Genomic DNA, 144,179 nt, shown 5'->3' with positions numbered 1-144,179 from the left:
TTTGCTCACGCCTTCTATAACTCTCGGAAAGCTTCTGGAGAGCAATTTTACCTTGCGGGAGTTGATGGAATTAACAGAGAAGCCCTAAGCATAGGAAAGGTGAATCAGGAGAATGAGTCCATGTGTAAGTTGTGGCGTTCAGGTCAAGTGTGCTACAAGGGCCTGATCATCCAGCTGAAGGTGTCAACAGACAGGACTTACTCTACGTCAAGTGCAAACAAAAGTAATCACAAGTGAGGAAGACCCTGATGCTGCCTCAGGATTACCGTATGTACTCACGAATTGTTCTCTTCTGATTGTGGGTGTAATGTGGTCAGCTGTTTCAAGCTTTGCTGCAGCTGTTGACTCTAAGCAGGAGCTGCGAGGTATAATCAATCCTTTCCCCCTCAATTTTTTCACAGTATTCTATCACAGCAGCAGGAAAAGAAGCTAAGGCAGATAGCTATGTGTACTGTTGGCATGTGAAAAGCTTTGATGCAAGTGTCTGAAGAGATCAAGATCTGATGAACTTTTCAGTGATGAGCTTTAGTTTAGAGCAGAGGACAGGCTTCTAGACTTTTTGGACAGACTCCATGGCCATGATGTCAGAGATGGGAAAGGGCATAAGATGAATAAAGAATGAAAACATGATTTATTTTCTTTCACACTATCCACCCATTCATTTTCCAGGCCAGTTTTCTAGTCCAAAATCTAGAGAGCATGGAAGTCAGTCTTTAAACACACCTGACACTGAGAAGATACTGCTATTCCAGTCAATGTGTCCGGTTCAGTTAACACTTGACCAAAGGATGTGGTGTCTTTGCCACCCACTTAGCTCTCTGAGCTCACTCAGAAAACAAGGCACAAGCCAAATTTTCACTATAAAGCTCACACTCCCTTGGTAACTGAGAGATCTTGATTTCATTTTCTAGTCTACTCTTGCTTTGGAGTTTTAAAGAGATTGTAATTCAATAAAAGGGCTCTATTTCAGTCACTTTTTTCCAGATAAGAATATTATTTTGGTAGTGTTGAATAAAGATATATGCCAGGGGCCTTGCCAGTTGCAGAATTCCTGGAATAAAGCTGTAAGCAAAGTGGGGCTTCATCTTGAACCTTAGTACAGATCACATATTCAATTTTTTTAAATCCCACATAAAACATCAGTGAAATTATGAAAAAAAATCCTTTAAACTTAATATAACACATGCCATGAAAGATTACATGCTCAACAAGCATACCTGGGGGTCTCGTCAGCAGCTACATGATGAACTGTGTCTCGGGAATGCCAACTTGAATAAGTTAGACCCCCCTATTATAGTATAGGGATAGATAAAACAATGATTTGTTAATTAATTGAAAACAAAGAGTTATGCTCATTAGTTTTTATAGAAAGTACATATATTTCTATGACAGAAGTGTATAAACCTGAAATAGAACAAAGTCTTTAGAGGCTGAGATTTGACGGGCCAAGTAAAGGTGATACTAAGCTGAGAACTAAAGATGAAACAAATTATCACTGTAAGGAGAGGTAAGAAGTGCAAAGCCCCAAGGAGCGAAAGACCTTATACAATGGGATAGGAGTCAGACCATGCAAGGTCCCCTGAGAAGACAGAGGTCTGGATTTGTTCTAATGAATGGGAAACTTATAACTGATTTTAAGTAGAGAGAGGCATGTTCAATTATAGAATACATGCAGAATAGACTGAAAAGATAAGAAATAGAGGCAGTGAAAGCAAATTTGAAGTTGCTGCTATAGCACACTTACAAAGGGATAGTAGCCTAGACCAGAAATTCCAGATAGAGGACCAGACAACAGATGTGGGAAACCATGATGCACAATACAAAGTTTCTAGAGAAGAAAAGAGTAGAGCAGAAAGATGTCATTCAACTGAATGTATGACAGAACAGAGATCTAAGCAGGCCTCAAGTTTGAAAAGGCTATTGCTCTGCTTTCCCCAGGGATCTTAATATAAAACATTTCTCAGCAACTAAATAGATAAAAACAAGTCTACAAGATTCCACCTTCCTACTCACAAGTCTAGGTAGTTTTACCTTTAAACTTTCAAGTGTCAATTTATTTCAAGATACACTGTTGATTGTTCAAATGCAGTTTAACAATGCCCCGTAGAAGAGAAGTGGATTAGGTAGTGTTCCTTCTGTTTCTGTTCTGTGGAATAGTTCGAAGAGTATTGGTATTAGCTTTACTTTGAAGGTCTGGTAGAATTCTTCAGTAAAACCATCTGGCCCTGGGCTTTTTTTGGTTAGGAGGGTTTTGATGACTATTTCTATTTCCTTATGGGTTGCAGGACTGTTTTGATAGTTTACCTGATCTCTATTCAACTTTAGTATGCAGTATCTGTCTAGAAAACCATCCATTTCATCTAGATTTTTCAGTTTGGTAGAGTTTAGGCTTTTGGTAGAGAAAGAATAGGTTCTGATGATTTTTTGAATTTCCTCTGTGTCTATTGTTATGTCTCTCTTTTCATTTCTGATTTTACTAATTTTGATACTGTCTCTGTGCCCATTAGTTAGTTTGGCTAAAAGTTTGTATATCTTGTTGGTTATCTCAAAGAATCAGCTCTTGGTTTTGTTGATTCTTTGTATCTTTCTCTTTGTTTCTAACTGGTAGTTTTCAGCCCTGAGTTTGAGAAACAAAAGGAACACTACTTAATTCATTCTATGAAACCACAGTTTCTCTGATACTTAAACCACATAAAGACAAAGAAAGAGGACATGAGACAAAATTTACTTATTAATATCAATGCAAAAATACTCAATAGAATTCTCACAAACCAAATCCAAGAACACATCAAAACCACCATTCACCACAATCAAGTAGACTTCATCCCAGGGATGCAGGGATGGTTCAATATATAGGAGTCCATCAACAATAATACACTATATAAACAAACTCAAGGACAAAAACCACATTGTCATCTCATTAGACGCTGAATATGCCTTTGACAAAATACAACACCTCTTCATGTTAAAAGTCTTGGAAAGATCAGGAATTCATGGCACATACCTAAACATAGTAAAATCAATATATAGCAAATGAACGGACTACATAAAATTAAATATAAAGAAACTAGAAGCAATCCCACTAAAAATGTGGTACAAGGCTGCCCACTCTGTCCCTATCTATTCAATATAATACTCAAAGTTCTAGCTAGAGCAATTAGACAACAAAAAGAGATCAAGGGGATACAAATTGGAAAAGAAGTCAAAGTATACTATTTGTAGATGATATGGTAGATTACATAAGTGGTTCCCAAAATTCCACCAGGGAACTCCTACAGCTAATAAACAACTTCATTGAAGTGGCAGGATATAAAATTAATTCAAACAAATCAGTAGCCTTCCTTTATACAAATTATAAACAGGCTGAGAAAAATTAGGAAAACAACACACTTCTCAACAGCCACAAATGGTATAAAATATTTTGGTGGAACTCTAACCAAGCAAGTGAAAGATCTGTAAGGCAAGAACTTCAAGTCTCTGAAGAAAGAAATCAAAGAAGACCTCAGAAGATGGAAAGATCTCCCATGCTCATTGGTAGGGATTGGTAGGATTAACATAGTGAAAATGACCAAAAGCAACCTACAAATTCATGCAATCCCCCTCAAAATCCCAACACAATTCTTCACCAACAAGGAAAGAGCAAGTCTCCACTTTATATGGAAAGACAAAACACCCAGGATAGCCAAAACAATTCTTAACAATAAAAGACCTTCTGGGGGAATCACCATCACTGACCTCAAGCTGTATTACAAAGCAATAGTGATAAAAATCACATGGTATTGGTACAGAGACAGACAGGTCAATCAATGGAATGGAATCAAAACCCAGAACTAAACCCACACACTTATGGACGCTTGATCTTTGACAAAGAAGCTAAAATCATTCACTGGAAAAAGAAAGCATCTTCAATAAATGGTGCTGACCTATCTTCAATAAATGGTGGCTTATATGTAGAAGGATGATAATAGATCCATATTTATCACCATGCTCAAAGCTCAAGTCCAAGGATGAAGGACCTCAATGTAAAACCAGATACACTGAATCTAATAAGAGAGAAAACGCCTCTTATTCATTGGCACAGGGGAAATTTCCTGAACAGAACTCCAATTGCTCTAATATCAACAATTAATAAATGGGACCTCATGAAGCTGTAAAGCTTCTGTAAGGCAAAAGACACTGTCAATAGGACAAAATGGTAACGTACAGATTGGAAAAATATCTTCACTAATGCTACATGCTATAGAGGGCTAATATCCAAAATATAGGAAGAACTCAAGAAGTTCACCTCCAAGAAAACCAAATAACCCAATTAGAAACTGGGATTCAGAGCTAAACAGAGAATTCCAAACAGAAGAATTTCAAATGGCCAAGAAGCACTTACAGAAATGTTCAAAGTCCTTAGTTATCAGAGAAATGCAAATCAAAACAACCCTGAGAGTCCTCCTTACACCAATCAGAATGGCTAAGATCAAAACCACAACTGAAAGTGCTGGTGATGATGTGGAGAAAGAGAAATACTCCTTCATTGCCGGTGGGATAAACTGGTAAAACCACTCTGGAAATCAATCAGGTAGTTCCCCAGAAAATTGGAAATAGTTCTACTTGAAGACTCAGTTATACCACTCTTGGGCATATAGCCAAAAGACTCCCCACCATGCTACAAAGACATGTGATCCATCATGTTCATACCTTATTTGTAATAATAGCCAGAAGCTGAAAACAGCTCAGATGTCCCTCAGCCAAAGAATGGATACAAAAAATGTGGTTCGTTTATACGATGGAATACTATTCAGCTATTAAGAGCAAGAACATCATGAATTTTGCAAGCAAATGGATGAAACTAGAAAATATCATCCCAAATGAGGTAACTCAGACTAAAAAGACACGCATGGCATGATAAGTGGATATTATTCAAAACATACAGAACCCAGGATACAATCCGTAGACCACAATTAGTGTAACAAGCAGAAAAACCAAAGTGGGGATGCTTCAATTCCACTTAGAAGCAGGAAGGGATTAATCAAGGGAAGCAGGGGGAGGGAGGGAGGGGTGGGAGAGGGGAGAGGAAAAGAGGACAGAATCAGGTACATGGGGGTTGGGGGTGGGAAGACAGCAGAGAAGCCTAGAGGGCCAAGAGAATGAATGGAAGATAAGCAGCATGGAGAGTGGGAGGTGGGGGGCCCTTTAGAGACCAGCGAGGTAAGAGACTCTAAGGACTCAATGGGGGTGACCTTAGCTAAAATGCCCAACATTGGGGAGAGGGAACTGCAAGGAGATCCACCTCCAGTAGATAGACAGGGCCTTAAGAGGAGGGACTGGGTTACCAACCCACAGTCAAAATTTCTGACCCAGAATTGTTCCTATCTAAAAGAACTTCAGGGACAAAAATGGAGAAGAGACTGAAGGAAAGGACATCCAATGACTGGCCCAACTTGAGATCCATCTTGTGGGAAGACACCAAGGCCTGATACTGTTAGTGATACTATGATATGCTTACAGATATGGGCCTAGTACGGCTGTCCTGTAAAAGGCCCTACAAGCAGCTGACTAACCCAGAAGCAGATACTTACACCCAACCATTGCACTGAAGTCAGGGATCCATATGGTTGAATTAGGGAAGGATTGAAGAAACTGAAGGGGAGGGTGACCCTATAAGACGACCAGAAGTCACAACTAACTGGGACTCCAGGGACCTTTCAGAGACTGAGACACCAACCAGGAGTATAGACAGACTGGTCTAAGGCTCATGGCACAAATACAGTAGCAGAGGTCTGCCTGGTCAGGTTTTAGTTGGAGAAGATGTGCTTAATGCTCAAGAGACTTGAAGGGAATGGGAAGGGGAAGGCTGGGGGTGAATACCCTCTCAGAGTCAAGAGGGAGGAGGAATAGGATAAGGAACTGTGGGAAGGGGAATTGAGGGGGTACAACATTGGAATGTAAATATTACTAGTAGTATTAATAGAGAAATGGAGTGTTTCAAACAGAAATTCGGCTGCAGACTCGGGAGTGGTAGTATAGGAAGATTCGTGCACCGATCTGCAGGGTAGGTCGAGGACCAGACCTTACCTTAGGAGCCAAGAACAAACTGTAATGGCATATTAGAGAGCAAGAGGAGGGTAGTGGCCACTGAGAGCAGGAGTGCCACAGCCATATTCAAGGTGTGTGTGTGTGTGTGTGTGTGTGTGTGTGTGTGTGTGTGTGTGTGTGTGTGTGTTTGGGTGAGGGGCAAGTCTGTAGTCAAAAGCCAGGTCAGATATCTTTGGGGGTCAAATCTAATCAGAAAATGAATAGCTTCCCTACTCTATTTTTCTCAAATAAATGTATTTTTGAACCATGTATTTTCTCCATGACTGGAGAAAGGTAGAGAGCTACTTTGCCTGATGTGGATAAAGTGTCAAAAGCAATATATTGGTCTGTTGATTCCTTTTTATGAAAGCACTAAACATGACATCATTTTCATATTCGGAAATTCTCACTTTGTTCAGACTTGATCTGTATGGTTTGCTTTAAAGATAATACTGCAGAAACCCCGGTCTTATAAAAGCTTTTAACCAAACACATTAAATTCTGATATTTCCTACAGTATTTCAGTTTTGTCTATACCGACTTATTTTTCCTTTCATATTCTCCTTTTTCTTGACGTTCCTGTTAGCCTTGAGCTCTCCTTTAGTGTCTGAATTAACCAGTCCTCTGCTCCACAGGTTTTATAAACCTGAGATGAATAACCCATCCATCTCCCTATAATGAGCAAAAACACAGTGCACACAAGTCTGAGGTACTCAGTTCACCTGTGGAGTAAAATTAAGGCAGTTGCCATCCTAAAGGCGGGTTCAGGAGACTTGGAGAATGAACTGCATTAAAAATGACACCTGGTGTTGAAGTGTAAGGGGGAAACATGCCAATATAGAGGCAGGAGAGGGAAAGAAGATTAGACGTAGCCAGATGACAGACAGAACATTCCAAGAAAGGCAGGTGATTTCAGAGGAAGATGGAGAAGGCCCAGTGAGGTAGGGGAAACACCAGGCAAAGGGAGCAAGAATTATTCTGAGAATATAGTTTCAAATCCTTAAGTGTAGTAGATGTACTATGAAAGAGAGGGAACCTAGAGATGAGCAGAAGCAAAGTCCTCCAGGGTAGCAGAGAGTCAACATGGGCAGACGTCGCATTCTGCAAAGAATACATTGTCTGCACTCTGAGTGAGGTCAAGCACACCTGCAGGTAACCCTGTTTAGCTGCTCCTGTAATGGGACAGTGAGAGATTTAAAACCTTGTGTAAAGCAGAAGCCAAGAAAGAGCGTGACTAGGCCTAACTGAGGGATTCAGAAACTGGAAAGCCCAGGACCTGATGATGAGATAGGATCGTGTGCTGTGTGGTAGACTTTGTGGAAGGTATGGGCTCTGTGGCTTGGGAGACGAATAAATGATGGTGTTACCATGGGAGGGGAAGAGGCAGGATGGCTACAGGACTCGTGTGGGTAAGTGGAGCAGATGGGAGAGGGAAACGGCCCTCGGAGGCATTCTGAGAGTAACGTGACCTCGTGCTGTTTGAGGGGGCAAATGTGTAATTGAATGATGCCCTCATAAAACTTCCCCAGTGAAGGGGGTTCTCAAAATTGGTTTTAATAAGCCTCATGCCTTTGGAACCCATGTTTGGCATTGTAACACAGTGTCTTCTCTCTATCCCTTAGGAAACCTGCATTTCCTCCTGGGGTTTCCGGCTCAGTTTACCTGACACATCCCACCTATTTAGTGGAGCTCATTGCTTCCAAGTCGAGATAGGGTCCTCTTTCTTATCAGTCACCAGGAATCTTGTTCAACCCTTTCCTGCCTCTATTATGGCCCATCCCTGTTTGACCAGTACACCCACCTACCATCCTACTCTCAGACTTCCAGAGACAACAACTGACTTCAGCTATCGCTATGCAGAGATACTCAGACATAGACCCTCTTTGAATGCATCATTTCAGATAGGTTCCGGAGAGGGAGAGAGAAGGTCTCCCTGCTTTATACTTCTGTCACCATTGCACTCAGATTTAGTTCTAAATTAGTTAACTAAGGATGCTATTATAGGTGGACTATGTCACCCCAAAAAGTAGGCTGCAGCTCCCACTCCTAGTTCTTACAGATGTATTATTTAAAGGTGAGTTTTTTGAAGATATTGTATGTAGGAGGAGTCCCTGAGAGTGGTCTTGATCTAGTACACCTATTGTTCTTATGGACAAGGGGATTTGTAATATAAAGAGACTGCTGTGGGATGACAGATGCGGAAGCTGAAATCCTATGGTGACAAGCTAAGGGACTCACTCCAAGGCCTGGTGACCACCACCTGGAATTTCAGATGAGGGCATTTTCAAAAATAGGATTTAGAGAAAGGGTGCACTGCTGACGTCATTAGACATCTAGTTTCTAGAACTGTGAGGCAACACAGTCCTACTGTTTCATGTAAACAAGGCATAGCAAGTTGTTGTGGTGGTCCTAGGAAATGGATTCAGAAAGCACAGTTCTTGGGATAACAAGTGGCATACAGACTTTCTGGGGCCCACCTGCTTATAATCTGAATGCTGTTCCTACTTGCCTCAGACTTGCCCGTGCGTGCTTGTGTGTGTGTGTGTGTGTGTGTGTGTGTGTGTGTGTGTGTGAGAGAGAGAGAGAGAGAGAGAGAGAGACAGAGAGAGAGAGAGAGAGAGAGAGAGAGAGAGAGAGATCTCAAACTTACAATCTAGGAACTTTCTTGAGGAGAATATTTACAAATTTGATATTACCCTCTGGATCTTAATAGAAATTTCACATCATCCAAACCAGCTCATGAAGGAGCAGAAGTCCAGCATGGGCTCAATCCACCGCCTCATCTCAGCCTTGACTCACTGCAAAGTCCACTTTTTCTGCTCTACCTTAAACATCCAGGAAACAGAGAACTTGCGTTTCTTCTATTTGATTCCTTAGATTACAAATCTGCTAATGGGATCAATGATCTGGCCAATGCACGAACCGACAGTTTCAGCTATTAAAAGACCTCCATATGGTTTTTCCTCTGTATTTCCCTGGGTCCTAGAGAAAGTGATGAGATATTCTACAAAGGACCTGAAGTTGGCCTCGTTGCTCTTGACCACAAATAGAATGAGGCTAACTCGATGTCATGACAAAGACTGTAATTTAATTCCCAAGTGAAGAAAATGCCACCCTCTTCCCTAGGCTCCATTTCCCAGCCTACAACTCTGCTTGCTTTCCTGGAGGCTTACCAGCACAGGACACCCAGGCAAGACCCCTCCCAAAACCCTTGGTGGCCAAGTCCCATTAAAACACACCCAATGGCCTTAAACTGTGCCCCACCCCCTAGACTCCATTTTCCAGCCCACAATTCTGCCTGCTTTCCACGAGACCCTCTGGCACCAGGGACACCAGGCCACAATAGTAGTAGGGTCTCCAGAGACATGGTTAGTGCCCAAAACTCCAGGTCCGAAAACAGGAATAGAATTAATAAAGGAAACACAAACTGAGGGTATCCTGGAGATGAAAAAACCAGGTTTTTCTGGGTTTTTCTTGGGTTCACCCAAGTGAACAGAAACTACAGATGCAAGCATCACCAACAGAGTACAGGAAATAAAAGAATATTAAGCATAGAAGATATGGCAGAGGAAATTGATACATTGGCCAATGAAAATGTTAACTCTAAAAAGTTTCTGACACAAAAACCTCCAGGAAATCTGGGCTGCTGATGAAAGACCGGTGATGGGAAATTGGAGTAGCCATTCTAATATTTAATAAAATAGACTTTTAACCAAAATTAAACAGAAGGGATGGAGAAGGACACTTCATTCTCACCAAAAGAAAAAAAATCCAACCAGGTGATGTCTCAATTTTCAATATCTACCCTGAATGCAAGGGTACACACATCTGTTTAAAAAAAAGAATACCCTTGGCAGGGAAGAGAGAGGCAAAGATTAAAACAGAGACTGAAGGAACATCCATCCAGAGCCTGCCCCACATGTGGCCCATACATATACAGCCACCCAATTAGACAAGATGGATGATGCAAAGAAGTGCAGACCGACAGGAGCCGGATGTAGATCGCTCCTGAGAGACACAGCCAGAATACAGCAAATACAGAGGCGAATGCCAGCAGCAAACCACTGAACTAAGAATAGGACCCCCGTTGAAGGAATCAGAGAAAGAACTGGAAGAGCTTGAAGGGCTCGAGACCCCATATGTACAACAATGCCAAGCAACCAGAGCTCCCAGGGACTAAGCCACTACCTAAAGACTATACAGGGACGGACCCGGGACTCTGACCTCATAGGTAGCAATGAATATCCTAGTAAGAGCACCAGTGGAAGGGGAAGCCCTGGGTCCTGCTAAGACTGAACCCCCCAGGGAACTAGACGGTCGGGGGGAGGGCGGCAATGGGGGGGGGTGGGAGGAACACCCATAAGGAAGGGAGGGGGAGGGATGTTTGCCCGAGAGGAAAGGAATAACACTCGAAATGTATATAAGAAATACTCAAGTTAATAAAAAAAAAAAAAAAAAAAATTTACCAAAACTTAAATTACATTTTGAATCCTCTACATTAATAGTGGGTGACTTCAACACCTGACTCTTATCAATGGACAGGATGTCCAAAGAGAAACTAGATAGAGAAATAATTGAACTATAAGACATTATGACTCAAATGGACCGAAGGAATATCTACAGAACATTTCATCTAAATATGAATGAATATACCTCCTTAGCATCTCATGGAACCTTCTTCCAAATTTAGCATACATTCCATCACAAAGCACGCCTCGACAGATGCCAGGAAAAATGGGATAACCCCCTGGATCTTATCAGATCATCATGGATTAAAGTTTGACTTCAACAACAACAGGAACAACTGAAAGTCTACAAACTGGTGGACACTGAGCAACTCTCCCCTCAACAGTGTCTGGGTCAGGGAAGAAACAAAGAAACAAAAGACTTTCTAGAATTCAGTGAAAAGGAATGTACAGCAAACCCACACTTATGAGACACAAGGAAAGTGCACCAAGAGGGAAGTTCATAGCACTGAGCGCCTTCAGAAAGAAATTAGTGGATTCTCATTCTAGCAACTTAACACCTGAAAGCTCTAGAACAAAAAGAAGCAAACACACCCAAGAGGAAACAATCAAACTCAGGATGGAAATCAGTAAAATAGAAACAAGGAGACCAACACAAAGAATCAATGAAATCAAGAGTTGGTTATTTGAGCAAATCAACGTGATAGACAAGTCCTTAGCCAAACTAAAAGGCAGAGAGACAAAATCCAAATGAACAAAAAGTGAATGTCCTGTAGGATTCTGTGCTAGAACCATCTGGCTCTGGGCTTTTGCTTTGGTTGGGAGACTTTTTAATGAGTGCTTCCATTTCCTTAAGAGTCACAGGACTGTTTAGATAGTTTCCCTCATCTTGATTTAACTTGTTAAGTGGTATCTATCAAAAAATCACCCATTTCATTTAGATTTTCAAATTCTGCCGAGTTCAGGCTTTTGAAATAATACATAATGATTCTTTTACATTTCCTTGGTGTCTGTTATATACTCCTTTTCATTTCTGATATTAACAAAAGCTAACATCAACACTCCTCAATTATTCCACAAAATAGAAACAGAAGGAACATTGACAAACTCACTGTATGACACAAAGATTCAGTGAAGATAGATAATCTCTGACCAATTTCCCTTATGAATTTTGATGCAAATAAACTCAATTAAATACTTGCAAACAAAATCCGAGAGCACATCAAAAACATCATCCATCATGATCAAGTAGGCTTCATCCCAGGAATGCAGGGGTGGTTCAATATACAAAAGTTCATCAAGATTAATCTACCATGTAAACAAACTGGAAGAAAATAATCATGTATATCATCTCACTGGATGCTGCAAAAGCCTTTGACAAAATCCAACAGCACTTCATGTTAAAAAGTCTTGAAGAGATGATACAATGCACATACCTAAATATAATAAAGGCAGCATACAACAAGCTAATAGCCGACATCAAATTAAATGGAGAGAAACTTAAAACAATTCCACTCAAATCAGGCATAGGACAAGGCTTTCCAATAGTTCCATATCTCTTCAATATAGTACTTGAAGTTCTAGCTACAGCAATATGACAACTAAAGGAGATCAAAGGTATACAGATTGGAAAGGAAGAAATCAAAGTATTGTTATTCACAGGTGATATGATAGTATACATAAACAACCCCCAGAACTCCACAGAAGAACTTCTACAGCTGATAAACACCTTCGGCAAAGTGGCTGGATACTAAATTAACTAAAAGAACTCAGTAGCCCTCCTTTATACAAATGATAAATGGGCTGAGAAAGAAATCAGGGAAACAACACCCTTTATAATAGCCACACATAATACAAAAATCTTGGTCTAACTACACAGGCAAGTGAAAGACCTGTATGACAAGAGCTCCAAGTCTCTGAAGAAAGAAATTGAAGAAAATAGAAATATATCCCGTGCTCATGGTGATTCAGTAGGATTAATATAGTAAAAAGGCCATCATACTGAAAGCAATTTACAGATTCAATGTAATTCCCATCACTGTTCCTAGACAATTCTTTACAGACTTTGAAAGAATAATACTCAACTTTGTATGGAAAAACACAAAACCCAGGATAGCTAAGATAATCATGTACAATAAAGGAACTTCTGGAGGTATCACCATCCCTGATCTCCAGCTATGCTCTAGAGTAATGGTAGTAAGGACTGTGTGGTATTGACATAAAGACAGACAGGTTGATCAATAGAATTGAATTGAAGACACAGTCTTAAATCCACACACCTAAGGAAACTCGATTTTTGATGGAAAGCCAAAATTATACAATGGAAAAAAAGGAAGCATCTTCAACAAATGTTGCTGGTCTAATCCGATGTCTGCATGTAGAACAATGCAAATCAATCTATATCTATCGCCCTGCACAAAACGCAAGTCCAAGTAGATCAAAGACCTCAACATCAACCCAGATACATTAAATCTCACAGAAGAGACAATGCCTTGAAGGCATTGGCACGGGAGACTAATTCCTGAAGAGCACAATAAGAGCTCAGGCACTAAGGTCAACAATTACTAAATGCACCTCATGAAACTCAAAAACTTCTATAAGGCAAAGGACACCATCAAAAGGACAAAAAGCCAGCCTACTGAATGGGAAAAGATATTCACCAACTCACATCTGACAGAGGGTTGATATCCAAAATATGTAAAGAACTCTAGAAACTAGTTATTAACATAACTCACTTAAAATGTGGTACAGATCTAAACAGAAAATTCTCAGCAGAGGAATCTTTAATGGCCAAGAAGCTCTCAAAGCAATGTTCGACACCCTTAGTCGTCAGGGAAATGCAAATCAAAATGACCCTGGGATTCTGTCTTACACCCATTGGAAAGGATAACATCAAAATCTTGGGAGCAGCTCATGCTAGTGGGGATGTGAAACAAGGAGAACACTTCTCCATTGCTGATAGGAGAGTAAAGTTGTACAACTACTTCAGAAATCGACTTGGCAGTTTCTCAGATAACTGGAATAGATCTACCTCAAGACCCAGCCATTCCTCTCCTGGGCATATACCCAATAGATGCTACCACAAGAACACTTGGTCAACTTTCTTCATAGCAGCTTTATTTGTGGTAGCCAGAAACTGGAAACAACTTAGATGTTTCTCAACTGAAGAACGGATACAGAAAATATGGTTCATTTGCTCAGTGGAATACTACTCAACTATTAAAAATAAGGACATCATCACATTTGTGGGCAAATGGATAGAACTAGAAAAAAAATCCCCCTGAGTGAGGTAACCCAGACCCAGAGAGAAAAACATGGTGTGTATTCACTTATAAGTGGAATTGGTCATAAAATTCAGGATAACCATACTATAAACCACAGACACAAAGAAGCTAAGTAACTAGGAGTGTCCAAGGGGGATGCTGGGATCTCAAGGAGAAGAAGAAATAGATTAGACATTAGGCGTGGATAGATCCAGGGTATTGGGTGAAGTGTGGGGTGGAGGTGGGATGGAAACAGGAGAGATGAGGTGGGGGGAGGACAGAGGAAGAAAGTACTGGGAGAGACAACTGGATTGTGGTGGGGGTGGGGGGTGGTGCATCTCCAGGAGCAGTTAGAAACCTAAGACAGTGGAAATGAAAACTCTAAGGAAATCTATGAGGGTGACTCCAGCTAATGCTCTGGCAATGAGGGATATGAAGCTTGAAAGAGCCATCTCCTGTAACCAGGTAAGACTTCCAATGGAAGGACTGGGCTGTTAACTCCTCTTATACACGCAATTTATCCTGTCTGCAAAATATATAGGGATAAAAGATGCTTGAGACCTATGCCACGAGAAGGGGCCCACCCCGGACACTATAAAGGATATTCTGCTATACTTCCAGACAGGAGCCTCCATAACAGGAGTCATCTGAGATACTTCACCTAGCAACTGATGGAAATAAATCCAGAGACCAACAAGCAAACATTAGTTAGAGCTTGGAGGATCCTGTGGAAGAAGGGTAGGAAGGATTGGAGGAGCTAGAAGGGTCAAGGACACAACAAGGAAGCCTACAGAAACAACGAACTTGGGATTCCAGGGGCACAAAGAGACTGCACTGTCAACCAGGGAGCATGCATGGGACAGACCTAGGGCCTCTGCACAGATGTAGCAGTTGTGCAGCTGGGTCGACACGTCCTAAACGTCCTACCTGGGTCCTACAAGGGGATCAAGAGCTGTCTCTGACTACATGGCCTGCCTCTGCAGCCCAGTCCCCTTCCTGGGCTGCCTAGTCTAGCTGCAATAGAAGTTACATCTAGTCTTGACACCTTGATATGCCAAGGCTGGTTGACATCCATGGGAGGAGGCCTCCCCTCTTTTGAGAAGGGGAGAAGGGGTGAATGGAGGAGTGAGTTGAGAAGAAGAGACTTGGAAGAGAAGAGTGAGGGGCAGCTGTGATTTACTGTAATGTAAATAAATAATTATTTTTAAAAAGTCTTCGTTCAGGAGACCACCAGAAAATAAAAACAAAAAAAATGCATCTTATTTCATTCATACCTCCTTACTTGTACTTGGGAATCGATGACGTTTCCCATAGCCCAGTGATTCCCACATATTTTATTCAACTTTAGTGTTGTTATTTTATTTTATTGGTTTACCCGTTAGAAGGTTGAGCTTGGAGAAGCTAATTATGCCACTGGGTGAGGCTGAGAGACAATCAGAGTGGTAGTTGACTTGAGGAAGACCTGGGACGTAAGACCTGGGATGTAAGTCGTAATGTGGGCTCATAATACGGGACACTTCTCAAAGTGTGGTGTGATCTGGGATCCATGGGGGCCCCTAAGGCCTTTCAAAGGCAGCGGTGATGATTAATCTTCACTGTCGACTCGAGCGTGTTACACATGATCTAGGAGACAGTTCTGTGGTTGTCTGTGAGAATGTGTCCAACTTCAGCATTGGGAACACCATCCCAGGGTCTCAAGTCCTGGAGTGGATAAAGGGTGAAATGATAAACCTCAGGAAATAGCAGCCTTCGTCTCTCTGCTTTCAGACTGAGCACGTCCTGACCAGGACAAGTTCCCTCACGTGTGGGCTGTCATGTCCTCCTCCCCACGATGGGCTGCACTTCCTGAAACTGTGAACCGAAAATAATCTGTCCACTCTTCACTGTTTCTATCAGGTCCCAGCAATGAGAGAAACAACAAAAGAACATCGTGACTCTGAATGGCTGTTCTGACAACACTGAGAACTTAACCCTTTTCATTCTTAGTGGAGTTTCGTAGACACCTAGCAATAGGTGGTTTATCATCACATAGACATCAATATACAAATCCAGACTTACGTGTCTGCCATAAGGCAAACATTAAAGAGATTCAGTCCAAAACAAGCAAAACAATGACTCTTTTCATTAATGTTTAGAAAACATCTATTTTTATCTTCACATGTAACAGCTATTAATAATAGCTATTTAAAAACTAACAAATGTTTATAAAATTTCTTAGCTTTAATTTTGAATATGATAAATATTGATAGGCGTAACCCACATAAACAAGGATAGGGAAGGGTCCCCAATAATTTTAAGACTGTAAAAGTCTTCTGAGACCAAAAAATGACAACCTCTGAGCTAGACAAATATGGACTCACAAGAAGTTTCAGAACCCACTGTCCACCCAGCAAGCATTCCCTCCCAGAGGCTTCATTCTGGCTGCTGCAAAGGTTGGGTGCCAAAGCAGACAGGAAGCCACATGTGCCCCATCTGCCACCATGTTTCTCTACCCACCCCTTCCACAAAAGAAGTTCTTTTCCTTCTCAGGAACCTGCCACCAGAACCAGATATTTCATCTCTGGCACAAGGCTAAATCTTGGCGTCCATTATTCCCACTGCAAATCCTTCAAATTGTTTCTCTTTTCATGCTGAGGGACTTCTGTTACCACACAAGATCTCAGGACATGCGCTGCAATCAGTTCTTGCAGGAGGGATACCAATTAGGCCGTTCCTGAAATGTTCTCACAGGAGAGGAGCCCTTCAGTCACGGAGGAAAGAGAAACAACTGTTAATCGCGCCTGCAAAATTTCTAATAAAAACCTACAATTAAAAAAAAAAATCAATGCATGCCTCTTTCATTTTTCTTAAATTTAAACATAAGTAGAAAGAAGTCATGTATCGCCGACCTTACAGCTAGTAAACCTGGCAACGTCCTCATACCCATTCAAGAGTGTTTCCTGATGACCTTGTATGTGTGGATGTTTGTGAATGTTTGCAAACACCCAGTCTGAATGCTACCATACATCCTTGTGGCCTCTGATAGTCACTGACCTTGGCTTATAAGACGAGATAACTAGAGGTCAGGACCATCCACGCATACATTCTGTTTCATTCGACCAATATAGGAACATGTTTTTAAATGGACCACCCTGGACAGTTAGACTGGTAGCTGCTCCCAGTTAGGCTCTCCTTAGGAAAGTTAGCTGAATAAGTTGCAAAGCTAGTAACAAGTAGAAGAAAGGAGAAAATGGATACATAGCTTAGGTTACTTACTAGCATTCCTGTGGCCAAAGTCATGAAGTGGGAGTAATTAGTTGCATCTGACAGGGTTAGGTTGGAGGACGAGGTGCTTTGTAGAGCTTTCCCAGTGCAACATGCTGGCCACACACAGGTCTGAAGGTGATTTATGATTTACTGTCTCTAAGCAGATGGTTCTGCCTGGGGTTATGCCATCAGATGAGTTCATCTAATGGTACCCTGTTTACACAGACAGAGCAAGGCCAGCAAAACAAATTGGCCCAAGGAAGGACTGCAGGATTCACAATTATCCTTATTTTGGGGGAAATATTATCGCTTACTGATTAAATGAAACTTTTGGTGTCTTGGAGGATTTTCTGGAAAGATCTATTACTGACAAACTGAATTTGGGAAATGAGACTACGTATGTCTCCAATGAGGTCCTAATGGATTTAGCTCCTCCTGGATGGTTATTTGAAGGGACAACTCTAATGCGTTTTAAGCTCGGGTTCTGCTGTTTGACTACCAAGACAGGAAAATAACTGTCCGTATCCATACGGTATTAAACTCCAGAAGAGCCAGTGAAAACCAAATAATGGCACTCAGATTATTTTATCTTCCTTCCTTTGGCATTAAGTTAACATTACTTTAAATGTGCATTCATGTATAAGATAACATACACAGCCTGTAAAGCAAAGACTGAAACACAGCTAGTATTTAAAAATTAACTGTCACCCTACTGATTTCCAGGTAGAGATGGATGTTCTTTTGAAATTTACAGTTGGGAGTGCCATTTATAGACCCGTGGCAATACGCCGCTTCTATTGGTTGGAGCACAAGGCAGCTGAGATTCCAAAGAGCTAACTCATCTCATTACTGCGCTCAAGGACGCGCCCGAGGAGGCATTCCGGGACTCTATTGCACTCTGCATGGAAGTGATGACCAAATGGATTTTAACACCTCTTTCTCTCACAGATACTCTCTGATAACCATAGAAAGAAAGGTTATCTTGGCTACTTAGGAGTTTGCAATTTAATCCTATCAGGTTCCTGAGCATCTGGATTACAGAACCCTGTGACAGAAGCTGCCATAAAGGCAAAGGCATTGCCAAGGTCTAACGTCTTAAACTCAGGCTTGAGAGCAAGCCTGATTCTGTGTGAGAAGTGCCTTCAGTGTGTGCACATTTGTTTCTTCCGCTGCTCACCCCATGCATCTTGCTCTAATCCTGCACATGGAGAGGGCACATGAGCTTCTTCCAATCCTTGGTTGTGTCTTTTGATAAACGTACTATGGGGTTATCAGTGCCTTCTAGTCATGGAATGGCCAGGCCCATGAAAGTTTCTCATTACTAGGGTGCCCAGCAGAAATAGGAGGAAGAGACTTGGCATCCAAAACAGTGATCGCTGGGCCAGCAGCAATGGAGTTGGGAGCCTGTGAGAGTGTTGTGCAGGATCTCAGACAGGACCTACTGGATCAGGGCCTGAGATTTCATACACTTGTCTGGAAAGCGTGTGGATAAGAAAGTCAGACGATCCCATCTGGGGCCTCTTAGGAAGCCAGTTCATTTTTCTGATATTTAGACCTCCCTAGGAAAATTATAAATGTGGCTTTCACATGCTACAGGGCATTCAGTACTATTGGGTCACCCAGGTCACGAAGCAGGGGATGACAGACCCATTTTAAGAGTTGTCTAGTGGGAGGAGACAGGGAGATGTACAAAGGGTTAGGAACTTGTACAAAGGTGTGTAGCAGTGGGGGGTGGGGAACTGGGGGGGAGCCAACAGAAAGTCCCAGATGCCAGGGAAGCAAGAGTTTACCAGGACCCAATGGGGATGACATTAGCTGAAATACCCCACAAAGGGGAGGGAGAACCTGTGAGACCATATCCAGAGGTTAGGTATAGCTCTGGTTGAGATATGGAGCCACCCACCCTTCTCAAAATTTTTAACCCAGAATTTCTTCTGTCTAAAGGAAATACAAGGACAAGGAATGGAGCAGAAACTGAAGGAAAGGTCATCCAGAGACGGCCCCACCTAGGGATCCAGCCCATATGCAGTCACCAAACCCAGTCACTATTGCGGATGTCAAGAAGTGCATGCTGACAGGAGCCTGATATGGATGTCTCCTGAGAGGCTCTGCCAGAGCTCTATTGATACAGATGCGGATGCTTGCAGCCAACCATCACACTGAGCATAGGGACCCCAATGGAGGAGTTAGGGGAAGGACTGAAGGAGCTGAAGCGGTTTGCAACCCCATAGGAAGAATAATATTAACCAACCAGACCCCTCAGAGCTCCCAAGGACTAAACCACCAACCGAAGAGTACACATGGACAGACCCATGGCTCCAGCTGCATATATAGGAGAGGATGGCCTTGTTGGGCATCAGTGGGAGAAGAGGCCCTTGGTCCTATGAAAGCTTGATGCCCCAGTGTAGGGGAATGCCAGGGCAGTGAGTCCGGAGAGGGTGGGTGGGTGAGAATCCTTATAGAAACAGGAGAGAGGGGGTATGGAATAGGATGTTTCCAGAGGGGAAATTGGGAAAGGGGATAACATTGGAGATGTAAATAAATACAATAACCAATACAATTTTTTTTTACAAGCGTTTTCTAGGGTGCGCTTGGAGAGATGGCTCAGTGGTTGACATCACTGACTGCTCTTCCAGTGGACTGGTGTTGGCATCTGGTTCTCAGCATTCACATGGTGACTCACAGTTGTCTTTAACTTTAGTTTCAGGGCCTTGATGCCATTTTCTGGCCTACCTGGCACCAGGCATATGCATGATGCACAGATTTACATAAAGCACCTATAACACAAAAAGGGTTTGATATGACTACTCCCTTTGATCCTGATCTGATGATCCATGTTTGTGCACACACACACGTGTGTGTGTGTGTGTGTGTGTGTGTGTGTGTGTGCGCATTCTTCTACTCTTGGGAAATAATTCAAATCATAGTAGTTCCTCTTCCTTTCACTTCGAGGAGTCAAGGAAGCCAATGATCACAAATAAGAATGCTGAACAAACATTTAGAAAAAGACTGGACTATTTTCATTTTGCTTGCTAGAAAGGAAACTGACAAGGAAGCTCAGTGGGGTCGTCGTGGAACATTTAGTATCTGAATGAGACTGTTTCCAAGGCTTTGACTTACTGGGACTGCGATCCTGAACTAAGCTCTCTGTTTTCGAACATCCAATCCCACACCATCCCGCATTCTCCTAGGCTGTGCCCATGGACTGCCTGCTGCTCTCAGGACCCATCAAGCTCCTCTGGCCATTGTGCTCCCTTTCTTCTCTGCCTTCTGCCTGGCACAGTCCTCCCCGAGATCATCCTATGATGATTTTTGCTTCAGCTTTTCAGCCCCAGTCAAATGCGTTCCCCTTTAGAGAGGTCTTCTGCAAGCTTCCTCACCAGGTAGCCCTCTACCTGCAACCTCCACTGCTCTAACCCACAGCCTGGATCCCCCCACCAACCAAATTAGAAAAAGCATCTCTCATATTTGTATAGTTATTGTCTGTCTCCAGGGATTATCCCCTCCACTGTTTATTTTATTCCGGCACACCCCTCCCATCTGTCTCCTACGTCGTTAAACATTCTTAGGTGCTTATTTCGTGTCTTTTTATTTGTGTATGGTTTTGCAAAATGAGCATTGTATTTTATGCATAGCCACCCTACGTTATAGAAAGGCTATTAGGCTTTGTACAATCCTCTTTTTACACACACACACATGCTCACACACACACACGCTCACACACATACACACACATGCACACACACACACACATACACACACACACATGCTCACACACACACACACTCACACACATACACACACACTCACACATCACACACACACACACACACACACACACACACACACACAAACACACACACAAACACACACACACATAAACACACACACACACACACACACACACACACACTTCCCTCACGGTATTTTCTGGTGTATGTTCACTGGGGATGTACACATCCGTCTTCTCACAGGCAGACACCAAGACTCCCTATTCTAACAACAACGATAACAACAACAAAGAAGTTATAGTAGTGGACGAAGCAGTTTTAGTTCCGTGTGTTTTTTCTTTATGAGAAGCTCCCTAGGCTATGCAGAATGTCCAGAAGTAGATCTGGCAGCAGGCTGTGCAGATTTTAATTTGAGTAAATTCTGGGTCTCTAAAATAGATTCACCAGTCTAATCTCTCATCAGCTAAGACGTTAGGGTTATGAGAAAGGGACCTATATCTACCTTGCTTTCCTAACCTTCTAATGTCTAAAAATAAAGAGATCATGGGAAATAGACATCCTCCAAGAAGACCAAGGTTGGGATGAAGTCCCGGAAGTGCACAATTTAACGTACAGAACTTTAACTTTTCAGGAACCGAATATAGACAGAGAGCAGGAAGGGCTCAAGGATCTAGATCTCCGTATAAGGTCGGATCGAGCAGATAGGCATGAAGGATGAAAGGTAGTTACAGAGTAGAGTATTCTCTTGGCTTGTGTGCCCCAGAAAATAAAACCCACAGAGCCCACACTTATTGACAAGACTTTATTCACGGGATTCCCCCCAGGGCTGCAGGAGGGAAGGAGAATGTGGAAGTGAGCAGGTAAAAGGGCAGACACAGGGTGGTAGGTTTCCAATCTGACCTCAGTTTCTCTAGCAACACGGCTGGTTTGCTGAGTCACGGAAAGGATGGCAGAGGTGCAGAACCACTGAGTCTTAGAACAGCTCTTGGGTGGGCGGACAGGCCAACAATGTATCTGTTGTCTCCATCCTGGCTCCTTCCTCTCAGCGTGGAGGTCAGCTCCACAAGGCATGGGCTCCACTGTACTCCTGGGCTGTGTTTTGGTCCCATCCAAGCAGCAGTGAGGGCAGTCAGAACTCCTGTGGGGTTTAGTCAGGTCATCCCACGGGGCAGGACCGAATGTGGGAGGGTGACAGAAGCTGTGTTGGCGCCATCCTCGGTTCCAGGGAGGTTGAATTAAATGGCAATACTAGCCCCGGTGTTACAACGGCGGAGATCGCATGAACCACCGCCAGTGCTATTGTGGCCGAGAAGCAGAGCCAAAGGCTGAGATCTTGGAGCTGGGTGTGGGCTACTAAGGGTGCACGTGTGCTGTCAAGGCAGGCCTTTCAGTAACAACCCCAAGTGTGACTGCAGAAGGGGATGGCTGAGGCCGAGGGAACTGTATATCAGGTATAAGACTAGTTATGAGAGAAGTGAAGAGTTTAGAGGCCAACGTGTTGTACAGGTGGTCTTTTGAAACAGTGCAGACTGGCAGGATGTCAATCATCGTGGGCCTGATACACTGGCCTGTTAGCTACGTTTTGGTGGATGACTAGAATATCTGACAGAGGTGGAGGCAACACTGATTTCCGCTCACCTTGGCGGAGCTGTTTGAATGCTCCTTGTGCTCAGACAAGGATCATTCAGACAGGAAGGAATGTTAAAAGAGTTTCTTCACTTCCTGGAGAATTTGGTGCAGGAAGGATATAGAGACAGGTATGCCGCCAAGGACCCACCTTCAGTGACCTATGTTTTTTCATGATAGGTCTTGCCTTTGGAATTTTCCAAAACCTCTCCAAATAGCACCATTGGCTCAGGGCCAATCATTCAATACCGGGAGTTGTTTTGAGGGATATCTCATAACCAAGTAACTGTATTATTTAACAGGCACCCTCAACGAGGAAAAATTGCTCCTTAATAAAAATAAAAAGCAGACAACACCAGATGATTAACTTAATTTATATTTCGGTACTCTATTAGATAATTTAGTATCTCTTGATTTCCAATTAGGCAAAGTGCTAAGTTTTAAATTAAGTAATTATCGTTTCAAGCCATTGTCTTTATTTCATGAAGAACATTCCCCAAATTCCATAGACTCTCGGGAGCATAAGTTCCATCACGCTGGGCAATCACTTACGATGGTATCTGCTTCAGAATCAGGCATGTATTAGGAGAGATGAAACAAGGGTGAAGTAAATGCTAGTCATGCCCTTAGGTGTTCACAGTCTACCAGAGAGGCACGAGCATAGACTGACAGTGATAAGACAAAGAGGGAAAAGATACATGTCATGAAACCCGCTGAGAGTAAGTGTGGCGCTGGGGGCTTCTGACGGAGGACCAGACATTTCCAAGGAGTGACTGAGGATAGAAGAGGGGGGCAGGGCTAAGAACAGAGCCCTGGGATCTTTGAGACTGGATAGAAGTTGAGGTACTCCAAGGAGGGGGCGAGCATAGGCAAGGCACTGGCCAATTTAGGCAGGGGACAGGAAAACAGACCACATGTACTCCCAAATTAAAGCCCATGAAGTTCACTCTCCCTCTTCCTGGAATCTGAGGGGATAATTAAACAAATAAGAGGCCCCTGACCCCTTCATAAGTTCAGTGTGGACTGAAGCAATGACCCCAGCACTGGGCTTGGAAGATGATAAGCAATAGTAAGACTTCGTTCCCATGGAGGAAGCAGAGACTACGTTTAGGTTTCTTTCAAGTCTTGGGTATCTTGTTGAGTACCTTTTTTTTTTTTTTTTTTAAAGAAAACAGGGGAAGAAATTTGTTAAAATTATTTCTTTAAAATAATGACGAGACATTGAACTAGGTTACATATGGCACTATAAGGATCGATTCCACCAAGTGTCCATTTTCAAGTCCAACAGGGGAGGCAGGCGAATCCACAAGCCTATGATACTTGGAGCATTGTATGGCTGTGGAATTAGAGAGGGTCCCTGTGTCACAGCCAGTGGCATCAAGGAGGAACTGAATGGTAGTGCAAACAACCCAGAAGTTCTCTTGCCAAGTGATGCTGGAACCAGAATACCAAAAGCAATAATGATACCTGAATATATTTCCTAGATTAGAATTTGGCAAGGCCAAAAGAAAGAAGACACGGGGGGCCAAAGGCTCTACCCTGACCAGGTAGAATGGCTGCTCAAGAAATCAAGTTGCAAACCTGTTTGGAGACAAGTGAATAGCTACAGATGGAAGCAATCACAGGAGATGGAGAGGAACTTGGCAAAGAGGAGGATACCGTGTGAGCCACCAAGATGCTAGTTTTGTTCCTCTCGTGCCCCAGATCCTATGATCTAGAAGAGGGCTCAGCTTGATTGTTGGGGGCTCTAAGTCAGACTTTGTTTTTGAGGTGGAGGAGGAGTGTAATAAGTCTGTGTGTGGTGAATCTTCAGAGGCTCCTCCGTGGAAATCCATCCCGGGAAAAGAGAACTCCAGTTGGAAGAGATTGCACAGGAATTTAGTAGTCTAGGTGCTGGAAGGTGTGGAAATACTCTGCTCCCTAGAACCTTGCTCTCAGCTCAGCCTCCAAAGTTCTCTATAGGGCAGAAAAGGTAGGAGACACTGAGAGACTTTTGTAAGGTGTGGGGGCTGCACGAGGACTTCTAAAGCTGTGTGAGTAATGAAGAGAAGGTAGGCCTTTTGTTCTCCCCATCACTGTAGGGGACTCCTGAGCTTCAGCATCTGTTGTGTAAACACTCATTCTCCTAGGACAAGGCTTAAAAGAGGCCAGGGGCACAGTGTACAGCAGAGACACAACCAAGAGGAGGTTTACGTATTAGCACCTAGATTTTGTGTCCCAGGACTAAAGGTGACATAGCTCAGAGGTGAGCTGCATTCCTCTGTCACGGGCAGAGAAAAGGCAATGAGTGACACGCTCACCCCCTCCACATACGTACACACACACACACACACACACACACACACACGAGATGGGAGAACTCTCAAGCTTATTAGCTTTGTGAGTTCAGGCCTGAGTTAACTCCTTGAGCTTGCTTCCGGAGGTCTCCCTGCCCGGTGCCTTAAATGGAGTAAGTGAAAAAAATGCTTGCAATCCTTTACCATACAGATGAGGTCAGGCCACACAGGGATTCCTGATGCTGCCTCCTCACTTCCTGTGGGTCTAACTCATCTTAAGCTTGAACGACATCATCATACCTCAGGGACAGCATGTCTGAGGCTGCCTAGCAGACCTGACATTGCTCACTGGGTATCATTGCTGTTGCCACCTCCTCCTTTGTGCAGTAATCTGCTTGGAGGCTCTTCAGCCCTGAGGATGCCAGGGGTAGAGCCCAAGCCAAGGATCGAAGTTCCACCCCACCACTCCCTGCTTTCAGAGGTGGGCACGCCACCCGGTTTTGAGAAGTGGAAGGCAAAAAGAAGTCTCCTTGGAAGCCTCTGAGAGAGATTGTACTGTTCTTGAAAAAGACACCCTGTTGCCTTCTGACAGGGGTAGAGATTGCATAACTAGAGGCTCTCCTGTCCAGAAGCCGTGGGTGCAGCGGTTCTGGGAATGAGGCTGGCCTGCTGAAGACAGCAGACGGAATAGCAGAAACAGCCCACAGGCCTCCCTGCACAATTCACTCAGTTGGTGAATTGACCAACTAGAGCCTCTTGACCTTGGGACTTCTTGCTATAGGAAACTATAAATGTCCTTATCATGTCAGACATTTTACGTAGGTTATTTATTAATGGCAGACTCCCATGGCGACCTCATCTTCCCATTGTTTTCTTTCACGGTATTTACCGCATGCAGAGTTACACATTTGATGTCTGTTCTCCCACTGGGTTGCAGACTCTATGTTGACAGGAGAAGTTCATTTTGATCACCCTTGAATTTCCAGGAATAAGGACTTGGTTGGGGGTGGTGGTGGTGGTGCTTAAAGCACTCCGAGAAAGAATGACTGAGACTTGCCTTAAGCAAAAGTCCTCCCTCCTCCTCCTCCTCCTCCTCCTCCTCCTCCTCCTCCTCCTCCCCCCTCCTCCTCCTTCTCTTTTTTTTTGTCCCCACCCCTTCCTTCTCTGAGTGTTTGTTTTTCTTGTTTCTCTTCTTTCAAGAGTTAGACCCGCAAGAACCCTGTCACTAGGGGCGATCCCCTGCTCCTCTTCAACTCTAGTTTTATGCCACAGCCTATCCCCATCAGTGGTTTTCAAACTTTTACCTCAATGGACAGAAAGTACCATTCCTTGGTTGACTTAATGGAAACACAGGATTCATAAAACACATTTACTATGCATTTTGTATTCTTTAAAAAAAATAAAAAAGGAAGCTTTGTCTCAGTATGTCAAGTCTGCCTTAAAATCCTTTCTGACCATGACTTTTAGATATTTTCTTATGGATTCTCCCTTTTCTTTGGAATTCTTCATCCCACCGTCTCTGGTTGGCCAGCGCGGAATGTACAGATTTGAGAAAAATTGCCTGGACTTAATTTTATCCAGTTAGCAGAAAAACAAACAACCGCTTTTAGTCCTCTGAGACTTAATGGCCCCATTCAACAAGTGTACACAGACCTCGTTCTATGTGGGTTTATGTATGTAACAGCGCCTGCTGGAGTTACGGGAGACCCGCGGCCTCCGGGTAGCTGATACCCCTAGGGAGTCGGGGTCTAACGTCCTCTGGATACAAACTGAAGAATAGACCCTCACTGTACCACTCACTCTGCAGAGAAACCGCCCTTGTCCTTGTGAATCTGCCACAGGCATTCCTCTGGGAGGAGGAAGAACTTGTTCTAGGAGATCTCACAACACCAGAGCACAGCAAACTGCGGTGGGTGAGTGGATCTATTTATATTTAGAAAACCATAACGCGTGCCTCGGGATACTGTGTCTAAAAGGCCACGGGAGAGTATTAAATTACCTGCTTGAATAACCAAGAGAGCTTCCTGCTAAAGCCTCGGATTCAGGAGGTACAATCTCTGTCCCTTGAAACTCGGGTTCAACCCCTGTCCCCAGCATGCATCACGTACAGTGGGCTGACTAGATGAGAGTTAAGGCTCCAGAGTCCTGGAAGAGCACGCGGCCACGCAGCCCTTGGGTCACGTGTCATGTAGAAGGGCACCGCTGTGACACCAGAGAGCATGGCCAGGATGTGTGTGTGCCCGTTTGCGCTCTGGAGGGGAAGGCAGGAGAGAGACCCAGCAAGGGAGATTAAGAGCCTGCAGTGAAGCAGGCTGGAGGCACAGGGGTAGAGAGGGAAGGCGATGATGAATACCCCCTCAACTTTCCTCTCCCTCGGCCCACACACTTGAAATAGAAATAATAACACAACCAACCACCCGCTAGCATCCACGATGTTATCGCCCTACTTAAGTTGCCTCACTCCGGAGGTTCGGGGTATAAAGTGCAGACTGTCGCTGTCGCCGCAGGCCGGCTCCGGAGTACAGGTTCGCGCCGGCGCGGGTGACCCCACCTTCAAGGAAGCGGGCTCCCGGCTCTCCCACGCCACGCCGGGCTGACCCCCGCCCTCCTCCGTCCCTCCTCTCCTGCGAGCTCCCTCCTCCCTCCGGCGCGCCTCCTTCTCGCGGCGGCCCCCGCAGAGCAGCGAGGCGGCAGCACCCACGTCGCCGCAGCTCCCGCCCGCAGCGCGCCCGCCGCGTCCCCGGCTCCCACGCAGCGCGAGCGGCGGCGCCAGCAGCCCGGACCCCGCACGGTGCGCACGGCGCGTCGGGGCAGAGCTGAGCTGAGCCCGGCTGGGGCCGCAGAGGGGCGGCGTGGCGAAGGACGCCGAGACGCTGCGGCCGCGCGGAGGGGACGAGCTGCGCACTTGGAAAGTTACCCGGCGGCCTGGTGAGGCTGGGGGCCTCGGGTACCCGGGGGGCTCGCGACGAGGGATGGGACTGGGGACACGAGGGTGCCGCTGGGCGTGCGTTGCGCGTTGTGCACCTCTCCCACACCCAGCCGGTCTCTCAGGCTGCTTGCATGGGGACATGTGGACGCGCGTTTCTTCCTCTCCCTGTGGCGCGGGTGGCTGTATACAGCAGTTGGGTTTAGAGCGCAATGGGGCTGCAGCGTCCTTTGGGCTGTGCTGGGACTGGGGGCTCAGGGGGTGCTGTCACGATGTGCCACCTTGGTTTGGTTCTCCAAGGTCTGAATAGCTGATTGCACACCAGACTCCAGCAAGGACTTTTCAAGTGCTTGCAAACTTGTTTGGGTGTCTTGTCACTCAGCACTCAGGGGCGCCTGCACATTTCTGCATATCCTCATGAAGAAGCGAAGAGAGCAAACAGACGCTATTAAAACAACAGAGCCACTTTGGCCCTGGGAGAAAAAGATGGGTTCAAGTATGAAGACAGCACATAGACAGAGCAGGGAGGCTAGAGCTGAGAACAGAACTAGTCTGGGGGACCATTGGAAAGGGTGACCCTCGCTATGCTTATCTTGTTTCCAAAGTTCTGTAGGAAAGGGGCTTTTTTTTTTCTTAAAGAATGTAACATCCACCTGCTCCCTGCCACACCCCCATACGCACGAGCGCCTTAGAAACCATTTCTCATCTTAGCGAGTTTCTATTTAGCTCACGGAGAAGGCGATCATCCCACAGAATACACAACAGCTGCTGCTCCTCGTGGTGTTGCGTTTTGCACACCGGGCTAGTGAGGTGCTGGGGTGAGGAATTCCCTTTGGAGACTTAGGCTGTCTTTCTGCATCGCAACATGCCATAACTCAGAGGAAACAATTTGCAAGGACAATACCCGCGAACCCAGCTTTTACCAGTTCTTGACTCCAGGCAGGCCTCTGTATCCACAGGATGCACTTGAGAACTCTCTGTAGAAGGAGAGCAGGCACATGCTGCCCGGCTGTTGGCCAAGCCCTGTAGTCTCCTGTTGTCAGTTTCTCTGTGTTGTTTTTCAATTGTCCCCTCTTTTCCTATGTTTTCATTTTTTTCCAGCTTCCTCGGTTCGTTGTCTTGAGCTTATCAATGCTTTTATTTCTACTATTGTAAAAAAGATCTCCGCATGCCCCTTGAATGCCATCCCGAAGTCCCAACTCTGGCTTCAGCTCTTTCCACAGGACTTTTAAATGCAGTCTATCTTCAGTCTGCCGAAATGGATAACCCCTGATCTTTTCCCTCCGATCTCCCTTTCTTTGACACGTCTGGGATTTGAGCTGTGGCCTGCCCATCTCTTGAAATGTCTATTTCCAAGCTGTCTAGCAGACTTCTGTCATTCCTACAGTGTTTCCTTATCCTTTTCTGTTTTGACTTCTCCCACAAATTATATTTTCACAGGTGTGGCATGTCCACACGGGGCCATGTAGGTATTTCTTTCCTACCCCTCTCCGTGATCTCATCAATTCATGTGAATTCAAATCCTAACCTCTGGAGAATTGGCCTGACTTCTTTTTTATTAACTGATTTATATAGTTACATCCCAAATGCTGCTCCCCCTCCCAGTTCCTCCCTCAGAGAGTCTCTCCCCCCCCCGCCCCTCCCCTTCTCCTCTGAGAGGGTGGACCCCCCTGGGTATTCCCTCACCCTGGCACATCAAGTCTTTGCCAGATTAAGGACCTCCTCTCCTGCTGATGCCAGACAAGGCAGCCATGGAGACTGAGCTGTCTGCTACATATGTGCAAGGGACCTTGTTCGAGCCATGTGTGTTCTTTGATTGGTGGTTCAGTTTCTGAGAGCTCCCACGAGTCTAGGTTTGTTGACTTGGTTGATATTCTTGGGATGTTCCCTTCTCCTTCAGGGTCTTCAGCCCCTACCCTACGCTTGAACTCTTCCATAAGTGTCCCTGACCTCCATCCATCCAGTATTTGACTGTTGGTATCTGTTCAGTCTGCTGCTGAGGGAGTCTCCCAGAGGACAGTTATGCTAGGTTCCTGTGTGCAAGCCTAGCAGAGTATCATTAATAACGTCAGAGATTGGTGTTTGCCCGTGGGAGGGGTTTTGAGTTGGGCGGTTACCGGTTGGCCTTTCCTTCAGTCTCTGCTCCATCCTTTCGTTTCTTTTAGATAGGACAAATTTTGGGTCAAGTTTTGTGATGAGTTCATATCCTTATCCCTTCACTAGGGTCCTCTGGCTACAGTCCTTTGAGTCCGTGGGGAGTATCGTGGGTATTCTGTACTCTATGGCTAATATCCTCTTGTCAGTGAGTACATACCATGCCTATCCATTTGGGACTGGGTTACCTAACTGAGGATAATATTTTCTAGTTCCATCCAGTTGCCTGCAAAACTCATTATGTCCTTGTTTTTAATAGCTGAATATTATTCCATTGTGTAAAGGAATCACATTTTCTGTGTCCATTCTTCGGTTGAGGGACACCTGGGTTGTTTCCAGCTTTTGGCTATTATGAATAAAGCTGCTATGGACACAGTGGAGAACATGTCCTTGTGGTATGGTGGGCCGTCTTTTGGGTGTATGCCTAGGAGTGGTATAGCTGGGTCTTCAGGTAGAACGATTTCCAATTTTCTGAGAAATCGCCAGATTGCTTTTCTGAGTGGTCGTACCAGTTTGCTATCCCACCGGCAATGGAGGAGTGTTCCCCTTTCTTCACATTCTTACCAGCATGTGCTGTCTCTGGAGACTGTGATCTTAGTCATTCTGACTGATGTAAGGTAGAATCTCAGGCTTCCTTCTTTTCTTTGTATAGGCATCTCCATCTTGTTGGCCCATGACCAACTCCCCACATCTGAGCTGAGTTCCTTCTCAGCTCCTTCTGTGTGACTCCTCCCTCCTGTGTGACTCCTCCCTCCTTTGTGACTCCTCCCTCCTTCTGTGTGACTCCTCCCTCCTGTGTGACTCCTCCCTCCTTCTGTGTGACACCTCCCTCCTGTGTGACTCCTCCCTCCTTCTGTGTGACTCCTCCCTCCTGTGTGACTCCTCCTCCTGTGTGACTCCTCCCTCCTGTGTGACTCCTCCCTCCTTTTGTGTGACTCCTCCCTCCTGTGTGACTCCTCCCTCCTGTGTGACTCCTCCCTCCTACTGTGTGACTCCTCCCTCCTGTGTGACTCCTCCCTCCTGTGTGACTCCTCCCTCCTTCTGTGTGACACCTCCCTCCTGTGTGACTCCTCCCTCCTTCTGTGTGACTCCTCCCTCCTGTGTGACTCCTCCCTCCTGTGTGACTCCTCCCTCCTGTGTGACTCCTCCCTCCTTCTGTGTGACTCCTCCCTCCTGTGTGACTCCTCCCTCCTGTGTGACTCCTCCCTCCTTCTGTGTGACTCCTCCCTCCTGTGTGACTCCTCCCTCCTCCTGTGTGACTCCTCCCTTCTTCTGACACCTCCCTCCTGTTTGACTCCTCCCTCCTTCTGTGTGACTCCTCCCTCCTGTGTGACTCCTCCCTCCTTCTGTGTGACTCCTCCCTCCTGTGTGACTCCTCCCTCCTGTGTGACTCCTCCCTCCTCCTGTGTGACTCCTCCCTCCTCCTTTGTGACTCCTCCCTCCTCCTGTGTGACTCCTCCCTCCTTCTGTTGATGTCATGGAGGATCACTGTAGATGGTGCTCCATGGAACATGTATCACTAAGTGAATGAATAACGGAAATCTCGCCTTCCCCCAACCCGTCCAAAATTAAAACATTGGGACTGACTTGCCCCACTGTCTCCTGGGCAATTAGAGACCCCACCCTGAATTTGATTCTCAATTGCCTCTGTATTTTAAAACTATTTTTAAAAAATCGAGATTATAATATAATCACAACATTTCTTCCTTTTTCCCTTTCCAAAAGCTCTCATCTACCCCTCCTGTTCACCTTCAAACTCATGACCTTGTTTCTCACTGTTACTGCATGATAGATCATAAAATATAATATGAGACATATGATTTATATGATATATGTAACCTGTTCAGTCCACATATAGTTATATGTATGTGTGTTCACTTACAGTATGTAGATTTTCAGGCCTGGCCCTTTGGCATGGGACAACAAATGGGTGTGCTCTTGTGGGGTGTCCTGGTCACATGTTCCAGGCCAGGTAGTCCGGCTGGGAGCTGATTCTAACACCTACCACTCTCAATTATGAGATTTACCAGGGTTTTGAATCTGCTTCTCCCTTACCAGTTCTGTCTGGTGGCACAGGTCCGCTTGCCCCCACGTGCTCTCCCTTGGGGAAACTCTCCTTAGTTCCTGTAGCTCTTTGTGTAGCTATCCCTCCTCACTTTAATAGCTTCTTACCACAGCTCCTTTCTCTCCAACCTAAGAGTCAGATTTTCAAGCTGCAGTTCCTGGTGTATCACTAACCCCAGGGAGCCTGCTCAGTCTCTACTCCTCTGTCGACCACTGCTACGAGTCTTAGGCTCTTCCTTTCATTTGATTTTTCCAGTCCCTTATTACTGCTCACTGCACTTCTGTGCTTGTAAATGTACACAGGTTCTGAGCATGTCCAAAATTAAACTGGCGCTCTGTCTCCCAAGTCTACTCCTCATGCTGGCCAACGTCATCACCTCTCATCCGGTCGCCACAAGGTGAAGCATGAGGTCCTTACTCCCCTTCTTCCCTTTGAGTTCTATCTGCTGTAAAGTCCTGATTTGTGCCTGCTAGCCCACATGCCTGCCTTTATGGCTTATGTGCTTGTGAAGCATTCCCTCCCCACCAGAGGAGCTGAGTGGAGTGCCACTCAACTTTTCAACATACAGGATACATAATGTTCATAAAACTCATGCTGTGACTTCTGCTGGGGGATGGATTCTTCCACGGCTAGCTGGTAGTGGCTGGGGCATTGGAATGAGAAGCTCACATGGTTGTGAACCGAGAGGAAGGCATTCTCAATATCAAGACAGTGTGCATAGATAAAACAGCAGCGGATTCCGTGCTGAGTCCCCATGTCCATGGTCACAGGGCACGGGGAAGAAGCTTGTAATGGTGGCTCTGATAGGGGACTTGGCTGTTTGTCACAGGGTCAATACTGTATGGGTTGCTTCAGGGAAAAGAAGCAGGGCTTTAGGTACTCCGTGATGGTTACTCATTTTCTAAAAGATCTCTGGAGAGACAGACAAATGGCAGGGTCATAGAGCAATGTATCATTTTTCACATAACCTTAGAATGTTATCTAAGGAAGCCAGCACACCACCACTCCTCCAATATCAAGCTGAACCGCCAATATGATAAAAAGTAATCTATTCTGCTTCTCATGATTTATTGAAGGAGAGGAAATTGCGGTTACCTGGAACCATCACTTCTGTGAAATCTTCTGTGGTAATGTCTTCCTCCTCCTAGTTACCATGGCGATGGTCTCTGTTCCCTAGTTCAAGAGTGAGAATAGGTCTGAGACTCTGGGCTGGCTTTAATCTCGTAAGCACTTCTCCCCTGGCTGGGTGCAATTGCCTTTGTTTTACTCCCCCTGAGCTTTCTTCGTTTGGTTTCATGGCTATTCCAGGAGCGCTGTCTTCTAAAGGACAGATATGACTCTACAGCTTGAAAAAGAACTTGGCTTGCATTAAAACCCAGATACCATAATAAGGCATGTGCATCTCAGTTCCTTACTCCAGCAGATCCCTTCTTTTTAGCTTGTTACTCATTACTTTCCTTCCGCCCATCATCCACTTAGCCCATTTCCTCAGTGAGTTAGGCTTCTGGTTTCCCTGCGTTTTATTTCAAAGTAAGTGCTCTAAGTAATAGACACTCTACTTGGGGAACACTTTTAGGTTTGTAGAAAAGTCCAGTGCCTCTATACCGCCCCCTTCAGTGGCCTTTGTTCCTAACAACATTAAAAACGGATTTAGAAAAACGTTTCAAGTTTGTTTTTATTGATGCGCACGTGCCTGTGTCGTCGCGCATGTGTGCTGTACGCGTGTGGTGCTCACAGAGGCCAGAAGAGGGCGTCAGACCCTGTGGGGATGCAGTTGCTGCCCACGGTGAACTGCTTGTGTGGGTGCTGGGAACCGAAATCTGGTCCTCAGGATGCGTAGCAAGGGCTGTTAACCTGTGAGCTGTCATAACACCTTGCAGCAGTGTGATATATGTCAGTGTTTGTTACAAGTGATGAACCGATATGGATATATTACTAATTAAAGCCTATCATGATAATTGGGTCCATTTTTGTATTGTATATGCCATGGGTTGGGACAAAATGCACAGTAAGGCATATCTATCATTGTGGGAGCATTCAGAATCGTTTCAATGTCACAAGTGCCATGGCGTTTAACTTGTTTGTTCCTCTCTTTCTTGCTCTCCATGGCTCTCGACAGACACTCATCTTTTCACTCTCTACACCTTTTCTATTTCCCATCATGCTGTGCAGTTGGACTCAGACAGTTTGTTGAACTGTTCCAGTTGGCTTCTTCATTTAGTGATGTTTCTGAAGTTCCCCTCTGTCTCTCTCTCTCTCTCTCTCTCTCTCTCTCTCTCTCTCTCTCTCTCTCTCTCTCTCTCAAATGCTGTTCCTTATTCTTGAAATTCTGGTAAATTGATGGTCAATAGTTTCTTTGATAACCAACAGGACATGGTTGCTTCAAAGTTGCATCAACCTTGAACAAAGCTGACAGTTTTGAGGAAGCCACGTGACTCCTGTTGGGCAATCACAGGGAGGCTTGATTACCTGAGTGACAAAAGCCTACTCTGTCTTCCTAGGTGACTGTATCACCCTATGTGGCCTCTGATCACACCAACCTTCCTGTCAGTCCATCCCCTGCCAGCTTCAGCGTGCTCTGTACTGTGGACTGTGCCCACTGTGTCTCGAGATCTCCAATTAGTTTGACATTATCTGCTCACAGCTGACCGTGTCTCCTTCCGCTTTTCTTTGCTCTCTATGAACCTTTGGTGAGATATCTGCTCTGGTCTTTCCCCATTTTCAGCCTTGTTTAGATTGTTGTGTGTTGAGAACACCTTCTTTATTTGCTCCACTACCTCATTCTCTTCTTTTGCAGAGTTTTCAGTTGTAACAAAGTATAAACATAGCAATGTCTCCTTTCGTAAATTAATTGTAGAAAATTTTAAAAACTTTTAAAAGTTACCACTGAATCCAAGACCATCTGGACTCTTCTAGGTTTGAGAGTTCTGTGTTTAGACCCATGATCTACTCTCAGGTTAAATTTTGTAAAAGTTGTGAAGTCTGTGGTTAGGTGATTTCCTTCGTTGCCTGCGTGTGGCTCTCGGATATGCCCTGTTCTCCATCGGCTTCCCTTAGCTCTTTCTTCAAGGGTCAGATGTGCAGCATTGGAGGTCACTCTGGGCTGCTCTGCTCCATTGATCTCCTTGTCGATTGTGTCACCAGGGCTCTCACAGCCGCTCTCCTCCTCATACCCTCTCAATATTCGTAGCCTTGCCGTGAGCACAGTGTGGGCTGGAGTCAGCACTCTGAGTGCTCTCCTTTAATAGCTTGCTTATTTGGTGTAATTTTTAATCAATACGTTTTGTTTTGATTGAGATAAGCCATTCCCTTGAGTAAATAATGCTAGCAGCAATAGTGCTATTTAGTATCCATTAAGCCATAATGACATACGCCAAGAACAGTGCTAAATTCTTATCATTATCTATGTCATATGACCCTCTAAGAATTTTATGTGGCGTGCAAATTGTTTTTACCTATTTGTCCATCTGTCTGTCTACACATCCATCTGTCTACTACACGTCCATCTGTCTGTCTATCTGCCCATCCATCTATCTCTTCTGTTCTTATCATTAAAGCCTAGGAAATGTTCTGAGGACCCAGAAAACTAGTTAAAAGTTCTTAGACATGGATTCTGGCTCTGCAGGCTGAGCCATCCCTCTATCCCTCTGTGCGTGTGTGTGTGTGTGTGTGCGCGTGTGCTTGTGTATGTGTCTGTTCATGTGGATGCATTTCTATCAGACTCTAGATGAGTAGAGGGGGCAACAGCTATCTAGACCAGAGCCATGCTTACGTTTTTAAACTACTCGAGAGCTAAAGGAAAGCAGACAGCAGAGCCACATTTTGCCACACTGACTGCCAGGTGTGACTCAGCCCACGCGTCTTTGCTCTGTGAGTGGCTTCTTCTGCAGAAGGAGAATCAGGATAAGGATGGACACTGTGGTTTTATCCTATTCTCTTGCTGAATGCCATGGCTTCCTCGCCTCTCTCTCTCTCCCCTCCGTGACTGTGAGGTGTATCCCCTCTCCAGTGCGTACTGTCGTGCCTTCAGAGGTAACTCAGTGAGCCTTTTTATTTAAAATTTTCTCTTCAGTATATGAGACTAAGTAGACTCTACACTAAGAAGTTGAGGAGCTTGAGGAGACCCAGAAATTATTGATAGGATTTTTTTTGTCATTCAGACTGTTTTCTCATGTCCAGCCTTTTGGTAGAGCTTCTCTCATGTTTGTTGTTGTTGTTATTTGTTTGTTTGTTTGTTCCATAATGTGTGTTCTTTTCTCAATGGGATATAATGTACAGGAAGAGTAAGATCTCACTCCCACAAAGGAATATTTGTATCTTTAAGGACCTCTTGTTTGGAAGGTATCCGGTCCCTTAGACTTCTGCCCGGTGCAGAGAAACTCAATTCTGTGTTTTCCTTCTATAGAGACATATAAACCCACCTCTAGCCCGCACTGCTAAAAGAGCCCTCTGTGTACCTCATGTCTCCTACATGTTTTGTATCACACAGGGGTGCTTTGCAATCTTCACCATGACCCTTATGGGGTGGAGAGAAATGTACTCATTGTATAGACACAGAGGTGAAATTGGAGATGCCACGTAACTTAGAGAAGGTTTGGAAAGGGTGGGTTTCTTCCTCCCCTTGCGCATCTTGAATCTGTTGCTCAAGTTAAACTGGGCTTTTAGTCTCTAAAGTCATTTCTTACTACGTTACCCACTGTCCCTTAAAGTAAAAATGATTTTAATAACCTGTAACTGTTAGACAGACGGAGCAACATCCCACAGCTCAATTCTTCCCGTGGCTGGCAACCCGTGTTTGAGAAATTGCCTTCCTTAGTGACAGCTAAGGAGCGCACAGTGTGAATCTAATCAGATTTTATGTGGCCGGAGACTCGGAACCTTGCTTTAGGGGTAGCAAAATGTAAGCAGGTGGAGTGGGAGCTCATGCCAGCCTGAAAGACCTAGTAACTTGTTTAATTCAGTGACTCGAAAGGTAAGCTCTGATTTCTTCTTCTTTTAGGAATTCTAAACACGCCACAGGGTTTATATAGTTTCCGAGGTGACCTCAGGGAAACAGAGGTGATGGTACTGGGGAGGGGAGGGTTAATGCTCTATACTTAATTGTGCTTCAGGTTTGTAAAGTGATTGGATTGGTACTGATGTTTCTTTGTCCCTATACAGCAATGATTCTAGACTGTTCCGTATTTAGGGTGTTATAACTTTTTATTATTAATCCAAGTGTTAATATCCATGGATATACTTCGCAGAGTATATGGTACTCCGGGCTCAGCACACAGTTGCTTCATGGATATAGAATGAGTCATTTGTTCAATATTAGATTTAAATCTGTTTATGCTTGCCGCGTCCTCTGTAAGACAATTCTGTGATTATTCCCTTACCTCTCCCTGGCTGAAAATGGTTGTTCACAAACCACAAAGTCCGCCTAGAAAACAGCTCAGGGCCGCAGGACAGAAACTTGTACACATGCTTATTTCAGAGGCCTTTGGGAGTGCCTTTCAGAAATATCACTCAAGGTAACGCTCAAGCCTCAAACTAACGTCTGACGAATTGTTTATTCTGGATCCAAGTCCATGCCGGCTCACGTCTCTAAATTCTCTCTCTATCTTTCTATGTGATGTTAATGGGGAAGGATAACAAATGCTGCCCCATGAACACAAGCTTTAGGGTTATGCCTGCTCCATGCTTGCCGTTGTGGAAGCAGCTCTGCATAGACTTAGGTTTACTAATGGCTGCCTCCAGAGAGAATCCACTGTTAAAAGACGAACCACTTCCTGTTCCTGACTTGATCTTGTGCCGCTTCCATTGGCTGGCGGCATCTGTTTAAAATCCGAAGACGGTTAACCTTTCGTGTCTTCGTCAGCCTCCGTAGAAGCCACGATTGATCTGGCGGAACTCGTGAAATCAAGTCAACATCTTTGTTTTTCCCTGAGCTAGAAATCTGAAGGGGAGAGCTGGAAAATGCGTATCTATAAACTTCAGTGGTTTTTTTGTTTTTGTTTTTGTTTTTTTTTCTTTTTTTCGGAGCTGGGGACCGAACCCAGGGCCTTGCGCTTGCTAGGCAAGCGCTCTACCACTGAGCTAAATCCCCAACCCCTAAACTTCAGTTTTGATCCTCTGTTTCTGATTTCATAAGGTCAGAATTAATCCAGATGTTTTTCACAGTCGATACATGGTTTCCCAGACTAAGGCATCCAGTACAGCAGTGCTTGGCGGACAGAGAGGAGTCAGTCAGGACAGCATCTGCTGCACTTCGGCTGTGCGAATTCTGCTGTGATGGGATTTCGCCCACATAGGTTTATGACTTCTGCGGATGATTAACTCTTAAAAACGATTTTCTTTTTCAATCTTTAATGGTGTGTAGGCTCCCGTGAGTGCAGTGCTAACGGAGGCCAGCAGGGGGCATTGGATCGCTGGAAGCTGGAGTTACAGGTGGTTGTCAGCAGTTGCTACTCTTAACTGCTAAGCCATTATCTCCAGCCCTGATTTACTTTTTTAAAAATTTCACTATTATTTATGTGGAATTGGCTTGATAAACCTAAACGTGCTACTTGGTTCCCATTGAAGTAATAGTATCAACGAAATAGAATGTTTGTTGCCAGACTTTTGGATTTATAGTATATGTTAAAATAAATGCAAAGCTTGGAAAATTAAAAAAAATACATTACAAATCAACGAAAATTATCTCTTATAATCCCTGATCTTCTAGGACCCTGATTAGTGATAACTTTGGGGTGTCCAAGAGGTTCTCTCTCTCTCTCTCTCTCTCTCTGTGTGTGTGTGTGTGTGTGTGTGTGTGTGTGAGAGAGAGAGAGAGAGAGAGAGAGAGAGAGTGTGTGTGTTTTGTGGGTGGGGTACATACGTGAGTCTATGTGTGTGTGTGTGTGTGTGTGTGTGTGTGCGCGCATGTGCATATACATGCCACTGTTTAGAATATACTTGTAAGCTACAGGTCACAGGGGTCATTTCTCAGTAGACATCCACTTTATTTTTTTTTTTTTCTTTTTTTCGGAGCTGGGGACTGAACCCAGGGCCCTAGGCAAGCGCTCTACCACTGAGCTAAATCCCCAACCCCACTTTATATTTTTGAGAAAGAGTCTCACTGAGAACCAGGGTTGGCAAATTAGGCTAAACTGCTGGCTACCCAACCCCAGGAATCCCACTGCCTCTACCTTCCCAGCACTGGGATTAGAGGCCTAACTGGGTCTTCATGCCTGCACGTTAAGCACTTCCTCAATGATCTCCCCAGCCCTCCTGTGAGGAGATATCCCCATCTCTTTTGCAATTATATGTGGTATTCATATATGTGTGTGCATGTTCGTGTGTGTGTGTGTTCATGTGTGTGTGTGTGTGTGTGTGTGTGTGTGTGTGTGTGCATGTGCATGCACTTGCAGGAATTCATATAACGTGTCTCGGCCTAGGCAAGCCAGAAGTTGATGTTAGGTGTTGTAAATTTATTTCTACTTTTTTGAAGTGTGGCCTCTCACCCAAACTAGGAGCTCACCCATTTGGATAGTCTCCTTACACAACTCACTCCAGTTGTCTCCTGTCTCTGTATCCTGGACACTGAGAATACAGACAGGCTGCCCTGTCTACCCAGAATTCATGTGGGTACTAACTTAATTAGTGCTTCACCCACTGAACTGTCTTTCGTGCCATGAAGATATTCTTAAGAAAAGAATCGGAGCGTCACAGCACGGGCTGTCACTTTTTGTACAACTTGGCTTGGGGACCCAACGTGAAGGATGCGGAAGAAACTTCATACTGATGTTTTCTTCTCAGGGATCGCGGTTCCAAGTTTTTAACACCAGCGTTGGCGGAAAGACAACACTTACTAGTGTACCAGGCAAGAGCACATTGCTAACAGCAACACGGGCTCTGTCTCTCTACCTTGTGAGGAATGCAGATGTGTGATTTCTAAATCAAGGGGAGCTTTTAAAAAAAAAAAACAAAACTGTAGCGCAGTGGATACGGTGGGAGTCGTGATATTTTTTTCAAGCCTCTCTCCATAGATGTGGCTGCTCTTTGCCTTTAATTTCCGCCATGGTGACATCCAAATCTCAGCCCTGTTAGGAGGCTTTTGACAACTATCCAGAGAGAAGCACTGGAAGAGTAGGTGACGAGGGTCAGTTGTAGAGAACACTCAAGTGTGACGCCTGGGCTGCTGAGAGACAGGGGAGAATGAACCCAAATGCTAACCGCTCTCTGTAGAGGGATAGAGGAGCTCTGTCATTCGTTTCCTCTGTAGGAATGGGGGGTTTTATTGCTCACGAAGGGATGATGACTGCTGCGCGTCTGTTTATGAAGCAGGCTGGAAAGGAGAGGGCTGTTGGAAAGTGGAACGCCCCTTGCTCACCCCCAGTTCTGTGCCCTCCCGTAGGTTCCTGAGCAACATGGGAAATGGTTCAGTGAAACCCAAGCATTCGAAGCACCCAGACGGCCAGTCAGGGAACCTCAGCAATGAAGCCCTGCGGAGCAAAGTGGCAGAGCTGGAGCGCGAGCTGAGGAGGAAGGATGCAGAACTTCAGGAGCGCGAGTACCACCTGAAGGAGCTTCGGGAGCAGCTGGCTAAGCAGACCGTGGCCATTGCGGAGCTCACCGAGGAGCTGCAGAGCAAGTGCATCCAGCTGAACAAGCTGCAGGATGTTATCCACGTGCAGGGAGGAAGCCCACTGCAGGCCTCTCCCGACAAAGTGCCTCTGGATGTTCACCGCAAGACCTCAGGCTTGGTCTCCCTCCACAGCAGGAGAGGGGCGAAGGCTGGAGTGTCTGCAGAGCCCACAAGCCGGACCTATGACCTCAACAAACCCCCTGAGTTCTCCTTTGAGAAAGCGAGGGTCAGGAAGGATTCCAGGTAAGAAGTTTCTATGCCCTGTGCATTCAAGTGGCCCTCGCAGTAGGAAAGACCAGCGAGGTGTCCATGAAGCTTGCTTCCAAAATGGCGGGGGGGCGGGGCGGGAGCATGGAACCCTCAGTTGTGGGTAAAGAGAGTTTTGTGGAGAATGTATCTCTTATCATGCAGCTTTTACTTCAGATCTGGAATTGCCCCCTGGAAGCTGAGGTATATAGATTCTGAGACAGGTTCAACTGAGGGGCCGGATTTGGAAGATGCCATCTCTGTTCCCTTGACAATCCCAGAGAATGGAAGATCACTTAGGAAGTGTGCATGTGTCTTCCTAAGGATGCAGACTTAACAGTACACACAGTGCAGTGGGGGCCGAGCACGCACAGCAAAGCTGGCTTCCTAGCCGCTGGTCTGTGAGAGCCCTGAGGACCACGATGGGTGCTCGAGGGAGGATGACTTCATCCATTCACTGCACAGTTCCTGTTGAGCGCTGCTCCTGCCAGCCACCATAATGGCTGCTTAAGATAAACAGACAGATCTGTCCGTCTCGTGGGGAGAGATAGCACAGAGAGAGACGGATGAGGACTGTATAATTATTAATTGGGATAAATGACAGTGAACAGAAGTGCTGTCAGAGGGGCTGGGAGGCGTTGAGAGAACTGGGCTTGTCATGGAGGCCCAGCTGATGGATGAGGTGACCTTTAGCTGAGACACAAAGGACAGAACTGGTGGAAATTAGGTGAAAAGAGCAAAGGGAACAGATTAAAAGTTGGAATTGATTTCTAAAAGCAGACTGCTTTCCCTCTCGGTGTCTTAAATCAACATGCAGTAAGCGTGCATATTTATATGAGCAGTATGATATTTTAACATAGGCATATGGTGGGGATTGACGAAATTGGGAATTTGGGGTTTGTGTTTTCTTATGATGTATTTATGTTTGGGGTGAAAGTTTGAAATTTTGAGAGGAGATATAGAATTTCTCCACTGCTTTCTTCTTAAGTGTTTGCCAGTGCGTATTTAGGAGTACGGTTGTGACTAAAGTTTGATTTCCTGATTAGGAGAGAAAGGTTAGTCATGATCTCCTTTTGTGTGGCCTTTCCATAGGCGTTCGTTAATTGACACCAGCTCTTCGCCTTGGTGCTGTCTTGGGCAGAGCCTGCCGCTCTGTGCAAGATCTGTGAAATTAAATCAAATTTTAATTTACTCACAGGTGCAAGTAACATAAATCAAGACGAAACACCCGACTTAAACAAATAGTTGACCGATCTTGACAACAGAATTAGGAAGGGAGGCTTAATTCCTCAGTTTGTTGACGGCAGCTGGAACAGTGACTGATCAGTAAATACCTAGAAGGGAAAGAGTCATGTTGTGTCATTAATCATAAAATTGCGTAGCTGAAAAAAAATCTGATTAATATCAGTCATTACAATGGCTTTGTGGATGGAGTCCAAAGTTTTATTATTAGTTGGTTTAGAAGGGTCTTATCTATTTACGCCTTTCAACATAGTAATTATTCTAGTGGCGTGGGTTTGTAAGTTACAGTTATTATGAACATAGGCATATTTTCAGAACTCATATATCATCTGCCATTGTTTATAACAGGCTATGTGTTTTGATATATGAATGTACACTTATTGACTCTATACCGTGTCACTGTACTCATGCAGACGTTATGTGGGCATAAGTAATAGATTATTTACTGCCATCCCCAAATCTCCTCAAACCGAATCTGGCTTTATATATGGGACAGTATCTGAGCAAACTTTGAACAAGTCTGCCTTTGGCTTTCTCTCTACATAAGCCACTATGTCCCTCCTCTTGAAACCAAGGATTTGTTTATTTGCTTGGTCCAAAGACCTGCATTCACCTTGAGCCAAAGCTAATCTAGAGCTGAGTGACTAGAGACAAAAATGTTCCTCTGCGTTGCTGGTTAGCCAGGTTATTACATGGTAAAGAAATTATCATTTATGCATGTACTGTGGGTGGCCCTGGTGCTGTTTGCATTTTGATGCTAATTGCACTTCCCTAAGAGGGGCTGCCTAGGAGGAGGAGTGAAAGGCTACTCAGGTGTCCTCATTTTAATTGTGAAACTAAGGCTAGAGCTTTTGATTGGGCAGCGGAAGGGAGGGTGGAGCTGAGGAGTTGGGGGAAGAGAGATAGGAAGGGGGAAGGGGGAAGACAGAGGAAGAGGAGGTGGAAGGAAGATGGAGCTGAAGCACATGGCCTGGAGAAACTGCAAGTTGGAAGGGATCTCCTAGCTGGGAGTAGAGTAGCGCAGCCATGGATCTGCCCGGTTTAGGCAGGCAGCTTGCATTCACGTTATTTGAGTTGTGTTTTCCTTGCACAGGCTTGTCTGGGTTGGAGAATTCACCACAACACTTAGGATTTTTAAGCCAATCCCCTATGTATTTCCTTCTGTGCATCATGAAGGGGTCACAGAAAAGGCAAGGCAGTGTGCCTCTGAGTGAGGCTTATCAATGATTCCTCTTACCCCAGTGACAAGCCGGATGGGTACACGTCTATGTATAGGTCAGGATAAAGAAGGGACTGGTTGATTGATTGATTGATTTTTGTGCAATACTGGAGATCAAAAGATGAATTGATTTTTTAAAAAAAATGATTAGTCCTAAATAGAACAGCAGATAAGTCATGCCCTAATAACTCTCATGTACGTTGACAGAGCCTTGAGGTCATAGGCAAGCTCCTTAAGAAGAATATGGGCCCATCACCCCTCAGAGGTCAGCTTGTGTCTTGGCTTTACTTGTTAAGTGTCCAAAGGCATTTCTCCTTTAATCTGAAATAACCGGTTGAGCACAGCTAACTCAATCAGTTCATAGAGGTAATCTTATAGCGTTTCAGAAGTATTCACCAGTAGCAATTCATTTTCCCATTCCTAAACACCCAGACAAATTCTGAATGTCTTGTAGGCAGTTTATAAAGATATTTTATAAGAAACAATGTTCTGGAAATCAGAGTGCTATGAATACAAGGGTGTTGCTCACTAATGGGCCCTGTATACACAGCTCATGGATTTGGCCACTTTCTGCACAGAACCTGCTAGAGATGTAAGACTGCAGTCACTTAAAATGGCTCCTCTGTTCACTCCTAGGCACTCACAGTTTATTCACTGAGCTTCTCTAATATTTCCAGAATGGACTGAAATCTAAACTCATACCTAACATATATGGATGGCTCTCCACGAATGCCCAGAAAGCTGTTGAATATCATATGATATTTTCTTTTAAAAGAATACCTTTGTAAACAGAGGTCTCCCAAAATTTATAGCTTAGGGATCTATGAACCGCTATGAAAATCAGAGGATAAATTTTGATGGAGTGACAAGAACTTCAAAGTTCAGTTTCGATAATCCACAAGGATCTGTCGCTCACAACACCCCACCCAGCCTGTGGCTTTTGAGATCTCTATTCAGCCACACTGTGACTGGAGAGGGGACATCCCTGATTTCAAGGGGGTCTCAGCTCAGGCCAGCTTTGTTGACCTGGGTGTGCTAAACATACTTTTAGAGTTTGAAGAGGTCTAGAAATTGTTATCTTCTACAGTTCAACGATTTGCTCTTAAGGATTAGGCTCTACAGTGGTTCAGTGCTGTCTCGTAGGACTTGGTACAGTGACTGAAAGGCTCTGTAACCTGTGCTGTCCAGCGTGATAGCCAGGAGTCAAACGTAGCTCTTGGTTGTTTGAAAGGTGGGTGACGCCTGTAAGGAAATGAATTTTCAACCTCTGTTACTTGTAGTTATGTACCTACATGTGTGGAGAGAGTACTAGTTGCTGCCATTCTAGAATATGTGTTTTCTGTTACTGTCGTTGCCATTGATGGGATCGTGTGACCTCTGTGGGCTTCGGGAACACTTTATAAAGTAAGCGCAGTTTTAGGCCCAGCCCCAGAAAATGTGAATGCTCCAGACAGACTGAGGTGATCACAGAGCAGAATTTCTGTGAAGCGGCTCTGGATGTGCATGCGTGGTACTTTGTAGTCATTTGGCACTGAGCCTGTGGACCAGTTTAGATCTTCAAATGCAGACAGCTGAGTAGGCATGCCGTCTGCCTCTGCTGGAGGCACCCAGGTTTATCAGAGCATCCTGATTCCTGACTTAGACTATTAGGCGTTTTGGTCTCACAGTCCAATGTAATGTAAGTGAATACCAGAAGACCTTGGAGCTCGGGGGAAGTTAGGGATTACTTCACGCTACTGGGAAGAGTATGGAAGGCTTACCACAGTGGGTAGAGAACTCAGACTGGATTCTAGGATTGACTTAGAGACCTCTGATCTACCCACATAGGTCATTCTCTCAGTTCAGGTCCCACAATGTTTTGTGATAACTAACTCCACCGGTTAGTAATGGTGCCTCTTCCCTCTTCTGTGTAGAACTGAGTAGGACTTGCACATTGCACCGATGATTATCATCAGCTACATCCTAAGAGAGGCCTGTGAGTAAAGGGTGTGGAGAATGGATTTGGCCCAGGCCATGTTGGACACAGCAGAGCACACTCGGTTCTGCGAATGAGTCCCGTGCTTCTCAAGGCTGAAACCAGGAAAGGGCTCAGTATTTCTGTCCATGTCTGACTTGCCATGAGCACCAAGGTAGCCATGCATGCAGAGGTCGGGCCAGTTACTGGAATGAAGTTTCCTGTTTCCGTAGATGTTGCTTAGCAAACTCCAGCATTGGCAGAGCAAAAATTAGAAGCTCATGCTGAATGTCTGGTGGAACACAGGCACATTTATCAGAGACATCTGGCAAGTGGCTGCTATGAGCGCCTTTTGCTAAGAACGCTTAAACTATCATTTGAAACTATTGTTCCTCTGTGAAAAGGAAAGATAAAACAAAGGCTTGCCCTGGGTTTCAGACGTGGATTCCAGTTTTGGGGAGGACAATTAGTTTTGTTTGTCACTCCCACCCGAGGGGATGAATAGGTAAAAGTGGAAATCACTGGTGAATCATACGCTGGAGCAAGATGGGGGGACGGGGCGAGGGAGAGTGTGCCGTTCTCATTTGTACTTCCTTTCCGAAGGAGAACTGTTAAGTGTGCATCAGAGACCCGGGCTTCCCTCACTCAATATGAGAGTTCTTATGGGAAGAAATAATGGTGATCTATTAGCAAATGTGTGCTAGTCACCAGGCTGGTGCTTCATGAACATAGGGACATGTAATACAGCAACCTTTGTAGATAGTCGCTCCCCTACTTTACATATTACACACATACACACACACATGCACACATGCATAGGCACAAGCACTTGCACACATGCATGCACACACACATGCACATGCTTGCACAGGCACAAGCACTTGCACACACGCATACACACACACACACACACACACACACACACTGTAACTATGTGCTAGTAACCAGAATGGTGTCCCCAAATAGAGACATGTAATACAGCAACCTTTGTAGATAGTCACTCCCCTGCTTTACATATTACACACACACACACACACACACACACACACACACACACACACTCGTACATGCACATGCACACACATAAGCACATGTTTGCACACGCACAAACATGTGCACACACATGCACACACACGCACATGCACACATACATGCACACACACACACACACACACACACACAGTGTGTGCTAATCTCAAGTCTAAACACTGCATAGTTGCAGAGACACGTAACGCTTGCAACAACTTCGTAGATCATCACAGCCCACTTTACAGGTGAGAAATCTGGGCCGTGAGGCATGACGTCACTCACTTACGGGTGCAGAGTTCTACATTTCCGCACAGGAATTCAAAGGCTCCAACTTCTGCTCTGCTTGATCTTTTTTTCAAAATTAGAATTAGAAGAGGGCTTCCCATAGTTTGGTTGAAAAGGCTTGCAGTAAACTAACTACCAAATAATAATAAATAGATCGTTTAAATGCTATAATTAGCAAGGCAACACAAAACACCACCAGGAAAATCCCTCTCTTTGTTTCTCCAAGAAAAATTACACATGCAGCAAGGGCTTCTCTGAAATAAGTTCAGAGCACCAGGAATTTGTGTGGGATGAGGGTAGAAGGGCCGAGGTAGTAACTTAGGCGTCTTTATCCAAGAGCTTTTAACAAGCAATTACGAATGTTTGGGGTGAACTCTAGACCTTTACCTATCAAGTCTATCAAGTTAAAAAGTTGGTGTCTATGCTTAAAACACTGCTAGCATAACCTCTCTATTTAGCGTAGCAAATGCTGGATCGCTCAGTCCAATGAGGGCCTGGGAAAACAGAAATCTGATTGTTTGATCTGATTGCTAGAAGCCATGGGTGATGATTGCCAAGTGCCATGTGTGCTGGAAGGCGTCCGTGTGTTTGGAAACGGAGGTTATGATTTAGAACAATAACGCTCGCATAGACACCCAGATCCAAGCTAGCTGCTGAGGGATGGGATCAGGGAACAAAGCTATTGGTTAACTATTAGCCGCTGGTTCTCTCTCTTCCACACATTATCTCTTGGATGCTTTGGACTTGCCTACTCAGGTATGTGTGCTTTCTCTGTTGTACCAAAGGTGAAGTTAAAGCTCAGGGTATTTGTCACTAGAATGAAGCTTGTAGTGTTGGTAGATCGTTGAAGCAGGTTTGCAGTGTGGGGCTACCTGATGTCCAATTATATTCTCAATCAGATGCAGCATGAATAGCATCCCGTAGGTTTGTATAACCAGGCTTGAGGGTTTTTAACGGGGCTGGGGTGAGTGAGGGGTACCCTTAAGTTTTATAGAAAAAGAAAGGTTAAGTACAGGGGAGTTCTAAATGTGTCTAGAATTCAGTGCAGCTGGCTTGTCATCTAAAAGCAGTTAAATAAATGCATGACCTCTCCAAGAGCTGGCATCTGGCCTCTCTCACTTCCAGCCACTTCTCTCTAGGAAACCCAGGGCTCTGCGCTCGCGCTCCGTCTCTTTGTCTCTGTCTTCAACTCTTACGTGCTCTGCTTTATTCCTTTCTACCCATTATTCCTTCTCACCACAACACCGACTTCCAGCCTGTCAGCAGCCAGGTGCTAGGAAAAATACGTAACAGAGCCTCAGAAGACGCCCAGGATTTGAAGCCCGACTGTTTTGAATAGTCTGACGTTCGAGTGCTCATATCTAAGCGCCGTGATAACCCTGAGGACACTACCCCACGTACCACATTCTCACGATGAGACGCTGTGTTATTTTTATACTACCCAGAAACCATATCGATTCTAACCAATAGCTTCAGGTTACGGCAGGCAGGGAGATGGTGTTGCACAATCACACATGCGAATCAATCCTTATTTACCGAATACTGAAATCAATGATGCTCAATCCTTTAAATATAATTAAGCCACCGTTACCGTTGTGACCTCACAGAGTGCCTCACAAGGTCGTCACCTGAGGTTCCTTTTTAAAAACATTTTTAATCTTTGAGGATTTCATAGGTGTGTTTCAGTCATACTCCTTCTATCTCTTCCCAGATCCATCCTTCCCTCCTCCCAAATCCAACCCCTCACCCTCCCACATCCTCCTCCTACAACCACCGCAATATCCCTTCCATATCCACCCCTACATCCACTCCTCCCCAAATCGGTTCCCTCTTCCTTTTTTCCTTTATTAACTCATAGGCTCCATCTGCATTGTCCATACACTCACGAGTATAGGACTGTGCACTGGAGAATGATCAACTGACCAGGAGCCACAGCCCGAAAGAAAACCGACTGGACTCTCCCCCAGAAGCCACCACTACCCATAGCACCTTAGTTAGGAGTCGGACTCACAAGTCCCTTCCCACCCCATTCAAGAATGTTGGCTGGCTTAATCTGGTGTGGGCAGGCAACCGTATCTTTGGTGAGTTCAGGAGCGCAGTAGTCCCATCGTGTCCAGAAGACAGTGTTTTGCAATGTTCCCCCAACCCCCAACTCTTTCAATCTCACTCTCCTTTGCGATGGCCCCTGAACCTTGAGGACACGGTGTATTCTAGAGGTCCCAAATGTGAATGAGCATCCCAAAGAAGCTTGTTCTCTGAGCCTTGTAGAATTCCGAGCTTCGGCATTAACCACTCTCTGTACCAAGACATTTCTCTGATGAGGCCTGAGACCTGCACTCATCTGTGGGTAGAGAGGCACCCATCTGGAAGGCAGTTTGATATTATGCACATTTACTAAAATAATAGTACTCCACTCACTACTAGAGAGCTACCGAATCACAGCTTCTTGGCTAGACTTGCAGTACCTCGAGTCTAACCGAAAACATTCATGTCACTATTGCAGCCATGGACGTATACCTTGCCACATGGATCATTGTTGCACAAACACAGGATTCACAGCTGGTTAAGAGTCTTGACCCTCCCCTGCAACTGCCCTCGTGGCCTGCATGGCACTTTCAAGTTAACACAGACACAGCTGAATCCCAGCTATTTTGACACACGTTTTCTTTTGCCTCCTGGCTCTACAATCTGTCGGTTCTGTAGACCTTCTTGGTCATATGGGTTTGGAGCCGTGTGGGCTGGCTTAAAGCCCTGTCTTGGAGGCCTGGGTAGGAGCTTGTAGCTAATCTTAATGACAGCTTTCGGTGTCTTCTGAGACAGAATGTGTTTTCCTCATACTCCCCCCCCCCATAGTCAGTCTGTTCTAGACAGGGCATGTTTCCTGGCTGGGTACACATAGAAGACAGCAGTAGAAACCATGCCGTTGAGGAGCAGTACCCCCTGCACCAGCCTGCTCTATGGGTCAGAGGGAAGCTCCAGCCCTGGTCTCATAAACACTGTAGTCTCTGTAAGCCAATACCGCTCCCTGCCTCACTTCTAAGATTTAAACAGCGATCCAGGTCTGAGGCAAGAAGAGCTAAGTCAAGGTCAAAGCTCTCGGGTGTCTAGACTTTATGAAAGCACCTTCTTTGCAAAGCAAACCTTCCTCATCCTGTGTATACACCTCCTGCTTCAAGGTCTCATTTTAAAATAATCTGTCTTTGAAGTATGTTTGAGTTTTAGTTATAAATATTTCAGGGCATTCTTAACTGGCAGGTGTCTTTTTCTTTGTCTAGAACCAGCTGGAGGATGCTTTATATATAATGTATATTAAAGTATGAGTGGTCAGGAAGTCCCATGTCCCCTTAAGCCTCCCAGTCCTTCATATCAGCTCAACTGGGGGCTGTGTGTTGGGGGATAATTTCCTAGCAGCAGTCTTGGCAATCTTTTCAGAAGTTTTAGACCATGCTCCCAGGTAGGAAGGGAAAAAGGTACTGGCGCTCTCAACCCCCCATTCCCCTTTCCACATGAGAATAGGGACAAGGAACTAAGGAGACACCAGAAGAGGTTACTACTTAAAACATCTTGGGGCTAGGGACTCAGAGAAATACAAGTAATAAATCCCCTCACGATTTGCAATGTAAACTACATGTATTCGATACCTCAGAGCATTTTTCGTAGGTCACAAGGCTGCAGTGGAAGGGTCAGCCAGCTGTGCTTTTTTTTTTTTTTTCTAGTACCTTCTAGGCCAGTGGTTCTCAACCTACCTAATGCTTTGAACGTATAGTACACCTTCCCATGTTGTGGTGAACCTCAACCTTGACATTATTTTTGTCGCTACTTCATAACTGCCATTTTGCTACTCTTACGAATCGTAATGTAAATATTTAGGATATCTGATATGCAAGCCCCCCCGGGGGGGTCGTGACCCCAGGTTAGGAATCACTGTTCTGGAAGGTTCTTTTCTAAGCTCATATAACTGTTGTAGAATTAAGTGCATTGTGGGTACTGGACCAAGGGCCTAGATTTCTTACTGGTTTCAGCTGAGGGCTGAACCCAGTGACTTAGACCTGTTGAGAGGTCCCTGTGGTATGTGCCTCTCTAAGGCCTCCTTACAACAATTTCTTTGTGGCAGTTGGGAAGTCTCTTTACAGTTGGCTTAGATGTGGTCATAAAACCCTGGGGTGGCCTTCCACTATTGTGTGTTTTGTTGGCAAGGAAAAGGTCCTTGGATCTGCCCCACTGTATGGTGTGCTGTTGTATAAGGACATGAAGTAGTAGCCACACCAAACTCTTTACTTCTTTGAGGTGAGACTCTCTGGTCAAAATGGCCCTGTGGGTGTGTAAGGCACGTGTAAGAGGTTCAACATCATCCAGTCATACGTCCATGTTCCTGTCATCCCCAGAGCCAAATGATAGGAACCACTTAATATTTATCACTGGATGAAGACAGAAACAGAATGCAGCATGCAGAATCTTAACAAGACGTTATACCTCATGCTATAACATAAATGAACCCTTAAGACATTATACTAAGTGAAATAGATCAGGCTCAAGAAGGAAAATGTTGTATAGTTCCACTTAGGAGCTATCCGAAGTAGTCAAAAATTAGAGTTATAGAGTGTAGCCGGGGGCAGAACAGAGAGATCGAGTGTGTAATGGGTGTGAGCTGGAAGCAATTGAATTACAGACAATGGGAGTAAGTTTAATGCTAACGAACTGTGCATTCAAATAGTTCAGGGGCACATTTTACATAGTGTGTGTTTGGTCACATCATAAAGACATATTCTAGGACTGATGAACTGTGTTCTCCCAAATGCCAGGGCATGCTTCAAGTTCCAGATGGGGGCTGGGAGGAGAGAGAAGGGAGTCAGGCTGTTCTCAGTGCTGTACCCATTTGTTATACCGTGAAAGAGAGTACGATATGTCAATGTGCTACAGTAAACATCGTATTAGTCAGCTAGCTGATTGCCTCCCTGACAGGCATATACATTTGTTACGTATCTTTTGTTGTTTTCTGTATCTTCCCCTTCCTCCTGGTCTTGCAGAAGGATAGAGGGAAGGATGAGATCCCATGTTCATATCTAAAACACTTCAAAAGAAGATTTTTATATTATTTTTAATGTGTGTGAGTATGTGTGTGTACACATATATGGGCGAAGCACCTTTAATACACTGAGCCATCTCATTGGCCAACAGCTATAGTTCTCAAGTAGAGCTGTCATCACTGGGGGATTATTTTTTAAAGGTATCTGGGTCTAGCCCTGGGAGAGGCTGATTAAATCGGTTTGAGGTGAGAGAGCCCAGGCTTATGATATCAGATTTATAAACACTGCTCGCTGCTAGCACTGAGAACCCCTGCGTTACGAGGATGTGCCCCCACCACCGCTGACTTCCAAAATAATCAGCTGAATGATCAAGATCAGTGCTAATTAGATACTTAGAACTGTTTACCATTTATACCTAATTACCGTGGCGCATCAGTGCATGCATAACATCCAGTGCGTCATGCTAGCCTTCTTGTAGATTTTGGTTGTTTTCAACATTTCATTATTAATCTGTGTTCTTTGATACTCGTGGGGAAAGAGCCATCTGCAGAGGCCCGAGAGAGAGCCCGAGAAATGTTTGTTGTGAGCAGGAAATAACAGCTACGTGATTGACTTAGAACCTGGCTTGATTACACGGTCGGTAGGTAAGGGGATTCACAGGAGAAAGTCCCTGCCTGTTTTCTGGTTACTCCTGGAATGACCTCGTCCCTTCCTGGGCTGCTTTATAGTTTATAAACACATACATTGATTAGGTATCTTTTTGCTGTTTTATCTATCAAAAATGTACGGTTCTGATACAAAACCCAGGAAACAAAACCATATATGTTCTGTTTATCAGTTGTATCCACTTATTAGGTGACTGAAATAATTTTTACCCATTCTTGCCCTTATGTCTATATTACGTAAACAAAGAGAAGAAATTTGAATGTTTCCCAGTTTTCTCAGTATCATCAAATTCCTAGTATGTGCCAGGTACATCTTGAGAGGTTGAGGAATAGGTCGAGGGAGGAAAACGTGATGATCAAAAACTCCATGATCTGAGTCTCTTTAGGGAAATTAAATTTATTTCCCCCATGTGCGGTGAATACTCTGCTGAAAGAGATAGGCATAAGGAAAGAAGGGGCTTAAAAAAAATAGCAAGATATTTTGTTTCCTTTGAAACAAGTTTTCACCATGTAGCCCAGGCTGGCCTTGAACTCAGTAATCTATTTCTACCTCCAGACCGCTGGGAATACAGGTGTGCACCACCACACCCAGACTTAGTGCATGCGCTGCCGAAGGGAGCACACACCACACCCAGCCTGAAGAGAAGCTCTCAAGCTGGGTAGACCATAGGGATATAAAGTGGGCCAGCACATTTGGGAACAGCAAACAGCTCAGTGGGTGTGGATACCCCAAGATGGGAGGAAACTGGTCAAGCAGAGGGGTTGAACCGTCAGGCATTTTAGCAACATTTTGAAGTGATTTCTCTGAGAGTATATGGGCATAGCCTAGGTCAAGAATGTAAGGTTTTGCAGTTCTCGGTCTTTCCGTTGGTGGGGAGAAGCTGATTCACCCAGGTAATAGCTAACCCTTGAGTAGTATATTTTATGTCCCAGGTACTGTTCTTGCTGCATTATGCTATTAAATAATCTAATTCTCAGAAATCCTACGACCTGTGGACCGTGTTTATTGTTGCCTTACAGCTTAGAGAATCCAAGAGGCAAGGTGACGACGTGCCAAGCTTCCAGAGTTCGTAATGGGAGACCTTAGAGTCAAGCTCTGGCATCCCCGTTCATGATCTTGTGCCCTATGGATGACTCTTATTGGATTGGATAGTTGAGCTGTGAAATACAATGCCGTACAACGTAGGATGTAGACACAGAGCTGATGCTTGTGAAAAGACTTGGTGGGAAGAGAGCAGACAAGGGCTACTGGCCAAACCTCGAGTAAAGAAGCTCGCTGGGTAACATGGTCTGACCAAACTGGAGAACAGAGGGCTCTGATATCCAGGGTACAGAAGGTGGCCTATGACCCCAGTAGTGAAAAACGTTGGGTGGACTTTGACAAATGGAATTACCTGGGCCAACTTAGAAGCTGGGAGTTTATGGCTTCGAGGAATGTTGATTAAATAGATTGGTGCCATAAACGGATTACGAAAGGCTGTGAGGTCCCCTCAGATGGGTATGAGTTTGAGATCCTCCTCACCGGGGGAACTTTGGACAGAGCAGAATGTCTTAGGAACGCTCCTGTGGTTTGCAGAACCTTCATTTCCAGAGAAACATGCTATAATTGCTCCTGTTGCCCAACTGCTGGTGCTGCCACGCATCAAGGATTTGCTGCCGTGTAATCAGACTTCATGTGCAGAATATTCCCATGGGACAGGTGTGGGTGCCGTGCCCTAACCACAGGCGATCTACCCACAATTCAGAGGGTTAAGCAGCCGCTCCAAGGACGTGAAGTTGGGAGATGGCAGAGCTCACACACGAAGTGAGCGGTTTCTGGTTCCTGAGCCACGTACATTTTAAATTAGTTTGGGAGCAGTGGTGGTTCTGGGGAGATGGTTCGGTGGCTAAGGTACTTGTCTGGGAAGCTTGAGGCCATGAGTTCAGGTCCCTAGCACCCAAGTAACAACCCAGGGGCATGTTTAATATCTTACTCTAATGGAGCCATAGATCACAACTCTACGGCTCTGAAACTTTTTTCTTTATATAGCCAAACTCACTCACGCCCTATACAGTGGTGCTTTAGGATTATCGTCGCTGTGTAGTGACTGTGTGACTCTACCTAACGGACCAATTCTCTACCGGACATTTGGTGTTACAACGCACATGGTCACTGCCGCCATGTCTTTTGTGCGTGAATGTCTGACATCTGGTGGAGGTGAACAGAGAAATAAATAGCTTGACGGTCCGGTGTTTCTAAATTGGAATTTAGCACAGACAGCCATGTTTCCAAAATGGCTAAACAAGCTGATCCCCCCCCCCCCACCCATCAACCTAAGTGTACTATCTTTCTTTAAGTTCTCTGAGGTACTTGGGAACTTTAGCAATTTCCACCTTACTCATTCTGGTGAACATGTTGCAATGTTCCATTGTGGCTTTCCTGTGCTCTTCCTTCCCAATTAAAACGGATGAGTGTTTTCTGATCTGTTTTCCACCAGTGTGTGTTTTGGCCTATCTCATCCCTGTATCACAGCTGCTACCCTTTATCATGTATTTCCGCACTTCTAGGCCGGTTCCTCGACTTTGAATTTTATACCAAAGGCCTTTCTGTCCATCTTCATTCCACTTACATATTAGTTATTTTGATATATGGCAATTATTTACATAATGTTCCATTTTCTTTAATTTTCTGAGACCATGGTTTAACCTTTTTATAGCTATAAGAGTTTTAGAATCAGCTTCCCAATTCTCAAAAAAAAAAACAAAAACAAAAAAAAAACAAAAAAAAAAAACATGATTAGACTGTTATCAGCTAGGAAACAGTTGACATCATTAAGCATTTTATTTTAGGGATCAGTAAGACAGATCAGTGAAGAAAAGCACTTGGCCCAATGCCTGCCGACTTGAATTTGACCTCTGAAGCCCACATAGAGGTAGAAGGAGAGAGCCAGTTATATAGAATTGGCCTTTGATCTCCACGTGGGTGACATGCGCACTTAATAAATTATCATCTTAGAAGGGTGACACACACACACACACACACACACACACTCAAGAAAGTGTCATTTTAACATTCAGTTTTAGATTAAGAAATTCATTATATGGCTCTGCTTTTAATATTTATCCTTCCTCCGACTGCCACTTTCTCTTGGAAAGAGCAAAGTCTTCTCTGGAATCCACTGGGAAACGGGAGAGCGTGTAACAGGCTTTGTGTTTGTGTGCGTTGCGAAGCCTTCAGTGACATCCCTCAGAGCTAGTACTCAGGTCAAAGGTCAAGAGCACTGCACCAGGCCATGCAAATGTTGCTTCCTCCACAGCCACGGCCCACGAGGCAGTCCTCGACTGCAATGGTGGATTCTTTTTTATTTTTGTTTTTTTCAATTTTCTACTCATGTCTTTCTTTACTTCCTTAACTTTCAAGCCCCAAACCTTCTTAGAGGAAATAGAAATAAACAAATAAATGGTGTTTTTTTCCTTTATTGTTTACAGATCTGATTATATCTATATCCATATCTATATCCATGTCTACATGTATGTACACATATACAAATGATTTGTGTTTATTTTGTAATTTAATTTTTTAGTCTCATTGAAACTTATATTTTTTTGCATCTATTAAAAATAGATTTTTTTTCTCATATAATAAATCTGTATTTTGGTTTTCCCTTCCTCTCCTCCCTCTACAGCATGTGTTGGTTGGAGGTTTTCATAGGACCTGTTTGACCAACAAATCAGATATAATTCATTCCCAGTGCTGGATGCTTCATTTGGTGACGAGAAGCGTCCAGTTGGGCGCTGTGTCCCCTATTATGTGGTGATTTCACTTAGATCTCCCTCATGCATGTATATACTTCAGGAGGCTTCTCAGATTAGGTTTCCATACTAGTCCTTAATGGTTCTTTCTTTTAGCTGTCCCTTCCTGTATCGTCTTCTCTGTCCTCTGTCCTTCCTTCTGCACCTGACTCTCCCATTCCAGTCCCCCACACATACCCCAGTTCATCCTCTACTGTCTCTATTCCATATCACCTTCCTAGCACAATCTGGCCATTTTCCCTACTCCACACCTACCCTCTGTGGTTCTGTTTTGCAGATCGGTTACCTTTGACTTAAGAGCTAATATCCACATATAAGCAAATACACACACCTCTGTCTCCCTGGGTCTGTGACATCCCACTCAGGATGCAAATTTTGCAATGTCATCTTTTTTAACAGCTCAATAATATTCCATTGTGTGTGCCACACTTTCTTTACCCACGTTTCTCTGCTGTGGGACATCTAGGTTGTTTCCAGTTCCTGGCTGTTACGAATAGAGTCACAGTGAACATGGTTTCACAAGTGACCTTGTAGAGGATTGACGCATCCTATGGCTTATGCCGAAGATGGCTGGGTCTTGAGTTAGATTGGTTCCCCATCTTTCTGAGGAACAACACGTTGACGTCCAAAGCAGCTGTACAAGTTCGTGCTCCCACCAGCAATAGCTTAATGCTCCTCACATCCTCGCCGACATGAGCTGTTATTTGTTTTCTCGATCGTAGACATTCTGATGTGTATAAGAAGAAATCTCAAAGTAGTTTTTATTTGCATTTACCTGATGACTAAGGGTGACGAAGGTCATTTTAAATGTTTCTCAGCCCTCTGAGTTTCCTCTTTGACACTTCTCTTTTCAGATCTGGGCTTCGTATTTCAATGGGGTCCTTTGTTTTCTTGGTGTCCAGTGTTTTTCATTCTTGACACAGGTTCAGTATTAGTCCTCTGTCGGATGTGTTCCTGGTTAAACTCTCCTACTATTCTGTGGAAGAGTAAGGTCTGTGTGACGGGCCCTGGAGAGGGGGCGGAGAAGGAGAAGAGGCTGCAGCAGCTGCCCTGCTGCTGAGCTGAGTGGAGAACTGGAGGTTACGGGAGAATTGGGTTTGGAAGCGAGGAGGGAGGAGATCTGTAGTTAGCCTACTGCTGCTTGGGCCCGGTGTTCTGCTCTTTCTCTTAATAGCATGTAGCAGTTTCCTGTGTGAAGGAATTGTCTACCTTAGATATAATCCTACTAGCTGGTGATGTAAGTTCTATCTTCAGTGACGCCACTTTACAATTTTTATTTAACTGTTCGACTATTCATAGGATATGGGAATATAATTGAATTTATACCTTGCTTTGGTACGAAGGCAGACGCTGTTGAACGTTTTGCTAGTTTTGAAGGGTTTCCCTTCATTTTTTTCACTACCACAGCCATGTCTTTTGGACTGAGTGACGTTTGCTTTCTCCTGTTGCTATGTCTACATCTTTGATGTTCTCCTTTGTTTATCCTTTTAAAAAGAATCATCTATTTATTTTATATATATGTGATTACACTGTGGCTATCTTCAGACACACCAGAAGAGGGCATCAGATCCCATTACAGATGGTTCTGAGCCACCATGTGGTTGCTGGGAATTGAACTCGGGACCTCTGGAAGAGCAGTCAATGAGTGCTCTTACCCATCTCCCTCTGAACCATCTCTCCAACCCTTGCTTATCTTTCTTAAGGGCCTTATAAAATTTACTCAAATGTCCAGTTCCTGTCAGACTTTAGTGTCACATTGCTGACTGAAATGTGGAACCTTTCAACCACCACTGTTGGCTGACATTTGGAGCAACCTCCCAAGGGTCCTCGGTCTAATACAATACTTCCTGTCATTGGACGGATGCTTCCAGTCCCCTCAGCTCACTAAAAACTTTTCTGGCTTCGTTTATCAATCGTTCAAGATTCCTGTCCATTTTTGGTTTGCTGAGAGCAGCTTTAAATTTAAAAATAATTACAGGTGTTTAATTTTATCAATGCCTTTAAAATATCTAATTAGATTTGGTATAATTTTTTTTTGCCTCTTTGTTCCTTTCATGTGGCTAATTGCTTTAATTTTCTTGAGACAGAGTCTCCTCTGTACCTCTGGCTGGTCCCAGACCTGCCATCTGACTCAGCTCTTGGCTATTGGGACTGCAGGCATTGCCATTACACTGACTACATTCATTACTTTTCAACCTCAATATTTATCTGAAATACTTTGTTTTACCTTTTCACATTTATGTTTTTAGAAATAATTAATAATAAATAATATTTTTTACCTTGGATTATTAATATTATTTTTGCATCAGACTCTCTGGTCCTTTTAATGAGTTGTGTAAAGTGTCTCTTTCCTGTCTTCTGGGAAAAAAAATTGTGTGATAATATTATTCTTTCTTCAAATATCAGGGAATTTTAACGGTAGTTATTGGAATCAAGAATTTTGAGGAGATAGGTTTTAATTTTGTATTGCATTTCTTTATTATTGAATTTTCTATTTCTTGTTGAAGAGATGGTTCTCATTTCCCGGATTAGCCACATCTCCCCTGCGGCTGCCATCTTGCCAGCAATTTAGCCATTTCAGCTGTGCATTAGTCTAACAACAGATGTTTGTATTGGCTTGTTGACTCCCTTCACTGTATAGTCCCCCTTCTCTTTCCCTCCCTCCTTCTTCTTCTTCCTCTTCTTCCCCAACCTCTTTCAACTTGCTTTTCTTTCCTTGTTTCTCCTTTCTATGGCTTGTGTGCATGCAAACATTGGGGGGTCTTACTTTGTAATACCAACTTGCTTCGAATGGATGTCCTCCTGCCTCAGCCTCCCAAGTACTGGGATTACAGACAGGCACCATGGCCCTCTGCGATTTTCTTTGACGTGGAGACAACTGATTTATAATCTCTAATCTTCTCTATTTCATACCTAAAGGTTTCTATCTATGCTCCATTTTAACTAGATTCCTTATGATCAAACAGTATCCATGGCGTATTTAAACTGTGTTGCTCAACTCTCACACATGTGAGGATTTTGTGGCTTTTTTGGGGGGGGGGTTTAATTTCTGTGTAGTGTACAGGATTTAAAGAAGAGACCGGGTGGAAATGTGTGGAAGCTTTGTGTTTTCTCCCCCAGGGTTTAGCATGAGATTAATCTCCACGAAGGTTGGTGCAACACTTAAAAGGTGTTGCATTTGAATGCAGACTTAAAATACCAACCGCTTCTAGAGCTTAAGTAAACTTTCATAGCCAATGGTTTAGATATGACTTCCAACTAATGTGTCTACTTGGCTATCAGAGAGATGTGTTAAAGTATCCAAATGTTTTTGTGGGAGTTTTGTCAATCTCTGTTTTGAATGTCGTTGCTGTGAGTTTGATGCAGTCTTCCTAGGTGCATGCCTCCCCCAGCCTTTCAACCGATGCTCTCATCAGGAAAGAGCACAAATTCTCTTTAACAGGTACCAACATATCCCATATCTTCCCATTTCCTGTTCATGGAGCATTTGTTGAATGCATAACGTGTGTGGTATTGTTGTATGTATAGCATACATGGTATTGTTATATGAATAGCAAGCATGGTATTCTTTCTGTTATCAGCTTCACAACTCTGTCTTCTCACTAAAATATTTGCTACACTGGCACGTCATGTAGTTACACAACTGTTGATTTAAACCTAACACGTTACTGTTTGTTAACCTGCTTTCTCATCGTGTCGTTTCCTTGCACTGACTGACTATTTTATTGCAATATTTTTAGCATTTTATTTGAATATCCCCTGATTAATCTTGTAAGGAGTGTTCTAAATTATAGCATGCCTCGGTAATTTATAAGCGCTCCATGTTACACTTTTATTAATTTCTGGACCTTCTATTACGTTAACTCCTTCTGTCTCCTCTATGTCTTGTCTATCTCATATATTTATTTATTATATATTTTATGCTGCCCAAGGTATCCCTCTTTTATAAAGACAGCCTTTCTTTCATTACCCACACGCTTAACTACTCTGTGGCTTTTCCTTCTCTGTAACATCTGTCAGTTCTCATTGGGCATCACATTCCTCATGCCCAAGCCTTCCACTCTTACACGTCCTTTGCCAATGGGAAAATAGTTTGAAAAGGCATTCATTTCGCTTTCACTCTTGAAGGCTGTGTTCAGGGCAGCGAGACTGAATGGGCTCTGTTGGGCATTCAGAGACTTTCTATTGTGCTCTAGCTTCCATTATTTCAGCTGAAGAGTAAATTAGTCCTGTTGTTGGTCATTTGAAGGTTATGTGTCTCTGATATGTGGCTGCTGGGTTTTTATTTTTTTCACTCTTCCTATTGTATTTTGTTTTCAGAAGTTCAACTTTGATGGGCCTAGATATAGTTTTAATTTAAAATCTATTCTTAGCATCATCATTAGTGTGTGTGTGTGTGTGTGTGTGTGTGTGTGTGTGTGTGTGTGTGTGTGCATAGGATGTAAGGGAATAGGGGTGCATGGCATAGCTTGGGTGTATAAGTCAGAAGACAACTTTCAGGGGTCAGTTCTCTGCTCCCACATTGGGTTCTAGGAATTAAACTCCGTGCTTTTATTCCCTTTTATCTATCTCATGGCCTAGACGTAGTTTTAATTGTATTTGGTCTGGGGTTTATAGGGCATCTTTTCTGTGGCTTGATGCCTTTTAATTGATCTAAGGACAGTATGGAGTATGATCAATTAAATATAGTTGACTGTGCTGGCGAGTTTTAGGTCAGCCAGACATAAGCTAGAGCCACAGGGAAGAGGGAATCTCAACTGAGAAGATGCTGCCAGCAGATTGGTCTGTAGGCAAACTCGTGATGCATATTCTTAATCGGTGATTGATTTGGGAGGGCCTAGCTCACTGTGGACTGTGCCACCCCCTGGGCAGATGGTCCTGGGTTCTATGAGAATGCAGGCTGATTCAGCCATGGGGAAAAGTCTCTAAGAAACACTCATCCATGGTCACTACAGTACTCCCCGCCTCCATGTTCCGGCCTTGAGCTCCTGCTCTGAGTTCCTTGAATGGTGGACTACAAGCCACACATAAAACAAACCATTTTCTCCCCAAGGTGACTTCGCTCATGGTGTTTTATTGCAGCAATAGAAACTCAACTAAAACATTGAGTTTCAATTGCCTAGGACAAAATGCACGAGATATAAATGGATTAAGGGAGAAAAAGTTGATTTTGTGTGTAAGAAGTTTCAGTCAGATAAGGCCATCCTCTGCTACATATGTGGCTGGAGCCATGGGTCCCTCCATGTGGACTGTCTGGTTGGTGCTTTAGTCCCTGGGAGCTCAGGGGACTCTTGGGAGGGGAGGCCTTGGTCCTGTGGAGGCTCAATGCCCCAGCGTAGGGGAATGCTAGGGTGGTGAGGCAGAAGTGAGTGGGTGGGTGGGTCCCTAATAGAAATAGGGAGGAGAGAACTGGGATATGGGGTTTTTAGAAGAAGGGGGATAACATTTAAAATGTAAATAAATAACCAATTAACATTTAAAAAGCAGAAGAGGTTTCAGTCAATGCCAGGCTGACTCTGTTTCTTCTGGGTCATCAGTGAGATAAAATATAATGGGTGAGGCCGTGGTGCAGCTAAGTTTCCCACCTCATGGCAGAGGAGAAGCTTGGAACATAGCTGAGATTAGTTCTGGTGAGTCTTTGTCCTAGTAACATATCTCTGCTAGTCTCAATAGCGGAACCTGTCATCTGTCTGTCTGTCTGTCTGTCTGTCTGTCATCACTTACCTGTCATCTGTCTCATCTTTTGTTCTTGCTTTGTGGGAACAGAGAAGGTTGTGTAGATAATTAGTGGGTCTACCATAGTTGAACACCAAATTGGAAAAGTTTGTGTCCGTGAGTATGTGTGATGCTTGTGTGAGTTTGTATCTGGTCGTGCAGACAGATCGGAGCAGAAATCAGAGGTCAGTGTTAAGTGGCCTCCTTGGTTGCTTTCCATTTTTATTATTTATTTGTTTAGAGACAGGGTCTCTTCTGAACCTGGGGTTTATCAATTTGTTTGGTCATGTCTGCCTATCTCCATTCCGGTACTGTGGTGAAGGACACATGCTACTCTACCTGGATTTTCCATGGTTGGTAGGATCCGAACTCAAAACTATATGTTTTATGAAATAAATAGATTACCAACGGAACCATCTTTCCATACTGCTTGCATTCTTTTTTTATTACTTAATTTTATTTTTTACTTATTCCCTTTACATTCTGCTCACTGCCCCCCTCCCAGTCACCCCCTCCCAAATCCTTCCCCCTCTCCTTCTCCTCTGACCCCTCTGGGTATCTCCCACCTGGCAGTTCAAATCTCTGAGCAGCTAGGTGCTTCCTCTCCCACTGAGGACAGACCAGGCAGGCCAGCTAGAAGAATGTATCCCATGTACTGGCAACAGTTTTTGGGATAGCCCCAGCTCCAGTTGTTCAGAACTGATATGAAGACCAAGCTATTCATATTCTTTAAGGCTGCTGTCTGTGTCCTGTGTGTTAGAAAAAAAATTGAATAATGCATGGATACAAGTATACTGGGAGTAGGAAGGAGGATTTGTGAATTGGCTGACAACTCAGGACCTGGGAGGGACTTTTGGTTGATGGATAAGATATAAGTACCTTGAGAAGAAACTAAGTGAAGCTGGAGGAGAAAATGTCTTCTGCTCTTTAAGGCAAAGCTGACAGAAATAGGAGCTGATAATACGGAGTTCTTTCATAAAAGGATTGATTCAAGAAAAGATCGATGTAAAAAAAAAGACAATTAGTGTATTTTAAAATACTGATCTTCCTCTAGACACAGGGTATTTCACAACATTTCTATAGGATGTTAACAGAAGTCAGTGTACAGAGAAATACATTAAAATTTTTTAATTTTTAATTTTTTTTAAATACCATTCTAACATATTTACTTACTGGTAGGCGTTTTTGAACTTTTAAATTCTGGTTTGTGAACTTCCAGAGTTGGTTAAACTCAGGACACTTTGGCGTCAGTGTTGTTTCTAAGAACACATGCTGGGCAAATGGGGTGTGTGGGCGCAGAGGCAACACACGTGGGAAATCTGCACAGGCATCGGAATCTGCACAGGCGTCAGAACTCCACTGGTGTGGAACTTTTTGTATGATGTCCATATCTTGTACTGGAGCCAAAAACCTTATCTAACAAAAGTTTACCCTCGGTATATATTAGCTGAGGGCTAGTTTATGAGTACATTTATCTATTTATGTTAATGGATAGTCTGGACGAAAGTGAAACACCCAATCATTTTGTTCCTAGCAAGATTAGTTTCATAATCTAGTACAGGGTGACCCCAAGAAACTTAAATCTCAGTGAAGAAGCTGTTAACTTTATAGTCTAGAACCATAAATTGTTCTTATGCTAAAGGGACATCATTGAAATTAAAAATAAAAAGGACAGCTGTAATTCTTTTGTAAAGAGAACCAGCACATCTAGATATCATAGTAACACACAATATACAGAAATTATATTAGAATAGTCTTCAGTTTAAAGAAAGATGAAATCACTAACTTAGTAGGAAACAGAAGGGCATGCTGTAGAGTGTCAATCAAGGTCATGCAATCCCCAAAGAAAAACAACTTAGATCCCCCTCATCCGTGGATCAGACTGTCATGTATGCATGTGTGCAGAAGCAAATATGTGTATGGCCACAGTGAAGCACTTAGAAGGAAATGCTAGAGGGTTACAGAAGTTGATGAGGAAGAATAGTGTTGAGATAAAGGGGACAGGAGCACAAAAGATGCTACCAAGCTAATTGTTCTAGTTCCAACTCCGGCATGGTGTTTCATGGCGGGTAAGTGCACAGAAACATAATTGCTACTGAAGCCCTAAGTGAAGCTCCGTGACTTCAGAATGACTGTTCTGTCAACAAGTCAAGGGAATGTAGAGAGTCTGGGTCTGGGGGGAGTTGAAATTCAAGAGTTCGCTTGAATGAATATTTTATTGCAGCTGCATGATGCTTATCTTTGTGGCCAGTAAAAGCAGTTTTTGTACTTGAAACAGAGTTGACAAAATTCTGTAGTGGTTTAGATGAAAGAGAAGGGACTTCTTAAGGTGACCACTGGGTTTGGATGGCTCTGAGGATAGAGAAGGTACTTTAAAGAGGAAGGGGTTCCTACCGAGGAGCTTGTCTTCTTCCTTTCCATGGCTTCATGATTTGATGAGGTCACGAGGGAAGTTACTCATTTCAGGAAGTCTTTAGCCTGTGTTTGAAAACTGTCGAGGAAAGGGCTACTGGTCTCCTAATAGGAAAAAAAAAACCCCTACTGTTAAAAGGCACTGGAATGAATGTTGCAGGGCGGAAAAGACCATTAAAAGTTACACTGACAGCGAATGGAATATGTAAAAATTCCCACAGCGCATGAAGCATCTTTCCCTCCAGCTCAATACTTTGTAACAGCTAAGACAGAGTATGTTAATTAGAACATTTGAAACACATGGCAATTGAGTAACTATTTTGAGCTGCCTCCTTTCGCTAACAGAAGGCAGTGGATTCTAGGATTGTCAATAAGTAAGACTTTAATTTGGGCAGTGAAAAAAGAGTGTAGGATTGGAAACGGAGTTCTTGTCCGGTCCAGTCATGCCTAGAAAAACATCCTCAAGCAAACCCTGACGTCCACCCCCTCCGACCCATGTCAATCAAACCTAAGGAGCCAGCTTTTGTCCTCAGAAGGTAATGGGAGGAGGTGGACGTATCAGAGAGGGCAGATTAACAGACTCAGATTTAAAGTCTAGGAAGAGTACATTTCTCCCTCCCTGCTCTTCTCCGTCTTCGCAAACATGGGAAGAGTAACTATTTGAAGAACTAAATAGGATATAAAGGAGCACTGGCACTGGCACCGTGTGTGCATAGGAGCACCCATGCACCAATGAAGGATTTGTCATCTCACAAACACAACTTCTTCCTGCTTTCCAGACCTGCTTCCATCCGACAACGGCATGGCATGGGAACTTTTCATTGAGAGATGGGATTATACATGATAATTAAATTGATATCATAACTCAGAAAAATATTCAAGATATCCTTAAGAGTTTGGCACATGATATATTGGTGAAGTTTTAGGTGAGACCAGGGAACAGATACGTCCTTACAAAAAAAAAATGATAAACGCGTAGATCTGAAGACTGTCATCAAAACACAGAATGAAGTGCGTCTTTCATGCTCTCCTCTTGTTGAAATGACCATTCGTTTTCTGTTCTCGTACAACAGCGAGAAAAAGCTCATCACAGACGCCCTGAATAAGAACCAGTTTCTGAAGAGACTGGATCCGCAGCAGATCAAAGACATGGTGGAATGCATGTACGGGAGGAACTATCAACAGGGCAGTTACATCATTAAGCAAGGGGAACCTGGAAACCACATCTTTGTGCTGGCCGGTAAGTTTTACAGGTTTTGTCCTTTTTCTTTTTGAGTTCCCATATGAATGTTTTTGTTTATTTTGGCTGTTTTGCAGACATCTTAAAAAAACAAAACCAACTTGCTCTGTTTGTAGAAACTAAACAAATTGACTGTGCGTGAGGAGGACATTGATGATGTGGTCACAGCAGTGGTCGATGTCCACGGAATATACTGTGTGGATCACCCCACTGAGCACTTGATAAAAGAGGTCTCATTCCGTCTCTTATCTCTCTTAGAGCAGTGAGCACAGCTCTTTTCATGTAATCAGTGGGATCGATATCCCATCCCCTGGAGGTTAAGTCGCATAGCCAAGGCCTCACTGCGCAGAAATGGAAAGCGTAAAGTGCAGACAGGAAGCCAGACTCAAGGCTCCACACTTAGAGGGCTGGCTGCTTATTGTAAAGTATTTCTTCAAAATGTAGGTGTTTGGGTTGACACGTTTGCCATGGTTACCAAGGAGAGTTTAATTTTTGTGGTTTCGGAATTCACTTGGATTGTAGACCAATGATTTCAAAGAATAATTTAAGTTTTTTTCTAACAAGCAGATCAAGTGCCCTACCTACTAAACTGTTGTTTTTATAGCCATTTATTCTCCAAGCTTGATGATCATTTGAACACACACAGTTGGGAGATAGTAACAGATCCATGGATGAATCTTAAATGCTTGATAATTTTTAAGTATAAAGAAGCAATTGCCTGGTTAGGGATTAAAGTTATTGAATGTCATGGGAAGTTCTGAATTGCCTCAACTTTTTGAGTCTTAGGAAAGAGAGTTAAGCTTCCTTACCCGGGTAGCATGGTATTCTGATTGATGCTGCAAACTTCTTCCTCAAAGTGTGGCTCCCAATAATCTAAACAATCAAACCCCGTTACTTTCTCTGCTTCCCACAGCCTTAAAAGTTGCCTACCTAAGCAAATTAATGAGCTTGTATTTTCCCGTTCGACACCCTCCAAGGATTGCTTTCTCGTACATTGATTCTAAAAGCCTACCCATTTTTAAAATTGTTTGTGCATTATTTGTTACACAATCTTTAAAGGTAACTTCGACATGGTTCTGTCACTCCACAGTGATTGTTCTACCCCTGCCGTGAGTTATAGTCTTAATTTAGTTCAGCCTTCGATCTTTACAGGGAGAGGTGACCCACAGTGGTTCTTTCTTCTCACAACTTTTTTTTCCCTTGGCCATCGCACGTCTATTTTAGCATCACGAGAGCCTTTTGGCAGGAGAAGACAGGTCATTAAGTCAACAAATATTTATGGAACCTGCTAAGAGAGCCCAAGAAAGTCATGCCAGCTCCATCCTGTTCCTTGCCAGTGACTCTGATGAAAGACTTGTGGAAAGAAGAGGTTAGACAGGAGTCAGTAACACCACAGCTGTTGAGCCCAGGCAGACAGCACACATGGAAGCGAAGATTCAATGCTTTCTTACATGAATTAATTACGGTGGCATCGAAGGACTGAACTGCCTGCCTTAATTATCTGCCTGAGCAAATTAATTTGATAATTGGAATTCTCCCCTTTATAAGAGATAGCCTGAATGGCAAATACCACAGCATACTAAACTCTTGGTATTCCACATAATTCTTCAGTATTTCTCAAATCCTATGAGCCATAACCAATTAAGGAAAGAACCCAGACATGTATTAGGATCTAGGATAGCAACCCCAAGTGGTTTCGATGTAGCTGGAATTGGCTGTAATAAGAAATCCCTAAATGGTACGTGTAATCAGTGGAATTTAGAACCAAAAGAAAAAGATTTTCTTTTCTGTTAGAATATTATTCTATCCCAGTAAACATCCTTGTTTCTCTGGTCTGGACCCTGCAATAGTTTCTGGGATAATGTCTATTCTCATATCAGATTGGTTAAATTGAGTGGACGACACAGGATGACATAGTGACCCAAGTTTGTTGGGAGCAGGACAAAGACGGCCATTGCTTCTTGCCCCCAGATTTCTTCCTTTAATATAGCAGACTTTTTAGAGGAGGTTTTGCTTGACAAGGCAAGAAAATGGTTTGCAGGGCAAAACACCTGTAGGCAGTTTGCCTGGCACTGTTTTCTCCACCTCAGCTTTGTGGAGGTATAGATGTATAGGCATACACGACGGTGAGGGGTTCAGCAGCTGAGGACCATGAAGTCACTTATCCAGGGTTACACAACCAATAGCAAATGCAAACCAGATGTAGAACTAGGTGGCTTGACCCAACAGCCAGAACATCATGGCTCTGACGAGTGTTCCTTCCTTCATGGCAACATCTATGCAGTGTTTTGAAGACACACTCCAAATGTTGGGAGAAATGGTTTCCTGTGCTACAGGTTTTTATAGGGCAGAATGAAGGCTGTGAGAGTTCACGGAACATCTAGCCTGTGCTAACTACTGTTCTAAGTTCCCTACCTGTATTAACTTACTTAATTCTCCTGATAAATGTACGAAATGCCGATGTTTCTCCCCACCATCCACGATGGACTGCTTGAGGTCAGTGATTGGCAGATTGGGTTCCAGGCCTGATCTTTTAACCACTCTAGCATTAACTAGATTCCTAAGTGACCTAACTTCATGCTCCGCATGCTGTGTGGTTCTTTTTGTCTTCTTTATGGAACCCAGGTATATTCTGGTGATTTGTGTTTTTCTCAAACTGTTTGATAGAGGGTAGACTGGAGGTGTTCCAAGGAGAGAAATTGCTGTCGTCCATCCCAATGTGGACCACGTTCGGGGAGCTGGCTATTTTGTATAATTGTACGCGGACTGCCTCTGTGAAAGGTAAGAGGAGATGAGCTGCCCAAATTCACTACTGCGTCCACTGTTGGCTCCTGAACCGAGCTTGTGGACTTTCTCTCTCATTTTGCCCCATTAAACTCTTGTTGATAAGAAATACAATTCCAACAAGGAGATTTATATGGGAGCTTTGATACAAGCGATTAGCTCAGAAGAACTTTTCCTAGGCTGGGGATGGCTCAGTAGGGAAAACACTTGACTTGGTGTCATAGGGAACAGAGGTCCATCCCTAGACTCTGTGTGAAGTGTCAGTCCCGGTGCTGGAGGGGTGATGACAGAGGGATGCCTGGGCTTCCTGGCTAGACAGTCTAGCTTAATTGTGAGAACCAGGACAGTCACAATCTGACTCAGAGCAGAGAGGTAGAGTTATTGAGGATGACACCTAAGGCTCTCTTCCGGCCTTGCAAACACACATACGTACATGCACACTTACACAGGTGCAGGCACCCATCAGTGTGTGTACACCTGCCCCTGCACAGAAGCGTGCGAACCTATGTAAGTGCGCACACACACGTCTGTGCATTAGAAAAGAAAAATGGAAGTTCTCGGGTGCCTAAGTGTGAGGCATGGTGTGAAGTTGAATGCTTCTATATTTGGTTAATTGCCGCCTTACTTTTTTATTACGTAGCCCATGGCCTTTGACTCTTTTAGGATGCTTGGTTTCTAGTTTATTAAGTTCTTATAGACCAGAGATATCAGGGAAAGCAATGATATAAATATCAGCATGGGTGTGTTCTGGAGAAATGTTTCCTTGAGTAATGTTTAAATTGCTCCTCTTAAAGATTCCCAATTTCGTTCTTTTTATTTTTTTCATAGTGCCCTTGGGTTGTGCTCAGTCTACTGAGGTGTGCTGTGGAGTGGGGTTACACAGGGTTATAAGGATTAGGACCACTGAGGTATTGAGGGAAAATGAAGATTGTAAGGTTCACCCCCAAACCTGAAGAATAACCAAACTGGGGCGGGCTACATTTTTTAAGCAAGAATATTGAGTGACTGGTTCCACTTTACTCCGAAGCTTGGTGAACCATAGACTCGTGTTATTATTCTTTTTATTGTGTTTTTAAAATCTTTTTAATACTTTTATTTTTGAAGTGTTTGCTTGTTTTGCTTTACGTGTATGAATGTTTTCCCTGCATCCGGGAACGTGCACCACGTGCAGTCTCCTGTCCCTGGGCTTCTGGATGATTGAGAGCTGCCCTGTAGGGACTGGGGACCAAACCTGGGTCCTCTGCAAGAGCAGCCAGTGCTCTTAACCACAGAGCCGTCTCTGCAGCCTATGCGTTTACATCTTCCAACCATAATGTATTTAAACCTCTTTTTCCCCCAAGAAGTTTCCTCTGTTCCCTATCAGTTTGGATATCATGCTGGCTTTTAATTCTCCCATATAAAAAAATCCCCCCCCAAATTTTCTTTTGTTTTATCTTTAAAAATCGTTTGTGTCCATTGTATAGGAAAGTAACTGTAGAGATGCTTAGGTGGCCTTGGCTCTCAGGCATCAGTGTCTAAACATCATAGGAAGACACGCATTACACACGTGCACACAGACTTTCAGTTTCCAGTTACCTGCGTATGAACTCTTTATGGGTCTTTGCTGGCTGGCTGGTGTGATTCAAGAGCACACCCTGTGGAACGTGATGGACTCAGTGCACAGCTAGAAATTGCAGACAAGCTATTTGAATATTATCCTACCTAAAATATCATCAGAAAAGAAATCTCCTACCCACTTCCGAGTCACGGTAGATTTCAGAACTGAGGTCGTAAGAAACTATCCACAGTCTCATTATTTCCTTTCATTCGTGTGCTTAATACTACATTTCCAATAAATAAGTAAATACTCACCGATTAAACACTTTGGAATGCTTTTGTCTGGCGCTAAACACTGTCGTATTGTTTTCTTGAATTTTCTAAAGCTATTACCAATGTTAAAACTTGGGCTCTCGATAGAGAGGTTTTCCAGAACATTATGAGGAGAACGGCGCAAGCCAGGGATGAGGAATACAGAAACTTCCTCAGAAGGTAAGAGTAACTGCCTGGCGGGTGAAAGTGCGGAGGTTGGTATGCAGGGTGGGTTTTGCCGCCATAATGATTTCCTTAATGGTTTCCCTCCATTTAAGCAGTTTCTATAGAGAAAACTCGCTGAAAAGGGCAGGAGACACTAAAACTAGTATTTCCTTCCTATTAGCTTGTATGCGGAATTATTTTCTTGCTGTTCCTTTTAGTTTAGTTTTGAAGGGGCCATAGTGTAAAAAACATGCAAAAACACCTTAAAAACATTCACCCGGGTTTGTTCACTGGGCTTTGAAAAACATTTATGATCTAGGGGCTAACTCATCTAACATTGATTTTAGTTACCTTAATTACATTTTATTATTTATTTAATTGCATGCAGACTCACTTACATGTGTGCCTCATCATGTGTTCAAGTCAGAGGACCACTTCCAGACATGTAGTTCCTTGGGATCCAACCCAGGTGATCAGTCCACGCCTCAAGCTCCTTTATACGCTGAGCCCTTTCACCAGCCCCACCTGGAATATTAAGATGAATTTATTATACTTTCCTTACTCTACAGGTGACTTAACTTTTCTCATTTGCAAAGCCACACTACCTTCTGAGTAACCATGATCTGTAGCAGCTTAAAACAAAACGTTACAAGTTGCCACCCTGACACAGATACTGGGACAGTTCATTTTGTAAAATGCTCTGTACCTCAGCACAGTGTATAAGGAAGCACATGTGTGCAAAATTTCAAAAGCAAGCTTAAGGAGAGAGCACACTCTTCCATGTTCAGTAGTTTTGCATCAGAGAGTTTGGACAGCCTCTGCATTGGGGACACAGCATGTGATAAAATGTCCTTAGGATACGCGCAACACTAATTATGCATCATGTGACTTCCAATAGTAGGTTTCCAGCTCTTCCTAAGTATGGTCTAGTAATGTGACCTTCCATACCCAGCCTGAAAAGCCAGTTGTGTTCCGGCCGTCTACACCTAGCATTTGGTTGGGGATCATAGGCACGAACACGTTGAATTCGGCAGAACATAGCCAGTGTGCAGAATCTTGCAGAGCATCTCCCTGGCGTACGCTGGCAGAGACAATAATGACTCCCGACAAAGAGTTGCAATAATGAGAAGCAGATGTCTCATCTCTAGTTATCATGGACCTTAGCTGTCATGTGGTGGGATCCACCTAAATATAGGTGATCTCAAAATTCTGCAGTGGAATGTCACAGAACAGCATTGAGAGTAAGCCACACTTAGGGACGATTTAAAGAAAAAAAAGTACAGGAATAAACCGATGGCCACAGGATGTAGGTGAACTGTCCGAGATAAAATCTCAACCATTCCACAGAGCCACGATCCCCTTGGAACCTAGTGTACTCTGAGTTAAAGGAGCCTAGAGAATCAACCGGCACGATTTCTTTTCTCAAACCTTCTTTTTGTTATTTTCATTCATCCATTCAACAAATATTTATTTCTGCACACCAAACATTGTGGATTCAGTGGTGAACAAGGTAAACCTGACCCCCGTCCACAGAGAGGGGAAAGGAACTGAGATTTCGCCTCATCTGTTTACCTGCCACTCCCAAAGGTGACAGGCTTACTATTCATGGATCCCAGTTTGGACCAGAAGGGAAACTTTCATAAACTTGTGGAAATCGAGTTCTGGTTGTTTTTTGCCATTTCAACAGGGGGGCAGTACTCTGGAGTAATGCAGTATTTTTCTTCTTCGTTTCATTATATATAATAGGCTCTTTTTATATGTGGGGTGTAATGTACATGTACTGTAGTATACATGTAAATCACAAAACCTCATAAAGCTAACAATCCCATTAGGAAATACATCCAAAGGAAATGAAGTCAGTATGTTGGAGGAGACATCTGTGTCTCCATGTTCTTTGCAGCACCGTCCAGAATAACCAGGAAATGGATACAATCTAATTGACCATCAGCCATGGGTGGATAAAGAAAATGTGGTACATAGAATGGAAGAATGTTTAACCATAAAAATAAGATTAAAACTTGTTATTTGGGATGACTCAAAGTGGGGAATGTTCCGTTTATTGAAATGGGCTAGGCATAGACAGACAAGTACTGCTTAATCTCTCTCAGATGTAGGCTGAGAGAGTTCATTGTGTAGACGCTAAGAGCAGAGCGGTGTTTCCCAGATGCTTACAACAGGGGTGGGAAAAAGTTGACCAGCAGGTGCTAAGCTAGAGGTGGGCAGGAGTAAGAAGTTGAGCTATTGTACCATACGGTGGCTATACATGATAACAATGTAATGCATATCTTAAAAAAGCTGGGAGGAAGAAGCCCGAATGTTTTTCCCATAAGAAAATAATAAATTCTTGGGGAATATGTGTTTACCCGTATTTAAACATTGCACATATGTATATGTGTATAGAAACATTGCAAAGAACCTTATAAATATGTCCAATTTTATACATATATTCCAATCAGAATAAATTTAAATGAATGAATAAGAAGTAGTCTAAGTGGATTATAACATTGTCGTTATATAATCAGTGAAGTTAGTGATGTCTGCCCCTCTCCTCTCCTCCCGAATTTGGAAGTTTAGTGACTATTCCTTAGCTATCCTTTGTGTTTGTGGCGTGATTTAACCCATGTTGAGCTTGATAAGAATGGTGTTATTTTTCCAACCCGTTCGTTCTTTACCGGTCTCCATGTATGTTCTCAAGCTGGGCTCACTCTGGCGTTCTGCAATTCCAGTGCACCAGTGTAGGCATTCTTACACATCTTACTCATGTTCTCTGACCTAGCCCTTCATGCTACATGTGTGCATGAATCTGCATAGAGCTCCCTGCCTTCCCGAGATTTAGTCATGCGTTTCGGGAATGGCGGAATATTTCCTGCAAGAGTGTCAGATGGTAGATGGTAAGAAAGAAAAATGACGTCAACGGTCTCAAAAATTGTGTGAAATAAAAATGGATTCAGGAAAGCAGTCCAATCATATAGGTTAGTTAATCACACTGAGGAAAATTTGTGATTTTTTTAAAAGAATAATGGATTTCAGTATTCTGTTTCAAATGTTCCTGCTACCTGACTCTGGAAACATTGGTTTAAAAAGACAGCACAGTAGGATTAATAATCAAAGAATGTGTCACTGGTAATTTTCATGTTCTCATGGATTCGGTTTTTACCTAATAATTGAAAGGAGTTAGATGAAAATCTGACCTTCCATCTTGAATAGAGTAAGTCACCTGGTCTATAAGAGACATGGAGACGTAGAAGCCCACCTTTTCAGATATGAGCCACTCAGCAAACCAACAACAGTGTGATCTGGGTCCCCTGAGTAGGTGGGATGTGACTGTTCCCTTTGTATCATGCTGACACCTTCATTTCTGCACCTATGGCAAATGCCTGGAATAGCACAGTATATATGAACCACTTCCCACTGTTATTTATGTGATTTTAATTGTTTGAATGCTTACATTGGAAAAACTGAAGTACCTTGTACTATAATATTGTGCAAATATAAGGATTTAGAATCTGTATGCAATATATATATATATATATATATATTTTTAAGACATAATTAGGTGAGAGCTAGGGGTGGTGTTGGATGACTGTAATCCTAGTTCTTACAAGGCAGGGGGATCATGAGTTCAGGGGTAGCCTGGACTACATTGTGAGACTCTATCTCGAAAATTTTTTTTTTTAATAAAAAAGAGATAATTAATTTAAGATTTCTTTTTAATTTTGAAGTGTCTCCTTGTTGAAGAATTTACCTGAAGACAAACTAACCAAGATTATTGACTGCTTGGAAGTGGTAAGAAATTTTAAATAAAAAGCAAGTACCATTAGCTCTTAGAATCTAGTCATATTATTAGTACCGTAAATGAATAAAGAGGGGAAAATGGGAGAGCATTAAACTCCGGAGACCAGGAGCCATGTCCAGTCCTGAGAAATCTTAGGCCAACTCACACTGAGATAAGGGCCAGCCAGTTAGGTAGCCTTGGAACATACAGGAAGAAATTTGCATGTGTAAAGTGAAATTTGATTTACATATTTTAATCTTTTTAGTACATTTCATACAACTAATCTGCCTTACTCTAGAGGCATTTGATTTTCTCCAATTAACATCACAATCCCTCGCTGAGTTTTCACAATATAAAGGAGTCAGCGAGGCGTAATTAGGAAGCAGGGTACAAAAAGGGCGAGCTGGTACTGTGGGGGAGGTGCCCAAAAGCCAGACCCGGAAGCAGTCTATGCTTAGCGCTGGGGGCCATGGGAACAGATTTGAAGAGCTCACGCTTGAGTACTTTACCTATTTCAATATCTAGAGGCAAGTGGCAGATTGGAAAGCGTTCAAAAGCTTATTCCTGGCATCCCCCAGATGGCTGGTTTTAGTTTAAGATTCGTCAAGCCTTATTGTGAGAAAATGATTTTATAATGTACCTTGGTTTTTTTTTTTGTTTGTTTGTTTGTTTTTTTTAAACGATACACGTTTTATATAAACCTCTTCAGATCTCAAAGATTTCAACCGAAAGCAAATAGCCTCTCTTGCTTTCTTGGGGGCCCGTTTCATTGAAACCAAAACGACCTTTCAGAAATTAAAAGGAGGTAGGGGGTTGGTGGCAATATCATTGCTGGGTGTGACACTTATAAAGAGCTGCTTTCAGTGGGAACAGAGTAAAAAAAAAAAATCACGCCCATCTGTTGACAAATTCATGCCCCTGTCAATCATAACATACAGTGCAAACACCTATGTGTTGAGAGAGAAGCAGGGGCTATTTTATTCTAAATTTAAGCAACACCAGTAATGATTCCATGTATAGTCGCAAAGTCCAGCAAGTAGTTTAGCAAGGGCAGGCCATGCCTTACCTCCTGTCCCCTAGGACTTCAAATATAAAGTCAGATTCAACAAGCCCCTGTACCCTGCATTCCTTTGGATTTTTCTCAATGTAACATAAAACAATCACAGATGTTACAAATTAATAATTCATCCTAGTTTCTTAGGGTTTTTCCCTTTCAGCCCAGAGAAGCCCTATATGTTATTGTTATTGTTGTTGCTGTTGCTGTTGTTAACCAAAAGAAAATCTATTTTTAATATACTACTAATAGAGTGGTTTCACCAGAGGGGAATTCAGTGCTTATATAGGGAATATGAGAACTTGGCATCATTAGAAATAAATGGTCAATTAGACATATTCATAGCGGCCATAGGCGACAGCCACAGAATACATAGATGGGTCTCGATACAGTATTAATTAGCACACAGTTCAAGTTTGCAAGCTTCATCCTTTAAAACACCCTAGGAATGCTTGACTACCTCTCAGCCCCTGCAGACAGCAGCACCATGTATAAAGGGCTCTTTATTCACACCTGGGAAACAAATGCATCCCTGTGATGTGCGAAAATTCTCAGCTGTGGAAGTGATTAGCAAGGAAGTAATGGAGTCTGTTTAGTTCCGAGAAAAGTGTGCAACCCAGATCCTCACCACAGCCAACCCCCCTAGTGCCGAGAGTTGTGAGGAAGCACTGGCTGAGTTCCCTGCAACTCATCTCCGCGGTCTTTTGAGAAAGGAGGTGTCTGAAAGGCTGCTTAGAGAATGGTGGGGAAGCTGGTTTTTCTTTGTGTGTGGGGAAGAAAGGTGGAGAAAGGGGGATGAGAGTTTCAGGTACCTTGGTAGAGCTGTCAGGTTCCAAAGAAACTCAGTACTAACTGGTGCCTTTTAGCATGACAAAGTTCATGACCACCAGTCACATGGTGGATCCTTTCAGTTCTTCTCATTCCAGCCTCTAAACTTCTCCAGCCCAGCCAGGGGCAGGGCTTCCGGGGGCGGGACTTCCGGGGGCGGGACTTTCGGGGCGGGGGAGGGGGCGATAAGGACAGGGCTTCCCTTCTCTCATGGGTTGCCAATAGGAAGACAGATTCCCAGGGGCTGCCCCACGCTTAGTAAACCAGAAACTGGTAGAGAATGCCAATTTCATAGTTTAGCGTTTCACCAACGGCATCCCTACGCTCATTAGGGTTTGAGAAGTACTGAGGGATGAGAAACGTGCTTTGTAGTGTGCCCTGGTGGTCTGCCTCTTCTTTCCCGAGATTCCCGCTTTTAATCAGGTTTGGCAAAGCCTCTGCATGTGTGTGTTATACGTACTTTGGGTAAGTCCTCTCTGTGTTATATGTAGTGTGGGTGAGTGTGCAGGTGTGAACACATGTGTATTTGCACATGAAAGGAGGTCAGAGGACAACTGTGGGTGTTATTCCTTGGGCGCCAATCCCCCTTTCTCTTGAACAGGGTCTCGCATTGGCCCGAATGCATAGATTATACTAAGCTCACTGGCCAGTGAGCCTTAGGAATCCACTTGCCTCAGCCTCCATAGTACTGGGATTACAACAATCACCCCCATATCTAGTTTGCAAAAATGTAGACTCTGAGGGATCAAACTCAGGTACTCATGCTTGTGTTAGCACCTTACAGCCTGAATTATCTCCCCAGCACTGCAAACAGGTTTTTAGAATGAGTTGTACCTGTGTGCTTCTATGTATGTGTGTGCATGTGTATATGGCACATCTTGCCCTTCATCAACACTTCTTTGCGGTGAAGGTTGGTAGCACCACCTCTATATTGTGAGGAGTCTAGGCTTTGATTTTCCTCCGCCACTCCCGAGTTTCTTCCCAGTTATTATGCTTTCTGTACAGAACCTCAATTTCTTGCCTTTTGCCACATCAGCACAAGAGTCATGTCTTTCTCACAGTGAAAAGTCATGCCTGTAGGGGCCACTGTCCATTTGTATTGTTTTCTGGAATGCTCTCAAATTCATTTCCTTCCTTTTAGTTTTATTTTTTTTCACGTTTGTTATAGCTCTCTTTGGGCTCCTGGGTGTCTTCCTTTAAAGATTCCTTTTCAGGCCAGGGGGCCTTGGGTAGTGGATCATCACTAATTCACGGAAGCAATTTGGTGGAACAGTTTTGCCAATATCAAAGGCTCAAGTGTAGCTACGGTTTCAAAGACAGTTTCAATTTTACATAAGTGTCTATGTGTGTGTACCTTGATGGGTGTATCGAGCAAACATGTGAAGTGAATTCCTTATTACGGGGAAAATGCTAGAAAACCAACTTTGCACAGGGCAGAGCCCATGGCTTCTTGGTCTTCTAAGGGACCCTTTGCAACGTGACCACAGGACAGTCACCGCACTGTTTGCCCTTCTCTTTTTGGTTGTGGTGGCTGCCCGGGCCTGTCTGGCTGCATTCCCCAGTTGACAAATACTGGGTAGTCTAAGACCACAGCCGGTTCTCACCGGTCTGACCTATTTCCACAGCCTTTCCTGATCCATGAGTTACTGTCCACACACTGGGAGGTATTATTTGCCTTCCTTCCATGGTTTGAGGTGACAAAGAAGCATTCCCGGGATGATTCCACTGGGGAAGCTGCCCTTTCAGAAATAATAAGGCTCTTTCTCAATGTCCCCTCTCAAGCTTGCCCCCTCTGAACTTGCTGGTTGTCAGGAATTAAGACCACACCTCTGCCCATGGTTTCCAAATAATCGAAGAACAGTCTGGTTAGTCCATCAGAAACTTCTCGTGTTGTTTCTGCTCCATGTGGGTGATGGGGACCAAGAACGAAATGGGGATAAGGGACATCGAGAACAGATCCTCAGCCAGACAGGACACTGCCGCTTTACTGAAGCGACTGGTATTTTAGTTGCAGAAGGAGGACATCTTGGATTGCAGGGGTGTGGTAATGGAACGTCTCCAGAGAGAAGACTTCTGAAAAAATATAAAATAAGAAAAAAAGAAGGAGCTGGACTAAGCAAAGCGAATGTAAAATCTCATTGTTTGTGTAAACGAGAATTTGCCTCTCGTTCACAGACCAGTCTAGATGGCACATTGGGGTCACCCAGATATCTGGAGATGTAAACTGGTGGCTACTTTGCCATCTTCATTTAGCAAATGGTTTCCAAGGTCCCTCTAGGCCATGAAAGATTGAAGATGTTCACATGGACTGGTTCATGTGTCTGGCTCAGAAGTGAGATAAAGACCTCTGCCTTATCCTTTAGGACATAGTTTAACCATGTGGTTAATAATAACAACAGAAGCATCACTTCCACTGGTAGCTATAGATGACTCTGAGAACCAGCTTGCAGCCTTGTCATGGAGATCAATAGTCGCTAGGTGCCTGGTGTGTACCAAAAATTCTACCGCGTACTTCATGAACATTTCTACTTTTTCCTCAGACAATGCTGGATGCAGTAGATACAGAAGAGCAAATTTAGGTCCAGAGATGTGACAGTAAAGCATATCCCATGGTACCTTTCCTTGATACATCAGTTATTAAATACACATTTACTGTGTTTAAGATGTCCCCAACGTTTCAGAAAACATTGTCGTATGGGGATATACAGAATTGTACTCACACATGGCCACACCCATTCCCTTGTTGACTAGATGGGTTGAAGGCCTTGAAAGAAGAGAATCATTCTATGTAGAACCAGAAGTGGAAACTAGGGGAGAGTCCATGAGTAAGAATCTTACATGCCATGCTTGTTCTAAGATGTCAAGGGGACTGCAGCAGGCAGAGGCCTCCAAGAGCTCAGAGCAGCCCGGCTGACTCCCCACTGACAGCCAAGAAGGAAATGCCATCTTTCCCACAAGAGAGTTCAGCCAGCCATCATAGGGAACTTGAAGCAGATTTCCTCTACCTGGAGGTTTCAGGATGGAACACAGCCCCTCTAATACCTTCAACCCAATCTTAAAAGGCCTCAAGCAGCTGCTCTCCTCTGTCCTTGGGCTTTCTGATCTGCAGAAACATTGAGCTGACCAGAGGGAGTTGCTCTAAGGCCCTGGGTCTGTGCTTGTTAGTTTTAAAAGCTACCGAAAGCTCACACACTTCTATAGCTTTGAGGGTCAAGGTTCTCGGCTGATCTATTCATTTAAAAGCAATTCCATGTAGAACTGGGCTTGCGATCTGGTCCTTTTGGCTTCATGTGTCTTTATGAGAGATGTTGAAAAGTCTAAATAAGTGTATACGATGCTATGAGAATAAAAGATGTATTCATTGATGTGAGGAGTAATAATCAGTCCATAAAGATTTGTTCTATTACACTTTGGTCATTTTGTTTAAATGACCAGGAAGGCTTTGAAAAGCAAATGTGTTAAGATAGATTTAACTTAGGACTTATTTTCCAGTCTAAAGGAGACAAATGAGGGAAATTATGTTGTCAATTTTGCTGCAGAAATCATTTTGCTTGTGGAAATCACTAAGAAATCTATCTTACTTGTCTGAATTGAGACAACGTCAAACTAAGACAACATAGAAGAGGTCAGTGTGGTCTGTCTGTGTCCCATGATCCTGGGCTGCTCTTTTGCTCTGACAAGTGGATACTTCTCTCTCGCCAAGAAGTCTCAAATCACACAACTATGTGTGAAAGACAGAAACATTAATGTAAAAAAGAAGAAAGAAGTGATTGTTTGCACTTTCACGAGGATAAATCAACCCTAATGCCAGAATTTGCACACGTAGGTTCTGATGTTGCTGGCACCTTTTCTGATGAAGATCCTTTAGAAGCAGTGCACACAGCAGAGAGGTCTGTTGTGCACCGGAACTCTTTGTAGGAGTCGTTGTTCCACAAAGAGTTAGAAACAGCGGCTGCCTCTCCGAATACCCACTGGGAATGTTTTCAAGCTATCATGCAATCATGTGTTCCTTTCTGAACCTTTGACCTACCCTTTAGACAGTTACTAGACATGGCGGTTCAGCCAGAGGTGAGGTCACACTGTATCTCTGGCTGTCGCCTTGTTCTCCCTTCTCACCGTATCTCTGCCCTCCGTAACTGAAAGTGAATCTTGCAAGTGAAGGTTCTCCGAGAAAAGATAAGAGTAAGCAAAGTGTTCTAGCTGATCAATAAAGCAACGCTCTTCAGTTTTACCACAGCATTAATGGCAGGTAGGGTAAGCTCACAGGCAGTCCATACTCAAAGACACAAAGGGTTCTCTTTCCTGGGTGTTTTCAGTCATAGACACTCACTCGATCTCGTGTTCTGTTCGTTTTTCTTCATCCCAATAGGAATACTATGACAAAGGAGATTACATCATCAGAGAAGGAGAGGAAGGGAGCACCTTTTTCATCTTGGCAAAAGGAAAGGTAAATTCTAAGTCAAGCTTAAGTCATAAAAGTTCTGTTGGATTCAGGGTGCTAACAGTGCCGTGGTGCTCTATGTGGCTGTGGAGGGAGGGCTTTGAGACATCTCAGTTAGCGTCTCTGGGTTTCTCTCAGAGGCCCAGGTTTGGAGAGGAGCACGCAGGATACTCCTGATTGACCACAGATGACATCGAACCTAGTTTTTATGGAGGCCTCACCGTGTGTAATGTCTATGATGGCTGGTTTATTTCTAGAGTCCTCTTTTAAGAATGAGCATCTATCTGATTGTCAGTTGAGTGGGGCTAGAATAATGTTTTAATATAACAGATATGATGAAGAATTCAGGAGAACGAACTCAACGTGCAGTCTCACTCTTCGAGAGAATTTCAAAATATTAATTCATAGTGACATAAATGGCGTCATAAATATCAATCATGAACTCTAGCCAATGTGAAAGGGACTAAGAGGACTAATCCTAGCTCCAACAGAGAACATTGTTAAGTTTGAGTCTCTATGCCGTACCTGCCTAGCCTGTGGTTCCCTATGAAATGGGCACTGAGTTGTGAGCCTTTCCAAGGCATCATTGTTTTGGAGGTCCATATGAGATAGCCTACCTGTGGACAGACTTCAGACCGATTCTTGATTAAGTCATCAAGTCTGTTAGAATTTTCGAAGCAACAAAAATCCCTATAAGACTATCATCATTTGCTTTGAGGATCTCTCAGTAAGGATCACGGGATTTACATTCTTAAAATAGTCCTTTCGAGCCAGCTGTAGTGGCTCACGCCTTTAATCCCAGCAATTGGGGGGCAAAGGGAAGCAGACCTCCAAGTTTGAGGCAAGCCTGGTCTACATGGTGAGTTCCTGGACAGCCAGGGGAACACAAAGAAACCCTGTCCCCCCAAAACAAAATAAATAAAAATACAAATAAAAACTGACTTCGGGAGTTGATCTTAATGGTTGGTCTGGGAAGAGATTCTCCTGCTACAGAGGCTTGTCTCATACCTGCCTGAACCAGAGCAGTGCAGTGTGTTGTCCTGATAACTGTACCACTAATGCGGCCTCTTCTTTTCCCTCTTTCCCATAGTTCTGCAAGTGTGTATGATGGCTGTGCATTCAGAACCCTCACTTACTTTGGTCTCTGCTTTGATCTAGGTGAAAGTCACACAGAGCACAGAGGGCCACGATCAGCCACAGTTGATCAAAACACTGCAGAAAGGAGAGTACTTTGGAGAAAAGGCTCTGATCAGGTGAGTCCACGGATTCATGCATCATGCTCAGACAAGAGGCTGTTCGTGTTTTCCACGTCAAAACTGCCCACACGCCAATTTTGCACAGGAAGAAACTGGAAAGTCTTACATCAAGTCTTAGATCCAAATGGTGTTAGATTGACTCTTAGCTTAAAAACATTAGCAAAAGAATGTAAAGCGAGGAAGTTATTAGCCTAACAACATTAGTGCAAGGTATTATGTTTCTGTGGTTTGCAAAAGTATCCTGCTCAACAATTTTCTTTTTTATTAAAATGTGAAAAGAGAGCTGGCAAGAAGGACCAGTGGGTGGAGGGGCTTGCAGCCAAATCTAAGGACCTGAGTTTGATCCCCAGAAACAGCATGGTGGAGGGAGAGAACTGGCTCCCGTAGACTGTCTTCTGACTTCTCTCTCTCTCTCTCTCTCTCTCTCTCTCTCACACACACACACACACACACACACACACACACACACACACACACACACACACACACGTAAATAACTTAACAGAATCTTTTAAAAAGTCAGAACAGCTTTTCACACGCTGGGCATGTCTAAAACATCATGTCAAAAACAATTTTTAGGGACTTTCTTATGAGTTCGATTTGCAAGTCTTAGCATCAGCTCAGAATAGTGCATTTGAAATTTGTGTGTGACCCATCTGTCTTTTGAACTATAGGCTTATTTACAGTTGACCTAAGTTATGGAAATATGTTTTTAAAAGCTGATAAGTGGCTCAAGGAAAACCTTGTACTTCTTTAAACAAACACCCCCATGTATAAAGAAATATTTTTTTTCCTAAATAAAAAAGTAGCTTCATAAAATAACAAGATGGAGTTCAGAGAAAGACATTTTCGGAATAATGTGTTTTTAAGTGAATAATTCACAGTTGTTTAGGAATCTCTTAAATTTTATATTACCACCAAATGGTTTTATTGCAAGTTTACGTTTGAAGAAAAGAGCTATTGAGGAACAGGTTCTCTCTGCTCTGTGTTCTTCCCTTTCACCCATGAAACTCCTGTTCATCTGATTTGCATGACAGGCTGCATAATTACCGCAGGAGAGAGAGAAAGCGCTCCAAAAATTACCCAGAGACACATCTGATTATCTAAAACTCTTACATCTCTTATTTTTCAAAGAAAGCTCAAACAGTAAAACATAATAAATTGGGCTTTAGCTGTTATGCAAGCAATTTCGGAGTAGAATTTAGAGACAGGCTGAGTTTTTCCTTTCTTAATTTCTAGCTGGTAATAAACTTACTTTGATAATAATGAGATTACCTCGTTTTTCTGCGTTATCATAATTATCTTCCCACGTTCAAGCAAAACAAATAAGCCGTGCAGATAGGAAAGAGTCTGTAAATGGAGTATAGATATTAAGTTTCTCTTGAGAGCTAGTGTGCTCTCTGGCTTTGCTGGACCTGAAGCAATTTGTGCTGTCTGTTGCAGCTAGCCAATTATAGTTCTTTCCCTATAGGAAACACAAGGGTTTATGTTTAAACTAGACAGCTAGCTCCCCAATGCATCTGAAAAGCACAGAGCTAAAACGAATGGGAAGGAAATGTGGATACAAATATTTTTCCCTTTTTTTGCACATTTTTATGACCCCATTCTTTAGAGTTGCTGACTGCAGCTCTCGGTCTTCCTTCAATTTATGTTTCCAAAATGACATTGAATGGTCTCGGGAGTTCTTTCAGAATTTTATTCATAAAAATAAATCCATGGCACTTAACATGCGGTTACTTTGAAGGCACATGTGGGACCCTGTTGTGGTGTGATCCTTGACATTCATGGCGTGCACATGGAAATCAAATGCCTTAAGCATTCTCTTGCTCTGAACTCACCACCCAAGGCCACGTCCGTGCCTACGTCTGTGTGAGTCCACAAGTGCTTGGTTCTCTCTACTCTGCTTCTGTTTCTACCACTACTCTGTCTCTGGGTCTGCTTTTAATTGCTTGGGTAAACTGATCCAAAGTTGTCCTACCTCTGCCTAAAATTCCCTGAGGCTCAATTATTTCCACTGATAGATATCCTCTAGCAGGAACCCTATAAACTGAAGACAAACTGTCAACTATATAAGGTGGGTTTTGAATCATCTAGAAAGAAAGGGGGCTCCTTGGGCACATAAGAGATGGGCTACATGGGTTTTCTCCGTGCTCCCACTAAGGGCATGCGAAGGAATACATGGTTGGCATTTTAATGGAATTGTCTAGAGCTGTCGATATGATGTCCACATTTTGTTAGTACTCCTGAGTTACTCTGAGTCTCTCGGCACTGGATACTATGCCTGTGCCTTTCCTTAGACTCTAATTTCTAATTGTTCTTCGAACGAATACATTAGCCAAAGCCACTGAAGAAATACTTTACCTGATTCTTGACCCCTCAATATTACTTAGACATTTACACTGCCTTCAGATCCTATGTAATGACTCATTATATCTACGAGATCCGTGGTGAGGGTCTGTATTCCATTATGTACAGGAAAGGTAGCGGTGTTAATTATGCTATGGTTCATCCTCATGAGATACTAATTTTAGAGATTTTCCTGAGGGGTGAAAAATATCCATTTTATATCCTATGACATGAAGGTGTTTCAGTATTCAGTTAATCTGTTTCTATGACTCTGTGCACTCACGCCTGGATTCCATCTTGACTGGTTTGCTGTAGGGTATGCACTGGACCATTTCCCAGTACATTTCCCTGATCTGTTGGTCTCTGTGCTGCCTCCTTGTTCACTCAAGATTCTCCTTTGACGGGGGAGAGCTCTTCTGACTGTGACAAACACCAATGAGATTCCGCATCGAGGCTGCTGGTGATTCTTCCAAGCTCCCAGCACAGTTACCTTCCTTGAATTCTTTGTGTACATAACCTTTATTGGGACGCATTTCAAATCCATTTCTTAAAAGGGCTGGATATAAAATACCATGCTATTAAAAAAAAATCCGCTGTAGTCTTTGAATGGTTTAGCTGCTGGGTGTGAATTCACATAAAGTTGCAGGTCCCCTAACCAAAACAGACTTTCAACTTCTAGTTGTGGTGCAAGCTGACTTTCTCTGTTTCATTTGCAGCGATGACGTCAGATCGGCCAATATAATCGCGGAAGAAAATGATGTCGCATGCCTCGTGATCGACCGAGAGTGAGTGTCCCAGTGTCAGAGAAGGCAGGCACCTGTTACTTTCCAAGACTTGGCATCTGTTACTCCAAGCCCTCTCTGTTTTCAGATCCATCACTGCTTGGAAATGCTGGCCAATGCTCAGCTGCATGTACATGCCATTAAAATTCATGAGCAGGAACCGGGCCTTCTGATCCGAGTCTGTCTCTGCAGTGGCAGATGCTGGCAGGCTAAATATTTTGTGCGCAAAGTTGATACATAATTATCAGCAATGGGCTGGTTTAAATTCTGTCTTTCAGGGAGCTCAGTTTGTGAGTGCTTTCATGGATTTATTTATGTGTCTGATACGTGGGCAAGTCTCCAAGGAGACAAGAAGAGCTTCAGATCCTTGGAGCTGGGGCTACAGGATGTTGAGATCACCTGGTGTGGGTTCTGGGAACCAAATATGGGTCCTTTACATGAACAGCTAACTATTGAGCCATCTCCTCAGTCCAGAATCTTCCTGTGAAGTAAAAAAAAAAAATTAGTCACTATTGTTGTGGTAAAAATATAAAACAAGTGGAATCATTCCTGTGTGTACCCTGGCGGTCTCACGCCCTCGCTAGCTCAAGGCTCCAGTGGGCCATCGGAACCAGTGTTAGTTTATCTCAGCGGCTCCATGCTGCCCCTGAGTACTTTCAGACCTGCTGTTCGTGAGCCCATTCTAATGTGGCACCCTGTCAGGCCGCCCTGACCTCACTCATAGCTCTCTTGTCAGGTTTCCACCACGCCAGGCATACACATCCTAATTCTGTATCGGGCCAGGTGCATCCTGCCACCATGCGTTCTCTTGAACTCAATGAAGTCATCACATGAAAGAACACATCACACAATATCCTCTGATCCAATTGATAAGATATAACTTGCCCATCTGGACAGCACACAATCCTGTACACATCCATCCCTTAAGAATAGTCCTAATAACCTGTAACTATGCACAGAGGAGAATCTTAACATTTACTCCCATGTTCTCTCAGCTGCCTCCCCCTCACTCTGACTCCTCCCCCTCCTCCTAAAACCTCTGTTCCCGCCTCCCTTCCTTCTCGTCCAGTGGCAGGTTTCATCGTATCTTGTCCTCAGCTGCATAATGACATCAACCTACACTTCTAAGTATCATTCTAGAGAGGCAGGGCCAACTGTACTAATTTTGTAATAATATGCACCAATATTGATATCATTCTTAGGTTACTCTTTTAAAACAAGTCTCTCTATCCCTCTCTACTTCAAAGGCCATTTGAACCTGGCTCCTTGAACCCTTCATTAATCAGTTAAATATTCACTGGTAATATAGCCAAGCCAAAGAATAGAACTCACATAGACAAAAACTGAACCGTGTTCTGGGTACAGCCATAGTGTCATCAAAGAAATAAGACATACTCCCGTGACATATTAACTTATTTCATAACTTATCACAAAGCAGTTTAAAAGTTGAAACAAACATCCAGATAGCTTTGTGTGTGTTCCTGCACTGAGTAAAACTCTCCAGCTTGGGGGATGGTTCAGGGCTGTGTGTGTGTGTGTGTGTGTGTGTGTGTGTGTGTGTGTGTGTGTGTGTGTGTGTGTGTGTGTGTGTGTGTGTGTGTATGTGTGTGTGTGTGTGTGTGTTTATGTGTGTGTGTGCATGTATGTGTGCTTGCATGTGTGTGTGTGTGTGTGTGTGTGTGTGTGTGTGTGTGTGTGTGTGTGTGTGTGTGTGGGTGTGGGTATGTGTGTGTGCAGGCATACGTGCATGTGTGTGTGTGTGTGTGTGTGTGTGTGTGTGTGTGTGTGTGTGTGTGTGTGTGTGTGTGTGGTGTGTGTGTTTATGTGTGTGTGTGTGTGGGTGGGTGTGGGTGTGGTGTGTGTGGTGTGTGTGTATGTGTGTGTGGTGTGTGTGTTTATGTGTGTATGTGTGCATGTGTGTGTGTGAGTATGTGTGTGTATGTGTGTGAGTGAGTGTGTGTGTGTGTGTGTGTGTGCGTGTGTGTGTGTGTGTGTGAGTGTGTGTACGAGCATTTAGGAAATCTTAGGGCTTAGAGGATAGCTCAGCCAACAAAGTGCTTGCTGCATAACCATAAGGACTTGAATTCTATCCCCAGAAACCACATACGAATTTTAGACACTGGGACATACGCTTATAACCCCACCACTAGGAATGTAGAGGGAGTCGATTTATCTCTGGAACTTGCTAGGCAACCAGCGGAGTCTAATTGGCAGGCTCCGAGCCAATATGAGACCCCATCCTAAAGGTGGACAGCTCTTGAATAATCACACCCAAGCTTAGGCCGCCACAGGTATACCCCTCCCCTCCATACACACACACATGGAAACACACAGATAAATGGGAACGGAGAGTGTCAAATTGTCTTGATACCTTCACGACGTACTGCCTTGTCTCATTCTATTTAGAACATTCAACCAAACTGTCGGGACATTTGATGAACTCCAAAAATACCTTGAGGGGTATGTGGCCACCCTGAACCGTGACGATGAAAAGAGACACGCAAAGTAAGTGAGACGAGGTTTCCCTGAGAGCGGTGACAGGGACAGGAGTGCTTGTCCATGCACCCTCGCTAGAGGATTCTGGAGACACTTTCCACTCCAGGATGGGGAGCTTTTTAAACCTCTTAAGTAAACACTGCGAGTGTTGAGTAGGAATTTGAGAGAATTTTTCTGATAAAGGGAATACTTTAGAATGGATTTTTTTTTGAAAGTTTCCAACGATGTATTTGTGAGTAGGAAGACATTGGATTGAGTTGACGACTTCAAATTAGTAATAGGGTTTTTTTTTTTAAAAAACATAGGGAACTTTTGTAATTTTTTTTGTTACACTAAAATTTTATTGTAATATTTTTGTGCTGAGAATTAAACCTACGACCTCATACATCGAAGCTGTGCTCGCTGCCCCCCCCCCCACTATGCTAACCTTAAGGCATATGAGGGAAGACTGAAGCTTATGCTCTCGAGACAGGCTTCTGGTGAGGTACACTCAAAATTTCCAGTAAGAGTAAATTTTGAGTTAAAGCGTTCAATCAGCACTTCATTTCTCCCCAAGATATGCGCCTCCAATCTCTGTGCCTATAGCCTTTTAGAGTAACATTTCACCCATGCAGAAGTCAGGACAGTTGGCTTTAATTCAGGGACGAGACAGGTGTTTATGAACAGCAGCGCTTAGATGTAAAATGAGAAGTGCATGTTCTCATCTCACAAAGCAGTCGTTCTGCCTAAGGCACGAAAATCTTCACTATCGAACAGCAGAAATTCTCAGTGTGGCCTTATGGGAATGACAAACATGACTGGTTTCATTCTCTTCCATGGACTCCTCTCCTGGTTTATTGATTAACAGGGATTTTTTTTTTTTTTTTGATGTGTTTCAAATGCTCCAAATCCCTCCATTTCACTCGCATTGAATTTGACTTTTGTCCAACCGAGTGACCCCAGGTCTGATCAAATGCATCCCTGTCAAAAGTTGAGACAGTCCTATTGGCACCCATGGGCCGTGTGAGAGTAGACTTTGTGACTGGCAGGATACCAGCACCATCAGCATACATGTGTGTGTGTGTGACTTCTTGCTTCTCTCTTCAGGCGCTCCATGTCTAGCTGGAAGTTGTCCAAAGCCCTTTCTCTGGAGATGATTCAGCTGAAAGAGAAGGTGGCCAGATTCTCCTCAACCTCCCCATTCCAGAACCTTGAGATTATCGCAACACTGGGCGTTGGTGGGTTCGGAAGAGTGGAGCTTGTAAGGGGTTTACGTTTCAAGCATCTGAGAGAAGCATTTTGATTTTTTTGTTTGTTCTGTTTTATATCCCAGCTTAGGTTGGAGCAATATCTGAGTTATCATTGGTATCTTAAAGCGTTCTGAATCTGAGGAAGTAAACGTTTTCCGTCTGTTTGTGCTCGCAACTAGTAATTAAGTGATCTCTTACATCACATCCCGTGATGAATCCTTCTTGACAGTAATTATTGGAGAATGTACCAAATAGGCATTCTGAAAGATTATGAAGTGTGAAAAAATGTATTTCATAACAACATGTGCATAGATGTGTACAGTCAAACACAGTATCTCTCTGCAGTGGCCAGCAGAAATACCCTAGGTGGGATCCTTAATATTATAGTCATATCCTTAAGCAACCCTACTTCTGTGCTTGGCTTTCATTACCCTGTTTTGGGGTCGTGTAAAAAATTTCCATCAGAGAAACAGGAAAGAAGGAAAAAGCAAAAGGATGCTTGAAGAGCAGCCTTCCGCAGCACTCAACAGACAGCTGGGGGCCACGGCCTGGTATCCGTGAGCACCGCCTTTCTGTGCTAATAATATCTTAATAATCAGCTCCCAAGAAGTAGCAGAGGTCCTGGGCTAGACCAAGTGTTCTGAGGAAACCTTGGAATACACATCTGTGCTCTCGTGGGGCGCAGATGGCTCTGAGCCTCTGGCAATCACCAAGTCCTTCTTTGTCCCGGCGATTTTTAACAGTTCACTGTACAGTGACCTCCAGGAGCTACCTCGAGGCCTTTGTCTGCAGGATGGGTGGACATTAGCAGCTGTGGAATGCTGCTCCAGACCCCGAGAGAACAGGTCACACCCACTCCAGACTCATCTCTGACGGAGGAAGGGAAAAACACTTCCCTCACAGGGCGAAGAATATTTGTAATGCGTCTTATGCCCTGTACAGATATTCTCCACCCAAGAGCCAAGCTAAAAGACTGAATTAACCATGCTGAGATCTTCTTTCCTGCGTAACAACTACTGGAGACGTAATTTCTCCAGCCATTTAAAACTCTGTAGACATTGCAAATGATAATGATAAATATGATGAGAATATAAGATGCCAATTTCCATTTACTGATCATATTGTCTGCTTCTGGATTTTTATACCTATCAGAAAAAATAGTTTTCAATCTTGATATACCCTAAAGAATGTGTTTTCCTTTTTGCATACAGACAAGGCCCTCTTTTACTTTCTAATGCCAATTTCAACCATGATGGATATATACACTTCTATTACCTGATACGTCCGATGGACTTTGGAAATATGCATAATACAATCAAGGAAATAAATTTCTACTTTTAACTAATTTAAATTTAAATAACCTCATATGATTAGTAGGCTGGCCCACTGAGTAGGACAGACACAGAATTAATTTGATATGAGTTTCTTTGAAAATTAGAGGTGAATATTAAGAAGTCAGAAGCCTTGGCAATTCTTAGCGAAGTTGATCATGCTACACAGTGAAAACTAAAGATTTCTGTCCATGAAATTTAATGAGAATCTGTTTTCTTACTTCAGTAGAAAAATTTTAGAACCAGGTTATATGACGTATTTTGAAAATGATTAGAAGTGCATAAAGTTATATAGTAATCAATTCTAGAGAGATACATGGTTAAAAGCTTACATACTCTTTAAAAGTAAATTAAATTAATTTAACTCTTGTTAATTAATAGGTTATGTTGCATATTGCAAATTGTTGTGATACATTAAGTATGAGAATGCTTCCATCTCTCACATAGGTTAAAGTTAAAAATGAGAACATCGCTTTTGCCATGAAGTGTATAAGGAAGAAGCACATTGTTGACACAAAGCAGCAGGAGCACGTCTACTCCGAGAAGAGGATCCTGGAGGAGCTGTGCTCTCCCTTCATCGTGAAGTGAGTGGGCAGTGGGCACTCCAGGACGTGCTCTCTGAGTTCTCCTATGGGATCTTGGGTAGGAGTTTCCAACTGGTCCTATCCTAAGGAAACCTTGCTAACATGCACACATGTATACACGTGTGTGTGTGTGTGTGTGTGTGTGTGTGTGGTGTGTCTCTGTGTCTGTGCTTGTGTCTCTGTGTCTCTCTGTGTGTAGTGTGTATCTGTGTCTCTGTGTGTGTCTGTGCATGTCTGTGTGTGTCTGTGTATATGTGTGTGTGTCTCTGTGTCTCTGTGTGTGTCTCTGGGTGTGTCTCTGGGTGTTTCTGTGTGTCTCTCTGTATGTAGTGTGTATCTGTGTCTCTGTGTGTCTCTGTGCATGTCTGTGGATATGTGTGTGTGTCTCTCTGTGTGTGTATGTCTCTCTCTCTCTGTGTTTTTGTGTGTGTCTCTGTGTGTGTCTGTGCATATCTGTGTGTGTGTATGTGTGTGTGTCTCTCTGTGTGTGTGTCTCTGTGTGTGTGTGTGTGTATGTGTCTCTCTGTGTGTACCTCCCTACCCCTCCTCTCTCTGTGTGCGTGTGTATGTGTGTGTGTGTCTGTGTGTACCTCCCTACCCCCCCTCTTTCTGTGTGTGTGTGTGTGTAGGGTATATTATAAAGTAGTTGAAGCTAATGTAGAGTTGGGAAGGAGGAAACAAGTGTCTGCCCAGGGTGAGCAGATGTTAAAGCTCTGCAGGAAGGGCATTTGGCCACACACAGTTACCAAAGGGGGCCATACCTGGTCCTGGAAGCTCCAAGCCCCAAAGTGCCCATCCCCTGGCAGTTATTCCCTTATGCTCTGTACCTGTGAGCGGCTTGGCAGAGATACTCTCTAGGCCATCGCCCTCTTCACTTGCATGCCCATGGGCCACCCAAATAACCAGTTTAAGTTTTCATCTACTTCTTAACGGTCCCTAGTGTAGTTTTGGTGATTTCTGGTGATGTGTAGCCTACAGGAAAGACCAAATAGGGGGGACATGTGGCATCTAGCCTGGACTCTAGCTCTGGGGCCCCACTCTGAAATGCTTTAACTCTCTGATGAGCCTGGTACTAACTGTGCTCGAGGCCCAGGATGACCCTGAACTCACAGAAACCTTCCCGCTCCTGAATGCTGTGATTGTAAATGTGTGCACCGTACCCAGCTCCCGAAGGATGACTGCAGTTCCCAGTGCTGTGCACTGTCTGTCAGCTGCTTCCCTCTGGTGTGGTACAACCAAGAGAAGTGTCAACGCCTTCCCCCTCCTTCTCACTTCCCACCATTCCCTCCCCATTCTCCTCCTCCTCTCTCTCATTCTTCCTGCCTTCCTTTTAGCTTATGTGTATGAATGTCTGCCTGCATGTATGTATGTGTACTATACGCATGGCTAGTGTCCACCCAGGCCAAAAGGAAGGCGATGGAACCGGTGTTATAGATGACTGTGAGCTGCTATGTGGCTACTGGGAACTGAACCTTCATCTTTTGTGAGAACAGCAAGGGGTGAGCCATCTTTCCAGCCCCTAAGACAGAGTCTTCTTGAACTCTGAGCATCTGAAAATGTTTGCCCCCGAGTGTTGAATGCGGCATTACTGTCCAGGCACACCACCGCAGGTCTGAGGCTCCCCTGCCCCAGCTTCGATTACGGGGGTCTGTTCAGGCTCTCATACCTAAGCTTGGAGTATGGAGGCCTGTTAAGCATGCCATCTCTGTCCTTCTCATGCATCGTTTTTAATGCTCAGAACCACTATACCCACCATCTAATCTCCAGAGGTTGGCCGAGGGCAGCAGAGCTCCTGACAGACCTGCCTTTGTTGGACCCGGATCCTACACACACTCCTCACCCAGACTGCCCTTCACTTCTAGGCGTCCTTGCCAAGTCGTTCCCCACTAGCCTTACTACTTCAAAGTCTGTCCCCTAGTCTAGTTCCAATGTTAGATAACCAACTAGGGGGCATACAACATGCATATAATGACCTGCTAGGGAAGGTATGTATCATATGCACAGGCCTGTGGCGTTGGGGAAGGAGGACAGCCCCTATTTGATAGGTGGCATGACGTCTTTGTGATGAAGGCGGTCTGGAAATGGAGATGAGGAAGTTCAGTGGGCAGAGGCAGAGCTGTGTGAGTACAAGACGAAGTCAGAGGTCCACGGAATAACCAGAGAGGCTTCGGTGAGAAGCCCTGTGTAGCTGTTGGATGTTGCCTTAGGGTTTTACTGCCGTGAACAGATACCGTGACCAAGGCAACTCTTATAAAGACAACATTTAATTGGGGATGGCTTTCAGGTTCAGAGGTTCAGTCCAGTATCATCAAGGTGGGAGCATGGCAGCCTCCAGGCAGGCACGGTGCAGGAGGAGCTGAGAGGTCTACATCTTCCTCTGAAGGCTGCTAGCAGAAGACTGTTTGCTTCCCAGGAGCTAGGAGGAGGGTCTTAAAGCTCACACCCACAGTGGCGCACTTCTTCCAACAAGGCCACATCTCTTAATAGTGCCACTCTCTGGGCTAAGCATGTTCAAATCACCACAGATGTCTGTGTGACAATGGAAGTGATCGTCTGTCGCGAACGTTACTGAAGTTAGAGCTCCTCCAGTCTCAGAGATGTTAGAGCTACATTTCTAAGCATTTGCTTGCTCTGTCTCCACAGATTATATCGTACTTTCAAGGACAATAAATACGTATACATGCTTCTGGAGGCCTGCTTAGGCGGGGAGCTCTGGAGTATATTAAGGGACAGGTAAGGAAAAGGTCTGCAAGTGACCACTCTTATCAACTCACATCCGGGCTGGTCTGTGAGGACGGTACTCCGGTACCATCATAGGAGAATATTCTCACAACACAGAACCAGGTGGTAGTTGGCATGTTCTGTTAGCTAACATTACAGAAGTAACATTCGGGTCTCAAAATCTGTCCTCCTGGTATATGGGCTGAAGGGTTCCAGGCATATGGCATGTATGAGCTATCTGAGGTCACATGGATGGGAAGAGGCAGGCTCAGTTTCAGAATACTAAAACGGGATGTGGCGGAGAGTGGTCAGGCCTTCACGGACAAAGCAGAATGGGATGCCTACAAGGTTTTGGTTTCATGGAAGGAGTGATGTTGGCAGTCGTAATGCAGATGGTACGAAGCAGCTTCTATGTAGAAGGCATAGTGGTAGAAGTTTGAAAGGTTCCTAGACAATATGGGATTTTGCGTGTCAAAGGCTATAAGTATGAACTCTAGGAAAAAAAATAAGTTCAGAATTATCTGAAGGAAGAGGGTGATATTAAAATATCCCGCTAATTGGAAAGCTAAATAACCAAAGAGAAGTTACGCGTTTGTAAGGAGGTGGTAAATCAAAGGATGCCCTATGAATGACAAAGACTGACTCAAAAGGGCAGAGAGGTGCAGAAAGGCAAGGTGGGAGAGCTGTAGACTTTTGAGCAAGTAGACAAGGGCACTGGGAGAGCGATGTGAGGAGGGCATGCTGCAATAGACAGGAGAGTCGTTGACTGGCGAGCCTTTAGATAGCCTTCTTTGGCACAGTGGTTCTCAACCCCGGCTGCAGGACGCAATCACATGCAGAGCTCTTACAAGCCAAGATCGTTTTGTGATATCATCACGTGTCGAGATTCACTTTCCTGGGGTGTGATCCAGTCAACCATTTGTTTAAAGGCTGATCAGTGCTCTCATGGCCAAGACCCACTGAGCTAGGGATGTAAGTAAACGAATGCCGGGTTAAGAATTTGTGCACACAACCACATGTAAGTTACAATGTGGTCTAGATGCCTAGTACGGCACCGAGGGCATCCTCAGAGTATTAAGAAGAGAAACCGTGTCATTGCAGAGGCAGCTTCGATGAACCCACCTCCAAATTCTGTGTGGCCTGCGTGACAGAAGCATTCGATTATCTACACCGACTAGGCATTATCTACAGAGACCTGAAGCCAGAGAACTTAATTCTGGATGCCGATGGCTACCTTAAGTTGGTAAGGCGCGTCCTCTTACTCAGAGGAACACGTGAGGCATTTCTACAACAGAGTTGTGCTATAGGGGCGATCTCTTTTTTGGTTTTGGTGCAACTGCCACTTTTTACTCTGAGGGACTTGGCACTGGAATACTTTATGCTTAACCCTGTGAGCAATGCTATGAGTATATTCTATTTAAATATGTTTTATGTATGGGTGATTTGCATATTTGTGCGTGCTGTGCACTCATGGCTGTGCCTGAAGAGTCAGAAGAGGGTGTCAGATACCCTGGAGCTGCCATGTGGGTGCTAGGAACTGACCCCTGTCTTCCGAAAAAGCAGCCAATGCTCTTAACCTCTGAGCAGTTTCCCCATTAACTATGCATACGTTCTTTTATGCCACAGTGATTCAACCATGTCTACTACTCTTTCTGAAGATTCACATCATGGAATGTCTTTTGAATTTGTTAGTATCACTTAATCATTTTTATAAAAAAATTTTTTTATCATATATATAAGTTCACTGTCGCTGTCTTCAGACACACCAGAAAAGCACATCAGATCTCATTACCGATGGTTGTAAGCCACTATGGGGTTGCTGGGATTTGAACTCAGGACCTCTGGAAGAGCAGTCAGTGCTCTTAACCACTGAGCCATCTCTCCAGCCCTCACATAATCATTTTTTGTTTGGTGCTGCATATAGGAACTGCCTTGTGAGGAATAAAGAAATGAGTGTGACTTCTGTCTCAAGGGATCCACTTTCTAAGTAGGGAGAGAAGGAAACATGTGGCCACTGGTAGCTATTTTGAAATCTTTCTACTTGTTCACATAGGAAGTCAGCGTTCAGAAGCTATGAGGTCATCTTTCCTTGCTAACCGTCTCTGTGGACCATTTATTCCTTGCAGACCACATAAGACCATAAAAGGCATTCACTTCTTTCAGGGAGATGCTAATAGAAGTTGGTGTTCAAACTGAGGGAAAGTAAAGCCACTTTGGATTTCAGGAAGAAAGCCTACAGGATGGGAAACCCAAGTGGCTTTCTGGCATCCATTTTGATAGCTCCTCAAAGATATCTAGCCACGTCGGAACTTAACCACTTGTAAAGATACTGCCACCTTGGGGCTTCAATGTGGGGAGATAACATTACTTACTGATCAGTTATCAGACACAGAGGCTATGTTAAAACTTTTAACAGTGAATCTGCTTGATAATGTATGAGATCAGTTTAATTGGTGTAATCTCGAAATTTAGCCCAAGTGATTAAGTTTGTTTTGTCTAATTTCTAAGAGATCGTTTCCTATGAGATAAAATAAGGGGCCTTTCATGCGAAACCTGGCTCACTCCCAAGAGACATTTTGTCCATGAAAAGCTTTATTTTGTCCATGAAAGACAGCTTTCAGAACTGGCAAGGTACGAACACAAGACTTCACAATTCGTCCATTGACTGTGACTCCCCCAAGTCTTTAGGGAAACTCTTTGGAATATTGTAGAAGAAAGAAAAACTATCATGAAGGCTGAAGACTGCTTATTAAATGTATCTCTTACTTTTCATAGTTGTTTTCCCAAAACTCTCAGAGAGCATATTTAATATTTCTAGAACTAGATGGCAGTGACTTCCTCTTTGCTATTATTATATAGCCTTCACATTTATTTATCAATAGGCAAAATAAACAGTTAGTGGTTTGAGGTACCTAAAAGGTCAGTGTTGAATTTTCAATTACCAATTATATTTTGAACTGGATATCCTGAATATACAAAATGTCTGGAAATACCAGATAAGACACGAAGAGGAGTGTTGGGAATGCACGGAGGGGTTCCACAGACAACATAGGAGTTTCTTTGGGGCTGGGGAAGAGGATAGAATAGTAGTGGATGGTTATTACATTGCACACAGGAGTTACAGCAGTTACCTCATCTGAGCAAAACCAGTCCCAGTGCTGTCATCGAAGCTACATGCTCAAGCAAGTCTAAATGACCTAGAATTCTGATTTAGTGGCCATGTCACTGAGGAATAAGAGATCAACCCTCAGATCTGGGCCTTGTGGGAAAATGAGCTAGAGAAGGACTCTCGTCAGAAGCAGGAACCAAACAGGTTAAACAAATATCAGAGTTATAAAGACGGTGCGCATAGACAGACATACTTACGTCATCATTAGCTCATGGGAGAGTAATAAAAAGGTCTGCTCTAAGAATTCTTGGCCACAAGCTGCTCTTAATGAAAAAAAATCCAAGCAAGAATTGAAATGAGGATGGACCCATGCTGGAGCCATGCCCAAGGTCCTAGGCACCACTGCAGATTCTTTTAAAAAGAATTTTCTGTCAATACAGGACACAAAGAACTCCTGGAGGTGAAGTTCCAGGGAAGACACGCTCTTGCTAGATACATTAATAATAAATGGACGAGAAAAAATACTAAGTATCATGGGCATTAGTTGGTGAGAGAATGAAGAGCAGAAGTAGATGTTTAAGCTTCTCCGGGCTCTCAAAGAAGATCTAAGAAGCCTGGAGAAACTGTCTGCTGAGAAAATAAGGCTATAATATTCATTAAATAGACAATGGGAGTTCTTACGTGTGGTGGAGTAGCTTGGGTTGGACCACCCTTGTGTGACTAATTTATGTATAAAATGTGAAGTCACTGGAGAGCCATCAAAGGAAATAAATACCTAAGCCTTGATACAGGGTGTCCTGATAAGTGAGACCCACGTTTTAAAATGGCTGCATAGCCGTTTATTGAGAATATGCCTCAGTATATGAGGGATTAGGATTAAGTCTAATTTAACATCATAGCCAATGAGCGACTTTGAACAGTTTCTCATTAGATTGAGAACAGAAAGATTATCTGATCTTACACTGTTAACATGGTAATAGGTTTCAGCAAATGAAATAAACCAAGAAAGGACAACAGAAGGCCCCAAGTCAGAAAATGAAATAAATGACCTCTTGTTATTTGACTGTAGCATGAATTTTTATTTATTATTATTTTATTATCATTTATTCATTATTTAGAGAAGTCTTAAAAACATCCAAAAAAGAGCTTAGAGTGTGTAAGTGAAGCACTGTTGGCCCCAAATCAACACACAAGTAAAACTCTCTTTTTTATATCGTAGCAATAAAAAGTTCTAAATAAAATAAAATGGCACTTATAAAACATTACGCAAATTATAAAATGTTATATTAAAATGGTATCATCATTATGAAAAATTAATAAGGTTTATTTACACAGTATAACATAGTAGCTCTTCACTGGAAATCGTTAAATAATGAATAAATGGTAGTATAGAATATGTTCACGATTTGTAGAAAGTAAGAGTGTATCAAGCAAAATTTGTATGAAGATGTTGGGTTTTCCAAATTGATTTATGTGACTTTTGTGCCCGTGCAATCAAACCTGTCTTGTAAGACTTGCTCTTCAATGTCATGAGCTGGTACTTTCCCGTCTTCTTTTGGTCACAAGAGCCAGTACTTTTTTCTGTGGGAGAAGAGTCCCTGAATTCCAGAGCACTGTCAGGGTTCCCGTGGATATTGGCTTCTGTAGTAGGGAAATCCAGAATTTAGACAAAGTGAATCGTAGAAGAGAAAGGCCAGTAGGTATAAACAAAGAAATAAACAGGGCGGGGACATCAGGGAATGGAGAGTTTCAGTTGACAACTTAGCAGCAACAAATGAAGCCAGAATTCAGTAGAAAATCATGCTAAAAATTCTGAGCATGAATAACTGACGAAGTTTAATTCTAAGCCCAGAAAAACCATCTTTCAGGAAGGGCGCAATGAGATATTTACACAAAGACGAGAGCTGTTTGCTACATAAAAAAGGATATGATTATGGAAGGGTAAAATATGACGTCCCATCCCCCAAAGAGAGTCCAAGGCAGCAGGAGAGGTGAACACTGGACAATGGTAAATCTGTCAGCTAGTCAAACATTAGGGTATAAATCGGCCGCACTGTAACGCATCACATTAAAACAAGAAAACGCAAGGTAACTCAACAGCGGCAGCATATAAACTTAAAGTAGGGGTCTCTGAAATTAAAATAGGATAAAATGTCATCGTCAAAGAAGGCAGCAAGAAGAAACAGGAGAGCCAGGGGCGGGGAAAGAACATAAATTAAGAAATTAGAGAGAAAATCCAAGATATGTGAATGAACTTAACTCTCCAGAATAAAAAAAAAAAAAAGAATTGTCAAATAAAAATAGAAAATAAAAAATCAGATAAATGATATCTGCAACAGAAAGGCTTAAACAATGAGGTGCAGGAAACTGGAATTAAGGATGAAAAAGATGTGTCTGGAAATGCTGAGTCATTAAAAATCAGGCTTCACTGTTTCATTGTCAGGGAAGAAATATTCCTAAAGGTGAAACGATACCATATTATGAGAGGGTGCACAGTTCATCGAGCTCATAGAAAAAGTCTGGTCTTTCAAAGTGTTTTCCAATTAGATTCTTCAGAAGTAAACAGTAGACCGGCAGAATTAGGGGCACATACAGTTACAGACATTTTAATGTACCACTCAAAAGTTAATATCATAAAATACCACAGCACTAGAAGATGCATAGAACACAAGTAACAAACTTGACCTCGTAGGCCTGTGAAATGTTGTTCCCAGTAGGTGATGAGTGCCCACGAGAGATATTTTAGCAACTGCTGGGTCACTAAGCATGCGTCATTCAGCAGAGAAAAATACAGGGACTGGGTTGTTGGCAGAAAGCCCTGTAGAACTGTATTGACTGAGGGTTCCCGAGGTGGTTGAATGGATTGGCAGTGGTGGGGGTACCTGCCGTCAGCATGGTAGCAGTCACAGGGTCCTTGTAACAATGACCTTGGCCTCACTCATATGTATGTATGCATGCATGCATGTATGTATGTATGTATGTATGTATTATGCATGCTTGTATGTATATATGCTTGTATGTATGCATACGTGTATGTATGTATGTATTTCTTCTTTATCTTAAACCCTGAAAATTTCATGGGAAGTTAGGCATCTAATGAAGGTAAGTAAGAAACGAAGTGTAAAATGAAGTTATGGTCTCATGGGTCATTAAGTAAGGTAGTTTTCATCGTAAAGTTCTCAGTACCTCCGGGTCTAGGTTCGTTGCTAGATGTTTGTTTTGAAGCTAGTGAGTGGGCATGTTCCCACGATTTTTTCCAACATGTTTTATTGTTTTACTGATTGATTTCTGGGTTTGTAAGTTGGTTTTGTATCTTACCACTTTGCTGAAATTAATTATTCCTAGAAGTTTTCTGGTAGAAAATTTGGGATCCTTTATGTATACTATCACATCGTCTACTAAAAAGGATAGTTTGAGTTCTTTCTAGTCTATGAGTTTCCTTGTGCTTTCCTTTTCTCTTCTTATTCCTCAAGCTAAACCTTCAAAAACTCTGTTGGAGAGTAATGGGGTTGGCCAACAGTCCTGTCTCATTCCTGACTGGAAAAGGATTCCTTTCAACCTTTCTCTATCCAGGATGACGTTGGCTGTGGGTTTGTCATATGAAGCCTTTACTTTGCTGAAATACATTCTCTTCGGTCCTGCTCTCTGGAACTTTTATCATGATGTCATGCTGCATTTTGTCAAAGGCCTTTCATATATATACTAAGTTATACTATTTTTGCCCTCACAATCTACTTAGATGCTTCATTACACCTCCAAACTTCTGTGTGTTGAACCATCTCTACTTCTAAGATGAAAGAAAAGACTACACTAGATGATTTTTTTTAAAAAAATGACTGTTTTCAGTTTGAAAATGAAAAAAAAAGGGAAGTAAAACATAGACACTCTGAGGAAAAAAAATACCTAAGTAATAGAAAAGCTAAGATTTGGAGCTCCGTGTCTTAGAGTGTGCCCGTTGTTGATAATTACAGACATAGCTGTGTGAAGAATGTTCTTCCCCCTCAGTCCTGAGTGAAATTGGAGTTCACTTTTTGTTTGTTGGTGTCGTTTCACTGAATTGTCCCTACCTAGATTCTACCTAGGTCCCAGTTGCCTTCACCAGTTCACCACATTAAGTACAGATTGAAGAACCAGAGGATCATGGATATCTCACACGTGTCTCTCCCGCACACATGCCACAGTTTATTTCTTCAGTCTTGTTTCCCTTTCCAAGCCAAGGAAGGCCAATGAAGCCAATACGTTACAAACCTATGTGTGCATGAGAGGAAAGTGATGCACTAGTGCACCTTTCAACTCTAAGCTGGGTCCAGTAGTGAATGCCTGGACACGGCTGGTGTCAGAAGCCTCAGTGTAGAGGGAAGTGCGTAGGTCATAAAAACATCAGCCGCAGTGTCAACACTGAGCATATCTTGCATTTTCTTATGCAGGACTCTAAGTAAAACTAAGGTGTTCTATTGTTGCACCTGCACAAAACAGAAACCAGCAAGTCATCTGGGTGGAGTTTTAAGGACATCAAAATAACTCAACAGTTAGTGGGGAAAATGTTAATAGTCTGCAACCAGGTGAGAGAATATTCTAATGAGGATCGAATTAGAAATAGCTAGGAGGACCAGAAGATAAATAGGAACGCAGGAAATGCCAGTGAACAGGTATCCAACTTTAGAAGTTAAAATGATAGAAGACCATGAATGGAATTAAAAGGGAGAATAATCTCAAATTATCGTGAAATAGGATTCACAAAGCTAAAGCTGATTGAAAATATTGATAAAGTTAACAAATCTCCCGTTCATTTTAGTTATGTTTCTATCACTGTTATACAACACCACGACCAAGGCAACTTATCAAAGGAAGCATTTATTTTGGGACTTCCATTCAGAGTGCTAGATCGCAGAGCCAATGCCTGGTGGTTGAGACAGCTGAGAAATTGCATCCTGTTCTACAGGTTGGAGGTAGAAAGAGAGAGACTGAGAATGCTCTCTCTTGAAACTTCATTGCCCACCCACAGTGATTCACCTCCTCCAACCAGGTCCTGCCCCTCCCCTTTCCCAAACAGTTCCATCAGCTGGGGACCAAGTATTCAAATACACGAGTCTAGGTGGACCACTCTTGTTCAAACCGCATTGCGCTCCCTGTCCCCCACAGGCTTGTAGCTACATCACAGTGCAAAATGCATTTAACCCAATTTCAAAAGTCCCCATGGTCTTTTAGTTTCTTCCCAGTTTAAACTCCAAAGTCACGTCTGAGACTCAAGGCAATGTCTTGATTCTAACCCACCAACCCCCCCTCCCGCCCCCGTAAAATAAAACAGCGAAGTACATACTTGCAACGCACGGTGGCATAGAATATACATTACCATTGTAGAAGAGGGGAATGGCAGCCGGGTGAAGAAATACCAAACCAAAGCCAAGCCTGAAACTCAGAGGGGGCATTTCCAAATCCTCTAACTCCATGTCTGACATCGGAGGGCTTAGATGGCTCCAGCATGGAGGATAGAGAGACGCTTTCCCCACCCTCCCACGCCGTCCCCTGCTCCCCTTTCCAGCTGGTTCAGTTCCACTCCCTGTCTGCAGCTCTCCCCATAGCAGAAAGGCTCTGGCTTCTGCACCATCTTGGGTTCTCCAATCTAGGCTTTTGCTTTCACAGCTTCTTCACACGATGGCCCCTCAGGGCCTCCACACACGGACTCCTCTGACACCTCCCTGTCCTCTCTGTGGCCATGAAGGAAGATTCCTCAACTCCATTTCTTGTGTATCTTTTGTATTTCTAAAGGCAGAACCACATGTCCAGGCCTGCCAAATCTGGGTACTGCTTGAAGTGGAGGCTGCTTCTCTGGAATCACCCGTGCAGGCGGAAACTCTCCTCTGCTTCACTTTACAGAAGCAGAACTTTCCTTTTGACAAGTTGGGAGCTTAGCTGGGTAGGGTCTAACACCGAGGACGCCCTCATTTTGCTCGACTTCACATGAGGCCTTTCCTTACTCTTCTCGTCTCTTTCAACATAAGCCATTAAATCTCTTGTGTTCTTTCTTACTTCAGTCCATTTTGTATTTCCGTTCACCTCACTTACTCTTCTTCATTGTAGACCTTCATAGGAGTCTACACATGACCCTGCAGCAAAGCCCGTTATTAGGCTGTTTCGACATCTTTGCCAAGGGAATACAATGCTTTTCAGTTTAGCCTCAGACAGGGTCTTAGGACAAGGACAGAAAGCAGCTACGTTCTTTGCGAAAATACCACAAGAACTGTCCCTAGCCCAGTTACTAATCGTGTTTCCTCCTGGGACTGTTTGAGGTAGGATTCCACTGTCTATGTGACTGTTAGCGTCACGGACTCCGGGATCCCGCTAGGATGTCTCACTTCTTAAGCCTCACTTAGGGAGTTCAACCCTTCCCTCGTCCAGAGTCCCACCGTCGTCCATATTTCTCCAAAAAGTGGCATGGCTGGGCCTGTCACAGCAGTAGCTCACTTCCTGCCACCAATTTCTGTCATGGCTACTCTTTTATTGCTGCGATAAAACACCACGGCCAAAGCAACTTATAAAATAAAGCGTTTACTTTGAGGTTTAAAAGTTCCAGAAGGTTAGAGTCTGCGACAGGAGGGCAAAATCACAGAGGGCAAAATCGCAGCGGAAACAGATGAGTACCTACATCTTAATCCACAAATTGGAGGCAAAGACACTGGGAATGGTGGAATTCTTTTAGCATCTCAAAGCTGACCCCCAGTGATACACCATTAACAAGGCCATAATCCTCCGATAGTTCCACCAACTAGGACCATGCATTCAAAGTACCGGAGCCTATGGGTGGACATTCTCTTTCAAACCACCACACTGCCTCAAAGAAAATAGGGTCTATAGAAAAATTCTGTTATGGATGAATATTAGCAAGGTTTATGTGGGCTAGAGAGGTAACTTCCAACGTGTTGGGTAACTTTACACTGTATATGAAATCTCAAATGTCCGTAAAATATATACAAAATATCTAGATAAAATGATCTAAGGAAAAATAAAACAGTCCTATTAAAATGTTATTAATTTAAGGGACTTTACAGTTCATCTTACACGAATTCCTTACAAGAACAGTAAAAGACCGATTGCTCTCACTTTAAGAAGCTACTCGATGTAAATTTAATTATTCAAGGAAATTGCCTTAAAAAGCCAAGTTGACATCCCCTCTCATTCATGAACCTAGTGCATACATTAAAATATTAGCAACTGACCATTAAAACTAATCACAAATTCATTACAGATACCATACCAGGTTAGATGTATTTGTGGATTGTAAACACAGTTTAACCTGGGATATTTCATGGAAAGAGCCTTTCGTTTCCTGGTTCCGTGTGTAAAGAACTTGAAAGTTACCCCTCTCTTGTAACATAGGTAAGGAGCAGGTCAGACACGACAGTCAGCATCCCTTCTGGGATCTGTAAGACAGAGGCGACAAGGCACGTGTTTCTGAGCTTGAGAAGGATCACGGAGGTCACCGTGTGCAGGAGCAGAAGCCTCGGGGCTGGAAACCTTCGTGGGTCCTCACACTTCATGGCTTTGTCCTACAGAGCTTGGCTGATTTTTCTCAGTAAACAGAACGGATTTCCTTAGGCTTCTTTCAAGGAGTGTAAGAGAGGGGCTGTTTTGAAATGAGACAGTGCACTGTATTCTCCCTGATGAGGAATGCCTTGGGAGAAACTCAGAGCCAGGGCCTAGCACAATAGGCTCTTATCAGAGCCAAACTGACCTGGAAGAAGAGAAGGGCACCAACTCCAACCCCACTCAAGCTATTCCGCCTCGCCTAAGGGGGAAGAAGTCAGGGAAATATTTGCTAAGTTCACATGGCAGAAACTTGGTTCACTAAAGAACCAGGGCCTAACTGCAGAGGCATCGAGGAGACTCTTTCTCCTGGGAACTGTCACGCAGGACCATTCACAGTCGCTCCTTTGGCAATGCTCTCCATAGCTGGCTCTCTGGTACATATTATATGGTACATATGGATATGATATGAGGTGATTAAAAGACAAAATGATAAGTTGAAGAGGCAGAGCCTGCCTCAGAACTAGGCAAGAATTGTCAGGATCTAACACAGCCACAGTTAACATACTGAAGGGTTTAAGGGACAAAGCGGGTACCTTACAAGAACAGACGGGTAATGTAAGTAAAGATATTAATCCTAAAGGGAAAAAAAACTGACGAAAAATAGATAAATAATAAAAGTAGCTGTTATGAGCCTGTTAGCAGACTAGGTAAGGCTGACATAAGGATCTCTGGATTTGAGGAGTATCTGAAGAAATTTTAAAAGTCCAAGAGAGCAGATACTGTAAAACAGGCAAACCAACCAACCAATCAACCAACCAATCAATCAAAGCAGACCTAGTCACGGGCTGTGGAACTGAAGGGTGTTCCCTAACGGGAGGAGACTGAGATGAGAGAGGAGAGGACAAAGGGGACAGAAGCCGTGCTGGAAGCAGCATGGGCAAAAGTCCACACAGATGCACAGGGTGGAGCACATGAGGGAAATGGGATGGTGACAAGGATAGTTACAAGGATGGGAAAGAAGAGTTGGGGGTGCTCTCATTATGCCTGTGAATGGCACTGTGTCAACTGAGTGTGTGAAGGCGGTGATAGTGTGTGCTCACAGCCACATGGTGATAGTGTGTGCTCACAACCACACGGCATTGAACGGGTAACCCGTAGCAGAAAGACAAACTCATTTGGTGCAAGCACACTTATACACATCATTTGGGTATCTTTGGTTTTTTTGTTTTTCTTTTTCTTTTGCTTTGTTTTCCTGTTGGTGTGGTAAAACGCTCTTACGAAAGCAACTTAAAGGAGAAAGTTTTACCCTGGCTCACAGTTTTTAGGCTTCAGTGAGTTATAGTGGGGAAGCCAAGACAAAAGAACTCGAAACAGATGATCATATCAGAACCACAACCAGGAAGCGGAAGTCAATAAACTGATGCTGCCACAGAATTCCCTTCTCCACTGACATTGTCCATGATCCCAATCAGGGAGCGGTGCTGTTCACAAGACACAGGCCTTACCACAACAGTTAATGCAACCAAGACAATCCCCACATGCTTGCCCAGAGGCCCATATCTCAGGTGATTCCAAATTCTGTGTCGTTGACAACACTAGCCACCACAATGGGTCAATAAAGAGGTCTCATAATTGTGTTTTAAAATATTCTGATTCAAAAAAGCATGAAAACCCAAGCTATCGTAAGTTGTATAATGCTCCCCAAAGCACTGTTGATAGAGAGACATAAAGCATTGAATGCCATATTAAAAAGGAGAAGGATCAAAAATCATTCATACACATTCCCGACTGAGGGAATACCATACAAAGACAGAAACGAAACCTCACGTTCTTTTGACTGGAAGATAATTGAAAATAACCCGTGATCTTGCAATTGAAAACAGAAAATTCCTAGAGGAAAAGCTAATCATGTCAAAGACTGATGCTTTGATGTGATTAAAAAAAATCAATAAATCCCAAGATTAAATATTAAGGGAAAGAAGAGGAGACTCACAAATTAGTTTCTCAAATAAATATTGCAAAATGATATTATTGCATGGATACAGAGATGGCGATAAACAAATTCTGTCAATAGCCCACAGGGTTGAGAGCTTAGATTAAATGAGCAAATTCTTGAGAAGACATTGTCTTCCAACTGTTAGGAGAAATAAAACGTAAATAAGGAGAGCAAAGGTGATCCCTAAACAAAGACAGTTGTTTAAAAAAAATAGCGCGTCCACCTAAGACCCACCCCAAGTTACCCACGCACCAAAACCACATCCTGCACAAGAACTAGGTAAAAGTCAATCACAGAGATAAGCATTACCTAATAACTCATAGGGCCCCCTGAAAATAACATAGCGTAATATCTGGATGGCCTTGAGAATGGTGAAGCCTTCGTAAACACATATGAAGGGCTATGATCTATGAGAGAAATAATCGGTAAGCTAGACTTCACTGAAATTAAAGCGAGGCCAAAGTCCAGAGAAAAACATTTTTTAAGAGATATATCAGATAAGGGCTCATTGCAAAAAAAAATGTACAAATATACTTAAAACAAAATTGCAAACAACTTGATTAAAGATAGACTAATGACGTCTATGGACAGCTTACCACAGAAAATTACAGATGGGAAAGAGACATATGGGAAATATGAAGTCATAGGTCGTTGGGGAGTTAGACACTAAATAAGCACACCGCCACCACATGCATGGTATGGTGGCTAAAGTGTAGAACATGGAGGACCCCAAGCGCTGAAGAATGTGGGTGGTCTGGAATTCTCATTCAGTACTGGAGAGTGTGAATGGTACCACTCCCTTGACAGATAGTGTTAGTTTCTTAACAAACTGGACACACATGAACCAATCACATGATTATATTCTCTGTACTTACTGAAGAGGGATAGAAACTATGATCACATAAGGACCTGGACATAAATGTTTATAGCTTTACCATAATTGCTGAATCTCGGAGCAACTAAGATATCACTAGTGGGTTTATGGGTTTATCATAGTGCTGAACTGGGAATAAACTATGGTAAAGCCAGTTTAACCTGGATTTTTTTTTTTTATGGAAAACTATTCAACTCTAGAATCAAATGAGTTCTTAACTCATGAGAGGACTTCCTGTAACTTTAAATGCTATTAGCAAGGAAAGTAAAGCCCTGCTTGAAATGCTTCATGCTGTGTTACTTCAAGTGTAAGACATTTTGTAAAAGAGAAAATTGTTGGAGACAGTGGAAAGATTAGTGGTAGCTAAGATGTAGGATATGGAAAAGGCATAAGTCTGGATAGTTTGGGATAGTAAAATTACTCAGTGCTGTATATAATGAGACACGTGTGATTATATATTTTTTCAAGCCTACAAAATATACATCAATTATGAACCCTAATATAAAGAGGGGACATTTGGGAATAATGACTTGTTAACGCTGGGTGGTTCCTCATTTGCAAAAAACTGTCCTGCTGTGGTGTGGGGTGTTGACAGTGAGGGAGTCTGAGGATGCACGGGACAGGAAGTGTATGGGGAAACTCTGTATCATCCCTTTCAGTTTCGCTGACTGATCTGTAAAAACAAAAGGCTTAAAACAAGGAAAAAAGCACATTTTAAAAATCACACTCAACAAATTAAGATAGAAACAATTTAATAACGAATTTAAAAGCATCAGCAAAAACACACTACCTGAATAGATTTCTCCATGCCCATATGTTAAGAATCTCTTAGAAAACTAGAAAACAGAGTCTATTTTATTAACCCAGTAAAAGGTGCCTAACAGAACGTAGAGTAAACATGCACCATATAGTCATATGGTCAAAGCATTAAAAAGTGTTGCCTTCAAAGATCAGTGGTGTAAGTTGTGAACTCAGAATGTAACAGTGCACACAACACCTGAAACCAAACAAAATGCCAGCTCTGAGAAAGGGAAATTGGACTCGAAGACCCCACCTCCACTCCCCAGTCTAGAAGCCATTTGTAATTGATGCCTGCTGGGAAAGGGGAACCAGTTCCCACCTATGGACTGTCAGTTTATATCAACCACAGTCCAGGGCTCTGTGCCCAGGGGTCCTTGGCCAATACAAAACAAACTCCTGTTTATTTGTGTGTGCTGTGTTTCTTCTTCTGTTTCTTTTCCTTTTTCCTTTGTATTTTGTTTGTTTGCTTGCTTAATTGAGAGAGAAAGGGATAGATAGATAGATAGATAGATAGATAGATAGATAGATAGATAGATAGATAGATAGATGGATGGATGGATGGATGGATGGATGGATGGATGGATGGATGGATGGATGGATGGATGGACGGTGGGTGGGCAGACAGATAGAATATGAAGCCCAATAAGTAGGGAAGTTGGGAAAATCTGGGATGGGGGGGGGTTCCTGTGTGGAAAGGATATAATCAAAGTACATTGTGTGAAAAAAATAAAAAAGTTTTAAAATCATTACTGGACATTCTACCTAATGCAGTAAGATGTAAATATATTTAAAAGACACACTGAAAGGTCGCGACAAAACTTATCAGATTGATTCTTTATAGAAGAATCCAGATTTTATAAAAGCAGACTTTACAGTTCAATGGAGGCCTTGTGGTATGGCTGCAGGGCGTCTTGGTACACAGCGTACTTTAAAATAACCAGAAAGAGAGTCAATGGGGACACAAATGCCACTTGCAAAATGAAACAGTGTGCCTAGGACTGAGTGTGGTAAAGTGTTCATAGCTTTACTGAGAAACTTGCCAAGTTTTATAGAAAGACATTTAAAAGAGCAAAGCTAATAGATGGGGTGGTTCATGCCCTCTTCTGGGCAGAGCTACACAACTTCTCAGCCCTCTTTCTGGGTCATTGTGACCAAGTGACATAGTTGTAGCTTGTGCAATCACAGCCATGCTGTGCACACCACTAAGTTCTGGCTTACAGATGTCTTATGAAGTCCGTACTCTTTCTGACTTGTCAACAAAGACAGACAACTAGAGTTGGCAGAGCCTTAAAGTTGAAATCTGTGTCCCTGAATCATGGCTTCAAGATCCTTTTACGTCCCAGGAAAAGCCATTATGTGAGTAAGAATTAATTAATGTATAGTTGAAACTTAATGTCTTCCTGAATCTATTTTTATACTAGCCAGCATTACTTACCCCAACTCAGACAGATGCGTCATGTTTAAATACAGGAAGACTTCTCTTCCTTGAGGTACTCTGTCAGCTGATCTACAGTCTGATATCCTTCTAATAAAATTTCCACCAGAGCTTTTTATGATACTTGCTTGGCAAGCTGATGCTAGAAATTTATGTCAGGATACCCAAGCACTCAGAATAGCCAAAGTATTTATGAGGCTACATAAGGAAACCAAGGTAAGAAGAAGTTGTCTCCTCAGTTATGTGTGCTGATCATAGCTAGAATACTTCAGCAGAGGAAGTTCAAGTTGGAACTTTATCCTCACAGAGAGTAATTAATTTTCAATTAAATGGTGTTACAATGTAAATAGACTTGATTGTACAAATGCACCACTATGGGCTTGAATGAGAAAAAAAATCATGTTATCCAAAATAGGTATGATAATGCTGATCTAAAAATTAAAAACTAGAGGCAGTATTGTATTTGTGATATCAGATGTGTGGTAAAGTTAGAAATGAATGGGGCCAATTGATAGGTGTGTGTGTGTAAGCATGGGTGGTCGCTTGGCAATGGGCAAGAACACACAGGTAAGGATTTCTATCTCAGTTCTCTTCTTGTTACTGAACTGGTGGGGCACGGGGAGGCCTCTGATTCTCTTGCATTTGTGTCACATTTTTTATGTATCAAGAATTTCCTCATGTAAAATATGAAAATATTCACTGGGCTCCAACCATTTTCTGCTGACACAGCATGACTACCTTATTTGCTGGTGGGACCGAGCTTGTCCCATCAATAAGCTGAGCTCATGCAGCTACCTCTCCTTCAAAAATATCTTCTGCCTTGATTTACCTTTGCTATCCAAAGGCATGTGATTTTGAGGTATGTTCAGTAGTAAAGAACGTGGAAGGAGAGAGAAGTAGGCCCATGATTCAGGGTAACCTTCGAGGAGATGAGTCTCAACATATTTTCCTAATTCAGCCTTGTGAATCAAGTCTTTCCCCTTCTCTTGCCCAAGTCAGCGCTCCGTTTCTGTGAATCTCTCCGCCCCATGGAGAAGTCAAATTTCATAAAAGACTCCTCTACTTGTACCTCAGCCTCTCTTCCTGTCTCTTGGGGGAAAGCACCATTGCTGTCCATTAGAGGAGGATGTTAAATCAATTGCAGGAGTTGGCAGAAAGACAGAGATTCCATTTTACCTCATCTAGCCGGAGGTAAAGACGGTGCCCTAAACATGCCACATAAATACTTTTCTGGAATGTTCCGTCTCCGTGATTCATCTGTCTTAATTGGGCTAGTCACTTTGTGCCCATTTCTGTGTGACTGAAACAATATCTGAGAAATGTTGCTAACCCAAAGAGAGACTTGTGAGAGAAGGAAGGTCATTGTTAATGGATGCCAGTTCTAAGAAGTCCCGTGCTAATTTTTCTTTTTCTGAATGACACAGCCACAGCTCCAGGTTTGGAAGTATCTCAAATCCTTCTAGTTTATTTCGGCCACCATAAATATGTTTGAAACCTCTCAGCTCAATCGCATCCATCCTTAGTAGTGGAAATTTAATTCAGACAGTTTTTTGTTTTTTTTTTTTTTTGAAAAAACTGTGCATAGCTTTTCTAGAGATCCCTAAAAGTCTAGGTTTTGGTCTTGCAGAGTTTGAAAACAAAGGGAGAGGATCCCAACCTTTTTCTCCCCATGATCTCTTGAGGACATAAATCGTACCCTTTCTTCCAAAAGTCTTTTCAAACCCGTGCAGACCTGCGTGTACTTTCTGCCTCCCCTTCCTCCATGGACCACAGTAGAGTCACGATGACCTTGGCAGGATTTGAACTGCCTACCAGCATTTGCCTCTCAGGCCTTGGTGCTGTCTCTCCCTCCTGGCAGGACCCTCTCTCTCAGATATTTATCAAATTCCTCTTATTTCATTCTGATACCTGTTCAAATCTGCTCAAGTGTACCTCATGGAACTGTGTTTTCCTGGCCCTCCTAAGTATAGTGAATCCATCTTGTTCTCTGCACAGAAATCTTCTGTTTGCTTCTCCACAGAATGTCTTGTCACGTGACAATATATCATCACTATGATATGTTTCCATGATCATCGCTTTTCTTTTCTTTTTGATACAAACTTAAGAGCTAAAGCTGTGTGTGTCCTGGTACCTGGTAGAGGATGGTCTTCACCGAGTGCCTCTGAATAAAGGAAAGTTGAACTTCCTCCCTGCTGCCTAGAGGAGTGTGCGATCTCCTTGGTGCAGCCCTGGTACTGAGGTGGGGTGGGGGTGGGGCAGCTTGCTTCTTATAGAAAAAGCACAGAACTTAACATAGAAATCTGGAATCTTCTGCATTAGTGACACAACTTTGGGTAGCTCTGAATGCCAGGGTATTCTGGCCAAACGTATCAGATCAAAGTTGGCGTGAACCGCGTAGATAAAGAAAGGGGTACAATTTTATAAATCTTGGAGTGTTAATATAATTATTACCAGTTTGTTGAGCCAATATACAAACATTGCAACACCATACTGGCAATTCAAATTAAAATATATTATTTTAAAAATTAGAATAGCTCTCCTAAACAGCCAATAAACTTCTAGTAATTCTTAAAAGGGAAATTAAATGCAATTAAAAAACAGTCTAGAAGCTGTTATAACCCAACTAAGTACAGCGTTTTGTGTGGGCATATGTACAATTGCAGCTGTATTCGCCACTTTCTCACCTCTTAAATTTCCTTATAAAATTAGTCAGGACTTTCATTATTGCTTCTTTCTCTGAGGAATCCGTAGCTGTTCTCAGCTCAGCTGGTTGCTGACTTTAATTTTACAATATTCCCAGTCACCTCTCAGATTTAATCTTTGTGAGTCATGCTTCGTAGATAAAGGCAAACAGAAAAGGCCCATTTTGAGTCGTGTCATTTGCAATCCTTTTTTTTTCTTTCTTTAACGAAATTTTTCTACTTCTGTGGTGAGTATTAGTCTCAGAAAAAAAGGGAGAGTTTCTAAGGACTTCTTTAACGGAAAACGGATGCTTTAAACATGACTATTTGAACAGGCAAATAAGTTAGATGGTTCGTGGCTCTTGCTTGTCAATGTGGGGGTCTCATTCTGATATTTGCTTTCTCTGTTTTGAAGTATGGATCATTGATATGTTATTGAAATTACCTGTGTGCAACAAAGCTATTGAAATGGGTATGGTGAGCCCAGAAACAATTTATATGCCTGTTACCTGAGGGAGGTAAAGAAGGTTAAAACACAATTAGTGCACATTAGAGATGATTGACTCACTTCCCTGTGTGAAGAGGCGAGCCATTGTTCCACAGGACTGGATTTCAGTTACATACACTACCTCATTCAGCCACAGGCTGCTGAATCCCTGGCCTCCTCTGTCTCTGTCTCTGTCTCTCTGTCTCTCTGTCTCTGTCTCTCTCTGTCTCTCTGTCTCTCTCTCTCTCTCTCTCTCTCTCTCTCTCTCTCTTTCTCATCTGCTCTACAGAGTTCATTGAGTAAAAGCTTGAAAAAATGAGAGAGACTAAAATGGGGACCCTTGACTCCTTACTACAGGAGAGTTTCTAACCTGAGTCAGGGACAACCTCGAGTGTCACCTCCCTGTGGTACCCACATTCTCCCAGCCCTAGCTCCCAAACATTCTAGGATGTTAGCTTTTTCTTCTCACTATGAGTTTGTACTTTCTTCCCCGTTGTGTATCAGAGGATGTTGTGTGGACTTTGTGTGCATAAGTTGGCCCAGTACTCTGAGCTTCTCATGGTCAGCTTCATATGATAAGCATGGAGCAAAATCTAAGCTAGAGTGGGTGCTGACTACTTTTTTCAGAACATGTAAGTTAATAATCTACCACCCTCCTCGCTAGTGGGGATCAGAAGTGTTTGGAGATCAAAGCGGACTAGACAAAGATACTGGGGCTGTGCCGTGGGATGCAGAGATAGTTGGTACATGCTATGAACACTGCATCTTTAGAACAGGCAGAGGTCTTACCCTCTTCTTAGCAATGAGTTCTTTCCCAAACTCTCAACTTTGCTATTATTTTAATCCCTGGAGGAGTTTTACAGATAACTGTTTCTATTATTTCCCCCACCCTTCTTCAGTCCATCAGATAAGCCACTGAATTAAAATAGGCTTTAGTCCTGTTTGCTGGGAGCCTAAGAATGAAGTTGAATTGTCTTCAAGAGTAATGTGGTACATATAATGGAACCTTTCCCAACAACTTGATTAACACAGGATCTACAAAGGAATATCTGAGATGGTGTGTATGTGTGTGTGTGTGTGTGTGTGTGTGTGTGTGTGTGTGTGTTGTGCATACATGTAGGTGTCTGTGTGTGCATGCTTGTGTGTGTGGTATATGTGTGGTATGTGTCTATAAGTGTGTATGCATATGTGTGTATGAGTGTGTGTGTGTATGTGTGTGTGCATGCTTGCGTGTGGTATGTGTACGTGTGGTATATGTCTACAAGTGTGAATGTATATGTGTGTGTGTCTGTGTGTCTGTGTGCATGCTTGCGTGTGGTGTTTGTGGGGGGGTATGTGTCTACAAGTGTGTGTGTGTGTGTGTGTGTGTGTGTGATGTTTTGAAGGAAAGTTTGGGCTTGTAATAAAGCTCATACAAATTAGCAGAAACTTAGAAGCAGCTAAGTTTTATAACACCTCAGTTTTCTTTGATATCTTGTCTTAGGTTGACTTTGGATTCGCTAAGAAGATTGGCTCTGGGCAGAAAACGTGGACATTCTGTGGGACTCCAGAGTATGTGGCCCCCGAGGTCATTCTTAACAAAGGACATGACTTCAGTGTGGATTTCTGGTCCCTGGGGATTCTGGTCTATGAGCTTCTAACGGGCAAGTAAGTGTGAAACAGTATCTTAGTCCAGTCTCATTCGGCTTCATCTTCAGAGCAAAATAATTCACCAATGATAAAAAATACACAATTTGAAATTTACCTATCTGAAGATATTTTTAAGAATGTTGCTTTTTTTCCTTTTCATATTACTTCAAACACAGGGCTTGAATAGGAAGTTTAAAACAGAATGGAATCAGAAAGCCAAGGCAGAGGAGAATAGAGTTCTTATGGTTTACCGAAAGTGGCAAGTTTCATTGTTACAGAAACACATTCAGTGTGAGAAAGTTTCATAATCTAGAAATAGAAACAATGAAAACTTTGGGATTTGTTAGAATGTCTTTCTTTTTAAACAAATGATGAAAGCTGTTTTCCTAGTTCAGTAAAACTCATTGATCAATCAAACTAAATTTAACTGCCATCTTCCCCAGATGTCCTCAACCACGAATGCTAAAGAGAAAACTAGGATGCTGAATTTAAAATTTAAATCACCTGACAACTCTTTACAAGGTGCTAATGGACAGAACCAAGGCACAGCATGGGTTTCAGCAGTTAAGAGTGACTTGTCATTTGCCAAGAGATTAAAAAGCCGGGGTTACTGAATCTGCATCCCCAAATATTTAACACAGTACAGTGTGAGTGATCATCCACAAATACACATAACACATGTACACATGCAATACAAGAGAGTCCACATTCGTAAAACATTCCACTGCTACCAAGCACATATATGCATAACCTAGTTTAGTTTTCAAACACACGTGAGAAAGATAAGGTAGGAATTTTTATTATTTTTTTATTATTTTATGATTTAAAATTTACAAGTTAGACAACTAGGTCACAAAGCTAACTGCCTGAGATCAGTAACTTGATTCCAGGTCTCCTGGCTCTGTCTGTGATGTACTTTTCCATGACACATGCATGCTTTATGACCCTTTATAGCCAACTGTGTTGGACATCATTAGTGCCAGAGACATTTGCACTAAGAATTGTGTAATTGCTGCTGAGATGAATCCATTAGTGTGGGAGTAAACATCAACATGCACGTGAAAAAGACATTTCATAGAATCTTCTCGAACTTTCTTCTTTTTTGCAACAGTAAGGACCTAACTAGGGCTTTACACGTTCTAAAGACGCAGTCTACCAGTGAGCAGTGTTCTTAACTGTTCAAAGTGCTGCAAGTCTCAATATTCAATAAAAAATGTTAAAACACCCATGGATCGCATCTCTGTCCACACATACTGGGGAAACAGATGTGAAAATCTGTATCTTATCTGAATCACTATTCATTACCTATAGCCATGCTCAAATACTCATCATTTAAGATTTAGATGGAGGAATGGAATTTTCCAGGAAGTCGTTGAGAAGGACAAATTGTCTAAGGTGTGGAGGACCCTGTGCTGTTTCCAATATTTCTTTTTGCTCATCTTAGAGATTTCTAGGGGAGAGGTACCGGCCTGGGGTTTCTTGGAGCTTCTGGAAAATCCTCGTCATCTGGGAAATGTGTCGTGCAAAGTAGCAAAATATATTGGGGAAATAACAAAGGAAGAGAAAGCACAGAGGCTTGGAATTGCTAAGGGGGCCTCGAACCATCATAAAGAAGTTAGGAAGGTAGTTTGCCAGACATCTTCAGGGCAGAAGACAAGTCCATTTTTAGTGTCCTGATCCAGTGTCTCGGGAAGTCAGGGAAAGAACACTGTGGAAATAACAATCCAGCCGCAAGCCTATGTCATATGCCTGCCTCTGTGTGTGGTGAAGATCCCGAACCAATGGCTTTCCCTCCAGCTTCATTCTCTTCACAGGGGCAACATAGGTCACTGGAAATGCGGTGCATTTCCCTTGCTTTAAGTCTTTCTTATTTTATTTTATTGTGCCAAAGGTGAGTATGGTTGGTTTCCAAGCAGCACAGGGCATAGACAACCGAGCAGTGAGATCACATATAATTTTCCAAACTTAAAACTTCTAAGACACAAAACTTAGAAATCCAGGCGATATATGAATTGCCATGCTACCTGCTTCGCTGGCCACATCTCAAACACTCTTTACCCGGCAGGACATTCTCTCAAGTATTCTTCTCTTGGGTGCTTAACAGGGCCCGCTTCTCCCTCCTCATCCTCCGGTGACAGCTCCTTCTCTGTATTCATTTCTGAGTTTTCTCGTTTACGAGAGTTTCACATTGGACCGGTCAGACCTTGGCCTCTTTTCCAACTGACACTCGTTGGGTCATACCCTCAAGTCCTGCAGCCATAAACCTTACAAGATGGCCCAGGTCATACTTCCTTAGTGTTTTTCCTCCATGCTGGGCTCATAAACCTAATGGCCTGCCAGTCAGTTCCTTGTGGCTCTGGAACATAGCCTTGATCCTTTCCCCTGTAACAAGCTGCACCACCACTGAGTCAGTCAACTTTCCATTGCTGTGTCGCTAACGCAAGGTCACTTAGGAGTAAGAAAAGATTTACTCTGGTTCCACATTTCAGTCTCACTGAGCCTGTAGATTTGAGAACATGGTATAGCATGACAGGAGCGTGTGGCAAAGGAGGTCTGTCACTATATGGTGGCCAGGACACAAGGAGGAAAAGACGAGCACCCCAATATTCCAGTCAAGGTCATCTCTCCAGTGGCCCTTCTTCCGGCCTCATTCCCCAAAAGTTCTGCTATGTCTCCATTCTGCGGGATAACCCGGACCCGTATTACAACACTCACCTCTTCCCTAGTTTGTCCGTCTTAGAGAAAACGGTTCTAATCTCGGGCACTGTAGGCAAGCATCATTCGTGGTTTCCTTTTCTCGCTTCCCCCACCCCATTCACTACGTCAGCACATCCTGTTAGAGTCATCATTAGTCTTAGCCCAGGCTATACAACGCAATTCTACAAGCTGGTGGCCTTTTTAGAGCTCATTTGTTTCTTACCGTTTGGGAGCTCTAATGAGGGCTCCCTTTTAGTCGTAGAGCTCTTATGGGATCCTCACTAGGAAAGAGCTGGACAGCCAGCATCCTATCTCAGAAGCTCACCAATCCTACTCACAGATGGCCGCACCCTCAACCTAATTAGCTTTATAAAAGCCCATGTGCCGTCACTTCAAGAGTATGGCTCCAACGTATAAATCGGACCAAGGGACATAATTAGTACAGCCCACGGACTAGGTAGAGCCATGTCTATTTCGCTACCTCCAGCACAGCTTTCCACAGTCAGCCTGCCAGCTTCATCCTGTAGTAGACTTTATTTTTTATATTACAAAACAGAAGACCAGAGTGGCTCTGAGTTCTACCACTGACTCAGATCCGTGCCCAGCCCCTTACTGTAGCCCACGGGATACACAGGACGCTGCTGTCATCCCTCAGGCTCCTAGAAGCTTACTCATTCTGCCGTCTACACTGCCCACTCCTGCCCACTCCTGCCACATTCCCCCGTACTTCCTGTCTCAGAACTCAGTGACCACAAGCAAGGCAACTCCGTGTCCCATCTGCTCCCTCTGTCCTCGGAGACTTCTCTTTTGTCAGCTTAGAGGGGAGGCTTTTCCTACTCACCTTCTTACACACACACACACACACACACACAGATGGAAATCACATCCACCTCCACCCCCCTTCTCCTTTTACCTTCTTTTTTAGGGCTTATGACTGCTTGACATTACCTGTGCCTATCATTCAAGTGATGAGCTTGAAGGAAATTCCCTGAAGGCTTCTCCACGATGCACCCCAATTTGTGGAAAATAACTAAGGAGGGAGGAGGTGATTGGAGGACAGAACAGAGTGGAAAGAGAAGTAGGAAAAGAGTAGTCTGTCCCAGAAGCCTCCCAGACTGTCGCTGAAGTATGTTTTATTTTGTGTCTTTTCCAGCCCTCCCTTTTCTGGGATAGACCAAATGATGACCTACAATTTGATTCTCAAAGGGATCGAGAAAATGGATTTTCCCAGGAAGATAACAAGGCGACCCGAGGATTTGATCCGGCGGCTTTGCAGGTGAGAATGACCGTGGGCGACACCTCTCTGTGGAGGAAGTGTGAAGGCTTCCGCTACCTGTGCAGTGAGTGGATGCTTCACAGTTAGCTTTTGCGCGTCCACGACTTGAACATCTTGTGTTGCTGCTGTAACTGAAGAAAGTGTTTTAAGTTAAAAAATATTCTTTGAAAAATGTTTGCATGTATGTATGTGCACGGGTGCGTACCTGGTGCCTTTGGAGGCCGGGTGATGTCCTCGCAGTTGGAATTGGAGTTATTAACGGTTGTGAGCTGTCATGTGGGTGCTGAGGACCAGGACAGTCCCTCTGGAAGAGCAGCAAATTCCCTTAACCAGAGCTGAGCCACGTCTCTAGCTCCACAGTATTCTTCATTCCTTTTCGTTTTTTAACAGCTTTCAAGAAAAGATTTTTATTTATTTTTATTTCGTGTTTATGGGTATTTTGCTTGCTTGTATGTCTATGTATCATGTGCATTCCATAGAAGTCAAAGGAGAGCACTGTGTCTCCTGGGCTGGCATTAGAGACAGCTGTGAGCTGCTCTGTGGGTGGTGGGACTTGAACTTGAGTCCTCTGGAAGAACAGTCAGCGTTCTGACCCACTGAGCTATCTCTCCAGCCCCTTAATAGTCTTTAAGAGAGTATACTTTTCCAATCGTCTTTTAAATTAAAATCAGCCTTAGGCTCACTATTGAAAACATCATTTTTCTGGGAAACATTGGAGACTCCCAGAGCTTTGTTTCATTTGTTCAAACTCCAATGCACTGCTGTGCCCCCCACCCCACCTTTGAAGACTTTTTTTTGAAGGATTTAACATCAGCAAATCTAGAACATCAAACCTGGTTTGGGAATTGCAACTAGGAAAGCCTACTCACTTCTAAGATTGCAGCTTAGGCATAGATGAAACCCTAACACACCTCCCAGGTTTCTTAGCGGAGTTTGCAACTAAGTTTGCGGGCTAGCATTTATTCACAGTGTAGCCACAGCTCGTGGGAAGAGCTGATGTATCCAGACACCCAGCTGCCGCTCCTCCATGGAAACCCCATGACTTTGTTTTCTCCCTGTCCTCAAGTGGCTGAGCTGCAGTAGGATCGGATGAAGGTTATTGAGTGAATGAAGTTAAACACAAACATTACCCTTTAATATAAAAGCCGCTTGTATATTGATACTACAATCTTCTTCCATAAACTATTTTAGGCAAAACCCAACAGAAAGGCTGGGGAACCTGAAGAATGGGATCAACGACATTAAGAAACACAGGTACCGATTTTCTTTGTTGCTGGGATAAGCATAGAAATATATAGAATAAACAGGTGTCTTAATAGGGTTTCTTTTGCTGTGATAAAGGCAATCTAGGGAGTAAAAGGCGTATTTCAGCTTGTAGTCCGTCATCCAGGGGAACTCAAGGCAGCAACCTGGAGGCAGGGGCTGATGGAGAGGCCATGGAGGGATGCTGCCCACTGGTTTGCTCATAGGCTAACATGGTGGGGAGCATTTTCCTCAGTTGCGGTTCTCTCTTCCCAACTGATCTTACCTGGTATCAGGCTGACATACAGGCCACCCGTATATGAGATGACCATGATGGGTTCTCTCAGGAGATCGCCATGCTCAGTTACAGGCTTTCCACTTTTGGGTGTTACAGGCTTTCTTTGTAGTTTGCTAGTTATAGTTGCCCGAATCTGTTGTTCTAAAAATATAAAAAATAAAAAAGGTGTAGTTTGTCTTTTACCCCGCTAGGTCCACACCGCGGTGCCCCAAGAGATCTGCTAGATATCTTAGAGGAAACACATCCCAACTCCTTGGCAGCCCAGTGTCTCTTGCCACCACACACTTTCCTACACTCAAACCATCACATAAAAGAACACACAACACAATAACCTTTGACCCAATTGATAAGATATAATTGTCCACTTAAACATACAAAGCCCGGTACCATCCATCCCTTGAGAACATTAATAACAACCTGTAAATACACAGAGCAAGATCTTTACGTCAGCCTCCATCGTCCTGCCATAGCTTCTTTCTCCCTCCTGTCTCTTCCTTTCTGTCCTAGTCTCCTCCTCTTCCTTCAAACTTCTCTCCCGACCATCCTTCCTTCTCATCCAATGACAGGCCTCCTTCTATCTTGTTCCTGCCTCACCTGTGACATCATCCTACACAAATAGGTCTTAATATGCTTTCCTTAATACTGGGGGTTCATGTCAAGAATGAGCTAAGTTATTTTACAAGCTATAAAATCACACCATTGAGTCACAGAAACAGTTTCGCATCTACAGTTTATCATCATCATCATCATCATCATCACCACTACCATCATCATCATCATCATTATTAACCTATTAAATAATAGTTTTGGCTTTGAATTTGTAAACAGAGCAGGGTCTAATTCTTGTAGAGGTGTAGAAGAGAATTATGCAGCTTAACCCATTATTAAACATCACCAACTAATGAGTTTTGCTGTAACAATGTAGGAACTACACAGTTACTATGTTACTATGTAACTATAGTAGGAACTATGGCAGGATCCTATTCTGGCCTCACCTAGGTCCTCAATCCTTACAACTCCATTAAAAGAATTCACCAGAGACAAAGTATAGTATAAAAGATAGGGAACAATTATTACCGTGTGAAGTGGGACATCAAGGGATAAGAGTGTGCAGCAGCCAAAGGGACCGTTGCAGAGCAGAGCGCCTCCTGTCACTGTGAGGGCAGACGGTGGGCAGCAGGATCACTGACTGCTTCTGCCTGTATGTGTAGGTATGCTCTATGCCTGTTTCTTAAGTCACGTGAACAGACAGATTTCCTGAGGGGTGTTTTCCTGTCCAGACTGACAAGCTCTCTTGGGTTCCATCTTATAGGAAGGGAAATGGTTGCCAAGGTTCCTGCTGGCTAGCGATCTTACAAGGTTTGAGGCTTCTGGATCTTGTTTGAGGTGGTGTTAACTGTCTTCAGGGCAGTTCAGGAGGTCACGTCTCCAGGGGCAGAGAAATGACTCTGGTCATTTAAAAGTAATTGAAGTCCTACAGCTCTGGTCTTTGGCTTGACAGGCTGCGCACTGTGAAGCAGGAGTCTAGCTCCAGAGTCCTTAAAGCCTGCTAATGTCTAGACAACTCCTCCCTAGAAACCGTATCCCGACTCCTTAAAACCTTTTCTGCAGCAAGCGATGAATAACGTGCTCTCTCGCTAAGATGTCAAACGGAACCACAGCACCCAAGACCAGGAGAGCAGTTGACTGTCGTATTAGTTACGATGGTTGGTAGTTTTAGGTTGTTAAAACCTCTTTTATTTATTTTCAAATTACATCAGTTTCTGCCTGTGTATGATTGATTGTAAGTCATCCCCAGCCCATCTCAATTATAACTAAAACTTATTAAATTTATTCATTTAAAATATAGTTCCCCTTGAGGGATTCTCCAAGCTCTGTAACCTCAATTAATTTTTCTGTTGATGTCCATTGATTTGCACAGACCCACAATTCGGAGTCATCTCATGGTGACCCAGCATTCTTCCTTAATAGCTTTTAGACCCCCTGACAACTTCCTTGGCGTCCCCTCTAATTTGATCAAATATTCAAATGTGGCACTTTGAACCTTTAGGACTCGTGATTTCAAAGTCAATCTTTGGCAGGTCCTAGAGTTTTCAGGATGTTTTCATCTTGCTTATAACCGACAGAGAAAATATCACCTGTGGCTATGGTTTGATGGTCCACATATAAATGCGAGAATGTTATTATCGTAAGCCTTTGGATATGCCGATGTGCTCCCTTTCAGAAATGAAAACATCTCTAATGTTTTATTCCTCTCAGATTGGGGGCTGACGTTTCTGTGTGTATGTGCTAGGAGTCAAGATAAAATCTGGAGTCCCGTGCATGTTTAACACGTGCATTCCCCACAAGCCATGCCCCTGCACTCTGCTGGTATCGTTCACTGAACAATCAGGAGAGCGTCCCCAGCCTGGACACAAAAGGAGGCGGCTACTTGTTCTCCTTGGCTTTAGCTGCAAAATGAAAACTCCTAAGCTACCAGTCTTGCTGCCTGAATTCATGATCTCCCTCGAAATAAAGCCATGTGTTCACCATTGAGAAACCAAGCTCCCCCACAGGGTGAATTAGAAAGGGGGGGGGAGAGACAGCAGAGGGGGAGACAGAAGACAGACTTATTTGGAACTTCATAGACATCAAAGTGCTTATAATACCTTATTCACTCTCTGGGTCGCCTTCTGTTAAAGGTAGAGAAACACTGTTCTAGATAAACGCTCATTATTTGTCTTCAAACCCCATTTATCTTCTCCTTGGACCCCACACTTCCTGCCAGTGTCTATTCTCATTACAGAATGACATATAAACACAGCATTCATATTGACAGGCAGCCTGCCAGTTAGAGTGATTCTTATTCTGTTGTCCCCACGCCCCCCTGATTTTAATCAAGGAGTTGTCATGCTTTCATGCTTTGCTGTGGGGTGGTTGGAAAACAGAAGTGGTCGTAAGTGCTGATAAGCTCCGGTCTTAGCCTGTTCCTCAGTTCACCTGAGGCTCATTCAGAAGCACCAGGCGCATTGTGGTGGGATAGGCAAGCTCCTGGCATGATTTGGCTTTTCCTTCCAGTGAGGTTGACTGGTCCATTCTCTATAATGAGGAGGCTTCCTTCTACCACTCAGGGCTTCAGAGGCAGCGTGCAGGGGACAGTTGGCAAGAGACAACAGATCGCATGGCATTCTCTGAACTGAAAAACAGGATTTCATCCTAATTTTCTCTGTTCCTGGAGCTATTTTTTTCTAAGCCACCGAGCTAGGGGATACGTTCAGGGTGTGTGTGTGGAGTATGTGTGTCTTTGTCTGCTCAGGGTGTGTTGTGGGGGTTGTGTGTATCTACATGTGCCCAGGGTGTGTGTGGGGTGTGTGTATCTGTGTGTGCTCAGGGTGTGTGTGAGGTGTGTGTGTCTGTGTGTGCTCAGGGTGTGTGGGGGTATGTATGTCTATGTGTGCTCAAGGTATCTGTGTGTGTGTGTGTGTGTGTGTGTGTGTGTGTGTGTGTGTGTGTGTGTGTGTCTAGATCAGCAGTCTAGTCTCAGTCTTGGGTCATGACCTCCACAAGGGTTGCAAATCAGATATCCTGAATGTCAAATATTTACCTTATGATTCACAATGGTGCAAAATTACAGTTATGAAATAGCAAAAAAATATAATTCAATGGTTCAGGGTCACCACAACATGAGGAACTGTATTAAGTAAAGGTTTGCAGCATCAGGACGGTTGAGAACCACTGTTCTAGATAAAAAGCTTTTTAAACTTCATGCAAACCTCCCAAGTCTATAGCTTTGTTACCACCCAGGATATTCTTAAAATTCAACAACAACAGTCTTTTAGGGGCTGGAATGGTTGAGAACACAAACCACTCTTGCAGATGACATGAGTTCAATTCCTAGCACCCATGCCAGCAGCCCACAACCACCTCTAAGTCCTGCTCCAGGAGATCTGACACCCTTTTCTGGGCTCCTTATTGGACACACACACGCGCACGCGCGCGCACACACACACACACACACACACACACACACACGCATGCACACAACCATCCACTCCCCACACACTTTAACATAATAAAGTAAACCTTAAAAAAAATATCTTTAATGTTTGTGTTAGATTCTCCTACTCCTCTGTAAAACAAAATTAATTTTTAAAAGAAAACTTTTCATTCTGGCTTTGAATTAAAACCAAAGTATGCCTGATGCAGTAAAAATAAAAAAATTTAAAAAAAAAGATAACATTTTTCTATCAGTTCCCGAGAGCCGGATTCGCTCGCTCAGCCTGCTACTCTGCCACGGGGTCCACAAGCCACCCTCTCCCAGCCGTCTCTACGAGGTCCCCTAGGCAGTAGTTACCACGCCTCTCCCTCCCTCCGTCTCTCTCTCTCTCTCTCTCTCTCTCTCTCTCTCTCTCTCTCTCTCTCTCACACACACACACACACACACACACACTCTGGTTCTGCTGCCCCTCACGTTCTCACTCTACGCACCTGGGCAACAGAACCAGATCCACACGCTCCAATTGCCTCTCCGCCATTTCTTTCACTCACCGCCCTCTTTAGCCCGGCAAAATCAAAGTTCTAGAAACTTGTAATTTAGCAATTAGATTTACCTGTTAAATTCTCAATCCACAATACATCCACACAATAAACTTACAACCAATCGATAAGGATATAAACCGCCCACCTAGGTAAGATAAATTTGCCTACGGAAGTCCATCCCAGCTACCTTGGCGATTCAGGACCACCCAGATCTGGGTCAACCTTCCCGGTCTCCATCTTGATTCTCCTCCTTCCTCCGCTTTCCCGCCTCACAAAAGCTTTGTCCCCGCCTCACTCTCTATTGTCCAATCATGTATCGCCTTGACATCAACCTACATATGCCTAGGCATAGCATTTACTCTATCAATAAATATGCCTAGTTTGTGCGTCCTTTATTAAATCACCTTCACTCTGTGTGTGTGTGTGTGTGTGTGTGTGTGTAGCTAACCAAGAAACAAGGCTTCTCTCCCAAAGACGAGGAAAGGCTGGGGAACCTGGGTGGATGTAATTATGCAGCCCTGAAAGGAGATAAACCAAGCACCTGACCGTGACATTCGAGAACAGTGTCTGTACATCTCCCCAGAGCAATTTCTGTTGTGTCCCTGTCAGCGCAGCTCCGCTGAACGTTGCTCTCTTATCAGAGTGTGCCACACCCGCTGCATACAACGCAGCCTGTCTCCTGCATTGCATATGCTACAGCCTGTCCCAGGACACCAGGATTAACTGAATGGCCACTCACCCTAAGCAAATGCTGCTGTTGGTCAGATTGCAACGAGCACCCTAAGAAATGCAAGGCCGGGCTGGGGATTTTAGCTCAGTGGTGAGCGCTTACCTAGGAAGCGCAAGGCCCTGGGTTGGTCCCCAGCTCCGAAAAAAAAAAAAAAATGCAAGGCCATTTTCCTCGCTAGAACAACAGTAATCACTAGGATTAACTCTTCTAGAGGTCCTTGGATTAAAAAAAGCATTGTAAGTTGTGCTAAGAGTAGTTCCTGATTTGGGTGGCAAAGATGATCATCCTACAGAAATAGGTACCAAGAAATGTCTGCAGAGGGAGCCCAGCTCAGTGTCAAGTCTGATGGGATCATCTTGGAGAAAACCTAGGTGCTTTCACACAGGACAGGCTGACATGAGCTAATGTTGTCGTCGGACCCCTGCGTTCTACTATAGTAAGAACTTCTACCAATATGGTACTTGAAGTGGGAGGCAAACTTAGACTTGGATTGGGAAATCCAGCTAAGGGCTAAGCCAAAACTAACTCTGAAGCGAGGGAAGGCTGTGGAAGAAGGGAGGACGCTTGGCTTCTGGTATGGCTGAAAGAAGCCAGTGAGAGGCTCTTGAAGGTCTCCTGCCCTTGGCCGCCACCACTCACAGCGCTGCGCCCCCCTTTGGTCATTCTCTACATGACTGCAGTTACCTTTCGAGAACCAGATTGTACGGTTCCTCGGCATTTTGTAATGGCTTTCTATCACACCTGTGCCCTAAACTCCAAAAAGCCCCCTAACATGACCTGGCATTTCGCTGTGTCTTTGCTGTCTTTCGCCATCTTCGTTTTTACAATTTACTTAAGTCGTTTTTGCCATGTTTTAATTGATTCTTGGAGAACATCATCCCATGGATTTTGATCATACACACCCCTCAGGACCCCTCTTGAATCCACCCTTTTTACTCTCGACTTTACCCATCCAGCTTTGCGTTTTCCTCATCTTTAACCCGTCAACTCCAATTTGGTAAGACCTGCCCTGGAGCGTGATTGACTTAAAAAAACTGACTCTCTGTCCTCCCAGCAGCCACCATTTGCCAATGCCTCCTTGAATGGGATTCTTGCTTCCCTCCCTCCCTCCTCCATGCTGGACTTCGTCTGGTTTCAGCTCTCGAAGATCGTCTGCATGCTGTTACAATCACCATGCGTTTCCGACAGACAAATCCTCCGTCCCACTGTTTCCTTGAAGTTACTCACCACCTCTGACCCTAATGATCTTTCCAACCCCTGGGTATCTTTCCTCCCTATTTTCTTCACAGTTTGTATCTCAGCTGACTCCTGCCCCTTCCATCTAGGAGGTCCTCGCTGCAGAATCCTGCATGACTTCTCCCATCTCCTCACTCTTTAAACACCACCCCAACTGGAAACGAGCGACCCTTCTGAGCTTGCCCCATCCCACCACCACCTACCACTCTGTTCTCTTTCACCTTCCTGGAACTTACTAGAGTCTCAATTTAAATCTAGCAATTTGTGATGGTCACTTACTTTGTCTACCGCCTTACCAAGATAAAAACATTAGATATTTTTTCATACTTGGGACAAGCTGTCTTTCCGTCGTGTTTGCTCCCCGGCTAAATCGACATCAACAGCCTAATAACTACTGATCAGTAGGCGGAGAGTAGCCTTACTCCTTGTTCTTTGTAAGATTCCAAGAGGCAGAGCAGTGGGTCTCTAGGAGAAGGGAGGCCTCCCGACGTCTGCTATGACACGTAAGACCAGACCCACCTCTTTACATTAATGATATAACGTGAATAAGAAATTCCAGCCGTCAGCTTGACTCAGTATCCCCACACGTCACTCACTGCAGCGCCTGGCTGCTGCGTCTGTAGACGCTGGAGGACGTGGAGTGGAGGAAGCTGACGGCAGAGTGCTCAGGAGAAAATGGTCGGATGGACTGATGAAAGACTCCTGGGGCCATTGTTCCTCCAAAGCGAAGGAGAGGAGCGGGCTGAGTTGGAGAGGAAGTTGGGTCACAGGATGCGTTTTGTTGTTGTAAGAATGAAGTCGTTTCTGGATGATAATCGAGCAGCGACAGCAGTGACAGCGAAGGATGAGAGAACCACAGCGATAACCAGAGACGAAGTCATCGAGCCCGTAGCAGAGACGCTGGCATTAGGGAGACGATAAGGAAGCCCATTCGTGGCTCAGGACAGAAGGCAATGTGGGGGTGGGGTACAAGTGGGCTGAAGATGGATTGCGAATGATTTTGTTTAATGGGCCTTCCAAGTTTTGCCCTGTTGTGCTTTTGTTTCTCGTCATAACTCTCAGTGAACTAAGAATCAAGAGTAGCATCTAAAGCAGTGATTCTCGATCTATGGCTCACAATCCACCCTCTTGGGGTTGAGCAACCCTTTTACACTTGCCCAAGACCATCAGAAAACACAGATATCTACATTACGATTCATAACAGTAGCAAGATTACAGTTAACAGATAGCCACGAAATAATTTGATAGGACTATAGGAAAGGGTCCCAGCATTAGGAAGGTTGAGAACCACTGGGACTGGATAGCTCTGTGGTTAAGAGTACTTGCCGCTCTTGCTGAGGACCTGGATTCAGTGCTCAGCACCCACACGGTAGCTCACAGCCTTCTATAACTTTGATTCAAGGGAACTTGACACCCTTTTCGGAACCAGATATGCTCAGAAGACGGTGCCTGTGTTCATGAGCCTGCATGTGTGCAGGCAAAAAGGAAACCTGTACATGTAAAGTAGATAAATCTTATACAGATGGGAATGAAGTTCTGAAGGTCGGAGGAGGTGATACCCTATCTGCTCTGAACGCAAGTGTGACAGGGAAATGTCTAGGGTGGTTGCCGGGCAGTGGGAGTGCCCATAGTCATGGGTTGAATATGAAACGGGTCAAGACAACCTCCCCTGTTAACTTCAGCTGCGCTTTTGGAGGTAGGGAGTGACAGATAATGGAGATAATGGATCGACAGATGTACTCTCACATGCTAATCATAGACTGTGAGTAATATCCTCTGTATTTCTCTCATTTTAGGTGGTTAAACGGCTTCAATTGGGAGGGGTTGAAAGCACGAGCCTTCCCTCACCTTTACGAAGAGAGGTATGGTATTTGATGAAACACCCCCATTAGTTTCTAGGAGCAAGTTTTTTAAAATAAATTTTGAGGGGGAAGAGGAAGGGAGAGAGGGAGGGAGGGAAGGAGGGAAGGAGGGAGGGAGGGAGAGGGAGGGAGGGAGGAAGGGAGAGAGAGCACATACAAAAGAGTTTTAGATTTTTAAAAAATACTTCTTATTAGGTGAGTTTGTCCTACTAATTTTTTTTTTCGGAGCTGGGGACCGAACCCAGGGCCTTGTGGTTGCTAAGCAAGCGCTCTACCACTGAGCTAAATCCCCAACCCCTTGTCCTACTAATTGTGATCTAGAGACTTAAATAGTGTGGTTGGGACTGGAGCACAGGCTGAGTGGGAAAGGTGCTTAACACATGAGCATGAAGACCTAGTACCTGCATAAGAAGGCGTGCACTGTAGTGTGCGTGCATAAGAAGCTGTGCATGTAGTGTGTACCTGCATAAGAAGCTGTGCACATAGTGTGTGTGTCTGCACAAGAAGCTATGCACTGTAGTGTGTGTGCATGCATAAGAAGGTGTGTACTGTTGTGTGTGTGCATAAGAAGCTGTGCACGTAGTGTGTGTCTACAATCCTAATGCTGGGGAGACAGAGACAAGTGGATCCTGGGAACTCACCAGTGATGAGCTCCAGCTTCAGTGAGGGACACTGCCTCAAAATGTAAGGTAGAATGTAATTGAGTAACGATGCCTGACGTCAGCCTCTGGCATCCACAGGCAAGTACACACACAGGCAGTGTGCAGGATAACCCACACATGCATACGTAAGCACACATATGCTCATAAACACACACAAATGAAATAATAGAATTGCCTATGGGATGTTCACTAGGGTCACCTCTCAGGAATCAATGATGATGCCAATATCACTGAAGTCCCAGAGCAGTTAGAAGCGCTCGGGTACACAGATGAAATGTAATTTATTGTTAATTACAATAAGACTCTTGTAATATATTCGCCATGTGACAACACATGCTATTAAAAAATGTAATTATAGCTATACCTAAGAGAAATACTACTGTTATTTCAGAAATAGAGAAAATAAACTGAAATAAAGGGCACTTAAAGAAAGATAAAGAATCATGGTCAATTATAAACCTATTTTCCATTAAAAGGAGAATTAGGTGTTCTGTAATTTGTTTTAAGTAAAGAATTTCAAACCACGGTTACAAAATAGTTTAATACCACAGCCATTTAATTTTCCTGGTGACATTTCAGTACTGCTTAGATTTGGGCTTGTCCGTTTATTTCCTATTTTGCATACTTTACAGGGATAGAGTAACTGTTCAAATCCAATACTGGCAAGAAACTTAAATGGAAGAGGAACTCTGATGGATTTTAATATTTAAAACCTTTTTTTGTTTTGACAACATCCCTTAACTTGATACAGGAAGGTAGATAGTATTCATTTTACCTTTGCTTTAGAAAATAATTCCTCCTGTTGCGTAGCTCCTGACGCATGTGACCAACAATAAAATCACGTGCTTCTAATGAGATGATCTCACTGTGTGGAGACGGTGACACGGTGCAGATGAGTGGCTCTCTTTTTTATGTCATGTGTGATGTGTGATATATGTGATAGGCTCTGGTGTGAAGTCAGCACTCAGGTAGGACAAGCTTCACCTGGATGTGCTTGGTCACCTTGGTCCTCACCTTTGTTCTGTCCTTTCTCCATTAGCTCAGTGGCCCCATAGATCACAGCTACTTTGACAAGTATCCTCCTGAAAAGGGGGTGCCTCCGGATGAAATGTCAGGCTGGGATAAGGACTTCTGACAGGAGAGAAAACGACGACGCTGTGGAAGAGGACCGTGACCGTGAGGATCGGTGACACGATGCTGATTATCCCTCTCTTCAAAGCATTGTTAGATCTCCCAGAAGACAATGGCAGAAAAGAAAACCCTGATAGACAGGGAAGGAGAGTGGCCGGATGTGGTTCTGAATGAGAATGTGTCCTTTAGATGCTGTGAATTATTCCTGTATTCCATTCTGTACTTGTCTAAAGATGTCAAAGGTTGTTCCTTTCCATTTCCATGGTCCAATCCATTTTCGCTGGCATAGCACAGTTTTCTCTCAAATCAGTTGCTCCCTCCAAATCAAACTCTCCTGCCTAGAATCCTAATAATATTAATATGGCTTTTGTTCTCGAGCACCTAAGTTATCCAGATAGAAGGAAGACTACAGAACAATGTTAGAAGAATCTCTCCAGGGCTCAGCAGACACCAGGGACTTCCTCCTCCGAATGTGGTTTCCAGACATCTTGGGAAGTCAATAGAAGACCATGAATTTTATTTCCTTTCAACTTACAGATACACTAATATATTTTTCGATGTTATTGAAGCAAAAGGAAACATTTGGATATTAATGAGTAGTGCCAGTTACTAAAGAAGACCAGTCAATCAAATCAGATAATCATATCATTTTTAATAAAAAAATAGAAAAAATAAAGCAAAAACCATTCCTTTTCCTTTGACCAGTTGTGATACTGCAGAACTTACCAAAAACTTTGTTCAAAATAGTTTGGAAAGTGTGGCTAAATGATGGGCCTTTGGGAAGGTTTAACTTAGGTTAAAAGAAAAAAAATATTTCCACTACCAAAGTAGAAAACTCAGTGGAGTAAAATCCTAGGGACATTTCCTTCCCACCAAAGACAAAGCATAACGAACCCTGACAGCTAAAGTTGCTGACTCTTGCAATCTCTGAGATACTTCGTTCAATCCTGTTATTACTGCTATTAGTAAGCCCAGAGTATAGAAAGACCACGTGGGGTTTTTAACGAGAAGCCCATTGGTGAATGTTGAGACTCGCAATCACTGTAGAGGTAATGGTTTTGCCTGAAGGAGGCAATCGAGTCTTGTATATAGAGAGAACCCAGGATACTGAGGGTGTGATGGGATTTTAGAAGGAAAATGAATGCCCAGAAGCTGGCTTTGTCCAGTTGCCTCTTGGCGATCTTCCAACCTGGAAGTGAGGGAAGAGCTTCCAGAGCACTGGACTCCTGTCCCTGAGAGCTTTCCTGATGTTTATAGATGTCCCACTTCTTCCTTTCCTTCCAAACTGATGGCAGATGTCCCTGTATGTTCCTAGTCTGGAAGAGGAGAGACGGTATCCTGATTCATGTATCATTCATGCTTCTGATTGTATTTTCATATGATATATTCTATGTGAAAAAAAAAAAAAAACGTCCATTCCACAGACACATCTCCATTCTTTAGAGAAAGTCAGCTGTCTGTCTCGTGAAGACTGAAGCCAGAGAAGCAAAGCCCAGAATAAGAAAGTGCATCCTTAAGAAATTATATTTACACATTTAGAGTCCTTTGCTGAACCAAAGAGTTTCGTTTCTCGGGATAGATTTTTAAAGATTATGTATTGTATATAGAAAAGCCATTTTTAATAGGGTTAATATAACATGCTTAAAGAATTTCTAAAGTCTAAAAATATCTTATTTGCGTTTGGTTTCTATGTACTATATGTTTTTCCATGTATATATTTTATAATTACCAACATATGCAGGTAGAAAACTGATCTATTCGATGGCCATTAAGACTGTACAGTTATAGTAACAATGGTTTTCTCAAGAGTGTCTCATTATTGTAATTGAAAAGACAAATCCGACATGTAGAGAGTTAAAACACACCTCAGAGGTTAATTTTTTTTTCTGTGAGTGGCCATACCATATATAATTCCCACACATCATTTAATGTGTTTCCTTTATAAAGAGGAGGATATATGAGAATGAATTATCATTTAATCTCAACTTGATTTCTAGCTCAGTGACCTGGGGAAAATGATTTGTCTTTGGGTTCTAGCTTCCTACTTGTAGAACAAAGACTAGGTTCAGCGGCCTCTACAGACAGATCCTGCTGGTATTTGTGAAGTGGTCCTTGCTACATAGGTGGAAGCTACTGTTACTATCTCTGTTGAAATTAAAGCGGCCTTAATAACTATTTAGTTCTGAACCATGTGTGTCAATGGTGTCTGTGTGCACAACTTTGACTTAAGTCTCTGCAGTAAAGATGGTTGATCAAACTTTGGTGTATAGAAAGCGTTCATTAATCATCACCAAAATGAAGTGCTCTACTGAAGTGACTTACATTTAAAATTTATGGATTAAAGATACACACACACACACACACACACACACACACACACACACACACACACGAATGGGAAGTTATCCCTATATGTGAAAAAGCCATCATATCTTTAATCATTAAATCATTTCTAACTTCTCTTTTCTAGGATGTTACTGTATTTTTTCTTCATCAGATTTTCCCATGCAGAATCAATTTATCATCGCCATTGCTCCTTAATTTTTACCTAAGTATTGATATCTGAAGGATGGTAAAAATCCAGAAAAGAAAGGATGAGACCTAGATTTTTTTTTAACAATAAATCACATCTTTGCTCATCAGTCATTTTAATATATACATTTAAAATGTTGAAACATGAGACCTAAGTACTCGTAGTGGCAGATCCCTGAGAATGCCCACTCAAAAATGTGTGCATGTGCTTCTCAACCTAATAATACACCCCGATCTTGCCTGACAGACACCACACTAGAAGCACTTAAATGCACTGTCTCATGAACATAAGAATCTCCAGATTCTATCCCACACCAACTGCTGACTGTTCCCAAATCCCCATATTGGCCTTAAATACTTATTACATTCCTAAATACTGATAACATTCCTAAATACTGATAACATTCCTAAATACTTATTACACTCCTAAATACTTATTACACTCCTAAATATTTATTACATCCCTAAATACTTATTACATCCCTAAATACTTATTACACTCCTAAATATTTATTACATCCCTAAATACTTATTATACTCCTAAATACTTATTACATTCCTAAATACTTCTTGCATTCCTGATTTCCTTGTAATGCTTTTGCCTGGACAACTGCCCATTGATGTATATGTCTAATAAATTATCCCTAAACTTAGAGCCCTCACCCAGAAGCATCATTTTGTCTCTTAGATCCTTCGTGCCAGGGGATTTAGACAGGTAGCAATGGAAGATGAGGGGTCTATACCATAGCGCTGGAGGGCGCCAGATGCCTGAGCTGGACCTTCTCAATGGCCAGCACTGCACCAGTTAGCCTATGCTTGCTGCTTCAACGATTTGGAGTCTTTAGGCTAGATACGTCTATAGCAGCACTGGAATCCAAAAAGAAAGGTTCTAGACAAGACAGAAGCTCTGTATGAACTCAGAAGTAGTCTAACATCACTTCTGCTTTATTCTAGTGATGGAAATGCATGTCCACCCAGACGTGAAGGAAGGGTACATAGATGTGAATTCTTTTTTTTTAATCTTTATTAACTTGAGTATTTCTCATTTACATTTCGATTGTTATTCCCTTTCCTGGTTTCTGGGCCAACATCCCCCTAACCTCTCCCTCTCCCCTTCTATATTGGGGTTCCCCTCCCCATCCTACCCCCATTACCACCCTCCCCCCAACAGTCACGTTCACTGGGGGTTCAGTCTTGGCAGGACCAAGGGCTTCCCCTTCCACTGGTGCTCTTACTAGGCTATTCATTGCTACCTATGCGGTTGGAGCACAGGGTCAGTCCATGTATAATCCTTGGGTAGTGGCTTAGTCCCTGGAAGCTCTGGTTGGTTGGCATTGTTATTCATATGGGGTCTCAAGCCCCTTCAAGCTCTTCCAGTCATTTCTCTGATTCCTTCAACAGGGGTCCCGTTCTCAGTTCAGTGGCTTGCTGCTGGCATTTGCCTATGTATTTGCCATATTCAACGTGAAATTTGTAAACTTCTTTGGTGAGGGATGCAAATAGACACGCACTGAACAGGAGCTAAGAGCTGGTGGAAATGTGTTGCAGTTAAGAAAGACCCTGTCCAGTCTTCAGTCCTGGGGCTCGATGCAGAAAATGGGGGCTTCCTCTCCAGGTGAGAAAGCGTGGGTGTTCAAGAACGCACACTGACTGGGAGACAACTACGTAACCCTGATATTTAAATTGCAAGAAGAGCCTTGGGTTGGAATGGATCATGAATGCTAGGGTCTGGAGCAGCCCTCTGTCTGCACTGGACTCTTCTTAATTTTTTTTTAAAATTTCAAGCATGAATGTTGTATTTACATCATTTCCACTCTTCCCTCTCCTTACTCCAACTCCACTCATGTTCCCCCATTCTTGAGATGTGTGTGTGTGTGTGTGTGTGTGTGTGTGTGTGTGTAATACCTAATGAGTGCCACCAGTGTTTTCACAGAGCACGGTGGATGGGTTATTTACAGATGCATGGCACTTTACCAGTGGCTGTGCCACTGAGGAGACTGTCTCTCAACCATTAACTGCCTAGACATCTTCCAGGAAGGGTAGGGCCTTGTGAGCCCTTGCTCCTCCATGACAGGGTGTTCATGGGTCTACTCTAGCGTAGGGCTTGAGGTAATCACATCTGCTATGAGTTCAAGAGTACAACAGGAATTCTACCCAGAGGACATTTCCAGTAGTCTACCCCTTCTACAAGCTCCCAGACTCTTCTGATGTGACTCTCTCACTGGGAACCTCTTAGACAAATGAGTAGTGGATATGAGGAGAGAGGCTAAGCTGTCTTCATAGATTTTCCTAATAATTACTAAGAGAGTGCCTATGCTGCAGGACTTGTTCCAGACAGTGAGGATAAGAAGGGGGCAAAGCTCACAGTCCTAACACCTGACTGGGTTTGTCAGATAAGGATGCTCATGCAATGATCTCCCTCCATCGACGACCATAAAATCCCTTTATCTCGTGCTCTGTCTTACGCACTTACTGTATATTTTGTTTCAAATAATAAAACCAACTCTAAAAAATTAACTTGCATCATAGATGTAGGCCAGAGAGCAAATCCTTAAAGTAATAATTTAATAATAATAATAATAATAATGATAAATGTCCAATATCTTCAGCTTTTACTACAACAAATCAGTGTGTAGGCAGCTAACTGTGATAACCTCTTCCATACCTGTATAATAAGGGATTCCTCGATTTTTTTTAAATCTGCATCTTAGAGTTAAATCTTTATAGACTTATGTCAACTTTGTCTCTTAGGTATCCTTACTGATATATATATATATTTTTATTTCTTTAATTTATTTAAAATGTAATTATATCATTTCCCCTCCCTGTTTTGTCTCCTCATTTCTTCCCTGTCTGCCCCCTCCCTCCCAAATTCATGGACTCCTTCTCTTTGATCATTGTTGTTAAGTGTCCTGTTGATGGGTTACGACAAAGGTTGAAGATAGAAAGGTTCTGATAGACTTCTGCTCTCCCACCTTCTCCCAAAGCCTGAGTCAGAGATCTCCTGACACTGCCTGTTCTCTGCCAAATACATAAGCATAAATAACGAATAATTTGATAAACTGATATACGTGCTCAGTCAGTCACTCAACTGCACCAGACCCAGTTCCAGGAGTTGGATGGTCAGCAGTGAACATCTTCTATTTCTATAGTGCAGCACAGATTGTAATGGCTCGGACATGAGGATGGAAACAGTGAAGATTAGTCTAACACAGAATTTGTGTATAGAGAAAGACAGTACATCCTCGTTAGTGGACTGCACTCCTAAGTAAGGAGAATTTAAAGTCTTATCTTGTTTAAAAACAATTGACTCAAGTATCTCGAAGAGTCCCTCCAGGGAAGTGGTTCTCAAATTTCTGTGTGGAAGTTGACAGACACATCTAAGCACAAGTTTCACCCCATTGGCATGGGCCTGGCTCCATGGGAAATGCTGGTCTTTTAACTATGAAATCATGTAACTGCTGCTCTATGAAAACTTTCATCCCTTTGAGACAAAAAAAAAAATCTTGGGTTCAAACTGAGTAGGTCTTTTCATTATACTCCTTACCTACATAGAGGAAGGGTTTAAGGCAACATGGTTGCAGTCAGCGTGATGCCCAAGTGTCTGACTGGAAAAATTTACCTCTTGTTTTCTCTGGTGGGTCAGTGCCTCCTTCAGCCATGCTCATTCCCCTTGGTTATTGTTGGAACAAGAGACACTTAGGCCTAATTCTGTCTCTTTTAGCTCCAGATGAGGTCTGCTTTGCACAACTCTAGAAAGCCACCTGCTACTCGCTAAGGGCACTCTCTCTGACGAGCTCCATAGCCAGGCCCCTAGAGAGTTACATGCTCTGATTTTACAGGTCAGGCCCTCTCAGATCTACTGCATCTACCAAAGTTACTTCGCTGCAGTTCCCTCAGGAGAAGCCTATGAGGAACCCCAAGATGGAAAGAGGCCTGGTTTTGTTGATTTAATCCTTCAATTCCCTGGCAGGAAGCATCCTCCTCCTTCTGCTCTGTTCAGAATGCCTTTACATACATAAAACTTTCAGGTCTTTTCTACAAAATATCATCATTTAAATAGTAAAGGAGGAGATAAGCGAATCTAAGGCAACCTCCCTTGGGACCAAAGCTTGGACTTTGACTTTCCAAAGCTTACAGTACCTTGGGGTTTTTCAGTGAGAGCCTTCCAGAACTGATGCCAACGGGCAATGGGATGCTTCTAACCGAAGAACAAGGATTATTTTCAAAATGGAAAACCAAGATCTTATTATTCGTTTAAGAAAACTATTTCTCTTTTATATAAATATACCAGAGATTTTCATCACAGGGATGAATTCCATTAAACAAGATCTTAGGATCCAGTGTGGATGAGCAGCTGGGAGACTGGGAGTGGTCAGGAGATGTGTGGATGATGTCTGAGCCAAGCCTGAATGGTGAGGAGAAGCGAGGTTAGTTTATCAAGAGTTCTGAGCCCAGAAACCAAATGCAGGAGCTGCAGGTGTCCCAGATGAATGGGAAGCCATGTCATTTTTCCCATTTGAAGCAGAAGAGGAATCTAACTGGATATATGTTTATTTCTTTTTTGAATCTGCTCGTTTAAAAATACTTTAATAGTATAAGTTAATGGGTGAGATGCGATAATACATGCATGTTGTGGTAAAGTTTAAAAAAGGTTTCTTTTATCACGCATTAGTGTCAGCTTCATAGGGCCACATGACATCTGTGGGATATCTTCATCTCAGTCAGCAAAGTGTCTCACCCACTCTGCTCCATCCCATATCACACTGCCAATGGCTTCTCTCTGAGCCTAGCAACAATCTCCCTATCCATCTAGTTCCCAAGACAGTTTGCCACCCTGCCAGACACACATCCCAATTCCATGGTGGCACAGTGTGTCCAGTCACCACACACTCTATGAATTCAATTAAATCACCACGTGAAAGAACACACAACACAATAATCTCTGGTCCAATTGATAAGATATAATTTTCTCATCTAGACATAGAAAGCCCTGTACACATCCATCCCTTAAGAATATTTATAACAACCTGTAAGTGTGTAGAGAGAAATCTTAACATCAGCTGCCATGTTCTCTTGACTGCTCCCTCTCCTCTCATTCCAGTCTCCTCCTCCTCTAAAACTTTTCTCCCGCCCACCCTTCCTTCTCATCCAATGACAGGCCTCGTTCTATTCTGTACCTGCCTTCCCCTAAATAATGACATCAACCTACACATGCATACACACATACGTACACATATACATGCACACATATATACGGTATATACTTAACATTTCCATGTTCTTATATGACTTCGTGTTCTACTTATTTTTCCCTAGTAAGTAGACTCTAGGTTGCTGTGGACTACAGTCCTTCCCTGTTATGTGGGAATGTGGGAGGCTGGAAGTCACTGCTGGGAGTATTTAGCACCACCCCCCCCCCGCATCTAACCCCCCTCCTTTCCCTCCTAATTCTAGCACCTAGTAATCCCTGTTTTGCATTACTCTCTGCTTTTCTTACACTTCACACTTGAAAGAGAGTATGTGGAATGTATCTTTCTGCTTCTGGTTTATGTATTTAACACAACGCTTTTCGGGTGCAAGCATTTGGTCCCATTGATACAATGCTATTTTATGTTTGAATAATATTTCACTATGGCAAAAATATTATCATTCTTATTTTTTATTTCTTAGTACAGCTAATGGTAAGGTTCAACCTAAGTTGATTGATAAAGTAAAATCTCTCACAGGTAATAAATGAATACAAGTCCTGGAATATAGGCTACATTTTAAAGATTTTTCATATCTCTGCTCATTCCACCATTTCATCACATTTATGTTTTTAGCGATCGCTGTGGGGTGGTATCCTTCGGCAGGACACGAATGGGGAGTGGTGACAGCATTCAGGCTGGTCAGCTGTCTGTTGAGTTACTTGGTTCAGTGAGACACAGATGGGCTTAGGTCCAGAACAGAGCATTCAGTGGTCATGAACGAGCTTGGTGAGTGGGTAGAGGTCTACCTAGAGAGAGAAGAGAGAGGTGTGAGACTAGAAAAATGGAGGAGCTGGGTCTGTGTGTGGGGGTGGGGTGGGGTGGAATTCAGAGCTTTCAATGTATAGGATATATATATATATATATATATATATATATATATGTGTTGTGGTTAGCCCTGAAGTAATCTGTATTTTGATGCTAATTCCACTGCCCCAAGGACAGCTGCCTAGTCATGTACTCAGAACTCAGGTGACTTCACCAGAACCTTCTCCCCATTGAATTTGTAAAGTACAGGAGAGGGGCAGGTACAGGATAGAAGGAGGCCTGTCATTGGAGGAGAAGGAAGGATGGGCGGGAGAGAAGTTTGAAGGAAGAGGAGGAGCCGAGGACAGAGAGGGAGAGAAAGGAAGACTGAGAGAGGGGAGAAGCCATGGCAGGTGATGTTAAGATTCTGCTCTGTGTATTTACAGGTTGTTATCAATGTTCCTAAGGGATGGATGGTACCGGGCTTTGTATGTTTAAGTGAGAAATTATATCTTACCAATTGGGTCAAAGATTATTGTGTTGTGTGTTCTTTTATGTGAGGGTTTGAGTGTAGGAAAGTGTGCGGCTGGGATGTGTTTCCACCAAGATATCTAGCAGATCTTGGGACACCACGGTACAGGACCCAGTGAGGTAAAAGACAACCTTTACTTTTTATTTTTATATTTTTACAACTATACACACACACACACACACACACACAATGCACATGTGTGGATGTGTATGCCTGTGCATAGGAGAGTCTTTCCCCTTCTAATAACAACTTGTAAAGCATGGCCTTGGCTACTTCTCAGATAGAGTTGCAGGATACTGGTGGCCATAACCGTACAATGTTACAGAGATAGAGACAGTGGTAGAGATAGACAGAGAGATAGAGATAGATGGGGGGGGAGACCCTTTTTCAGTACTAACTTGACAGGCAGTGTGCAGGGAGATGAGGAGGGTTTCTATCCGGTTTCCTTCTTTTGGAATGTTGCCTTGCTTCCACACAATTATTGATCCCATCGCTGAATGTGTGAAGAAACTTGACCCGAGGGAGAAAAAAAGGAATTTCTATACTTCAAATGTGTGTAAGCTAATCGTTTTAAATATCTACTGTGTGCTTGATGGTGATCCAAGGGTTACCAATAAAGTTGCTTAGGTAATAGTACACATGGAAAGTTGGGCCACCAATACCACCCGGATGTACGTAGTGTACTATTAGAAACTGAGAGACACAAAACCTTGCACCATAACTGAAGGCTGCTGAGAAAGTTCCTGCTAATGTCTATTCACCAAAATGAACCTCCAATTCGGTTTCAGACACAGAACAACAGAAAGAACACCGTCCTACAAAGAATCATTAAGTCCATTTCCATATCAAAGAACCTGCCCTCAAGAGGCAGAACAAGGTGAAACACTGGAGCTCCACCTTCTGTAAGTCCTGATCTGCCTTTAATTCTACTGAACTCCGATCAAGACAAGCACAATTGGGCAAGGCGGGCAAGAAGAAACAACTGTTCAGAAAGAACAATACCAATGAACTTGAATAGTTACAGCAACTTTTGCTGTGTTAATCTCCCATTGAGTCAAGTAACAAGACTTGCCATCTCCAGTCTGTGCTTAAAACTGTTCAAAGTGTTGGGACTAGGATCTGAGGAAGATTTGAGGATGACACTGTGTCATTGTAATCCATAATCCATATATAAGTTAGAAAATCTATTTGTGAAGCCAGAGCCAGAGGCATACCTATTTTTAAAAGTGGTTTTCTTTATTAGTCTCTAAGGTATATTAATTCTAGAATATTCTGACTACCATAGGCTCATGACATCTCTGTCTAAATACAGTAAATACTCTTACTGTGACTCTCTTGTATAATCAAGAATCATATTAGACAATTCCAATATATATGGCATATAATATACATTCCCATTCCAAAATGGAGGAATGAGGGTATAGCAAGGAAAGATTGGATCAAAACAAGACTGAAACTGAGCACAAAATCTATCAAATCCTTCATGTCTGGTACCTGGGGATTCAAGTTCAAGGGGCTTATGTGATTATGTGCCTTCAGCCTCACTGACCACAACAAATACTCTTTTTGGGGGCTGGTTCCACTCCCTGTGAGCAGCCCTTCTCAGCAGATGTTCCACTGGTCTGCCATCATCTTGTCACAACCTATGTGTCTTAGTCAGGGTTTCTATTCCTGCACAAACATCATGACCAAGAAGCAAGTTGGGGAGGAAAGGGTTTATTCAGCTTACACTTCCACATTGCTGTTCATCACCAAAGGAAGAAGTCAGGACTGGAACTCAAGCAGGTCAGGAAGTAGGAGCTGATGCAGAGGCCATGGAGGGATGTTGCTTACTGGCTTGCTTCCCCTGGCTTGCTCAGCTTGCTCTCTTATAGTACCCAAGACTACCAGCTCAAGGCCAGCACCACCTGCAATGGGCTCTCCCACCCTTGATCACTAATTGAGAGAAATGCTTTACAGCTGGATCTCATGAAGGCATTTCCTCAAGGAAGGCTCCTTTCTCTGTGATAACTCCAACTTGTGTCAAGTTGACACAAAAAACCAGGCAGTACACTATGCTACTAAGGACCAGCCTCAACTTGGAGAAGGGTTCTGAGAGAAGGAGTGTATGGGAGCAGCAAAACAGATGACTCAAAGTTAAATCATGGATACAAGCTGACAGCCTATGTTTTGCTCAAGATAACTCTCTCTGGTTGAGACAGCTCTCTACTTCTAAAAGCTCTCTGGATAGCTCATGGGTTTTCTGACCAAAGTCAGAAATGCTGCTATAAAAAATTCTTGAATTTTTCTAACCATGTCAAAAATTCTGTTAGAAAAAATTCTAAAAGTAATTCTTGGGTTTTCTGATGAAAATCCAAAAGCCAGAAACATTCTAAAGGAGTTGTGTTCAATCTTCAAATAACCTTCTCTGGATAACTGCTAGAAAACATTCTAGGAGAGCTGTGTTCACTCTCTAAGTAATTCTTGGGTCAGAAATCCTGTTAGAAAATTTTCTAAAAGAGCTATGAAAATTTCTAAAAGAACTATGCTTGCTCTCCATGGTTTTTCCAACCAAAATCAGAAATACTGTTAGAAAAAATTATTGAAGATTTATATTCATTCTCCAAAGATCTCCAGATAGCTCAGCTCTTACTAGAAGAAATTCTAAAGAACTGCTATTGTCTGCTGCTAGCTCATCTCATGAGACCAAAAGCCTACTTTTTAAAATTTATATATTAACTCAATCATTTATTCTAGGTTCCCTCTTGACCATCCCACAAATCAGGATTCTATGACCATAGCCTCTTAACTGAGGAAAAGGACAGCAAGTACATTTTTTTTTTACATTACAAAAGAGTTCAGAAATCTATCTGCCTTTATAACTTAGCTGAGTGGTACCTTGTCCTGAGATTACAATTCCGACCATGCCTAGACCTAAATTTGTTCTGTCCCAGGCTGACCTTGAACTCATGAATCTACTGCCTTTGTATCTGCCTGACTTTGTATCTTTCTGACAAGCTGGCTCATAGTTGCCTCTGTTTTTTAAGGTCCAGAAAGACCCCCATATAATTCATATTGCATCCTTATATTTTACATAATTGAGAAGTTAAATATTCAAATTCATGTTTTCAGAGTTTTTTCCGACAGCCTTAAGGTCTGTCCTGAAGATCACAGCATTCTACCATTTTGTTGAGACATAGACACACCCTCACCTCCCAGACTTACGTTCTCTGATTATCAGGGAGTCATTAACCTTGGCAGAGAAGACATTTCTTGAAGGAGGAATGTGAAACTATATATTATTACAAAAATAAGACTTATGCTCACAGCAACCACCAACACTCATGGAGGCCCATACCCTGTTGGCTCTGCTCCAGGGGCAGGAAGCCATTTCATACTGATCCCTACGTGTCTAAGCCAGACTCAGCACTATGCTTCACCTTCACAGCTCTATAAAATGCCCAGTCAGAGCCTCCTCGCAGAGACTCCAACCTTGCCACATGTTGCCTGTTTTCATCAGATCTCTAAAACCATGGGGACAGAATCTCATTTTGTATAGTTCATGTTTTCAAGCAGTGCCTCATGGGAGACATTGTCAGGTTCCTCTAGCAGCTCAGGGAGAGCTTGCCGTCTTGGACCTCAGTTGAAGCAGCTTCTGTGTACTGATACTAACGGAAAGATTTCTTAGCTTCTAGAAACAGGGAAGGCTTCAGCTCAGGCTCTCCTCTTTTACGAATTGAGCCATGGCTGGGGGAAACATTCCTCTTGAGGCAGTGTTTCCTATTGGTTCAGTGCAGAACTGTTTCTTGGGTCTGTGGATTACAGCATGAACAGGAAGCTTCTCTTTAATGGTGATAAACTAACAGTTGCTGCCTCCTTTTTAGCATATAACTTAGCTGCTGTATTTTTCTAGTGTTTTTTTCCCCTCTTTAAACCACATATTTGATTCTTTTTCCCCTTCACCTGTTTCTCTGTAGACCTACCTAGGAGCACTCAGTGATTAACTATGCTACAAACTCAATGATGTCTCGACGAGGTCTACTCTAAATTCCCAGGAGAGGGTTGGAATGCAGATTCCTTGCTACACATCACATAGCTGGCCACTAGCCATATTGCTGATAGATTTCCTTGTGCTTACAAACCTCCTGAGATGAACTTCCACTTCCTGCACTATTCTAAGTATTCCTGTCCTACAAGCCCCCACAAAAGAGCCTCCCAAGTTATGAAGTCATGCCCACAGTATTCAATGGCCTTTCTATCCAAAGTTCCAAAGGCTTTGACATCCTCCAAAACCCAGTCACCTCCACAACTCTGCTTTCCTGGCACTTTTCTATATCAGCTACTTTTATATTGGTATGATAAGAAATGATTACCATTTAGGAGTCTCGATTGAGTGTCCCTTTTGTCTGCTAGTTAACAAATTAAGAGGTAGAAAAAAAAATCTTGAGTACAACAGGTACGTCAATGAGAAATCCACAGATCTCATCTTAAAGGAAGTAAAAGTTTATTCTGGAGACAGTTTGGGTGAACACAGCCCAGGAATACAGATTTTGAATACCCCAAATTCTATGTCGAGCAACATGGGAACAGTTCAAAGTTCCATAGAACAAACAATGTTGTAGTCAAGGCAAGTTTAAAACTCATTGGAGGATACATCATAGTAGTGGTTACTGTGGTATTGGAAAGCTTCTTGTTAGTAGTCTGTGAAGATAATAGATTTCAAAAAGTTTTTATCAATTAGTCATTGGACATTAGTCTGACACAAAAATGGTTTAGGAAAGGCTATTTGGCATGCCTGATGAAACTAACCTTAGATAAGGTAATTAGCCTCTCAACCTGCTGCATTCCAAACTCACCACAATATTGCAGTTATAAGCAGTCTTTGAAGACACAGCTTCCGTTCGGGAACTCCTGTTCAGAGGTATCAGTGGGGATGGAATGGGGGAGCACAGACACAGGAGACAGCAACAAGCAGAATCAGCCAGAAAAGAAAGGCTATCGGTAGGGTGAAGAAACACAGCACTGCACAAAGAGAAAACCCTCTGAAAAGCAGAAGAGGGACTCAGGAAGCAGAAGCTCAGTCTTTCTTTAAGGGTTGGGGGTTCTAAGGATCTCTGAAGGTTCTTCCTCCTCTAATTTAAGATTTGAACAAAGACAGGGCAGCTGATAGGCCCACAAGTTTGGAGTGAACATGCCCTGGTCTGACCTTGAACTTGGCCTATCACAGGCCAGAAGGTCTTTCTGGCAGGAGAAAAAGCATGGAAACTTTAAACCAAAGCCATAGAAAATGGAGGGTAGTTGAGCACAGTCCATCTCCAGACAGGAAACAGAAAGAGAACAGAAAATATAGCCAAGCTGCAAAACCATCTTTAGTGACAGACTCTCTGGCAATGCTCTATTTCTACAGGTCCCATCAGCTTCCTAAGAAGCAATCTCTCCATCTGAGGACCAAGTGTCTCAAACTCATCTTCTAACTGCTACCTTTTAAATGTTCACTGGAACAAGACAGAACTGAGGATGTTTCACATACAAATGACAGAACCAGCTTTAATTTCTAGCTTACTTTGCTAGTAAACATTTATTACACTGAAAGCCAACATTTATTAATATTTTTCAACAGTCAGTGCTAAAGCACACAATGCTCACAGCAATTGAAATGGATTCTACAGAATGTCTGCACGTTACAGATTTTCTTTCCAGGATTCTATTATTTTGTACAGAATCCCGATAAGTTGGCCTTGGTTCAGTATACTTTTTATATTCTATAGGAATGTTATATATAATGTAAAGGTCATTGTATAATACTTGGAGAAAGAAGTCATTTTCACAACCATTCTGACTCACCTGTCACCTTAGATGACACCTCTCTCTGGCTCCGGTCAGCATCCCCCTGATGACCATCTCTTTTCTCACCTGTGACCATTTTTTATTCATCCTTTGGAGAAATTCCCCTTTTCCACTTTTTAATTGGTGTTTTTCTATTAAGTAATAAGATTCAAATAATTAAACTCCAAATGAAAGAAGAGACCTTGCAACTGGTATCACAGAAATGTGTC

At 43.2% G+C, this 144,179-nt stretch overlaps 1 protein-coding gene across 1 annotated transcript; it reads left to right on the top strand.

The window, feature by feature from the left end:
- Positions 1–27,520: 27,520 nt before the first annotated feature.
- On the top strand, positions 27,521–131,341 carry Prkg2 (protein kinase cGMP-dependent 2). The gene is given in 20 exon segments (XM_032916130.1): positions 27,521–27,602; positions 40,197–40,670; positions 65,087–65,253; positions 67,921–68,034; positions 69,960–70,065; positions 73,773–73,836; positions 80,077–80,154; positions 81,307–81,401; positions 84,467–84,535; positions 86,939–87,037; positions 88,115–88,268; positions 90,036–90,172; positions 92,816–92,905; positions 93,995–94,136; positions 113,287–113,450; positions 117,283–117,405; positions 118,597–118,659; positions 127,226–127,263; positions 127,266–127,291; positions 128,993–131,341. Coding segments are annotated over 19 exon segments (2,286 nt in total). The 5' UTR covers positions 27,521–27,602; positions 40,197–40,209; the 3' UTR covers positions 129,089–131,341.
- The last annotated feature ends 12,838 nt before the right edge of the window (positions 131,342–144,179 follow it).

The sequence above is a fragment of the Rattus rattus genome, chromosome 11 (genome assembly GCF_011064425.1).
Source record: "Rattus rattus isolate New Zealand chromosome 11, Rrattus_CSIRO_v1, whole genome shotgun sequence".
In the NCBI taxonomy this organism is placed as follows: Eukaryota; Metazoa; Chordata; class Mammalia; order Rodentia; family Muridae; genus Rattus; species Rattus rattus.
The sequence above is the reverse complement of the archived record's forward strand: the minus strand, read 5'-3'. Positions and strand labels throughout refer to the sequence as shown.